Source organism: Magallana gigas, chromosome 5 (genome assembly GCF_963853765.1).
Source record: "Magallana gigas chromosome 5, xbMagGiga1.1, whole genome shotgun sequence".
NCBI classification, from domain to species: Eukaryota; Metazoa; Mollusca; class Bivalvia; order Ostreida; family Ostreidae; genus Magallana; species Magallana gigas.
Genome location: NC_088857.1, coordinates 12,257,252 through 12,401,430, shown reverse-complemented (window position 1 = coordinate 12,401,430; position 144,179 = coordinate 12,257,252). Strand labels below are relative to the sequence as shown.

The 144,179-nt window shown below is 33.6% G+C and overlaps 6 protein-coding genes across 23 annotated transcripts in view; 5 read left to right on the top strand and 1 right to left on the bottom strand.

Annotated features, from left to right (window-relative positions):
• Window positions 1–3,070, top strand: part of LOC105331730 (homeobox protein MOX-1) — a 7,477-nt gene extending 4,407 nt beyond the window's left edge. Inside the window, exons 2-3 of the mRNA XM_011434051.4 lie at window positions 1,906–2,072; window positions 2,639–3,070. Coding sequence (XP_011432353.1) covers window positions 1,906–2,072; window positions 2,639–2,797 — 326 coding nt within the window. The 3' untranslated portion in view covers window positions 2,798–3,070. The remainder of the gene's footprint in view (window positions 1–1,905; window positions 2,073–2,638) is intronic.
• A 28,658-nt stretch (window positions 3,071–31,728) lies between these two features.
• On the top strand, window positions 31,729–61,228 carry LOC105331728 (FMRFamide receptor). Of its 6 annotated transcripts, XM_011434044.4 has the most exons (4): window positions 31,729–31,752; window positions 34,823–34,978; window positions 40,282–40,349; window positions 59,322–61,228. In XM_011434044.4, the coding sequence occupies exon 4, from the start codon at window positions 59,348–59,350 to the stop codon at window positions 60,410–60,412; it is 1,065 nt and encodes a 354-aa protein (XP_011432346.2). In that variant the 5' UTR covers window positions 31,729–31,752; window positions 34,823–34,978; window positions 40,282–40,349; window positions 59,322–59,347; the 3' UTR covers window positions 60,413–61,228. The 6 variants fall into 6 exon arrangements, with proteins under 6 accessions (XP_011432346.2, XP_011432347.2, XP_065940884.1 ...); XM_011434045.4 differs by lacking the exons at window positions 31,729–31,752; window positions 34,823–34,978 and adding an exon at window positions 39,983–40,121; XM_066084812.1 differs by lacking the exons at window positions 31,729–31,752; window positions 34,823–34,978; window positions 40,282–40,349 and adding an exon at window positions 53,361–53,525.
• A 5,584-nt stretch (window positions 61,229–66,812) lies between these two features.
• Window positions 66,813–82,194, bottom strand: LOC105331727 (UNC5C-like protein). Its single transcript, XM_011434038.4, has 5 exons — window positions 82,038–82,194; window positions 71,056–72,113; window positions 69,679–69,830; window positions 68,633–69,221; window positions 66,813–68,080 (listed from the first exon to the last, which is right to left on the bottom strand). The coding sequence occupies exons 2-5, from the start codon at window positions 72,100–72,102 to the stop codon at window positions 67,901–67,903; spliced, it is 1,968 nt and encodes a 655-aa protein (XP_011432340.3). The 5' UTR covers window positions 72,103–72,113; window positions 82,038–82,194; the 3' UTR covers window positions 66,813–67,900.
• A 4,387-nt stretch (window positions 82,195–86,581) lies between these two features.
• On the top strand, window positions 86,582–100,466 carry LOC105322401 (uncharacterized). Of its 2 annotated transcripts, none has more exons than XM_066084091.1 (10): window positions 86,582–86,790; window positions 91,923–91,967; window positions 92,325–92,387; window positions 92,600–92,725; window positions 96,954–97,007; window positions 97,420–97,491; window positions 97,667–97,834; window positions 97,981–98,147; window positions 98,678–98,803; window positions 100,306–100,466. In XM_066084091.1, exons 4-10 carry the CDS (start codon window positions 92,626–92,628, stop codon window positions 100,411–100,413), a joined length of 795 nt encoding a protein of 264 aa, XP_065940163.1. In that variant the 5' UTR covers window positions 86,582–86,790; window positions 91,923–91,967; window positions 92,325–92,387; window positions 92,600–92,625; the 3' UTR covers window positions 100,414–100,466. The 2 variants fall into 2 exon arrangements, with proteins under 2 accessions (XP_065940163.1, XP_011419402.3); XM_011421100.4 differs by lacking the exon at window positions 86,582–86,790 and adding an exon at window positions 89,564–89,674.
• A 3,233-nt stretch (window positions 100,467–103,699) lies between these two features.
• On the top strand, window positions 103,700–130,064 carry LOC105347567 (calmodulin). Of its 8 annotated transcripts, XM_066084082.1 has the most exons (6): window positions 103,700–103,726; window positions 105,832–105,879; window positions 124,372–124,510; window positions 126,969–127,112; window positions 128,074–128,355; window positions 128,656–130,064. In XM_066084082.1, the coding sequence occupies exons 1-6, from the start codon at window positions 103,715–103,717 to the stop codon at window positions 128,691–128,693; spliced, it is 663 nt and encodes a 220-aa protein (XP_065940154.1). In that variant the 5' UTR covers window positions 103,700–103,714; the 3' UTR covers window positions 128,694–130,064. The 8 variants fall into 8 exon arrangements, with proteins under 8 accessions (XP_065940154.1, XP_065940158.1, XP_065940159.1 ...); XM_066084086.1 differs by lacking the exons at window positions 103,700–103,726; window positions 105,832–105,879 and adding an exon at window positions 108,191–108,417; XM_066084087.1 differs by lacking the exons at window positions 103,700–103,726; window positions 105,832–105,879 and adding an exon at window positions 112,058–112,605.
• A 1,419-nt stretch (window positions 130,065–131,483) lies between these two features.
• LOC105322399 (low affinity immunoglobulin epsilon Fc receptor) lies at window positions 131,484–141,960 on the top strand. Of its 5 annotated transcripts, XM_011421098.4 has the most exons (9): window positions 131,513–131,997; window positions 133,287–133,397; window positions 134,210–134,320; window positions 134,745–134,852; window positions 135,701–135,808; window positions 137,128–137,217; window positions 138,608–138,699; window positions 139,463–139,565; window positions 139,923–141,959. In XM_011421098.4, the coding sequence occupies exons 1-9, from the start codon at window positions 131,769–131,771 to the stop codon at window positions 140,147–140,149; spliced, it is 1,179 nt and encodes a 392-aa protein (XP_011419400.3). In that variant the 5' UTR covers window positions 131,513–131,768; the 3' UTR covers window positions 140,150–141,959. The 5 variants fall into 5 exon arrangements, with proteins under 5 accessions (XP_065940152.1, XP_011419400.3, XP_034306624.2 ...); XM_066084080.1 differs by lacking the exon at window positions 139,463–139,565 and having other exon boundaries at window positions 131,484–131,997; window positions 139,923–140,093; XM_034450733.2 differs by lacking the exon at window positions 134,745–134,852 and having other exon boundaries at window positions 131,515–131,997.
• The last annotated feature ends 2,219 nt before the right edge of the window (window positions 141,961–144,179 follow it).

The following is a 144,179-nucleotide window of genomic DNA, read 5'->3' as shown; positions in this document are numbered from 1 at the left end:
ACCGGGGACATTTTAATTGCAATTAGTTCACGCGTATTCAGATATATGTACAACAAATGAGAAAAGGAAACATTATCGTACAAACAGGAAAATATATTTAGAAATTTGTACTGCCTTTGAAATTTATCTGCATTGTTTTTGCATATTTTTTTGTCGTGGAAACCGTTTTTTCTCTCAGACATTGATACAGACATTGAAACGCAAATCGAGATAAAATATTACACGGTTGAAGGCAGACATGATTTTCAGCCATGCGTATCTGATGGAAAATTCCCGTGACACTCGCGATCTTTCAAAAATTACCGCTTTGAAGATAATAAGATCGAGATAACACCTTCATGAGATTCATATACATGTATTTGACAAAAACATTTCATTAATGAAAAAAAGAAGATTTAGATTTTTCCATCGCACAGAGATTGTGCTAATTAATTTTCACCTGGTTTGAAAAAAATGTAATCAAATATCATTTTTGCTGCACATTTTGTGTTAACATTATTGAAATAATGTCTGAAGACAACTTTTCCAATTTTCTTGTCATATTTGATGTAAATTAGCGCCGATAGGAACAGTTACAAATAACTATATTTATAATATCTCTCTGTAAACTTTTAAACGTATATTGCACTAGGAAAAACGTGTTGTTTTATCACAATTATGAAATAAATCTTCTATCTTCTTTGCCTACATTTATACTGATGGTATACAATTCTATTATTAAAGTTCGCTAAGAGCTTCATAGTTTCATATTGTTTACGTGAATCCTTTTTTAATTGGAAATCTATACCGTGGAGTTTTTGATTACGCAACTGACTTTGGAAATATCCGCCTAAAATATTAAATATTGAAAGAAATACTTAATTCTGAATATCGTAAATCTATATGGATTTATTGGTAATGCAATTGACTCTAGAAATACTAGCATAAAATATTAAATATTGATAAAAAATTATGGATGTCGTACATGTAAATCTATACCATGAAATGATTGATGATGCAAATGACTTTGGAAATACCAGCCTAAAATATTAAATATTGAAATAAACACCAAATTCTAAATGACGTCTTCTAATTGTTGACGACATTGGATACTAGGCACGAGCAAAACAAGTACATGTATTTATAGACGCAGAAAAATACATTGCATGGAACAATAATATGTTGTGTATGTTTTCTATAGATATATGTGTTAATTACAATGCACTCGTATTTAGTGACCAATCTATAGTTTCTGGTTTTTCTTGTTGATCACAAGTGACTCTCTCAGCTGCGTCGAAATCCACCTGTACACTTGTTCACGTGTCATAAAATTTAGCACAAAAACATCAAGGATCGCAAAGCAATCTTAGACTTAGGTCAAAAATTGTATACTGTATCTTGATTGAAAACAGTGACAAAATGGAAATGCTGTAGAAAGTGTCTTGATATAAAGTTATTTATAACAAATTTCAATCGCCATATTATGATAAACAAGGAGATTATGAATGACTTAAGTTTTGACCTAAGTCTAAAATTGCTTCATGATCCTGAGGCCTGGTTCAATAACAATTTATTTATATTAACTCAATCGTATTTTTAAGCGGTTTTGGGTGGTGAGGTGTAAATTTTTAAAAGATATTCACCAAAAAAATTTCACAGAGCCATGATTCTGAAATGGTTGTATACAGAACAGACATTTTTGTACTGGACCATGTAGGCGTTCATAGCTCTATAATGCTTGTGCATAAAGAGATCGAACGATATTTTTTTTCTAAACTGAAGAAGGTAATCTTTATTTTGAAAATAAGCAACAAAGATGACCTGGAGCATGCGGTGTGACCAAGACCCTATAAAAAGTTCGTAACTGAAAAACACCCCACATGCCGTACTGAGTTAATATCCTAACACTGCTAAATTTATTTCCAGACAACGACCCGTACAAGCTAGATCTATCCGTCAAGCCGAGGAAAGAGAGGACGGCCTTCACCAAGCACCAGATCCGGGAGCTGGAGAAAGAGTTCGCCGTCCATAATTATCTGACCAGACTCCGGCGGTACGAGATAGCTGTAGCCCTGGACCTCACCGAGAGACAGGTATACAGCACCCCCCCCCCCCTGAGAAAACACCACACCTGAACACCTGTCAACGTTATCGCAAAGTAACCGTTCACGCTCGATAGTCATCAATATCTTAGAATCAGTAATGATTTAAATCATATTGGATTTTAGCTCAGTCTAATCACACCTGTCACCCGTATTAACCTAATTTTATTTACAAACAAATTAGGTTTACTTTTTAAGAGGACTGGATTGTCGTAGCCATATTTAGACTGTATTTATCTCCATTAGAATAAGAGCTCTGTATACAGATATAGGAAATTACCCGTTTAAACAGCAAACATTTATGATTTTTTCTTTACTAAATAATACTTTATAGATTAATTAATCATAATAATCTTCAAATTAAAGGTAGTTCTGATGGATAATTTGATGACTACAGAGCCTCCTTAACGATGTAATCATAAATTTCATTACAAACATCAAAATTCTTCCTAATAATGTGCTGATTATTAAGAAACGTTAGAATATTATTGCAAAAAAACTTGCATAGTATTAACCAAAAACAGAATTAACTGTCCATGTCGTTGGTTTTGATATAGGTAAAGGTATGGTTTCAAAACAGACGAATGAAGTGGAAACGAGTGAAAGGTACAAAGTTGGTCAAAGATAAAGTGGACGGACAACTTAAGCCGATAATGGCACCAAATGTTTCGTCCACCGCCTCGGACGTACAGAACTGCGAGGTACCCCAGAGCTGAGGGACCGATAGGGGGCGGGATTCAAGGAGCGACCCCTGGCGGATTATTTCTGTTTATTACGTGTGTATGTGTGCGGAGGAAGTTTACTCCTGAACTGTGCGAAATTGACATCGTCGAGTCAAAATAACTTCTGCTGTGTAACAATTGGTTGGACATTTTAGGACTAGCGGATTAATTAATTCGCACTCGACTACTACACTCCCATGTTCTCACTTTTTGATTGTTTCACAGCATTTTCTGTTTTAACACAGCGTGGGGTGAAAACATGTATTAATCACTGACCCCTGAGTATACTTTTTCATGGTATCAATTTATACATTTCAAATAAATAATACTGTACAAAAATATGAATTTGGCATCCATTTTTCACCGAGTGCAAAACTTTACGATATGTTTGAGTACTGCGTGTTATGTTGTATTTAATTTATCACAGATGGTTAACACCGATTTCAAAAGTGATCATCCCTGAAAGATACAATGTGACTAAACAGGTACAAATATGTTATAAAATACGTCATAGGTGTGTATTAGACATGGCATGTGATAATGATATTATATCGCTTTCCAACTCTATTTGACACTTTATATAAAGAGTGAAATTTTTTTTTAAAAAGTTCAACATCTTGGTAAAACACGTGCAAAACTGAATAAGTCCATCTTACATGTACATCTCTATAAAATAAATGCATGTACATGTACATAGGCAACAATGTGCAGAAATCTGAATGTAAATGTAAACTACGAAAAATTATAGGAGAAGATCTTTAAAACATGAGTATGCAGCCAAGAGAGAAAACTAAATATAAACTAATGTAACGTTTAACCAGCATTCTTGGATTATTCAAAGAAATACATGTCCCCTACACATCAAGTTCAATATCAATTTACTAAAAAATAACTAAAAAGGTAAATACGGAAAACAAAAATGGAACAAAATGACCGACAGACAGCGAGCGATGAAGACGATAATTTGTTTTAATTTTGGTTGTAAATTTTGAATTTACTGGATAGATGTAAAAACAAAATTTCTGTACGATATGACAGCTAAAGCATGATATCTATATTCAAGGCACTGAAGAAAATCTGTTAGCGGTCCATGGACGAGAAACGGAATGCTGTTTCCGTGAGCGGAAGGAATCGGCTAAATCGTGAGGACAATCCTGTGATGTTCATATCCTAGATGTCGCTTAACCGGATACGAGCAGGTTTATCCTAGCAAATAAAAAAAATGTTTTCTTTTGATAGATCAAAGTCATATGCGGGTCCATGTCGACAGAAAATAGTTTATTTTTCCTCACCAAGTTAAGCTATATCTATTTCACTTTAAATATGTGAATAGCCAATACAAAAACAGAAAATCTGCTGAACGTGTGATGCACGTGTACATAAAAACTTCGCGCCCATCATTGTTTTGGCCACGTGCTCGTGCCCATATTTATAGGCAATGCGTCGGTATGCGTTTTAATTATCTTTGTTTATGTTACATTTATTGTTATCGCCGATAATGTTTCGTTACTTTCAAAGCTGGTATGTAAGTATCCAGGATCCTTAATGAATGAAAAGCTATTAATCTTCCGTATAATACTTCTTTGATGAAACTGTTGCAAAACCGATCCCCTTAATGCAGCAACAATGTCGAACAGTAAATAACAAATTCATCTGCAGTGCTGGATTAAGACAAAAGAGTGAGACCATAAAATAACGAAAAATTTGTATTACGTACAAATTTCCATTATGGAAAAATTGATTGTCAACTTAGTGACAGTAAAATGAGCAAAAGAAACAAAACAATGTGGAAATTCTTTTAAAGATTAAATATTAAAGTACATGTACTTGGTTTAGACACTTAGACTGAAAATCAATATTTTATCTTGGTCCGTCCAGTTTTAAAGTATAACATTGTACATGTACCTTTCTTTGGGAATGCTACATGCATATGTACACGTAACAAAGATAACGCTCTGAGACAAAGATAAGATATCAGAAAGAGTTGTTAAATAACCAAATATTCGTTTTAAAACGAGATTTTTCGAGTTTATCGCACAATCTCGAGTAATTTTTTTATAGTTAAATCGTAGGCACTATCTGTTTAAAGATTTATCAATTGAAAATTCACAAGAATCCAATAGTTTTCAGAATATTCATATCAGAAACAATATTTTCAAGTACAATTATAAATATAATTTGATATTCACACAAGTACAAACGTTAACTTTATGAGCAAACATAAGAGCCGGATAACAAATACAAAACGACAAATTATAATTCATATTCCCAAACTTAAGGAAATTTAAAGACAAATCCAAACAATCAATTTTCGACAGTACAATTATTCAGATAGCTGGAAAAATGAACGCGGAACTGGATAGAGTTTGCTTAAATGTGGGTTTTTGATACATTTTTCATTATTAAAAATCAACAACTTTTGTAAATTAGGACGTAATTTCGGGGGTAAGGTACATAAAGTGTACCCCCGATCGCAGACCACCGGTGCGTGGATCTACAGTCTGTGAAAGTCATCACTTTTCCGCCTTGCACTCTCGCCTTTGCATCTCCGCACATCTGCAGAGCATTCGCCGAGCGCTGTTTCCGTTCGAGGATATCACAGGTGCTACTGTTGAAAATGATTATTTTTTCTTAATTTTTTGCTTCACACGTTGGAAAATATACAAAATCTGCGGCAAAATTTGAAGCAACAAAAGTAAGATTGATCAAAATTCTACAGATAACACCACCTTTTACATCATTATTGTAAGTAAGGATTTAAATATCACTCAGCTTTCACATAATAATTTAGATATTAAGGATAAAAATCAGTTACACTTGAAAATATTTTTTTTGGTGATATCAATATCCCTTTTTTTTTTCTTTCGAAAAACGGTCCTTTTGTCAACTTTTACCTATTATTTAATTTATGATTTTTCATAGTTAGCGATGAAATGCCATCTTGATGAAATGCATGTGTATGAAAACGATTGAGTTCATGACACTGATCCAAAAAAATTAATATATAATCTATATGTAATTTTTTTTATATAAATCGTCACCGTTGCTTTTGATTGAGGAAGTTTCAAATATCCGTTGAGGATGTAAATTAAATGCTTGAATTTTGTAACCTCTTTTCTAAATCATATTAAAATTTTCGTTGCAACTTTTTCATATTAAATGAAATAAAATACATGTATAGATACAGATAACACTCAAATATCTAAAAAAAAAAATTGAAGATTTTTTAACCCTTATTTATACATAAGATTTGTAATTGTCCATTCAAATTATAGATTTATAAAATTGAAAATTTAAACTAAAATATAAAACAAAGGTAAGTTAAGTCACTTTAAAAGTTTGGAATATCAATTTAACATTTTGTTTTTAAAATTTGTACTTTTTAAAATATACGGAGGCTGGGTAGTTGACATTAAACGAACAAGAGAGAGAGAGAGAGAGAGAGAGAGAGAGAGAGAGAGAGAGAGAGAGGGCTTTCAAATATATTTTTTACATTTTATATATTTTAATTGCCGATTCGACACCTCCCCAACCCCCTTTCCTCGAGACAGTCATCAGACAGCGTAGGGGAAATAGTATGAAGGATGGATCTAAGGGTGATGCTCCCTAATATGAATCTACGTAAGAATGAACTAATATATGATTTACCTAATATATTTTGGATTACTGTAATTACACACCACTCATCTTTTAATTTAGATGAATAATGTATTCTAAATGTGTACGCATCCCGCCCGCTCCTTCAAACAGTTAATTATTCAATATCCTGCACAGTTCAATAACTTTTCGATTTTAAGATTTCATAATTCCATTTACCACATAAAGTAAATGCTGTTTAAAGTTCATAAATGATAACTACGTGTAGATTTAGACCAAAGAAGGAGTATTTTCCCTACGGAGTGAGGTGAAAATTTTGCTTGATTATTCGATATTTACAAATGTCTCTTTATATAAATGATCGTCATTTAAAACTATGAAAACAATCCCCAAAATTCTGCTCCCCCCTTCCACTATAGCTTTCCAGGTTTCAATACACAGCTAAAAATGAAAATTCGGGGATTTTACATTGCAAGTTACAAGAAAGTACACTTATTCTGCTTATGAAGGTTTAAAAAAACACATTTCGCATTAATTTACGAAATGACCACGATTTAGTTTTATCTCAAACATGGTGGTTTTACTTTAGCACTCATTTTTATGGTTTAAAAAAAAAGTCTGAAACATATTCAAAGCAATTTAAGATATCACTGAACTTGTTATTAATGATTAATAATTACAAAATTTTGAACTCGAAATATGCGAATCATTAACCTTTACTATGAAAACTCGGGCATTTACATGTTTTATTGATATGTTTGAGCAGACGTATTATTTGTAACAGACGATATCGGCCACAGGATGTGTAGGCAATTTTAATATCGAGTAAAACATGTAATAAATAAGTAAATAAAACGTCTTTGTTCTACAACTAATCGACAGATTGTTTTGTTACCATGAATTTTGGATTATCCATGTTATACGCCCACAGGAGTTGCGTCTCTTTTATTGCGTTACAACGAAATTATCTGATGAAACGAAGCAGGGAAAAAATGACTGACCACACGGAAGTTTCCATGCAAGCAATTCTAGTTAATTTCTCAACAATAGAATGATAGGTACATGTATTTAAACCGAAAGTTGTGTTTACTAGGTATTTTATACACTAGTTAATGATTCCAAACAGTCTAATAAAATATTTTTATATAACAATTAACATCATTAAACATATCACAGACAACGGAAACGTTTGGTTGTTGATTACAAGTAAAACTAAGATAAATGTCATCAAACTGCTAGGGATTAAAAGGACAACAACCCCCCTCCCACCCCCACCCACAAACACCCATACATGTGACGTTTCATTAAGGAATGGCATCGATGAGTTGATTGAGTTTTCAAGTTCTTCATTCCTTAGTTATACGTTATATGCTTTCGAACGGTGTTAAAAACATACTATCCTGTTTCGATAGAAAAATTTACAGCATCTTAAGTCACCAACCTTTCCTTTCCGCTACTGTATGAAAAAAGGGGAGATAATCGGGAAATGTGAAATAAATGCATAGCCCCGTGCGATCGATATTGAAATCCTGGCTAAATTATCTACAGAGCTAGACATAAAAGTAGGATGATAATTGAGGGACGAGCTTTGATAACGACTCATATTAAAAGACAAGCTCAAATGTGTCTATGCGCTAACATATCTAATTTTTCTTCTTAATTTGAGCGCGATTTTAACCAAAATATTTTCTCAGGGCTTGGATTTGATTATTGTTTAGGAAACGATTTTGTTAGTGTCAATAGTGACACAGTTGGCATGTACAAATTTTAATTTGTATTCACCATAATCTAAATGTTTGTGAAGGACAACACTCCGATTCTCCAAATAAATAAATATTAAAACTTAAAAACCTCCCAATACATACATGTATTTATCTAAAATTCCTTATCTCAAACCGCTCCTTCTGTGACACAATGTGTCGTGTATTGTATCACTTGTTTATGTATCAGTCATCTTGGCCCTTTTTATACTACCACTGTAGCTTCCATTGTTTTCAATACATTCTCTTCGACAATTTCTTTTTTCACTTATGACCCCCTAAAACATTGAAGAAACTTGATAAAGTCATTCCCCAAAAGATACTTCCTTTGCTCAAAAGATAAGTCAAAATATGAAACCTGGTTAACAAATAGTCGTACTGACGTATTTGTTTCAATAGAAAATTAAGGAGGCCCGATGTTCAACAAACTACCCATCAGAAAAATTTTTAGATATAATATTTTTAGCCATAAATTGTCAAATAGTGAGGAAAAAATCAAAATAGTTAATCTTTAAGATTTAAATGTTTCCTATATCTTTATATAGAGCTCTTCTTCCAAAGGAGATTAGTAATGTCGAAAAATGGCCACGACCATTGGGTTCTTCTTAAAAATACTCATCGAAACATTGGCCAATAATGATCTGTTGAGGCTTTTGATACTGTTAACAGAAGTCGAACGAATGAAACATAACTGATTATTTAATCTGCTCCGTTCGTCTCAGTTTACACATGTTTCTGGGCCTTTTCTTGTCCGACAATTAAGTTATTTTTTAGGAGGTCGCAGATTAAGTGGGTTCTTTAGTATGTTAAAAACACCGCCGGACCAAGGTGTCCGCTGAACGCACGGAAGCACTGGCAGTGCGTTTAACTATTCATGTATTCAAAATAGATTTAATGCATGTCCTTTTTTTATTTGACCGGTCTGCTTTTGTTGATCGCAATTGAATTCGAGTCATTAACGAGCAACTACTACACTTGAGAAGGACAAATCTGACCTTCACCACCGTATAGCCTGTACAGGTCTACCGTTCGTTAGCCGTTTCGTCTGGTTCGCATGCGTTGGGTATAATTCGTTTAATCTTGCAATTGTTCATTACGCCGATTGATGGAAACTTTTAGTTTCCTCGTTCTTGACATTGGATGGTTTCTGAAAGAATCCTCAAATGAAGACTTTCTGCGATAGACAAACGGATAGTGCAATGCCCTTGTGTCAGTCTGTTGGTCACATGTACATGTAAGCATTGCTTTGTTATATAAGTACTTCGTAGTGCTTTTTTGAGATTTACAATGTATATGTATCAACATGTAGATATTGTCGTACTTTGATATCTATTTTTTTAAATATTGTTTTATGTAATTCTTTTAATAAACACATTTTAATGTTTACTTAACTCTATTTTTCGCTCCAACGATGTTGTACTCGGCAAATTATGTGTTGCACCTTACATATGAATTAGGGATGTTGTTAGGTAGACCAAGGCGGAAATGAAGTTGGTTGCAATACTAAGTACTGATGAATTACTAGAAGGTGGTTCTTAGTTTGCTTATAAGAAGAGTCTTAGCGTCAATCGATATTTTACAAAATCCTGAAAAGAAATTTGATAGCTCATTAATGCTTCATTGACACACTAGCAGACACTGTGTCGTAAATAATTTGTCAAACTTTGAGAACTGATTACTCGGGGACAGAGTATTGCAGATTCATCACTGGAGAAACTCGGGAGAAATTCATCATTTTATGTATCGACCGATCGAAGGGCAAGACAAAGAGAGGACATAAAGGACTTTAGGTAAAAGTAAACATTTCAGCGAGTTATATCAATGAGAAAGTCAGCAGGATTCCAGTTTCCTCTAATAAATGCAAGGGTCGAGGGGTATTGGACTCGTACTAATTCCAACAACCCATATTGTCTTATGAAACTGATAAACATTAAAACAAAACCAAAAAAACAAAACAACCAACAACAAAACAAAACAGACATGCACATATGATGACTGTTGTGGGATTGGTTTCAAGCAGTCAACAGCTTTTTTATTGATTAATGAGCATGGTATTAATTAGTAATGCGATTCCATTTGAACGAATGTTCACAAGAAGCATACTGTGCATTGTTACAAGCATCAAAGTATTTGTTGAACAACATTGTTTTTAAGGTGGTAAGGGACATCTGTCGATATCAATATGGGTTAAAGTGCATTATAATTAAACAACTTTCACAGGTTTAGAATTTCTAAATCTTACTATATTTAACACCCCCCAAAAAAACAATTAAAATCTTTTTGAAAATGTAAGAATTTCAAAATCCCCTTAGGGATTCAACTCATGACTTACAGATTCGTAGTGAATCTTCTAAACCACTGCCTACTTTGTTAGATGACAATTCAAGGAAAGAAACTATTTACACCTGATTTTATAGTTAATTTAGATAAATAATACGTCACAACATGAAGGTGTCTCACACTACCTTAAAAAAAGAATGTCAGTATTACGATTTTATATTATTTGAAATTAAGGATATATTGAAAAGCACTGTGTGAATTGCATTTTTTTTTCATGTATGGAGAACTGATGTCATGTGCAGCTCAAACTATCTATTTGCTTTCAAATGCATTAATCATCAAGTTGTGTATACAATACACAAGCCCATTTTGACATTATTTCAACGTAACCATAAATATCTTTATTTATGGTTACATTATAATTAAAGCCAATGGTAGCATTGAAATAAAGGTCAAAAACGGCATTGGTCCTTAGGGTACAATATCTAAAAAGGTCATAGTCTCGGAATGGAAACTACTAAAATTGTTGTTTGACAGCAAGTGTTTTACAAATATTTACAAATGTCATAGCTTAAACTATAAGCGGTAAACACCATCCTTCAATTCTGATGAAAAATGCCAAATAAATATGCAGAACAGGTGCACACGAGGGTGATATTACAGTTTTTGGAGAACAATATAAATATTTTTTTGTTAAATATAACTGTTTCCAGGAGAGCAATATAACTGTTTCCGGAGTGATTGTGCTTTTTTTCGGGGCAAAATAATAAAATTATCCCATTTGTGGCATAATGAGAAAACTTATTAGAAATGTTATATTATATAAATAGTGCCTGTTTGGGAGGGTAACAGTTGAAATTGACACCCCGAGAAAACCATTGTCAACCGACGCGAAGCGGAGGTTGACAATGGTTTTCTCGGGGTGTCAATTTCAACTGTTATCCTCCCAAACAGGCACTATTTATTTTGTTATACTGAATGTCTTTTCTAAAATTTTTAAGAAAATTTTACTGCTTTTATATAGGAATAACGTGAATTCTACAGCGAACCGTACGCGCATAATTTTCGCGCATGTAACATGTTTTAATGTTACCCGTTGCCAAGTGCGTTGCTAACGCTGAGGGTAATAGTAAATATTATTAACTGCGTCTTAACCAATCAGATTTCAGTATTTAACATGAAAGTATAACAATAAAAAATGTTACATGCGCGAAAATTATGCGCGTACGGTTCGCTGTAGAATTCACGTTATTCCTATATAAAAGCAGTAAAATTTTCTTAAAATTAAGACATTCAGTATAACAAAATAAATAGTGCCTGTTTGTGAGGATAACAGTTGAAATTGACACCCCGAGAAAACCATTGTCAACCGAAATTGACACCCCGAGAAAACCATTGTCAACCGACGCGAAGCGTCGGTTGACAATGGTTTTCTCGGGGTGTCAATTTCAACTGTTACCCTCCCAAACAGGCACTATTTATATAATGTTACCCGTTGCTAAGTGCGTTGCTAACGCTGAGGGTAATAGAAAATATCATTAACTGCGTCTTAACCAATCAGATTTCAGTATTTAACATGAAAGTATAACAAAACAGAATAATGCATGGGGTCGAGTAAAACATGTTATATCATCGTTTGCTTGAAATGATATCTCTCATTCTCTTAAAATAGTCGAAATTAAATGAATTTTGAAAGATAGGAAAATTAAAGTATGTTTAATACTACATGTATTGATATACATGTATATTATGACCATTTGAAATTGAAAGTATATTACCGATTCCGCTCAAGACAATTTTTGTTTTATAGTATGCCAAAAACATGTACCAGCTTAATCTTGTTAGTTTCAAATTCATCACATAACGAAAGTATTATTCTGCAATTTTGAGATTTTGAGATAACCGATCAGCTTCTCCGTGGCAGAGAGTGTACTGATGACATCAGGAACACAATAGATATGCTCGTCGGGTAAAAAAGAAGTAAAATCGTTAATCCGTTAATAATAGTGTAAGAATTTTGTTGAAATATATAAGAATGCTGTCTGTCTCATACATGTAGTTTATACTACCCGTGTGATAAACATTTGCTATATCAAACGGGTGAACCTATATCAAATACTTCTGGTTCGAACTATATTTGACACATCCCCTCACGTCAGCGCTTCATATTTTTAAAGATTTTCCTGTATATATTCCAAATCACTTTTTCTACTACCAAAAATTGATATAAAATGGATTTTGTCGAAGATTTACATTATAAATATGAAGGTATAAAACACATTTTAAATGTTTAACGAATAAAACCGCAAATCAGGTTAGTTATCAGGGAGTTCATCCGAATAGTCGACGCCATGAAAACAACCTTTAGGCTGTGTTTCTATACAAGAACTTATGGAAATAATGGCACCCATTATTTCCATAGTTATTTTCATAGTTCTGCCGTTGGTAGACAAATTTTGCTGTTGGTAAAATTAATTACCATTGGCATGTCGTTGATACCATTTTTTTTTTGCCAAAGGTATATTTTTCTGCAGACGATCTAGGGTGTGGTAAATGTTGGTAAATGACGTCACAACTACTTATCGACATGGTGGTAAAGACCAAGACGATATTGGATCCCGGATTTGGGGAGACAATTTTCCCTTTATGCTTGACGATTAGCGATAAAGCGTACAAGATTCTTTTCATTCATTTTGGCTGGAGTTTCTGGCCATGTTATTACTTTAGGCATAATCTCAAGGAGTGCTGATGAAACTGAGCCTCTATTGTTATACTAGTATGGAAGCTACTCTTTTCTATTCCAGATCTGTCTGCCATTGAACGAAAACTCTCTTAGTTACCAACTTACCAAAGAAACATGAGTAGTTCTTTTTCCAGGTTTGTTTGTGGGCCAGGTATGAGTGAGTAAACAAGATGAGTAGTGACAGGGTTCGACCATCACATATCGATGTTGCAGAGACCACAACACCCATACCACGGCCTTGTCAATCCTCTCAGTGGGATTACACCTCATAGATGTTTGGTCTTGCAGCGACTTGATTCATCAACTTCTCTTGTTTTTAACACACACAGTTTTACCAACATTTCCATGGGAGTTCCAGTAGTAATAATGGTAACACTGGTAACGTTGTTAAAATAAATAACATTTGTATGCCAATGCCCGTTCAGGGTTTAGTGGTACAGTTCGTACCGTTGTCATCTATTTGCACCAATGGTATATTAAAAGTTGGTACCACTGGTAGAGCCTTGAACGCACCAAATGTTTCTCAAGACTTTTATTTCACCACCGGTAAGAATTCTTCTTCAATATTTTCAACTTCGAATCATAAGACTATGTGCGTTTTATTAAACATCTACAACTGTTCCTCGTTCGAGTCAATTCAATTTAACGAGCATTCGTAACTTTGTGCATGGCAACAAACTGAACTATTCAAGTCTTCAGTATTTTCATTTAATTTAGCGATAAAGCTCTAGGAAAAAAACATTATTTTAAGGTCCATTTCAGTGAAACTTTACATGAAAACGGCTACATTATTCTCAGAAATGACTTGCTAATTTGTATTGCGCGAGATCACAATAACCGCAAAACACAACGTCAATTAATCTGGAAAAAAATTCAGTTCGTGTAATTTAATTTCTTGTCATGTCTCAAGAGCTTCATAATATAAATCTAGCCCTATGAGATAAATAGAACATATAAAATTGTGTGATTTTATATTTGCTTTATCCACTCGTTGAAATGGTTATATTCGCTTGGCAAGCCTCGCGAATATATACAACATTTAAACTCGTTGGATAAAGCAAATATAAAATCACACAATATAGATATCCTCTCTATATTATATAATAATTTTGGACCTTATGGACGAAAATCAAGTGATCATGCATTTGTTCACTAAAACAAAACAGTATTGTCATTGTGTTTTTTCACAGGTATGAGTGAGTAAACAAGATGAGTAATGACCGGGTTCGACCATTGCATATCGATGTTGCAGAGACCACAACACCCATACCGCGGTCGTGTCAATCCTCTCAGTTGGATTACACCTCATACATGTTTGGTCTTGCAGCGACTTGATTCATCAACTTCTCTTGTTTTTAACACACACAGTTTTACACGTACTCCATGATACCTACGCGTTTTCTGAATATTGGTCATCAAATCATAAAGATAACTTAAACATCCACTAATTGTATTTCAGTATCTAAAAGGATTGGAAGAGAGTTCCAAAACAAAATTTAATTAAAAAAACTCTCCTTTTCTTAACAATATGTATTAATTCAAGCTAACTAATAAAGCACTTAATCTTGCTGGCTTTTTGATCGGACAGCAGGCTCGCCTATTTTTGTCCTCTCCTTACAAACAAGATCCAAATAACATTGTGCAATTATATTACTTAAAGATTACTTTTACAATTACCGTGCATGCATGAAAATAAACGATGTACAAACAAAAGATGCATAGACAACAAGAGTTAATGAAGGAAAAATACAAAAAAGGGAAAATAATGAAGAAACAAAATAGACCAAAAAAACTTTTAAAAGTAATAATATAAATCCGCAATACATTCCACTCTCTTTTGTTATGCGCTAAATAAATAAAACGATTATATATTATATTGTTTAAATGATTAATTGTTCTTAAATTTGATAAAAATTAGGATCTACGCGTAGATAAGCCAGTTGAATCTGCTAAAACTTAGCAGTAAATTGTTAAATATAAAGTAATAGTAATTGCTAATGTCTTTTTAAAAAACTCTTTCACGCGATGTGGAACTGTAACGCATGGAATATGATATAGTTTTTCCCGTTAAAAGCGCTATGTCACCGTTCCGTTTATCATAACATGTAAAACCCCTACAGATAGGCGTTAATCTTAGCTATTTACACAGCCTGGTGTTTTATTCATGATTGCAACGAAGATACCCACATCTAAAGGACATCACTGCTGATAGTAAGTGCATTAAAAATAAATAAAAAGCTATTGACGACTTTAACACGAGGGATTTGGTCACATATAAGTCGATTAGATACTTCGGCTGTAGGAATTCTACAAGCCAAGTGAAAGCATATGAAATTTTATGTTAAATATGCTTTGTTTAAACGCAGTTCATAATCCGTTCTATTACCCTTTGCGTTAGCAACACACTTGGCAACGGGTAACACAACAAATTGTTACTTGCGCGTAAATTATCCGCGCACGGTTCGCCGTAGAATTCACGTCCTTCCGAAAGAAGTCATGTATGCGTTTGAAATAATGCGAGTAAATAATCAAAATAAAAGCAGTAAATTTTTTTTTAAAACTAAGATATTCAGTATTATTAATAATAAAATAGATAATGCGTATTGTAGAGGGAAACAGTTGAAATTGACACCCCCGAGAAAACCATTGTTAACCTGTGTTCTGTAATTCACATGTAATCACATGTATTCACGTGTGCGACTAATCTACCACTACTACCATTACTACCACTACTACTACTACTACTATTACTACTACTACCACTACTACTACTACATGTACTACTAATCTACCACTACTACTACTACATGTACTACTACCACTACTACTACTACTACATGTACTACTAATCTACCACTACTACTACTACATGTACTACTACTACTACCACTACTACTACTACATGTACTACTAATCTACCACTACTACTACTACATGTACCACTAATCTACCACTACTACTACTACATGTACTACTAATCTACCACTACTACTACTACTACTACTACATGTACTACTACTACTACCACTACCACTACTACTACTCCTACATGTACTACTACTACATGTACTACTAATCATCTACCACCACTACTACTACTACTACTACTACATGTACTACTACTACTACCACTACTACTACTACTACTCCTACATGTACTACTACTATTACCACTACTACTACTACATGTACTACTACTACTACCACTACTACTACTACATGTACTACTAATCTACCACTACTACTACTACTACTACATGTACTACTAATCTACCACTACTACTACTACTACTACATGTACTACTAATCTACCACTACTACTACTACTACTACATGTACTACTAATCTACCACTACTACTACTACTACTACATGTACTACTACTACTACCACTACTACTACTACTACATGTACTACTACTACTACCACTACTACTACTACATGTACTACTAATCTACCACTACTACTACCACTACCACTACTACTACTCCTACATGTACTACTACTATTACCACTACTACTACTACATGTAGTACTACTACTACCACTACTACTATTACTACCACTACTACTACTCCTACATGTACTACTACTATTACCACTACTACTACTACATGTACTACTACTACCACTACTACTACTACTACATGTACTACTAATCTACCACTACTACTACTACATGTACTACTACTACCACTACTACTACTACTACATGTACTACTAATCTACCACTACTACTACTACATGTACTACTACTACCACTACTACTACTACTACATGTACTACTAATCTACCACTACTACTACTACTACTACATGTACTACTACTACTACCACTACTACTACTACTACATGTACTACTACTACTACCACTACTACTACTACATGTACTACTAATCTACCAGTACTACTACCACTACCACTACTACTACTCCTACATGTACTACTACTATTACCACTACTACTACTACATGTACTACTACTACCACTACTACTACTACATGTACTACTACTACTACCACTACTACTACTACTACATGTACTACTACTACTACCATTACCACTACTACTACTCCTACATGTACTACTACTACATGTACTACTAATCTACCACTACTACTACTACTACTACATGTACTACTACTACTACCACTACTACTACTACTACTCCTACATGTACTACTACTACTACCACTACTATTACTACATGTACTACTAATCTACCACTACTACTACTACTGCATGTACTACTACTATTACCACTACTACTACTACATGTACTACTACCACTACTACTACTACTACATGTACTACTAATCTACCACTACTACTACTACATGTACTACTAATCTACCACTACTACTACTACTACTACATGTACTACTACTACTGCCACTACTACTACTACTACTCCTACATGTACTACTACTACTACCACTACTATTACTACATGTACTACTAATCTACCACTACTACTACTACTGCATGTACTACTACTATTACCACTACTACTACTACATGTACTACTACCACTACTACTACTACTACATGTACTACTAATCTACCACTACTACTACTACATGTACTACTAATCTACCACTACTACTACTACTACTACATGTACTACTACTACTACCACTACTACTACTACTACTCCTACATGTACTACTACTACTACCACTACTATTACTACATGTACTACTAATCTACCACTACTACTACTACTGCATGTACTACTACTATTACCACTACTACTACTACATGTACTACTACCACTACTACTACTACTACATGTACTACTAATCTACCACTACTACTACTACATGTACTACTAATCTACCACTACTACTACTCCTACATGTACTACTACTACTACCACTACTATTACTACATGTACTACTAATCTACCACTACTACTACTACTGCATGTACTACTACTATTACCACTACTACTACTACATGTACTACTACCACTACTACTACTACTACATGTACTACTAATCTACCACTACTACTACTACATGTATTACTAATCTACCACTACTACTACTCCTACATGAACTACTACTACTACCACTACTACTACATGTACTACTAATCTACCACTACTACTACTACTACTACATGTACTACTACTACTACAACTACTACTACTACTACATGTACTACTACTATTACCACTACTACTACCTGTACTACTACTACTACCACTACTACTACATGTACTACTTATCTACCACTACTACTACTACTGCATGTACTACTACTATTACCACTACTACTACTACATGTACTACTAATCTACCACTACTACTACTACTACATGTACTACTACTACTACCACTACTACTACATGTACTACTAATCTACCACTACTACCACTACTACTACATGTACTACTAATCTACCACTACTACTACTACTGCATGTACTAGTACTATTACCACTACTACTACTACATGTACTACTAATCTACCACTACTACTACTACTACATGTACTACTACTACTACCACTACTACTACATGTACTACTAATCTACCACTACTACTACTACTGCATGTACTACTACTATTACCACTACTACTACTACATGTACTACTAATCTACCACTACTACTACTACTACATGTACTACTACTACTACCACTACTACTACATGTACTACTAATCTACCACTACTACTACTACTACCACATGTACTACTAATCTACCACTACTACTACTACTACTACATGTACTACTAATCTACTACTACTACTACTACTACATGTACTACTAATCTACCACTACTACTACTACTACTACATGTACTACTAATCTACCACTACTACTACTACTACCACATGTACTACTACTACTACCACTACTACTACATGTACTTCTAATCTACCACTACTACCACTACTACTACATGTACTACTAATCTACCACTACTACTACTACTGCATGTACTACTACTATTACCACTACTACTACTACATGTACTACTAATCTACCACTACTACTACTACTACATGTACTACTACTACTACCACTACTACTACATGTACTACTAATCTACCACTACTACTACTACTACATGTACTACTACTATTACCACTACTACTACTCCTACATGTACTACTACTACTACCACTACTACTACATGTACTACTAATCTACCACTACTACTACATGTACTACTAATCTACCACTACTACTACTACTACATGTACTACTACTATTACCACTACTACTACTACTACATGTACTACTACTATTACCACTACTACTACATGTACTACTACTATTACCACTACTACTACTACTACATGTACTACTACTACTACCACTACAACTACTACTACTACTACATGTACTACTACTACTACCACTACTACTACATGTACTACTACTACTACCACTACTACTACATGTACTACTAATCTACCACTACTACTACATGTACTACTAATCTACCACTACTACTACTACTGCATGTACTACTACTATTACCACTACTACTACTACATGTACTACTAATCTACCACTACTACTACTACTACATGTACTACTACTACTACCACTACTACTACATGTACTACTAATCTACCACTACTACTACTACTGCATGTACTACTACTATTACCACTACTACTACTACATGTACTACTAATCTACCACTACTACTACTACTACATGTACTACTACTATTACCACTACTACTACTACTACATGTACTACTACTACTACCACTACTACTACATGTACTACTACTACTACCACTACTACTACTACTGCATGTACTACTACTATTACCACTACTACTACTACTACATGTACTACTAATCTACCACTACTACTACTACTGCATGTACTACTACTATTACCACTACTACTCCTACATGTACTACTACTATTACCACTACTACTACTACTACATGTACTACTAATCTACCACTACTACTACTACTACCACATGTACTACTACTACTACCACTACTACTTCATGTACTACTTTTATTTACTCTACCAATCCACTACTACTTATACTACTAATCTACTACTTCTACTTCTACTACTTCTACTACTATGCCCATCTATTGTATTAGTTTATTTGAAAATTCTGTTGGTGAAATTAAACACCGCTTGTGACCGACTTTGACAGTCTCATACATAAACACTAGTTGCATACATGGATAACAAAACTCTCCCCACAAAGCTTTATAATAGAACTCAGGGGATGGGATGCCGTTTCTGTCTTTTAAATGATCTTCAATGTACACAAATATCATATAAAAAGCTTTTCATATTGCAAACATCATCCTCTTGCTCATCTAATTCCCATATATTTGTTGCGTGATGCACACAAATGAACATAGCAGCACGCACATCAGGTCTGCGGTTGCTTTCATGTTAGGAAGCATTTAATTAGAGTCCATAGGTAGATGTACAATGGAAATAACTCTGAGTGTCGTGCAATTAGTTATAACAAATGATAATTGAAAACGCGGAAGAAATTGTTCTCAGTAGGTAACTTGAACGATTTTATTAGGTTAGGAGAAGTATAAGACCCTTTATAACTGGAAGCTCATCCTTTAAACATATTCTTATCGGATGTCCAGGTTCCTGATACAAGTACAACTCTGTCTTTGTCTGAGAAGAAATTCATTATAGTGTCTGATTGATTATGTATGATGACATTCGATTGGTTGGTGACTTCAGCATATTAGCATACTTACTCACTTATTTAGTTCACTTATTTAGTCCTCTTCGTGCTGGTTAGGCCAGGAATCTCCATGCTGCTCTGTTCTGGGTCAATCTCTGAACATGTCCCCATGTCCAGTTGTTCTCCTTCATTTCTTTATTCACTGATCTTCTCCGGGTCTCTTTTGGTTTTCTCTCTTTCTCTTTCCAGTTATTGTCCATGTCATTGCTACCATTGGGATGGAAGTTGGGTGCGTTCTATTTAGACATGTACATGTTTATTTAGCAGTCCACAGTAAAATCATTATAGACGAGAAAAGTTTGGTGTTGATGGAGACAGTTTTCACGTGACTGACCTCTACCAGTCAGAATTGATAAGTATACATTGTCGCAAATTTGACGCAAATGGGGAGATTGTAAAATCGTTGACAGTTATATGATCAAGTTCCGAATTAATTTCATTAATATCAATGGCACATGTACATAATGTATGCCTTGATAGAGAGATAAGTTGATACTAGTATATTGATAGAATCTCGAATGAAAAATATATAGACAGATTTTTCGATAAACAGATATATTTTTGATGGATGGATGGGTGGATAGATGGATAATATAAAAGAAACTAAGTCTAGTAACTCAAGATAAATGTTTCTTGATATATTTTTTTCTCAGTTTTTGAGGGCAAAGCTCGAAACTCAGCTTGTGTGTGTGAGAGAGTAAAGGATAAGGATCCGGAGGATACATATTATAACCAACTAAATACACATGACTGTACCTAATGTTGAAAATATTTGTTCAAAATGCCTACTCGGGATTGTCGCTATTTTGAATCTTGGGCCAAAATCCGGCCTAGAGAGATCATCCTCCTCTTAATCTGATTCAAAACATACAAGTTTAACACTTATGTAAATTTGTTAAATCAAAACATTAAAAATATAGAAAAATAGTATGTTTTGAATAATGCAGCCGCTCCTTCCAGAGTGTCGGTTGTAACATGGCAACAGGCAACATTGCTTGACAATGACTGATTTTTGTGTGCACAGAACATAATTAAAGTTTTTTGTATTATTAATTAACCGAGAAAGTTTGAAACAGGTTATCTGGTAATATCAGGGTAAATAACCTGGATTGATTAAATGTAAACACGACAATTTAGTTCATGTTTGCAATTTTCTTCTGTATTAAATAAAGTATTGCATGGTTTTCTCGGGGTGACAGTACATGTTTCCGACGTGGCCGTCGCTATTTAGCATGCAATATTTATTACGAAGCTTCGCATATCAATAAAATAATTTATGTTCCATAAATTAATCTGTTAGCTATGACTTTATTGAAAAGTATATGATAGAATGCCACATTTTCTTTGTATTTTTTTATTGACCCTCGTACATTATATACTGAATGTTATAAAATACAAGTGATGCTCAAAGTGTTTACATTCATTTTTAATCAATCCAGGTTAAGTAAATTTGCAATGACAAATCACTCTTTTCAAACGCTTTAATTAAACCAGACAGGATGTACGGTAAAACGCAACTGCATAATTTTCGCGCGTTTTGTGTTACTAAATATCAACCGTTGCCGTTTAAGGTGGTACGGGACACCTCTAAATTGTAACGTACTTCCGATCGAAATAAACCATAAAATCAAGCATAATTTTATGAACTTTTTATTTCCCGAAACTGTTACGTACAGCGTAGCGCAATAGTTAGAGGGTTAACTACGAATCTGTTAGTCATGAGTTCGAATCCCACTAGGGTTTTTAAAAATGCTACCTTTCCAAAAAAATTCAAAACATATTTTTTGGTCAAATATTGTAAAATTTGAAAATTTTAAAACGTTGAAAGTAAAACGTTGAAAGATTATAATCCACTTTTATCCACATTAATATCGACAGGTGTCCATACCACCTCAATGTCGCCTGTTGCTCTACATAAGGGAAAGAACGGCTTCATCGTTCAAGGGAGATTTCTTTTTTTTCTTTCAATGTTTCTCGCACAATCATATTCCACTTTTTTACATTAAATTAAAATATACTGTATAAACATTAACATTTTGTTGTCTTTGCTGGCATGTGATTTGAGGTATGGTGCATCTTTGTTCTGTGTCATTCTGTTTAGAAATAAACTGTAAAATAACTTTATATTTGTTTTCATCCTCTCGATACTGTTGTATCTGGGGTGTAGACAAGCTATGATTTTATAACAATGCCTGTTATTGTCAAAAAATTGTACAACTTAAACTAAATATTCTTAAAATGGTGATAATTAAAATATCCGTGTTCCAAGCCAACTAATAAACAAACTTTTACTTGTATATGCAAAACATTATCAACTACATAATTAATGTCTGGAAAACTTACAAACAGTTAAGAGTTTTCAAACTAAAAATTTACAAATTATAATTTTGTTCAAAGGCAAATATATTTTTGGATGATTAGTGATCATGTTTTGCAATTAAGCAAATGTCATTTTTAAAAATAAATTTAAATGAATCTTTTACAAACCTTGTCTAATTCACATTTTTTTTCGTATGACTTTTTTATTATCTGTAGTAGTAAAGTATTTCATCACATTTTAGCCCATTAAATAATGTTTGGTTCATTAAAAGTTCTTGACAATTTTCTATGAGAATGGGGATCTGGGGATTTCAAATTCTCAAATTCTAATTCTTTTTAAAGTTTCTGAATTTATTGCATCTTGATTTACAAAATCACTTAAAGATTAAATAATAGTAATGTCTGCCTGGTATTGTTAAAATGCAATTCAACGTAATGAAAGTTCAAAGCAATAAATTATTCATTGGGTAGTATTTTATCTCGCGCATCGTTTTTTTTTAAAAATAAATATTGATCGAATCTTGTAATTTGGATTTTATTTGAAAGAAAATATCCAGGAAGGCGATTAAAACATGATTTACTTGAATACAAACTTCAGCTTACAATCTTAGATACTGTAATTTGTAATGCCTGCCACTCAGTGTTTCGGGGAAAAAATATGCTGGGCACTAATACCGGTACATAATTTTCGTTGCAATATCAGAAAATTACAGCAGCTGTTAAATTAAAAATTTAACCTTTTAGCAAACATCAAATAACAATGATTTGTTTGCAGGGTTTCTTGTAACAAGTGCACAATACTTCGAACTTTCGTGTATACACACAGCAGGGGACATTGTCAAAGTAGGAATTACAAGGTTGTGAGGTAGAATCCCCCGCAGGACCAAATGTCTACAAAGGACGGCGTTAGGGTCTGGGTCCCGAACAAATTTATCGACGACTCAGCGCAACGTATGAAAAGGATTCTTTGTATAGTCCCAGTCCTTATTAATTGAAAAGGTCGTAGTTCCGGTTTGTCATGAAAATCTTCGTTTTTATCTTTGGTAAAACATGGACGATATTCTGCATGTACTTTTGTGATGAAACACTTCTTCGGATTTTAATTGCTAAATAATTACTGATTCGACGTCAAATATGAAAACTTCTTTGCAAAGATAGTGTAAGTCTAGAAGTTTGGGCAACATCCCGTTTTCAATAGGTCGATGTAGTTAGCTTTGACAACAAAATATGCCAAAGTTCTGATATAAAGATCAGAAAAACACGATGATCATATCAAGTGGATTGAGCGATTGCCAATCCTAGTACCGTTAAAGTACATTTCAAAGAGAAGGGCCGATATTTGAGCCAGAAATACGATACTGGATTTTCATAATTAATTTTAATAAACTGAAGGCAAAAAAAGTTTAGTGTTTGATACCAACGTTCAATATTTTCTAATCATTGATAACACTAGAATTGCTAAACAATGAATCAAAAGAAGGTGATAATTAAAAAAAATTCAAAAGAAAGAACCGTTGTGTACCTGGAGATAAGGTCAAAAACAATTGTTGTCATCAGTTGTAATGACACGTTCAAAAATGAAAATGAAAAAAAAGATTTAGATGAGTTGCAAAGACCACGACTCTAGGCAGGGCGCTCAACTAGATTGACCAAACCCGTCCTTTACCAAAAAAAAATTTATTTGTTAAAACGTGGAATAAAAGAAAATGACATAATAGTGATACTGTTGATGGACATTGTTTTAGTGTGACAGATGGAAACACGTAGGAAGATGCACATATAGATTTACCCAGCTCCCAATCAACTACGGGGCCCCCTAGGACAACAATATCCCTGGTAAAATATCTCTTGTTGAGATACTTTTTTTTTAAATCCACTATTTGTTTAATTGATTTTGTGCAGAACGCTAAGTAACATAAGAACTGCTTCAAAAGATCAATATCGCATAATTTTTCCCAACATGACAATAAGACAATATATGATTATCATGAATTTCGAAATAGAGATTTTTGTTTTTCAATTAAATTATGAAATAAAATCAGCATCCCTCTCAAACATTGTTTGCTTAAGTAATAGTTGACCTTCAAAGATTTCTTTTTGTTGATTAAACGTATTTGACCAATTCCAAGTTTCATCATTTTCCCTCCATCTATATACAGGTCCCTGGAGGGCAATTTGATGTTTTTCTAAGTAGTTTGAATCATCAATATTTCATGATTAAAAAATTATGATTCAGTACACTGTTTTCAATCACTTGATATCGGAAATATGGGTAGCCGTAATGTGGTTGGTTTTTCATGCATTCAGTTCCCAGCGATTAATTTCTCATATAACGTGTACATCAGATACTCTTTATTGCGGTTAATTTCCGTTCTTAATTTTATTTACACAGTGATGGGCGACAATGCACATCGAAAATAGACTAATAACATGGTTACATGCCAGTTACAAGGTCTGACAAAAACCTAAGCTAAAAGAGGGATATGCGTGTACTTCATTTCATATCTCTTATATATATATATATATATATATATATATATATATATATATATATATATATATATATATATATATATATATATATATATATATATATATAAGCGGGGGGGGGGGGGGGGGGCGCTCGACGGTGCGCTTGTAAGAAAAATGACCTTGGTAAGCCGTTACACAACTCTATTATGCTATTAGGTATCTTGTTTACCCAGGTTTTACGTGTTCACCAAGTTATAAAACAATTTACTTTAATTCAAACTTAGTACTCTAAAAGCAATGTCTAATATACATGTATATGTAGGTCTAATAACTATAAAAAAGACCTCGATTCATTTTCACCTTACAATGCATCGTTGCGATAATTCTGCATTAAACAGAGATAAACAGATAATACGAGCCAACACTCGTCTTTTACAGTGCCAAAATGCATTAATTCGCTATCAAATTTCCGTTCCATTTTTATTTCAAATCGACCGCAACGCATAAGTACATTAGATACCAAACTTACATGAGACTACTGGTTCTTTAAATTAGAAAGCTGCATACAGAGAGCAAAACATACGAGATTTTTGAAACCATATTTTTGTTCTGCGCCATACTGCTGATGTTGTTGAGTCCGATAGCTGGTTAAGTAACTGTAATCGACGATCCCATAACTACTATAACACACTATTTGTAGTTCCGACAAAAATGCCTTTGGCTTTTGTTTCTGTGGTCTGTACACAAAAAAAAAGCTTGAATACGAAATTGGCTTCGTTCGATTTTTTTTTATCTCTCCTTATAAATATATGAATTAAAAAATGATGATACATTTGAAATTAGTGGTAATTGGAGCATATTAATAAAGCTACAATTATTTCAACGTTATTTCTTGCTAAAACCAAACTTAAACTATTGTTTTAACAATATAAACCTGAAGCCAAATAAATTAATTTTATACTATTTCAGTAACCCGTCTGGCACGGCTAACAGTTAAGTCTGCCAGGGTATGCATTGCAAACGTTGTGAACGCACAGATACCCCGATGATAATGATAGGAACATTGTGATGATTGCAGAGTTTTCTTTATTGTTTTATTAAAAATAAAGTTATTTGTTTTCATGTTTTCATCCTAATCAGTTTCTCCAGATGAAGAAAATGGACAAGCCAAAGAACGAATCTTGGACTTTATATAATTTTTTCACGAGTTTAGCTTGTTCGTTATACGCTACAAAGTATGTAATTTGAAAAAAAAAAATTCGATAGAATACGATGGAAAGGGGAACCTAGGACAGAGTTAGATGGCAATAAAAAGTGAAGTTACAGAACGTATTTGAACTAGTTTTGTACAAGGCTGATTTCACGTCCCGGTAGATAAACAATGACTGTCTCGTTAAAGAGAACGTTACCTCCTTCGTTTTTATTAAATGATATAAGCATGTATGATGAAAAATGACAATAACAAACTGTCAAACATCTCAAAAATCCATAAAACGAAATACAATTTCAAGGCAGAGTAACACGGATCTCTAAAAAGATAGAGGTAGGATAATATAAAATGGAAGATGGTCATTAGTACCAAATCAAACTGTATACAATGTTTATAAGGTGGCAGTAAGCAGCAGGACTTAAAGAAAATTAAGGCTTAGCTTTGACAGATGCCAAGAAAAGCTCTGAACTTTGTGTTTGAAATCACGAAATTTTGAAAAGATAGAGTTAATATCAAAGAATATGTACACTGCACATGTGCTCGTCAGTTTCCTATTGGTAAGTTATTGACTAACTGTATAACTCTTCATGAATTTATAAAAAAAAAAACCCAGCTGACTCGGAATGAAATGGTCAGGAAATTTCCTCCTGTCAATCGATCCTTTTGATACTGTCGAAAAAGGTTTCAAACATTTTTAATTTTGTATTGTTTTATTGATAACATTTAATACATAAAATGTGCTATATATGATCAACGAAAGTCCTTATATGCATGTATATTTCTTCTATTTTTTTCGGGGGGAGGGTGGGGGAGTTGATATGTAAAGTGCAAGTGATTGTGTCAGTTGGCCCAATTTTAGTGACATTATCATGGCACTGCAATGTTGTTGTTTTTTTTCTTTTAAAAACTGATATCTTCGATGACTATTAACCCCCTTGCAGATGGTACCTGATTAAAATTTAAAATTAGATGTTAGATCCGCTGGATTATCGGTATTATTGGAAAAAACTTAGGTCTAGATGCTCTACCCACCTGATTTTTTTTAGATAAAAATTACGAAATGAAGTAAACAATGAGATCCGGATTATTTGAGAAAAAAATCGTTAAATCTCAATTTGAAATCATTATGGCGAATGCACTTTATTCCTTTCTGTAAGGTACTGTGATATCATTGAACATGTCAGTTTTTAAGGTGATCAATTATTGGGTGTGTTTCAAATTTGTGCAGTATTTTTTAAATTAATTTTCAATGTTGAGGACACGTCTCTTGGCCATTTTGTTTTCAAGTGTGTTCATTTCGCGTCAATCTTTCTTAGTGTTTGTGGCGCGAAAGCAATTACATTAATTTGTTCTCATTTGTAGCCCAAAACAACGTTTACTATACAAAGAGAACCATTTAATGTGAATTTTTATGTTAATGTTTTGTTCGTTTAGCGTTTGATTTTGATTACTGTATGTTTTAATCTTATTCAATGCGACTTTGAGGTTTTTTTGTATAATTTGTGTTCTTTTATATGGTAATATTGCCCTATCCGCGGTCCATAGAGGATTGTGGTTTTCTGTATGCATTGTAAAGGTTTGTTGATTTAAAGTAATAAAAAAATACAAATAGTGATAATAGTGATCAATCAAATCTGAATATTGGATATAGTAAGTTTGAACAATGGGGAAAATGTTGTTTTTAATACTAAATATAATGACTTTGCAATTTTCTTTTTGGTTGAAAATAGAGTCGCTTTTGGAATTGAGCATATCCTAACATGGTGTAAAACTGTCGTGATATGTCAGGTGAGATTATCAAATTCAAAAAATAATTTTTAATGAAACTGTTTTTGTTCATAGGAAAAGAAAAGTTGTACAATAGGATCTTCAGGGAGGTACTTTGTTATTCAAGTTAGTACGTACAATGTACCATTTAACAATTATACAAGACTTTGAAACCTAGAAACAAAATAAAAACAAACAAACAAAACAAGAACAAACAAAAAACAACATTAACATCTAAAATCGAAATCAATGAAATTGACACTCCAATCTTACTTTAGGAGCTATTTGATATTGTGTTTTGTTTCTGTGGTTCCTATGATCAAATCATGTTTTGTTTGGTTATCATATTTCATGTGTTAAAATGACTGTTTGTGTTTGAAATAAGCAATTACCATGGTTACAGAGATTTCCCTTCCATTTTTATCAATCTTGAAGGCTGTTATCAGTATAAAACTTTGAAAACAAACGGGGTTTATAATTATAGTACTTCTGCAAAATCATAAAGCGTCTTTTTTAGATTTAGTTTCCAGCAAAGAGACACTGCGGTTGAAGAGGGCTGGGTGGTTGCAACCATTTTTAGACTGTTTTGATCTCCTTTAGAAAAAGAGCCCCATACAAAGACAGAGAAAAATACTCAAATTTAAAAGCTAAAATTTATGGATTTTTTCTTGACTAAATACTAGTTTATAGATTAACAAATCATATCTTAAAATTAAAGGTAGATCTGATGGTGAATGTTGTTAGTTATCTCGCCCCCCTAAGAGATCCACTTTTCAATAAAACTCTTTCAAAGAAAAGACTTCATTAATATCTTGTCCTCTGAAGGTTATTATATCTTTTTGTCTTGAAGTTACCTGACTCATATCTATAGGCGAACAATCCCCCTCTATCATGTGTTCGTAATAACATACTTTGAAGTTTCATTTTTATGAAAGTGTGAACGTTATGCAATATCACTTTTGTAAAATGCGGGGTTAACCATGACAACTGATGAAATCAATGATATGCCTTCTTCAATTTCAATTACCAAATGATCAATATGAAATTTATTTCAAGTTTGGTCGTATTATCACCGGGGAAATTATGGTGTTTCTATATATCCGGCGACAATAAAACTAAAACGCTTTAGATGGTAAAAAGCACTTTATTTGAACTTTAGGTCGGTATGGGTGATTTCTGGGAATCCAAAAACTACCCGAACAATCCGAAACCTAATTCCTCTCTCCCGACAATGGTGTATAACACAATATAAATAAGAATTGAAAACAATAGAAATAAGCACTTAAGCACGAGTGACATATGTCATAGAGTAAAACTTCAATATGAGTGAGTCAATTAAATCAAAGGTGAGGTGTAAAAGTTAATAAAATAATTAAGCAATTACCGGTATAACTGAAGTGAATTATTGTCTTGTACAAAGGGAAAAGTATATTTATGAATAGATAACAGTTACTCAAATTTCACTCCATGATAGTATCACATTGCTTTGGATCCGCAGAACTTTTTAGAGGTTTTAATATCGTTGATTTTTATCCTACATGGTTTGAAATTCTCGTGATAGAAGTAGTGTAGAGTTAACTTGATTAAAGCTAAATCCTAGGGACCGTTTGATTCACTTCGTAATATTAAGTCACCATTAAAAAATCTTTGTATTTAGTTAGGCAATAAATAGGAATACATTTTTGAAAACGTTTAAAGAATTAAATCAAGAATTGAAAAATATGCTTTTTTATAATATATAATATTATAAGATAAAAGCAAGATCCGTACTTTACTGGCATATCGATCCAACTTTAAGCTAATTTTGTATACAAACTGTATAAGTAAGGAAGAAATTAAAAATACAGACATATATTCATGATATTGGCAAAATTGCTATCAAAGACAGAGGCTTGTTATTGTAAACTAAACAAAGAAGAATGAAGAGATACAACGTACGTATTTAGCATACAAAAAAAATTAAAAAAAAAAAGCCACAATTTATGAACCAGGGAAATATGTATTTTGTAAAAACAAAAGTTAAAACTTAGAAACTCTCTCTCTCTCTCTCTCTCTCTCTCTCTCTCTCTCTCTCTCTCTCTCTCTCTCTCTCTCTCTCTTTTTAAAAATGTTAGTTGATAATTGTCAAAATATCATATACTTGACAATGATGCAAGATATGTGTAATTCTTGTTGCGCTCTCCCAAAGGGTAGCACCGTAGAACAATATTAAGAAATAATTACAAAAGGGTTGTTGAGATTCCTGCAAAAACCTGAAAAAATTTATTGAAAATTCGACGGACTAAAGAATCTATACAAAAAAATAGTGTACTAAAATAACAAATTAAAGGAAAACACATACTTTCGTGTATTGAAAGAAGGAAATCGATAATTCTAAATTCTAGATTTTATTGCACCTGCAGTTTTTTTTAATTGTTGTCTAATTGTTTGTTCATGGTATATTCTCTCATATTAGTTATCGGAGACTTGCATAAATAATAAAGAAGCATTTTATGTTTTTTAAATTAAAACCCATTCTCACACATATTGACTTTTTAAAATGCATACACGTCCGCTCTGGGACTCAATAGTAAATGCATTTATTGGTGTTTAATTTATTACAGGACATCTTATTTGGTAGTCTCACAGCTTTCTTTTACCTGGTGCTGCGTGCTAAAGGAAAGAATAGTCGCTTACAGTTTCATGTGTAACAACTTTTTCGTACTTGATACTGATATTACATCAAAGTAATTGTGGCATACTATTTCATGTTGACATTATAAACCTTGTATTGACATAATTACAAACCTGCTATTGACATATATGAGTTATATATATATGACCCATTAGTGTCATACGCAGGGAAGGGATCTACATATACGTTTACTTTTACTTTTTCACTTGATTCAAACACGACCTAAGTTGTGCTCATATAATCAAGAAACAGAGAGTTTTTTTTTCAAGTGAAGATTAATCAGTAACTAGATCACCCGGTCATAATATTTCAGTAGTGATACTAAAGAGACGACTTTTGCGAGTGAGATTGACTTAAATTCACTAATTCACTTCTAGCCATACAGCAGGTAAATGGTCAAAAGCATGGCATGAGTTTTCGGTGAGTATCCTTTTTTGGAAATCGAGATTTGTGCTACATCTGTGGTAAACCGACCTTAAAAATATAAAAAAAAATTTAGCATTAAAAATATGTTAATAAGTTTCCATAATACTGAATTTATGCAAGCACATGACGTTGGGGACCAAACAAAGCCTCACGGTGTGATAAATTACCCCACAAAGATTCTTTTCAAGTAGCGCAATGTCCGCGTAAATCTTTCTTTTCAAGACCTAAATCAAATTCGATACAATTTGTTCGTTTTATCAAGTGAATGTGTATTCTGATGACTATTACACAGAGAAAAGGTTCCGTGCTAATACGATTGTACTGTGTTTCGCACGCCATGAAATTGATGAATAGCCATAAGAGAACGTACTGGACCAATCCTCGTATTTGTAAGGATTAGTGTGAAGAAAAAGTAACTCCATTACTCAGTCTTTATCAGATTTTTGCACACTGTAGCTGCATTGATCAAAAAAATTATTTATTAAGTCATTCAATGGATTTATCGCGCGTGCTCTAATTTCCGATGAATTGGGGCTTTATTATTTGTTCCGCAAATAATCCTCTGAGTTATATTTTTTATCAATGGGAGGAAAGAAATTCAGTGAAAATTGTATGTGGGATTTTGGTTTTTGTTTCCGTTTTGTGATAAGTTAGGAAACAGCGCACATTACAAATACCAGGCAAATACACTTACGACTAAGAGATCTTGACATTCAAAATCTTTCGTGTTATAAATACATTTTTATCACCTATCTCTAATTATGATTTATGACATGTCGACTGGACGTTAGTTACCAGTTTTTAACATTTGTAGCCTTGCCATTTTTTTAAAGGAATATATGTTTATTTTTAATATTATTCTAAAAATAGATAAAAATAATATTTCCCGATTTTTAAAGAAAAGAATATATAATTATCCTTAACCCCAATGCGATGCAAACCTCGAGAAACGAGTCAAATTTTATCAAAATAGTTTCAAAATTAACTTTTGTGCATTTTTGAAATAAAAAGTGACATCCTTATCCACCAATCCAAACAATGAATAGAAAGGGTGCAAACGATATCGATTTTATCAAACTTAATGTGACCTAACAACATACATATAGCTATCATCCATATAATATCGATTATGCAGATAACACGACAATTTATTTCGATGGGGTTTGTTGGTAGTAATTTGGCTAATATTAATGCTCATTCAGACACAATTCTTGCCGCATTCACTCTTTGAGTTGGACGATGTGGATTATGGATACCATCTATATATTGATAATATCAATACGAGGGACATTCAACAAATAATGTTATCGTTTTTACAAAAATAACACAATAGGATATTTTTTTCTTATTTTTTAATGGTTACCTTAGAAATACTCTCGATCGTTTAAAAGACGGACATATTTCAACGGATAAATGGCAGAGCCCAAAGCATTACTTGAAGCATATCTTCCTCCTGACAAATGCTTTTTTAATTAAAAGAAAAAAATTACAAAAAGACAAGTCCGGCGAATAGGGAGGATGAACCTTTTCTTTTTCTAAAAATGATCTCACAGTTTGTGATTTATGTGCTGGGGCATTGTCATAAAGAAGTCGAATGTTGCGAATTCCAGATTTTGGTCTCTACCTTTCGTAATGCTTCTTAACTTTCTTCAGCACATAATCTTTGTATACATGTCCGGTGATTGATCTGCCTTTCTGGAATAGCAACTTAAACTATAGGACCTTCACTAATAAAGAAAATTGCGTATTATACTTTCTGTGTACTTATTTTGGCACGTTTTGCTATAACAGTGCCTTTTGCCTTTTTAGTGAACCACATCTTCTGATCAGTTTACTCTGAGGTTAAAAATAATGTACCCATGTTTCATCACCTGTAAACATTTTCGATAAACGTCGTCCATTGCAATTTTGTAGATTTTAAGTAGTTTTAACACATTTCAACCCGCAATTGATTTCGTTTCTCTAGATCTGTAAATAGATGAGGTATCCATCTTGCACAAACCTTTCGGTGGCCAGGATGTTTCTTTAAAATTGTAATACTGTCCCTGATGAAGTGCCTACTAAATTTCCTATTTGTTAAACGGTTAATCGACCATTAATAGTAATGATATTGAGGTTTTGGTTTTTTTTAACAAGTATTGCATCCGTTGAGGCCGTACGAGGTGCTCCATAACATTGCTTATCTTAAGGTCTGTTTGGCCATTTTTGAAATAGCTGACCCACCTGTAATCCTGTCTCAATGACATACACTTGTTTTCAAACATATTACACAGTTCTTTGAGAATTTCTGTCGAGTCTTTAGCTGTCAGACACATGTTATTGTTGTAGTCTCTAATTTCAGCCTTATTGGATGATGACTTACCAGTCATATTTTCATACAAAGTATTATGCAGGGGTTATACATGTATATCAGCTTCTCAAAAGAGTATTCGATAATGAAACGTGGTCAGATATACGGCCATAAATAGAATATGAACCAAATCATGCGTGAAAAAATTCAAAAGTCAATCGAACCTTGTATTTTATGGAATCGGATTGGTGACATTATATAAATAGTGCCTGTTTGGGAGGGTAACAGTTGAAATTGACACCCCGAGGATACCATTGTCAACCGACGTGAAGCGGAGGTTGACAATGGTTTTCGAGGGGTGTCAATTTCAACTGTTATCCTCCCAAACAGGCACTATTTATTTTATTATACTGAATGTCTTAATATTAGAGACTTTTTACTGCTTTTATATAGAAATGACGTGAATTCTACGCCGAACCGTACGCGCATAATTTATGCGCATGTAACAATTCGTTGTGTTACCCGTTGCTAAGTGTGTTGCTAACGCTGAGGGTAATAGAATGGATTATCAACTGTGTGTTAACCAATCAGATTTCAGTATTTAACATGAAAGTATAATAATATTCATTGTACGCCGGTCGTAAAAGTCCGTTTGTTACTGTCCAAAAATTTATACATGCAATCTGTTCTCACTAATTTTATGTCATCTTTCCATTTTGTAAAAACTAACACTGTGTGATCTATTGGAATCCCCCCCCCTCCCTTTTTTTGCAGCTCTCTAATGATGTCGAAACGCCCGAGAATAAATCAGAGCCATTAGTAATAAGGTTGCACAAATCAATGAGAGGCAGGATTTGTCTGTGGAGTATGGCCGGTGAGAGACATATCGTGTTCTAAGGGAAGTACCATCTAACCAAATCGCCTATTCTGGTAAGTGGAACAACAATTACACTGTAGTGTTCCGGAAAAGTTATAATTCGCAAAATGAAAAAAAAATGTATTAGTCGATAATGACTTAAGCGGGCAATTTCGTTATGACCAAAACTTTCGACAACGTTTTCTCTAATATCCTATCATTTTCTTTGCCAAACATTCTATTTAGAATTTGAACAATATTTTAAAAAGTTTTAAATGTATAATTTATCAAATGCATGAAAATCTAAGAAAAAGAGACCTATTGAGTTCCAATTTTTATTCTTACAGAAAGAAATCAATATGTATTGTGTTTATATTAAAAATCAAAGAGTTGGAGCTGCAACAAAATCATCAATTTGAATTGTAATAGAATGCTCCGACTTTCAAAAAATAACTCTTTGAATTTTTGTTTGTTGAGGTGTAACTTTTTTTTAAAAAATTTCGGTATACAAAGTTTGAATAATGCAAGTAAAGATTATGAAAAAAAATCGAAAATTGGACAAAAAAATTATTTCTAAATGCGAAATATTCCGTATATTTTGTATGCATTTTTTAATTGCTGATGAATTCTATTTCATACAAGAGTGGAAATTTTATTAATATATGACAAAACGATCGGGACAATTAAACAATTTGCACAGAACTAATGGTATCTCATGTGCGGAAATTTTAAAATTCCAAAATCCTCGCCAATCCCGAAAATCGAAAGTGCTGTCTGTCCAATATGATTCTTATCCATTATATTTTACTTAACTTAGTTTGAAATTGAATTCCTGTACCAAATATTTCGTACTATTTACATGTACCAACTGTTCGGATAGTGCAATTAAAACGATAATACTTTATATTTGGCTGCATAAGTGGGACAATTTGGCACGGAGAGGTATTCTTAATCTAATATTCTATCCCATTAATTGGATCGATATGCCATTAAGGCTAGCGCCATAGTCCCTTTTTATTGGTCGGATGATGTTTCATATTCAATATAATTGCACCGCCATAAACTTTTGTTAAGAGTTTTAAATGAGGTTTTCTATAAACCAGTTGTCAAATTGTAAATTATGTAAGTAAAAAAAAATTAGTGCATACACTTCACTAGCTACTTGATTTTGGTAAAAACTCTCTAGTTTCCGATTCCAAGTTTTGCAAGTTTAGCAATTAGGACGTTCGAAATTGAGCAAAATGGATGCATTATTCCAATATCAACTGATATCGATTACGCACGTTTAATTTCTAGACGTATACTGCATGTATATATTACACTATATGCTATTAAATTTACTGACGAGACTCTGTTTTGTGTGAAATAAAGTACATTATCGTATCCGGTTTCATTATTAACATTTTATTTACATGACGATCTTGCAATTTGACCCATGACCAACATTCTTAAATAAGCCGTTTCCTTGCTAAAAATATCATCCCTAGGGTTGATGCGGGTTCTTTTTCTTGTTTTTGTTTTGTTTTGTTTTGTTTTGGTTTTTTTTTACAAATAACTTCTATTTATTTTTCTTAAGGAAATTGAAAACTAAAGGAAAGCATATTGCAAGAAGGAATTTAAACTCTTTTTGACTTGTAGCTAATATTCCTTCATTTCACTATTAGCTTGCAAAGATATTGTGAGGTGGGGGGTAGGTATCTCTTATTCCTGCCACCCCCCCCCCCCTTCCTAGAAAATCGGTCTTTTAAAAATGACGTAGATTCGAGAAGTTTGTAATGGTGAAATACACATTTTATATATATATATATATATATATATATATATATATATATATATATATATATATATATATATATATATATATATATATATATATATATATATATATATATATATGAAAAAATCGTCGATAACGGAAGATAAGTTAATTAGTTATATTCTCACTAACAATTATGGACTAATTGAGAATTGACTTTTCGAGGGGGTCAGTCAACACCCCCCTTTTGACCCCTGCCACCCCGCCATTTTGGTATTTGTGACTTTATAGCGCAACCGGTCAAAATGCTTATTAAAAACGCGCGTTACTGAGGGTCAATAAAATATATTCGTGTTGGAATAATTGCTGAGGTTTGTAATAATGACGTAAAGCATTATTACCCATGACGCATTTTTACGAGAATGAAATTAAAATGCTTCTTGTGTGTACCCCGGGACCCCCCCCCCCCCCCCCCAACTTGCAATAAGGTAAAGAGAAATGAATGTAATCAATAACACACGTGGTCCAGATTTACGAATTCCCAGTTTCAAAGAAGCGAAATATGTGTATTCATCGAGGATTTCCTTTTTTTTAAAGAATGTACTTTACAGGTATTAAATGGTCAAACTCTATCCGTTTCTTATTATTTCGAAGTCCTCTTTCTGCATGATTTGGTTGCAATTTAGAGTCTTATGGAAATATTTCAGTAAATCGTGCATTATGACAAGATGATATCGTCATTCACGAGTTTTAATATACAAAAGTCATATTTGCTGGAATGTTCGGATGATAGCAGGGTAATAAAATACCCCACTTTGACAAACTGCACCGAAGAATCCAATGTTTGTTGTTTATTTCAACAAAATAGACGATGCTACAGAACGATAGTTATACTAAAACAATATCATATCCGGTAATGGCATAATGGCTAACTTCACAGAGGCCATAGAAATCGTTGGAATTGCTTTCTTCAGTGAAATGTGGTAAACCGAACCAAGTGATAAGGCGCTTCTGTCGTCCCAACGCCATAAAGTTAATCCACTGCCACAGGTGAGGCAGAACGACTTCCGGCGACTTTGATTTTTTCGATCTTTTCCAGGATTTGCCTCAGTACTATGAGAATACTAGGGCATGAAGAATTTAGATTAATGTTTTATCGCTAAATATTATTTGTGTCATCATGATAGCGATTCCCTATCTAAGTCAGTGAATTGAAAATATGTACCTTTCAGTGGCGGATCCAGGATTTGTTGAAAGGGGCCGGGGTGCTGGGGGTCACCAGTATGTGCAGGGCAGAGCCCTGGTGGAAGCCCAGAGGTGAAGCCCCTGGAAGCTCCCGGGTTTGGAGGTGTTTAAAGACACTTATTTGAGCTACATAGTATTATGTATTCTAGTTACTAGACTTGACATGTTATAAGAACGATAAATAGCTGATTTGACATTCTTTTTCTACGGGTCTTATATATATTTTTTTTACAATTTTGATCACATAAGGAGGGTCCAGGCCCCCTCTAAATCCGACAGTGCCCTCTCAATACAAAATGAATAAGTTCCACAACTCCCGCCATCTAGTCCGGGAGAAGTCACAGCATCTGATCACCTTAAAATGCAGTCTTTAGCAAAATATCTTATGAAGCAAGCAGTTTTAACTTAAAACACTTTAAGTCGAGATGTGTCTAAAATGACGACGATTTGCAAGGCTTGCTGAATATATTTTATTGGTGTACCCATGTTCTTACTGGCTATAGTCTGTCCCAAGTAATTGCTTCCGTCACTTTTTGGTGATTTTTAATTAAAATAAACATATACCTGTCAATGAAGAACAGTTTATAAATCGATAAAAGATAAAAATCAAAGAATTTTTTTATTGATGCATCATCTGTTTTTACCCGGACGGGGAATTTCACAGGAACGAAAACAAACATCCTACGGAGATTCAAAATGGGAAACATATATAATACTAAAATATCTTTTCTGCATTCGGAGTGCTCGGAACACCTCGCACAATTTTTAACATTGTCATCCGGGGTACTTTCTTGTCTTTTGCAATGCAAAATCACCGTAGTTTTTTATTTAATTTTAGACTGTGCGGTAAAAGAGGCGTTTCAAAACAAATAATTTGGACTTTTTCATTCAAGTGATTGGATGCACACTGTATTTTGGCTGCTAATTTAAGGTACCTATGATAAACGAGATATTTCGCAAAAAAGAGGTTGAAGCACAAACTTGGGATAGAGCATAGATGGGAAAGGTTCTTTTTGTTGTGTGTGTTTTATATGGGTGTCATAATATTCCTATGTTAACCTGATCATGTTATATCTCGCTCAGCCTGCCATTGTGACAAATGTTATACATGGTTACAGCGGGGAAATCGAATTTGTTAAAGTCTGCGGGGTTTATTCGTCAGAAACAAACCTATCAAATTTACAAGAAAAATCGTTTAATATGCTTTTGTAAAGCAGTGAATGAGTAGGATGAGACTGGAGTCTTTTAATGAACGGAACTATTATATAATGGCATCATTAACTGTTTTATCATGTGAATTCAGTCAGCCGAGGAACACTTTTACCAGTCAACACTAACTAAGTACTCTTAAGAGGCTGGGTGGTCCCGAAAATTGACCACCATACCTTACTTAGGTTTTTTAAAATGATTTTTAAGCTATAAACTATCATTTTGGAAAGAAAAACATCCATAGTTGTTAACTTTAAAGTTCGAATGTTTTCCTTTATATACACAGCTCTTCTTTTTAGGAGATCTATAAAGTCTAAAAATAGTCACAACCATCCAGCGCTCTTAATGATCGACAGTTAAGGTATGTAGCCCAGATATGATTTTGCAGAAATTGTACAAACTCCTTATTTATTTATTTGTTTCCTGAATTAAATGTTGAAACTTTATAATGGTTGTATTCAGTTAGAAAATTGATCCGTTAAGTCAAGGTTTTTAATTCATTATTCATTGTAAACTGGTCAAGTTATGATATATGACTCTGAATATTTTTCATGGCTGTGAACATTTTTTAAAATAAAGCACAGTAAAACAAAGACATAAAGCTCGGATATATAAATCAATATTGTATTATAATTTTTAAACCTGTCTTGTCAAATTTCAGTCGACGCAAGTACTTTTTTAAATAATGTAAAGAGTCGCTTGATGATGTTAGACTCGAAGATCCGGGTTATCTGTTGCCAAGGGGATTTAAACACAAAGGAAACAAAAACATGCCTAATTAATTTTTTGAAGTCTATCGGCGTAACAGACGTCTAATGGATGACTAGTAAATTAAACTCGTTTTTTGTAACACCATTTTTCTGATTAATTCCTCCATATTATATGATAAATGGAACTCAAACACTGGTGACCTTGGCATATACTTTCTTATTTATGTGTTTGAAATATCAATAGTGGTCACTATATTCTTAATATGTGGTCTGGATAAAAACCAGCATTTTTATATGGTATCTGTGATATGGCGTTTTCTTATCTGTTCTCAAAATTTCCTCGACTTCTTTCATCTAGAGAAACAGGTGTTTTTCAAAGTGAAACGATGATTCACTCATAGATCTTACTGCTCCAGTCACGGATGTAAACTGATGCCGTTTTCTTGGTTTATTCCAGATGACCGAAGACACTGAATTCCACGCTATTTATTCCTGTCTTTGTTTATAATATCCAACTGTCAATAGGTAAGTAAATAGTGTTTACTTGTCTCAGACATTACTTGCACTCTTTAATTGCTGCGATCAATTTGTCTTGAAAACTAATCCACGGTTTTTTAATGAATGGAAAATGTGTATGGAAGAAAAACTTGGATTGTTTATTTGAAGAAAATGTTCATTTAAAATACACGTTTAGAATTCAATATTTATATTTCTATTCAATATTTATTTTTTTACATCAGGCCTAAAATGAAAAAAAATTGTGTGTTTATGGTAGCTCGACCTTACCTACAAAAATGCCCCGATTCTACCATTTTTAGATGACTGTTTTTATCCGATTGTGATTTTCATATAATTTCCATTAAAACCCGCTTTTAAATATGACACAAACAAAAATCCTTTGGATTTTATATTTGTATTTGTGCCCTCATGCAAAAAAAAAAATATGATAAAAAAAAAAAGATCCCTACCTACCTAACCTAACGTTTGCATCAGTGTTACTCTTCACACACATTTTTTTGGCCTAATTATATTGACAGTGAATAAAAAGTGGTTGTTCGGCATTTTTACCGCATTCAACGAACTTACATAACCAGACTGAAATGGAGAAAAAATTGCCGCAAACACAACGAAATATATGTCCTTTAAATCTGATGCACGATCCGTCTCTAATTATACCGTTAAGAATGTCGGAAACCCGACTCGGCTCTTCATAACCCTTAATGAAAACTCGCGACAAGAAACGGTTTAAATTGGTCCGCAAATTGTTCCTTGATAAAGAAAAGGGTCGGCAAAAGGAGTATAATGAATTCCTACTCGTAAGTAGCTAGTGGGGAACAGGGCGACTTTCCTTTAAAGACACATGGTGAAGCAGTAATAATACATTTCCCATAATGATACATGTATTGTTATTGATGGATCCTGTCGTGCTGTATGGAGGACGGGAAAAGTAGAACTACAGTGATGCCATTTGATATATACTTAATATGTATGAACACGCATCATAGATCTGTGGTTCATACCGGTATATCCCGTGCATCATAAAAAATAACCGTCATATATCATAGAGTATCATGGTGTTTTATATATCTTCGAACCTCTCTTCAGTTTCTAGTTTTTATATAAGTGAGCAAACTATATAAAATTTTGTTATTGTTGTCCAGTTCGTTACATTGATTAAGAAGAAAAAAAGCAGGCCAATTCTTCCACAGATGGTACTACATGTATTTGTAAGTCTGTGCAGTCTGTGTTCTTAATGCAGCGAAATAATCCACGCAAAGTCAACCTCAAGTAAAAAACCAGATGCCATTTAGAACCATTTTAACAGCACCTTAGACTTTTGTTAGGATGTATCTATCTATTTCTTGGTCAAAACAAGTTGAAAATGACCTGGTTTCAAGTAAAATATGCCTAAGATTGCTTGTCTTAGCTCAAAAGCCAGACAAATCTTGTTGATTTCACAGAGCTATGGCTGAGTGGCCAGCAATGAAATAGACAGGCCTACGTCACATCGCTGTTTGACACAACTACTTAAAGTCCAAGCTCTTGTTAAAATGGTTCTATTAAAATTTTAAACACTTTCTATTGTAGGTATTTAAAAAAGTTGTCACTAAGATAGTGCACTGATAAATAATAAGTATGATTATAGTTACGCAGTTTTGAAAACTTCTAGGAATGCTTAATTAAAGTGTATTCATTCGCCAACAAATTATTTTAACCTACTAGATTGTGATTCGTTTTTTTCAGTAGATGTATTAACACAATCGGAAATACTTGATACAAAAAGTCATGTAAAACAACATATGTATACATCAAGAGTGTATTTCCAGTGTTTTATTCTATTTTTAGAAAAATGGGTAAAATTTGATAATAAAAAATTTGCATGTGTGCTATACGTTTTGTGCGTAGAAAATTGGAATGATATCGCTTATATTTTAATGAACCACAGTATATCAAAAAACTATTGTATGTGTCAAAATTTGATCATTTCTATTGGAATATCGTCTTATGTAATAAAAACGAATAAAGGCCTAATAACTAGACAACCCGGATCAATTACTGCGTTTTTTATTCGCAAAAGACACCATGAGGTTCGGTAACCTTGGTATTTGCCAAGGTTTGGCGACAATGAAACATTGCAAGCAGAAACTGGGTCGGTAAAACTTGATTATCTGCAGGAACCAAACAGTCGTGATATATCAAAGACTAATGACTTCAGTTCTCAAAAGATATAGTAACGTGACAAATAGCACCATTTCTTAACAAAACAAAAAAAAAAGAAAAAAACCCCCATAAAAAACGATCGCTTCTCTGTAACATTGATGGAGTTTATACTACAATCAGGACGGCGGTGTTCTTGCTCTGTCTATATGAATGCTTTAGTTTTGGTTCACTTATTAATGTGTTACCTAAATGGTAAAAGAAGCATAAAAACTGTTTATCAACGGAAATCGGAAGTTCAACTTTTCAGCAAAAACGATTAATGGACCACATAATGTTTGTACGCTTTGAATGGGCCATATAAAAAAAAAAAAATTTAAGTTGGGCATTACATCCGAGATATTGCTCTTCATCGTAAACGTTTAACAAGCAAATGCACTTAACGTAATAAAGAAACAAATTGTTCCATATCGAAGGATCATCCCATCAATGCGTGGGGGTATTTATGTCTGTTACGTTGACCAGAATTGATATTAAATATTAAACAGCTCGCGGTAAATGTAAACAGTGTAAGTGAAACTTCAACGCATTCATTGTTGACATGTAGCCAAACAGCGTGTTCCGAGAATCGTTTAAGCTAACGACGGAAATTCGGAAACAAATTGAGAGGAATACTTCTTTTTGATGGCAAATACATTTTAGTTTATCAAATCCATCAAAATAATGACACACTCATTACCTATTTTACAATATGTTATAGCATACTGATGACGTCACTATCCCGACCGGAAGTGATCTTAAATCATTTAAAAACTTCTGACACTCTACTGATACTGATGGCGGGCGTTGATCTCACCCGATTCATACATTAACAGATATTATATAATCAGATTGGACTGTTTCTCGGCTAGATATTGACGGAAAGTGTGCTGGTATTTCCTTATCATCAGAAAAGATAAAGAATATGTCATTGTATATAATCTTTAACGATTATCTACGGCAACCACCTTGTAGGTTTATCAATGGAAAAAGATGGCGATTGTCGCAAGATTCTGAAATAGTACTGTAGTGAAAATTGACAGCTGCACTTTTGGTTTTATGTTATTATCCATAATTAGAGTATCTTCAAAACATCCACCCTAGTCGTTTAAATACGTAACAAACTCTCTCGGCGTTGGCTAAATACAGAACATATTTCCATGTAGGATGGAGTTAGGAGTTCTTCTGCATCTCTCTCATAAACATGGCTACATAAATATAATTACATGTATGCGTACCTACTCGACCGTGTGTTAGAACAATGTACTATTACACTAATCCATGGACGATGCCAATAGATTACTAGTAATCGATTGGGACTTGTTATGTTAACCCAGATCAAATGGGAAGCATGTTTGTTTTGTTTTTCTTACTGTTTTAGGTTTGGCTTTTGCCATGGAGGGGCACTTTTACTGTTGAAAATAAGAAATTATTCAGCACCAAATTGTTATCATTTTTTTAATAATAGTACCACCATCTCTTAAAAAAAAAGAAACTAATAAAAACAACAACAAAGAAATAAAATTATTTGTAACCTTCTTATTTGCAAATCCCTATATTAATGAATTATATTGATCTCATTTTTGACTTTTTTACTTTAGACTTACAGTGTTGTGTAAGGTTAGGTGTAGGTTAAAGGTTAGCTATAGTGCTAATGTCAACGTGGGCTCGTGACGTCAGAGGTGGTATTCCTTCGATAATTGTTTAGAGGAAGATGACAATGACGAAAGACTAAAGGTACCAATCATTAATTATGTTGTCATTCGTATTTACATAAATTTCATTTGACAACAATCTTATTCATGTGAAAATATCGGGAGAAGAAGATTAGTGCAGTGTAACATGAGATGCGTTAATAGAAAACAGCGAAATTTGGGAGCTTGGCGACATGCGTTTTCTGCTTGTTTTAACAAATAATGCAAGAGGGGAGAAGCGTAAGAAGCAGCTTCACCAACCGTTACGGTATTTGAATGCACAATACATCATTAAAAACTGATTAATTAAAAAGGAGTACTTTCGACTGTTTAAAAAAAACAATCCACATTACCCTTTAACTTTGTGCTCGGTCGATCTGCTTCAAGCTTTTACTAGAAGTCGACATATCTCTTCACCAACTCATATCCGGACTATTCTGTACAATATACACTGTAATTAATGTTTAACTCAAAAAGAAAAAGGATATATATAGACTGGTCAAAGCACGAGTGACTGTGACGACGACCCACTTGAATAGAACCTAATCAGCATAAGAAGAGCAAGGGACCAATCCTCGGCTTAACAGCATTAAATTAATGACGTCACTGGGTCGATCTAACTAAACGATACTACTAATTATATAATTACATGTAGGCCTATATAAAGTTCCCGTTTTGGCTCTGCTGTGCCTATCCAAAAAAGAAAATCACCCAACCCCTCCCAAAGCTTACAAGATACATCTGTTAACAAAAGCAACAATATTTGGCTTACATTTTATATCAAGCGTGATTTTTAAAACGGAAAATGTCTGACAAAATATCACTCTCTTCAAGCAAGAAAGAATCCTTCATTATATTATTGTTACAATACTTCACGTTCAATTGCATCTTTGAAATCAGAGGTCTTTTAGTTTAGATGCGAGAAGTTCGGAAACTCTCTGCTTGGAGAGATACTAATTCAGTAATGTTAAAAATTTCCTAAAAGGTACAATGTATACTAGAACTTATTTGCCTAGTAGCCTTGTACAGGGGAAGTATGCTAACCATTGGTTGTATGATGCACTTCTTTGTGAGGAAAGGCTTGCCTCTTTGCTTACCTCTTTATCCTTATAGGAAACATGTTCAAATAATAATAAAAATCCACTTATAATACAATTACAGAGTAAACGATTTTAGAATACGCAAACTTTAACTGTTGAAAGCTGCTTTGCGGGTTGGGTATTTTTGCTGCAATGCTAGCTACTTTTATACCCGCATTAAATATGTCATTGATTAAAAAGCCATCTATTGTTTAATCAAACGAATATCTCGGTACGCGCACTGTTGCACTGTTTCAAACAACTTCTATGTGAAAAATATCCGTGGTTTTTTTATAAGAACTGAACAGAAATAAATATGTCAGAAGGCATGCGCAGTAGCAGGTTTTAGGAAAGGCATCAAGTAAAGGTTCAAAAATATGTGTTACCTGTGCTTCGTTGTACCTGTACCAGGTGGGATGCACACTGCCCACACAGGTAACTCTGTAGGTGCTGCACAGGTTCCGTAGAATTAAGATTAAAGGTCGGCAAAGTTTTTTCATTTCAACAAATATTCTAATGAATTTATCCTGAAGTATGAACAGCATTTAGAATATTTCCTTGAAATTTAATCTACGAGACATTTGGATGGTACAAGTTGTTTACGCAAGTAATCTAACAGGTAACAACAACCAGAGTGTTACCATAGACATTAGGTGGACAGTCAGACGGACGGACCGACGGACCATTTTCTTTATTTCAAAGACTAAATAGACTTGACAATTTAGCCCACAATATTTTTCTGATAACGGAATAATATTTCACCGGAAAGACATTAATACTGGGATAAAGCGAACACTATAACTATTTAAAAACAAAGTAGAACCACCGATCCACCCTCCCCCACCCAAGGAAATTGAATATGGTGTTGGATTTACATACTAGTTTTAAGAACATCAAAAATGTTTTCAATTTTCATTAATCTTAATATAATTGCGTGGACCCTGAGGTCCACGCAGAAAATATATAAGCGAGGTTAAACCGGATGCTATGGGGAAAATTTAGCCTGCGCATGAGCTAGCCTGGTTCCTGTGCGTAATGGGTAGCTCAGGGAACCAGGCTAGCACACGTTTATCTGAATCGGATCGGGATTCCGTGCCATTTGCACACATAAGTTCAAAGGCGCTGTAATTGTAAAGTTGTTGGTAAACAGTACAGAAACAAAGTATTCCTTTTAAAGAAATAATAGGCATGTGATATGAACTGTACTATGAAATAAGTTAATGTTATGCCGAAACTACAACGTGCATCAAATAGCATAATTTGCAATGTTTTGTTGTTTTCCGAATACACAAGTAACTTAACTTTACTTTTATAGTAGGCGAGGCTAGAGAACTTCCCGATTAAATTTTTTAAGCATTTAAGTATGATTGAATAATTATGTCACTGTATAAAGGTTTAAATCTCAAGCAAAATGCATCATATGAATATGAAATTTTTAATTTACACAAAGCTGTCACTGCATAGTTAACAAAGTAGTGCGAATCGTAATGTGTGCGCAAATAGTAGAATTCACCGAATGCATGATACTGTACATGCAAACTTCATTCATAGATAGATCATAATTATTTAAGAAGTATGAATCCTTTAAATTCCGAGATAAAAAGTTAGGGCTATACATACATGTATATGTAATACAACGTACACATTCAGTGGTTAAAAGCAGAGGGCTAGAGTCGGTGGAATCTCTGATAATCTTAAGGCTTTCACTTTTTCGTTGGAAACACATACAAATGGTCCACGTATTGTAGTCCTTTTTTAAAGGACAGCAACTTGTTCAGCTTATATGTGGGACCAATTTTTTCTTTCTTTTTTTTTTTGGGGGGGGGGGGGGGGGGGTACAGCAGTTCTCCACAATACCGATCCGTACACAAGTGTGTTTCCGATAAATGGCTTGACAAAGGTGTCTTTGTGAATTTTTTACAACCTTTAGCGCAATATCTATTCATTACTTTCATAAATACATTGGTGGATTCCTTTTCTCTCATGTTTTATACCGCTAATTTTCAGTAGAACAGGGCCCCTTGTCCTTTTTCATCAATTTGCAGATCTAGAAAATAGGTCCTTGAACAAATGAATATTAGTTTTGGCAAGCATTTTCAATATCGCTAATGCAGCTTGAACGGTTAATGCCTATCAAATGTTTTTGTGCAGAGATGAAGTAGAAGATAATACACACAATACGTTGGATAGCGAATTATGCAATTCGCTGACAACATATTGCGAATGTTTGATGTTGGAGTGACTGTGGGTAGAAGCTTTCTCAAATCCTATTACATAGTCCCTGTGGACTAATCATTAATTGTGTTCTGGGATTAAAGGACTATTTTCTACTGGAGAGTGTTGGGGGGGATGAAAAGTCAGCTTCGTTTAGATTTGGGACTACCATTGTGATCAGATCAGGATAGTGCAGTACAAGCTGCGTAGAGTATTATCCTTTAAAGTATGAAATGACGGACCCCAAATCCTACGAAAGCAATTGAGAGTTTTCAAAAACGTCTTCTGAACACCTCATCATGTCATTTCCTATTTTTGAAACTTTACCTAAAGGTCACAATATATGGAGGTAAAATTCAGTTTGCTATGCTAACATAACAACAAAGCCATTGGATTAGCACATATTTTGGTACCTGATTTAAATCTTGAAAAATCTTTTGAATGAAAATTAATGAAAACAATTATTAATAACATTTAAACAGTTAAACCGTTAAAATTCAGCATTAAACAGTTTAAAACCCGTTTAACCGATGGAATCCCTACAATGTAGATATTTGCGTCATCTTCGTTACGTGTTCTAGATTCATTACGAGGCTGTAATTGTGATATACAAAAGAAGGAGAGAATTCTTAGAATGATACTGTCTTTACGCTGGCGTTTTTGCAGATTTGAACAATGCGCAGTCGGCATCATTACGAGTGTTTCTACCATAATTTAGAATAGGGGAATATCCCATTTGTTACAGTATCAGTCATTCAGTATTCTAGATATGGCTTAAAATCATCATTTAAAAAAACATTGACTTAACGAGGATCTCTCTCATTTTTTTTTTAACTGGCAGCGGAAACATTGAACTAATCAAAGTCAACTGCGCTTGCGTCAACGCGAAGCAGAAGGAAAAATCAATATTTTTGTGTAGGACCAAGAATTAAGTTCTCATGAGCTTTTTCCTCCCCATTTTCATTTGCATCCATTGACGGTTGTAGTTTCTCAAAAGATGATTGTTTTGAAACAATGCATTTTTTGACATATCATCAAATACTAAATTTTCATTAACTCTGAGAGAGAAATGTAATTTCAGGCTTCTACGGTTAAAAATAAGCAAGATTATTTTAGGTAGAAAAATGGGTGTTTTACTGGAGGGCAATTTCTTTGTAATACGTATTGTTTATGATCATACAAATGCATGCTATGGTCCACTTAATGGTATGGCCAACTCCGACTCTTCCCATCCCGTAATTATGTATATTAAATGTTCTATAAGTAATGGATCATTATTTTTATCAAAAATTGGTATGGTTATTGTGTACATATACTTAATGTTGCCATCCAACGACTCATGGGCCCCGAGGGTATATTTACATCCACTAAGGATGTATTTTTCTAAGTTTCACGGAGATTGTTTGTAATTAATACATACATGTATACGACCAGACAAAAATCTACCAATCCAATATATACTGATCGATCAAAACCAATACTACATTGAAGGCAAAATTTCCGCAAACTTGCACGGACAGACCTCAGACTTTCAAGTAGACTGTGGTTACCATGGTTACCATTCTTTGTAACTTTTTAATCGACAAAAATAATTTACATACTTCTTCTTTTTTAACATTTATTGATAACTGATTGATTAAAAGATTCACTGATAGACGAAAGTTAAAATGCTTTCTTTGATGCACCACTCGGGGTAAGAAAATGGTTAGCACTGGAGATAAAAAATAAGTTTTAATCACAATTCTTGTAAACGAATATAAAACTAAGTATATGTACGTTTTTGTCGTTTGAACAATTAATATTATAAAATTAATGCTTAGCTATCAAATCTTGTTCTTATTCTTTAAAATACGTATCATTTTTACTTTCTTTACATGTATCAAAGTTGTTTTAATTTGTGTATTTAGTATATCTTGAAGATATACATCCAGTTTGTATTCCTGTTCAAAAACCATTTGAATAAGGGAGTTATTCATTATCATAAACAAATTTCATGTAGGGTTGTCAAATACATATTCTGGTGAACCTTTAAGCCTGTGGACCTATCGATGCATGGTTGTACATTGTATGACCGAAGGCTGTGTCTTTGAGAATACGTCACGTGATTGTTTTGATATTCATAACAATTAATCAAAAGATATGAATCGCGAAGCTCTTAAAATTAAAGAACGTTGCTATTAGAATGAGTGTCTAGATAGAGTTTTCATATGCTCTAAAAGTGATAAGAACACAGAACTATTTGCTTCTCTTGATTAAATTCTAAATAATGATGTGATGGTTCGAGAACTGTGGGGGCATCGGGGACAACGTTACGTGTTGATAATTATCCGTCTTCTTTTTACACCGTGTCACTTGATACTTCGTACATGAACTTTGGTTTTATCTGAGACCCATGCAGTGTAAATTCCTTTACCAAAACAGCAAAGTGAGTAGTGTTGCTTTAAAATTCTCTATTTTTTTTTAAAAATATAGTTATTACCTTAGGTAGAGGAGCCTTGTGTAAAGTTAAAGGGGGGAAATGAGATTTTCAAGCTATGATATTTGTTTTTTTTTCTACTTTATATACTATATGTAGTAACTGTTTGGCCAAAATATCTATTGTAATTTCAAACTAGATCTAATGGGAAATCTGTGGATCATTTAGCCTCCTGAAATATGAAGTCGCCATTGGACGATATATGTTTTAAACTACATGTACATGTAATTTGATGCTTGACTTTGCTTTTGTAAATAAACATAACTGTAAAATCAAAAAGTCAGCCTTTAATAATAGATAACTAAAAACTTATTTGTCTATTAGTATTATAAAAGGATCATTAATATTTTGGAAGATACATGTAACATTTATGCAACATGATAAGCTTACATGCTTTGGTAAGTAAATCTGTAGATCCCTGACCTACATAAACAAGAACGTATCAGTGTGGATCTATTGAACAGACCTTTTTAAAGTGAAGATTGATATCTATTAACGGGGATCAAAGTTAATGTATTGTGACGCAACAGGAACTATACCATCCGCTTAGTGTGAATTGGATCTTAATTGGATGTTTTTGTGAAGTTACCATGATAGTTATGTTAAAAAAATTATATATATATATCCTGCTATATCTTTGTTCTTGCTAATGTTGGACTAATTTATATTTTCGGGTAAATGGTTTAACATTTTATGTCATAACACTAAAAAAGCATTTTTTAAACTAGTCACTTATATGTAATTTGATGCCTTATTTTTGAAACCGGTTTTGTCATGTTTAAGATTTTTATAATTATTTACTGCCATCCGTCAGATTCAAAATTTACAACACGACACTAAAATCAACCATAAAAATTTATTGATGCAAAAGTCCAACACTGAGCGCAAGAAGTTGCAATGAATTTGCATGTACGTAACAGAAGCTTTACGATCTTTTAAAACCCATCTTTTCCTCTTAAGTTACAGCTCATTGGCAAGTGCCTGTAAGGAGTTCATTTTGAATTATTCACAGGGGTGTTGTTACACACAACCGTGCGAGGGATCGGACTGAAAGTGTTTTCCTGTGTGAAAATATACTCTGAGAAAGAATAAACCTTGAAATAATATGCCCAACGTGCATATGGGTCGTACTTTGGGGTAGGGAGTTTGTGGCACTGCACTTTTAACAAATTACGCACTTTGAAAATTTTTTTCAAAGTGCGTTAAATTTTGAACAAAATCAATTTGATATTTTTTTTCAAAGTGCATTAAATTTTGGACCAAGTTTTTTTTTCAAAGTGCGTTATGAAGGTACATCAACATTTTTAGTATCGACACTCTTAACGCACTTTGAAAAAATATTTTTATATCACAAATTCTGGAACTAAATTTCTAATTTGTTGATAGTTTGATTATTTTTAACACTCGTGAATCTAATGACCATAAACACTTTTTTCCAAAGTGCGTTATTATCGACGATATCAACGCACTTTGAAAAAAAATCTTTTTTTTTCAAAGTGCGTTGACTTGGTCCCAAAATTAACGCACTTTGAAAAAAATTTCAATCTGCGTAATTTTTCAAAGTGCGTTGTAACAGGGTTTGTATTTTATTTTACCTCGAATCAAATTTGTAAAAGGAAAATCATGCGACTCATGTGTTTTTTTTAATACAAAGTTTAATGACCACAATTTCAAGATGGACAATCAAATTTTGAAATTTTTAATTACATGTAGCTAGAAGCATGAACAGCCCTTTATAAAACAGGAAATATGTTAAAGATATTTCCTTAAAGATATTTTAACGAAGAACCCTTTTTATTGATTCATCTTGGTGTGTTATTAATATTGGGATCGCGTGTCATTCCAAAGGTCAAATCTGAAAATTGAAAATGGATCAGGAAGATTGTCCACATGTCTGATTATTAATTTATCCGGATCTTTGCTGTCTGTCCATCATGATTTACGCGTATGGCATGATATATTATTCCGGTTAGAATAATCATTATATTTTGGTTGTTTTTTTTAAAAAATATGATAGCTTCTGTTTTCTGTTCCGTCGGAGCCTGGGTCTTAAGGTGATGCTGGTTCAAATGAATTATTTTTGAGAGATAACTTTGCTGATTTTGGATTAATTTGTCATCGACATAGCCCATGACAAGTTCTGAATGTACTACAGGCATCGTCATTCGTTTAACTCTGACACTTTGACGTCATCATCATTCTGTTAATATGCGCAAAGAGTACGTTACGCAGAACATCGATAAATAGCACTTGCTACGCGTCATTTGAAAATATTACACTAGTTTGACTGTTTGCATAAAAATGTGGCTCATAAAAAATCGATTCTATTTACAATTCACTTATTTCAATATGCTCTGCCACTTGTCTACTTTTGTTATACCCACTGACTGTGTAATAAAACTATTCTAATCCTCCGTTGTCCTGATACATCGTACAAATTGTGCAAAGCGCCTCAGCTATCGGCTGCGTTTTAAATATTGTATTTAAAAATTTCCGGATTTTTTAGTCTTTTGATGTGGAATATTATCTCAAATGGACAAGATGAAAACAGTTTAGATACGATGTAAGGTCGTGTAGAACTCATTGACAAATAATCTCTGTGAAAAAGAAAAATGTCGACGATGAAAACTTCCGTCAGTTCACTTTGTACGCCGCAAAAACCGAACTTAACTTTTTTCGTTAAATGAGCTAGAACCTCAACTCCAAATGCCAGACTAATTAAGGCGTGACTCATCGATTTTATTTTTACAATGTATCAGTAAATGAAAAATTTACATGTATCAAGAGTCTCAACGACCCAGAATACCTGATATCAATAAGAAGTTTTCAGTAGAGAATCGATGATCTATATAACCACTAGGAACACAGTATGTAACAAAGATGTTCTGATTAAAGCGTTAATCCAGGCATATACACCATCAGACATTGAGTCATCCCAATGATAATATGTTTTAATAAGAATATCCGTCGCGACATGGATTAGCATTCGATGCGATATCATTCTGCTCTATTTCGATATAACTATTAAGAAAATTAGATTTGATAATGCTTCGGAATATTAAACAAAGGTTGAGCAGACAGAGCTGTCTAAGATTACGTTAGAAACTAACAGACTGAGATGTGAGTAGGTTTTTCATATAATCTGCTTTATGGCAGGTTGTAAAAAGATCGGCGATCTCTAATACGATTAAAAAATCAGAAATGAAATGGCATTGCTAAATGGTCACGAGTTGATCAATTACTTTCAGGTTTTGGTTTTTCATTGCAAAACCAAAATATTTTGACAACATTCAACAGAATTTAAAATAACAATGACAGGGCGGATTTATGGCATTATGACGTTAATACCAACGGTAATCAATCGTCCGCTTGTTTGCGCCACATTGGCTGATCAAAGCCATAGCATCAAGCAACATTGATCACCGTGTTCGACCGATTGGTAGAAGAAGTTAAAATACCCAAAATAAATCGAATCGATGAAGTGCAGCACGCACGACCGGCGAGGAACCCGCACGTGTTCGAGGAGCAATGGTCAAGCACGGTAACCTAATTTCGCTTAACCTTGTTGGATGGATGAAAGCTTGGTTTAAAAAAAGGAAGGACATATTTAACTTAAGTTAATAATCTGTGCACTCTGAGTGGAAGCTATCCGTCGGATAACTATGTAATTGTTTAGGTCTTTTCCCCCTCATTTCCTTGCCGTAATGAGTAGGCTCCTACAGCTCTATGTGTTTCCCCCTTATGTTCGATTGAAATCAGCGGGAAGGAGACAGGTTTGATTTCAGTATTCTTCTCTCGCACATCTAACGAATCAGCTTTGGAACATGCTCCCAAGACACACGTGTTCTAGTTTACAGCAAAGACTCTGGAAATAGGTCAGGTTAGATAGTTTATTTTTTATGCATGGAAGTTACACTGTAAATCTGTAATCTGTAAGCTCAACCGCTAATTTTATCATCAAAGTAAATCTTGACAGTAACGTTCTTAATGAAAGAAGAAGTACCTTTATAAAATATATACGCTTCCCCTCCCCTACCCTCCCCCCCCCCCCCCCCCCCCCCCCGAAAAAAAATCACTTTAAAAAAAAAGATATTTTGATTCCAGTCTAATAGATGTACCTGATGTCTTAAAACCTGATAGAAAAAGAAAATTTGGCAGCGATGATGAAAAGGTATAAAACTCTTGTGTATAAAACACTAATCATCGATCAATAATCGCGTGCTTTATATAAATACATACTGCAAATTCTGAGGCATTATACACACTGTGGTTACTGCAGGCACAAGCTACACTCGCGCCCTAAACCAATAATTGTTAACAGACTTTGCAGGATGTCAACAGTATGATATTTATCATAATCTAAACAAAGATTTTATGTAGTGAACGGGACTAAATTATTCATTCGGTAATTTGTGTGCATAATGCGAACTAGTATCAATGCTCTGTTATTTAACTTCGTGTGCTGCATTTGTGCGGACCTAACTCGGGCTTGGAAATTTCCAGGTACAGTAGAAACTTATTTGTAACTTAAACTCTTATTTGTAAATGTACATGTAACTGTCATAAACTATGGATTAATGGATTAACTAATAGTAAAGCTCGTTTGTAATTATTCATTTGATATAAATGTAAAAAAGATTAACCGATACAGATAAACTTGTAGTAAAAATTGTTTGTATTTATACTTTAAAAAAAATAAGTAATAATCTTCGGCTAGAATATTGATTAAATATAAATATGTATGATATCAATATTGAGCCGATTACCGCGATATGATTGCTTGGAAAAGAGATACTTAAGCTTGGATACAAGACCCAAATTTGAAAACAGACTCAAATAGCAATTTTAAATCGGTATAACTTTTTTAAAAATCGTGAAAAATAGACATGTGCTCATCACGTTCATGTTTATAAGTACACTCTGAAAACTTTTTCACTATGTTTTAAATAAAGGTATAACTTGTGCCTATTCTGATCATGGACTGAACCTTAAAAGCTGTACATGTGGGGAAAAAAAACCCAATATATTTTATTGATTTTTTATTATTTTTTCATCTACATTTAATTAAAATAAATATTTTTTCGTTAAGTTTAAATCAATTTATGCAATGTGATTAATTGGGGGGGGGGGGGGGGGGGGTCGGAAGTTGAGTTCATATACCATGCACTTTTTTCTTCTGGCGCACAAAGTGGTTAGAGCAATTCTTATATGCAGTACTAATATGATTGCACATTGCATAAAATCAGAACACCGCAAAAATAAGTTTACATTCGGAAGACAGTGGGAAATTAGTTGAAGAGACATAGAGGTGTAGAGTGTCAGGAATTCTTGAGCTTTTACCAATTAGGTACATATACATGTTTTGGAAACTTTGGCTCATTAGTCTTAGATATATGACCCAGGTGATCATTACTTATTCACTTATTCCAAGCACTGTATATTGTATACTTACTTACTTATTTATATTTGGTCATCGTGATGTCTTGGTCATAAAGTGATACGCAATAAATGTTTACCAGTGTAAAAGTCATCAAATTACCGTGATTCAGCGACAATCGAACATGCTACCTCTTTGCACCCAATAGTAGTTAAAATTGGCATCTGATTGAGGATACCAAAATCTACTCTGAAAAATAGACCAGAAGGACTTTTCACAAATTTCTATTTCATCCTTAAAGAGGTATCTTTTGTTTTCTCTTCATATATGTCAATTTAGCTCACCGAGACGAAGTCGTGGAGCGTATGTTTTAGAACAGGCCACGTAGCCAACCTATATATGCTCCTGTTTTCATCAAACTTGTAAGGACAGTACACATATGGATACTTATAAGGACTTACCATACAGTACCTTGATTTTGAATCTGATCCATAGACTTTAGATGACGGAGTAGATTAGTTTTTTTAGCATGTTAATTATATTTGAAGCAGGTGCGCTGTAACGGCTATATCTAAATGATTACTAGTCCTAACTTCATCAAGCTTGGTTAGATGATGCTGTATATCAAAATATGTCGTTTGGTATAATTTAACAAGGTAATTATAATAATTAGGGATGAGTTATAACATTTCATCATATTATTCATATAAATCATATATGGGATATCTATATATTATTTTGAATTGATTCGCGATATGTCACAATATTAATATCATTGAATTCGTATCCTATAATATTTAGCAATAAAGTATTAAAACATAAATCATTTCATGCTTATTTTATCGTATCATGAAAATATGTTACGTCATATTTTCAGCCAATCAAAAGGATGTTTTCGTTTTAATCATTTGGTAAGTGTTGTGAAATACACCATTTATTAACTTTACACAACAGACAAGGGATGTACATGTAATTACCTCTAGTCACATACTAGGCTTTTTCTTCGAAAGCTGTTTTAATCGGAAACAGTGAATTAAAATCCTTAAAATATCCTATTATCAAGGTAGATGGCCGTACGTGCAGATTTTCACGGGCAGATAAAATAAAATATTAATTAAATATTCACTTCCTTATCACGCTGAACGATTTCTAATTTTATGCTGGTGTATGTTGCCAAATTCAGGTTACTTAACTGCGACAAAGAATGGACAGTGACCGCGAACTAAATGAAGTTAAAGACATCATATCAGTTTAAGACCTCAATATATCTGCGAAACCCCCGTTCGAGGCGAAGAAAGTACCGAAGACCCACGGAATCTAAAGTAAAGAAGAATAATGAAAAAATCCATAAAATGACGCAGCAATTTTTTGAAGTCCACATCACAGCGGGTTCGAACACGATTCGGTAAAACAAATGAGTTCTAGAGATGAATGACACAAAGATTATTATACGCGGTAATCTATCCTTATTAAGAAGAGCAACAAAATGTAACATCAATGCTTTATAATTTGACTTCTTTCTGTAGGGGAGTGCACATGTCTGGTGTCGGTTTTCCGCCTACGTGTTTCCTATATTTAAAGCAATAATATATGAACCGTATTTTTTAGAATTTTATTTTTCTGCAAAAAGCTGCTAGTATGATAAGTCTGCACATAACTTTTATGATAAATAAGGTTTGAAAAAATCATTCATTTTGTCAGAGAAAAGATTTCTCTTCTATAAAGGAATGTATAAAGCAAATCAATTTTTGTAAAGGATGACAAAATATGATGCTCCATTTAAAGGGACTTGGACACGATTTGACTTAAAATTTTCAAATTTTATTTTTCCATTTTCAATGTTTATACTAATAAATAAAGAAGTTTATAATGCTATGTCAAAATTTAAAAGTGAAATATCAAGATAAAAGCAAGTTACAGAGTTCATAATTCTTTGTTTTGTAAACAAAGCTCAAATATTGTCATTTTTTACATTAGTGTTGTATTTGTGTAAGTGTCAATCAAATGTATCTTTTTTTGTTGATAATAGTATTTATGAAGATACTGAATTAGTTTAAATTGTTTTTACATGTCATTCTGTCTAAGAAATTGTAATTCGCTATATTACATTTTTTGTAAACAACTATAAGACTCGAGCTTTGTTTACATTACAAACAATTCTTACCTCTGTATCTCGCTCGTAACTTGACTTTGACATTCAATATTTTGGTCAATCATTTAAAATGCACCAGTAAACCATTTTATACATAAAAATAAAAACAAAATTTTTGATCTCAAATCGTGTCCAAGTCCCTTTAAGGCTTCTTAACGGCCTTTTCACACAAAAATATGGCTAAAAGATTTTGAAAAACCATGATATTTTGTCATATTTTGTCATTTCAGTAGAAAATAATATTTTCGTAAAAAAAAATTCAACATGAAAACTGCAGCTCATATTGCTTTAAAGTAGACCCAGTGTTCTGTGATGTCACACCTTTTTGTAAAACTTTAATTTGAATTCTTTAAAAATTATGCAAGATAGTTTTATTTATTTTATGTGAATTTTATCACATGGATGTAATTAGAATTATTGGTAGGTTCAAGATATTTTCGCACTTAATTTTATCCTAAATTTCCAAATTTTTATATATCTTATCTATGCAAAGGGGAAATAACTCTTTTTCTGACTTTTCTCTCATTCTCTCGCATTTAGACATACAACTGAGAGAAAAGTCAGAAAAAGAGTTATTTCCCCTTTGCATAGATAAGATATATAAAAATTTGGAAATTTAGGATAAAATAAAATGTTGACGTTAAAATTAAACAAGAAAAACAAATTTCTGCCTACAAGATTTTACTTTTAACAAAAAAAATATGGTTTTCTAATGCTAAAATATGCCTTAGTTTATGTTTATCTGGCATCTCAAAAAGTGTGATGACATGTATATTTTTTCAAACAATTGATGACATTTAAGTCTATCAAGTCGAAATCAGTTCGGTTTTTCAACTTTCCTCAGAGAATTTTACGAGTAGGGAGCTACCTTAACTAGAGTAATTCATTTTTCTCTAATGAAATTTAGAATTGTCAATGAGCGTGTTTCTTATGCTGGACAAATTCTTGTCAGAGAGAGGGTATAGGAGTTATCCCACTTAGTACTAGAGGTGAAGCCATTGAAACAGGGCGATCACTAAGATGTTGACTCATTTTTGATTAACGATAAAATCATACTTATTCTACGAGAGAGAGAGAGAGAGAGAGAGAGAGAGAGAGAGAGAGAGAGAGAGAGAGTGTGTGTGTGTAGGTGTATACAAGGAATGTGTGTATACTTATATGGTTCCAAGTTAACGATAGGCTCTCTATCAAGTGTACATGTATGTAACAATTAAAACCGTGAATATAATAAACACGACATTTACAAATGCAAGAAAATTGAGAGAGAGAGAGAGAGAGAGAGAGAGAGAGTGTGTGTGTGTGTGTGTGTGTGTGTGTGTGTGTGTGTGTGTAGGTGTATACAAGGAATGTGTGTATACTTATATGGTTCCAAGTTAACGATAGGCTCTCTATCATGTGTACATGTATGTAACAATTAAAACCGTGAATATAATAAACACGACATTTACAAATGCAAGAAAATTGTTGGTCCAAAGAAAACAACAGATGGTGTAGCTGTAAATTACAAATTCACGGGTATGAAAATTATAATAATCCAAATCAAAGAGTGGGCGATAAAAAAAATAAAAGTGAGAAAATGTTTCATTGCAGAGCTTTTCAAACAAGTGATATTGGTAAGAACAGGTGAGGTGAGACAATTTCTTTGCCCCCCCCCCCCCATTTTCACCATTTCAAAAACCGGATTATTTCATTGAAAATGCTCATTGCACTGGGTTTTTTTTTTTATTATTTTCTAATACATTTGGACCTGCTATAATGTTTATTTGTTCACAATATTCTTTGATTAATAGTCTTTTGTTCATTTGCAGGGATAGGATACCCACACAGTGGCAGCATGAGCGGCGATAACGCCACAAATGGCAGCGGGGTTGTGGACCCGGACAAAGAGTTCTACGAGCTGGCAGTCTTCATCAATGGCGAGATCCTGTATCCATGTATATGTATTCCCGGGTTACTCGGAAACATCCTCACGCTTGTGGTTCTATCTAAGGCGAACATGCTTTCCTCGACCAATGCTTTCCTGAGCGCTTTAGCCGTGTCGGACATGGTCAGTCTAATCAACGATATAATCTACTTCTCAGTCATGGTGCTGTCCAATTCATGTCCAGATATTGCTTACCACATTTACGTTCACTTCTATCCTTTCGCACATTTTGTGTTCAACATAGCGAACTCTGTGTCGTCCTGGCTTACCGTTTCTGTTGCCATAGAACGCTTTTTGCTGGTTTGTTTTCCCGCCAAATCTCGAACAATGTGCACGAGACCACGCGCTATAGCTGGAGCTGTCATCATTAACGTTGTCATGTTAACTGTATCAATGCCATATGCCTTCCGATACAAAACAGTTCAAGTTTTCGACGATCTGAAAAACCAAACTTCTCTGAAGCTCAATTTGACAAGTCTATGGCAGGGAGATACCTTTTCTGTGTACTATTCTTGGAGTATAAACTTTCTCAGGTGCAACATTCCACTTACTCTATTGATCATCCTGAATGCCTGCATTATCAAAGCACTCCTTAAACTCCGTGCCAAAAACAGATCGCGATACATTCATCGACAGAAGGTGACATTTATGCTGGTGATTATAATTATGAAGTTTCTCCTCTGTACCACCCCTGACGCCATTTTGTCGACGTTTTACAAGTATGGATACACCGAAGACAATTTCAAAGTTCGCGGAATCCGAGAGTTTACGGACATGCTTCTGGCTTTCAACGCGGCGACTAATTTTGTTGTCTATTGTGTTTTAAGCGTGACATTTCGGATGAATTGCAAAAAACTGTTTTGTCACAAGGAAGTCCCAGCCGGCGATGGAGGAGATAGGAGATCCGTGTACAAGCTATTGTCGGACAGATCAATATTTTGGAAACAAAACAAAAAAAGCAGTTGTGGCCTTTGAGGTTGGGACAGGGATCATGCCAATGTCCTATGAAGTGATAGGTGGCTTTTTGTTCTCATTGAATTATTTGTTCCATCCTCGCTTGTTCTAAAATCTATTCTAAGCCAGGTCTTTGTTTGCCTAATGGGACTTTCACGAATAGAGGATGAATGATGAAACTAAACGTGTGAAGGCTTACTGTCTCTACACATGCATTTTCAACTGAATTTTTTTAAAGAATACAAATAGATATTCCAGTTAATTAATAAATCTGTTATCAAATGTCAGATTATGTTTGCGGTATGACACCAGAAATATGCTACTGAATGCAATCTGTTGTTCCAGCGGTACTGATACATGTATTAATACTGTAAACGAATCAAGCTTTAGCCTCAACCATATTTTGGAGATAGATTTTTGAACAAGACTTAGTCATTGTCAGTTTAATGGCATTATACATGGCACATTGGAATGTATTTGCCGCGGCCCGAAAATTGCTGTATGCCAAAATATTTCAATAGATTAAATACCCAACTAACGTTATTAGATATGTTAACAGTGGCTTCAATTTCCAGTTTTTATCAATCCCCTTGTTTCAAATGTTTAAAATCCTTGTAACATGTATTTATTTAATACCATATCGAAAAATGATAAAAATTATTTGCATTTGCAAACTAAAATCCTTCAGGAACAATATATTTCCCTTTATATAATGTGTCTTTCTCAAGCTGTTGTTGATACATCGTTGTGATACTAGTATATACTGTTCTATGGTTGAACATACATTGAATGTGAAATAAATTTGAATATTTTTTTTAATAAAACGTGGAACATTTACTCTGTCTTGTTTCTTCTGTACATGTACATACGAGTTTGGCCAAAATTTCAAAACATACACAAAAACATTCTAGCTCATCAGATGAGAACCCATTATTATTGCATGCATATCATTAGTTCGCCTTAGCTAAATTAAGGCCAGTAGAAATAGGACGAACAATTTACAATGCAATTAACGTCAATCGTGAATTTTACTGGGTGGGTGTAAATACAAAATTAACAACATGACAACTTGTAGTAAGTAAATTCCTTAACGCTGACTTGAATTCATAGCTACCCTGTCGTTCCAAGTTGACCAATGACAACCGCAATACCAGATGCAAGTATTTTGGAGATAAAATTATAGCCAGTGCACTGGTAGGGAATACCCAATTAGATACCAGAAAAAGTTGAACAGACTCAATCTTTGGTTCATATATATTTCACCAATCAACATTAAAGAACGTTTCTCCGTGTTGCAATGTTATGACATCGCACATGCATAAATATTTAATGTATATTTCATTTGTTCGACCCTATGGAGCTTCCATACTTTTGTTTAGAAACTTTTGAAGACCTGAAAACCATTATGCACATCTCAAGTCTTTATTTTTTACAACCTCAGAAAAATTAAGCTATATAGATCTCTTATCTAAGAAAAGTACTTATTAATTGGAGAGAATAGGGGGGAATGGGTATAAAATATATACAACCCAACAAGCAAATCATGCTGTGAGTCGTTATGATACCCAGTAAGAAACTAGAAAAAAATCTTTTATAAAGACAAGAAATGACGTCTGCAACATCAAAATTTCCGATAGCGTTCAGATGATTATCAGGCAGAGCTGAAAGACCATTCCGTGTAGACAAAATCGGTCGCAAAATAATAGAGGGGAATACGGAAGTGTTGGAAACAAAGGACTAAAAAAATAAATAACAAAAGGATCTTCTGTTGAAAACAGGAGACCCCAATTAAGAAAGTATTTCCGTCATTTGACAATAAAATAATATTCAGAAGATCTATTTTTTATTGATCAATGAAAAAAGTATGTTGCGGCAATCCACATTCAATAAAAGTTCCTTAATAAACTTCCTTCGGATTGGTATTGACGAGATTTTAAGCCCAAAAGATTTATCCTGTACATAGAATGGACAAAAATCATCATCGACAGCTTTTGAACACCCCTGCGAATGTCATTGTCATTTAAATTTTAGACCACGTGGTTTTATTTGACCCTTTCAGTTTCGCAGTAAAAATCGTGCCTCGTGTTTATTAAGTCTATTTCCTAGAATCTAGGTACTTGTAGTCAATAATAAAATCTAGACGTTTATTGATTTTTAACTTTATCTTCATTAATTGGTGGATAAAATGAGTTCTAAAATAAATGTGACATTAAAAGAAGAGTTTTTTTCTGCTACTGCAACAATTACCATGTTCAGTAGTGACCCCCTAAGGATTAATTTTCGATCCGTGCCTGGCCTAGCAATAGCACCAATAGTGAGACAGACTATACTATTTTATTTAGAACGTTCCTTGAAAATGGCTTAATATACTAAGTTTTTATACAAAACAGACAACCATTCTTTTTTTTAAAGTATGGTATTGCACACCACGAGCATCATACATGGCTATGATTTGAAACTCAAGGTTTATATTTTCAACCACTCTACACCTGGTTGAACACGAACGATAACTCTGTTCTAAATATCATTGTTTAATTCAAATAACTGCTAAATGATGAAATAAGACATACAAATTAATAGATTTTCATGTTTTAACATAAATCAAAGTATGATGTGATATGAAACAAGAGGCCCATAGGCCACAAATCACTCACCTGAACAATAGTTTTTGTATCATTTTATTTCGAAATGGTTTATTATGAAGTGAACTCTGAATAAATATTGTAAAACTCATATATTTCAAGACTTTTCCATATATTAACCAATACATAAAAAGAAGAAAAATTTTTATTTTGGCATGTTTTTATTCATAGTTATTTTACACATCAAATGATACTGAATTTTAAGCTCTAAAATACCCATTTGCAGTAAAAAAAAAAATCCCATTTCACTGAAAAAATTGAAAAATATTCGTTAAATAATTGAAAGATGATATTGGCATCTGTTTTGAATATCAATCATTAAAAGCTTCTTTATCGATTCATCAAATAAAAATAGTGCAGGTGTGATGAGGACATTAGGCATGTTAGATTTTGCATTTTCATCGATCATCTGTCTTATACTAACTTATAGACTAAACTCAAAAAACATGGAAAGTCTATATATAGTTAATAAAGTCTATCAATGATTCCTACTTTTTTTCCATAACCATTTTTTATCTTTTGTTCCTTTATCTTTCCTAACTGTGTGTTTGTGAATCAAAACTTCGTAAGAACTAAAATCAACACATTTTTTGAAGTTGTTTGAATTTATAATCTTTGTTCCCGATCACTTGGATCCCGATATGTGAGTAATTGATGTGGGGATCGAAATTCCCCCCAAAAAAAATAGTCGATAAACATATTTCCAGATAATTTAACTATGATAAACTTATCATGGAAATTTCTCTCTTTTTTTGTGAATACTTCTTTTAGTAAAAAATGATTTAAACAATTTAGAATCTGCACTATCTTAGAATAATTGCATAGTAATCTCACAAACTGTAGCATTGTAATTCTTAAAAAGAAGAGCCAATTATATAAGTCTATGTTAAACTTTGAACATCTTTTGGAGCCGTACGTAATATTAGTCCGGGGATCACGGTTTTCACAGTTTAGAATCTACACTATCTTAGGGTACTTGTATAGTAATCTCACTAATTTTAGCACTGTAGTCCTTGAGAATACATTTTTAAAAACTTTTCCCCCCATATATTTCTATGTTAATTTTGTCTTTTTTAATAAACTTTAAACCCCTCTTGGGACCCCAGTATTGACCCGGGGATCGCGATTTTTACAATTTAGAATCTTCACTATATATACAAGCTTTGGTGTAAATATTGGCATATCTGGCGCAGTGGTTCTTAAGAAGAAGATTTTTTAAGACACCCACCCAATTTTCACAGTTTAGCAATTATCTCCCTTTTAAAAAGGGTTGTGCCCTTTATTTTAACAATTTAGAATCCCCTTCCCATACGGATGCTTTGTACCAAGTTTGGTTAAATTTGGCCCAGTGGTTCTAGAGAAGAAGTCAAAAATGTGAAAAGTTTACAGACAGACGGACGGACGGGCGACGGACAACAGGTGATCAGAAAAGCTCACTTGAACCTTCGGTTCAGGTGAGCTAAAAACGACTAGTACTTACGTACTATTTTGAGAATTTTTAAAATGATTAAATCCGTGTGAGGCATAATGTTAACATATTCATACAGAATTACATTTCAAAAAATCATGTACCAAAAATTGGTTTTTTTTACCCTAATATATGATAAAACTTTTTATGCATCAAACTATCTCTGTATCTGCTAATCTGAGAAGCAAGGTTAAGTTATAATGAGTCTTCTTTGCCTACCCACGTAGTGATCAAGCATTGCGTATCCCTAGACACATTTTCTCATCTACCAATAAGGTAAGAAGCCTGTTTATCTGTAACATTCGATTTACACAGAATTTACACAGAATTTAAGTGTATCTTATTCATTCTGTGCAATTTTAATGTTTATTGAAATGACTGAATTTTCTAAAAATAATTTGTCTATGCACCAAATAAACATGTTTTCTAAAGCATATACGATTTCTCATAATAGATATTAAATCAAATTAAATAAAATGTATTAGAAATAGGTTATTTACTCATATATCGTATTTAAATGCAGGATAATAATTCATTATTCAATTTTCAATTGCTTTTGCAACAACAAAAATCTCATCGACACATATTTTCGAACACCATTTTGATTCTTAAAAAAGTATGTCTAATTTTATTTTAAAATTTTCTCCAATAAGGACTTTTGATGACGTCATTAGAAGGGATGGGGATTTGATGTAGAAGATCTTGGGAAATATACACTGGAACCTCCTAAGAAAAAAGCCCCTAGGATACACAGGTGTTTTTTTTTAATTGTTAAAATACATTGGAGTCCAGATTTTCTGAGGGTTGAGATAAGAAGAAGGATGGGTCCCCTTGAAAAAAAATGTTGGAATCGGCGAATTACATAAATGCTTGACATTCTACATACATGTGTATCCTTTTCTTAAACAATGTACTTTTCTTCCAATAACTTGAGGTTTGAGTTTGAGTATGGTCCAAAATTACTTAAAAGTATATCGGTAAACCCTGGATAGGAACTCTTGATATATTAATTAAAAATTTTAAAAATATATAGAAACCTATAGTCTATATAGGTCTATATGTTTATATATGTCTTTAGAAACTATAGAAAGTGAAAAATTCTTTCGTACTATTAACGAAAAGGAACAATAAATGTTCATCTACTTCTAAATCTATATGTTTTATTTTGTCATTGACAAAATATCTAATTTTGTTAATTTTGTTTTAAAACACATTTAGTTTAGTAAATATGTCTGCACAAATACTTAAAATCGTTGTGTAACACCGTTAGTATTGATGACGTCAGAGGGCAGTACGTGTGTGATATGAAGGCAAAAATCTGCTGACACATAATAATTATCAATCAGATGCTTTCTTTGTCAACGTTTCATATGTTTTGCTCTGAAAAAGCGTTTGGTTGAGATAGACCAATTAAAAAATGTTACATTTGAAAAGTGATTTAAAAAAGAAAAATGTATCAGTGATATAAAAAAAGTATTGTGATTCTTTGCATTTTCAAAAACAATAAGCTGCTATACAGGACTTTCTCCTGAAGTTTGTGCTGCAAAACCTTAATCACAATAATAGTATTTGATATTCATTGCTATTTTATTTCTATTGTAGTGCATCATATCAAAATAACATATTTAAACGTTTTTTAAAGCTGACCAGTAATACTAGTAATCAACTGTTTGTGATTTTACGTTTTTGTTTATATAGTGTTTATCACTAATGGCAGGATATGAAGCAGGTGAGTATCTATTCCCGGGGCTCAATTTTCTTGATATTTTGCTTGGGACTGCCTACTAAAAGGCAAGAACTGATATCCGTCTAAAGCAGCCGTGGCATATATCGCAACAAAATCTCTATGAAGCTATCAATGTTGCGCTGTCTCTCTGTCTCTCTCTCTCTCTCTCTGTGTGTCTCTCTCTCTCTGTCTCTCTCTCTCTCTCTGTCTGTCTCTCTCTGTCTCTCTCTGTCTCTCTCTCTCTCTCTCTCTCTCTCTCTCTCTCTCTCTCTCTCTCTCTCATATCTACTACTTGATAATGTACATGTAGTGTTGGAGACAAGCATTTAGTTTATGCTAGTGTATATAATAAAAACTGATTGATTAACTAAAGGTATCCCACACCTCGATGTTCTTGTATCAAGAATTTCTTGAGAAGTATATCATTGAAATCTGTAGACAAAACACACTTGAAAAATACAAAGAAAATGGGAGGTCAGTGTTCACCCCTCTGAGTACCTGCAAATTGAATTTGACCTGTTTGCACCTAAAATGCGATTTCAGCCTGATTAGGATTGATTATCAGTAATTTTGATCAAATGAACCTTTTTTTTATTGAAATATTGTTTTTAATTACGCACAGTGGTCACACTGAATAGAGGGATTATGAAAAAAATGTATGAGGCTGCATAAGTTTTTGTGTGCCCTTTTTGTACTTACATTTGTTAAATAGACAATTTCCATAATAGTCACAATTTGATCTGAAATAAAAACATTTGGAATATTAAGAATTTTATAAAATTAATCCAGTTTGCCTAGATACGTATTCAGTATTATTTTGACATAATAAAACGTGGGGATCAGTGATGTCAAATTTTAGATATATGGCTTCAAAGGTAAAATCCTCGCAAAATTTGGCTTAATAAAATTCAGACATTTTCTATATGTTTGCATAATTCTCTGCTAAACGTCTATCACTCTCTCAAAATTTAGTTTTGTTCAAGTCACACAGGACCTTCAGAACACGTCACAAACCTATCAAATGTTAAAAATGTGAATAACGAATAAAGTGTGATAAAAGGAAAAGTATATTGAAAATTTACAGTTGCTTGTTTCTGTCATTTTCGACAATAAAACCTTCCGCACGAGAAAATAGTTCCCTCAAAAACTTGTTTGTTTCTTGAAATCAAATGTATTTTCTTTCTGAATGTTGTGTAATTATGAAATGCTGATCTTTCTGTGAGGTTTAAATCAATAAAATCATATTCCTTTAAAATATAATGAAGATCTGCGCAATGAAATCAATACGTGAGATGTGAGATACCTTAACTGTAAACATACAACACTTTTAAAAAAAAAAAAAGAAGTCTAGTTATTAACATTCAGTATTACATTGCAGAGAAGTTAACTTAGAAATTGTAAGTCCTTTGAGGGTGACAATTATACATGCAAAAAGTATATGTGTCGGGTATATAACAGTAAAATTACATATTAAATAAAGTAGTCATAACAATGCACTAATATTATTGTTCCCAGGCACATTTCAAAATAAAACATAAAAATGGATATTTCTGTTTCATACATGTATTTATATTCAAAATCTTATTAAAAATCATTACAAAAGTATAAATGTAACTAAGACATAACATTTAATTAGCTCAACATTTGTAAAAAGGAAAACTGTAAAGTCTTCTCTAGTATGTAAAGGCAGGATTGTATTGACTTAGATTGTTGAAATTGTTTGGGTGGGGGGCACTTGTCTCATCATGCTGGTGTCCATCTCTGATGTTGGCAGGCAAGAAATCTGGGTGTTGACATATATATTCTCGAACTATAGTTTCAGCATCCAGTCTTCTAATGTCGTGCAACATGGCCTGTAATATTAATTAAGATTTAAAAAACAAGAAACTTGCAGGGTTTATCAAATTTGAAATAATAGTAATCCCTACATTACATCAACAGTTTACTGATTGTTACATAAGGTAAGTCTGATGAGCAAGGCCTCTGGTGAGTTATGCACCTTCGTGTACATAGACATAGTTAAGTAATTGCTAAAGTCATGGAATTGCAACTTGTTGGTTACTCTATAACCTTAATCTATCATTTATATTGCTAGAATCAGCGCTTCTCTAGATTTGAACCCCGGACAATAAATAGAATCATTTAACAAGACCTTGGAGGTTCAGTAGGGCGTAGCTACATGTATTTATTCCTTGCGTCGAAACAACATGACGCAGTTTCAAGCGAAATACGCGCATCGATTGCGTAGTCTTAGCTCTAAAGCCAGGCAAACCTTGTTGATTTCAAAGAGCCATGGCTGAGTGGCTAGGAATAAAATAGACAGGCCTACATCACATTGCTGTTTGACACAAACACCCAAAGTCCAAGCTCTTGTTAAAATGGTTCTATTTCTTTAGGAAACTTACGGCTAGTTCTTCGAGTGTCATGTTGCGGTGTTCCACCACACACAGAAGCTCCTCAGTTGGACTGGATTGGAGACATTTCAGGTACTCGATGAATTGTGACAGATTGAGAAAGTCCGCCAATCGACGCCAATCATTACCAAGGGGGTTTGTTGGATCCAGTTTGATTTTCAGCTTGCTTCTGAGTTCATAGGGTATGTAATGTGTACTGTCTTTACACACTTGCTCAAAGAAAGGTGCAGAACAGCATGGGGCCGAATTCACTGACACGTTCACATTTTCCTCCGTCTTTTTCACCTCCACGTTCGGAAACGATCCCGACTCTTGACTTTGACTTGTGTGAATGTTAATGATGCACGAATTATCAATCAGCTGCTTCGGGTCTTCCGTGGCGTGGACAACCACTTTTTCGCCCTCGTTTTCCATTGTTTCTTGGTAGACGTTCAAGTGGAAGTTTAGCTCACGGACCGGCTGCTGGGATTTCTTTTTAAAGCACATGACGATGTGGGGACACTGTCCGTGCCACACATGAAGGTAGGGGACACGCTCATACTCGTCACCTTCTATACTCTCCCACTCAGAGGACAGGTACCTGTAAACCAAAACAGAAAAGACTTTGCAACGTTTGGCAGAACATTGTATCTAATTATAAGGAAATATTTACATTTCCAGTGTCTTTGTCTGTGATTGCAGTACGAATCGATTTAGTAACGTACGGTCCAAAAAAAAAATCAAATTTTCATTTATTGGGGCGCAAGCATAGTTTGCAGAAATAATATTCTTACTATATTTAATTGCACAATTGCTGAAAATTATATAAATATAAGTAATAAGGAATCATTCTTTGAATGTTATGAGGTTTTAATTTCGTTCGGGACGTGAACAAATCTAATAAAAAGGTCATTATTGGATTTGGTCACACCAAGATAAAAATTATCACCTCATATAATATATATATAATTCCCTATTCCTTAGATACTAGTAATGAGTAATGACAACTGGAAAACAGTGCTAAAAGAATGATAACTCGTGCTAACCAAAGAACTTACTTCAACATTACCCTGATATCTAAAATATCTTGTAGTTGTCCGTGGAACAAAAATGCCTTTTCCGGGCACATGAGCACGTGATTAAACTTCGCCTCGTTCTGAATTGCCCATTGCAAAGCGCATGGAGTTTTGTTGAGAAAATATACACGGACCTTGAAGAAAAAAAGAACAATTTCACCATTTTTAATTTTTAATTTTATAGGCCTTGATTGTCGTGCCCATTTTAAGACTACTAAATAAACCTCTTTCATAAGAAGAGCTTTATACAAAGAACAAGGAATACACTCAAATTTCAAAGCCAGATTTTTCTTTTGATTTCTTTACTACATGATAAGTTTTTGACTAAAAATATCGTATCTAAAATTCTAAGGCTCAAGTAACTCTGTTGGATAATTTAACTCTGATGGATAATTTGAATCTGTTGGACAATTTGAATCTGTTGGATAATTTGAATCTGTTGGACAATTTGAATCTGTTGGATAATTTGACTCTGTTGGATAATTTGACTGTTGGATAATTTGACTCTGTTGGATATTTTGACTCTGTTGGATAATTTGACTGTTGGATAATTTGACTCTGTTGGATATTTTGACTCTGTAAGATAATTTGACTCTGTTGGATAATTTGACTGTTGGATAATTTGTTGACCACCCCAGCCTCCTTAAACTATGGAAAAGATTAGTTTTTTGTATTATTTCATCATTCATACATACATCTACGAAAGACATGTAGGGCCTTCAGTCTAGAAGAATTTTTCTCACCAATTTGTTAGAAACCAGATGAATTATATACCAGATACTGTGGAATCAGTAAATTTCGTGGGGGCCAATTTCCGTGGATAAGTGAAATTTTATAGGTTCGTGGGGACGTAACTGAAATTGAATAGGTTCGATGGGACGTAATTTCGTGTATTTTCTTATACCTATTAAAGGGAAAAAGACTTTATAGCCCTAGTATAATTATTCGTTGAGGATGTTATTAAATTCGTGGTTGAAAGGTACCCAAATATGAATTCCACGAACATGTGGCCACCACGAAATCTAATGATTCTATACATTGTATACGTCCTACAGTCGCTCGCTTAACCGACTTTTTCAAGGCAAACTGTTGATACAAGTAGAAGAAAATAAAGGAAATTTGACCTTGTACGTTTTTGTACATTAATTATTGAAGAAGAGAATGGTTGAAAAAACTTGTACATACTGTTTGTCCACGGTTTTAAAAGCCAATGATTCTAATTAAGTAAGGGGTCGTCTAACATGTTATAAAGAGTAAGATAAATGGAGAAACCAATATAAATATATAATTATACAGTTAGGATTATTGTAATTTTTAACCAAAAAAATGTCTGTGTTAACTGCCCTTTTCAATAGATACCTCGTGATGATCAATGCGTTTTGTCAATGGGGTTGAAAATGCTGCAATTTGTAACCACTTTGCCATCTTGAGATTTCTCAAAGGTCTTTGAATGCACGTAAATAATGTAAATGAATTGATTTTGAGCCGGCATTCGTCAGAAGTCAAACTACAGTTGTCACCCTGGCTTTCCTGACCACACATTGTTGCCCACTGTTTGTCTTCGTAAAGGTCTGTTTCACTGCGCATGACAACAATATGGCGCGGGTCGTAGGCGCAGTGCCGATACCGAAGTTCACAAGGCTTGTTCAGTTTGAGCCCATGGGGCCCCACGTACACCACTGGGCTAACCAGGGACTCTGTCTCTAACATAGACGGGTTATCACTTAAATCCCAATTCAGAACCAAGCATACTAGTTTTTCTTCCCCCACAGGGACGGCGTTTGGGGGTACCCACAAGGTTATCCCCATGTTGTCCAGCACCAAACAGTCTCCTCGTGACGTCACGAGATGGGCAACTGATACAACGAGTTTTCCTGAAACAACGTTCATGTTACTCCGTTCTGAAACTGTGTAAATATCATTGCAGTGAATGAAAGAAACGGTTGATGTCTCAATGCTTCCTCTGAGAGAACGTGGGCATCTGTCTGAGTTGTTTGACCCATTGTCAACACTGAGTATGGGCGCCGTAGACCCTGCGCCGACCAGTTCATTATGTATCGTTGGAACACATTCACTTCTCGTTGGCAGCGCGCTAACTGGCACCGCGGTTGGCCGAAGAACAGAAGTCTGACTCTCCCCAAAGTTCTGCACCGTCAATCCCTCGCGACTTACACTTAACACAGGCCGGATCACACTTGTGTCACTTCTCCTGTGGGATAGTTGGAATTCCCCTAAATATGCTGATCTAGATGGTTGACAGTTTGGACACACTGGATTCTCTGGGCTGGAAGCCTGCCTCTTTTTCCTGCAGTGTCGGTGATACCGCCATCTCCACAAAGCAAAGAAAATCCCGCAGACGACAGCCGTGGTCGCCGAACTGGCCCACATGTAGCATTCTTCGGTCATATCTCATGTTTCTGTAAGCAAATGACAGGTTAATTTATTGATTCATTCACTTTTTATGTATTTATATTTACATGTTCAATTTGTTAGCGATGTTTCATTAATTGTTAATTGGTTGAAATTGTTGATTTAAACAAACTTGATTCTACACTAACCGAGGATGCTTTCACACAAAATATAGCTTTTCTTGCCAAATGGTTTTGAGAAGAATTTTTTTTAATGTTTTTTAGCTCACCTGAGCTGAAAGCTCAAGTGAGCTATTTTGATCACATTTTGTCTGTCGTCCGTCTGTCCGTCCGTCTGTCTGTCTGTCCATAAACTTTTCACATTTTCAACATCTTCTCAAGAACTACTGGGCCAATTTCAACCAAACTTGGCACAAATCATCCTTAGGCAAAGGGGATTCAAAGTTGTGAAAATTAAGGGCCACACTCGTTTTCAAGGGGAGATAATTAGAAATTAATGAAAAATTTCGAGAAATTTTCAAAAATCTTCTTCTCCAGAACCAGAAAGCCAGGAAAGCTGAAACTCGTGTGGAAGCATCCTCAGGTTGTGTAGATTCAAAGTTGTGAAATGCATGACCCCCGGGGGTAGGGTGGGGCCACAATGGGGGGTCGAAGTTTTACATAGGAATATATAGAGTAAATCTTTAAAAATCATCTTCTCGGAAACTAATCAGCCAGGAAAGCTGAAACTCGTGTGGAAGCATCCTCAGGTAGTGTAGATTCAAAGTTGTGAAACTCATGACCCCCAGGGGTAGGGCGGGGCACAATGGGGGGTCGAATTTTTACATAGGAATATATCGAGTAAATCTTTAAAAATCTTCTTCTCAGAAACTAATCCGCCAGGAAAGCTGAAACTCGTGTGGAAGCATCCTCAGGTAGTGTAGATTCAAAGTTGTGAAATTCATGACCCCTGGATGTAGGGTGGGGCCACAATGAGGGGTCGAAGTTGTACATAGGAATATATAGAGTAAATCTTTAAAAATCTTCTTCTCAGAAACTAAACAGCCAGGAAAGCTGAAACTTGTGTGGAAGCATCCTCAGGTAGTGAAGATTCAAAGTTGTGAAAATCATGACCCCCAGGGGTAGGGTGAGGCCACATTGGGGGGGGGGGGCGGGGGGGCGGGGTGTTAAAGTTTTACAAAGGAATATATAGAGTAAATCTTTGAAAATCCTCTTCTCAAAAACTAATCAGCCAGGAAAGCTGAAACTTGTGTTGAAGTATCCTCAGGTAGTGTAGATTCAAAGTTGTGAAAATCATGACCCCCGGGGGTAGGGTGGGGCCACAATGGGGTGGTCGAAGTTTTACATAGGAATATATAGAGTAAATCTTTAAAAATCTTCTTCTCAGAAACTAATCAGCCAGGAAAGCTGAAACTTATGTGGAAGCATCCTCAGGTAGTGCAGATTCAAAGTTGTGAAAATCATGATCCCTGGGGTAGGGTGGGGCACAATGGAGGGTCGAAGTTTTACATAGGAATATATAGAGTAAATCTTTAAAATTCTTCTTCTCAGAAACTAATCAGCCAGGAAAGCTGAAACTTGTGTGGAAGCATCCTCAGGCAGTGTAGATTCAAAGTTGTGAAAATCATGATCCCTGGGGGTAGGGTGAGGCCACATTGGGGGGGGGGGTTAAAGTTTTACATAGAAATATAGAGTAAATCTTTGAAAATCTTCTTCTCAGAAACTAATCAGCCAGGAAAGCTGAAACTTGTGTGGAAGCATCCTCAGGTAGTGTAGATTCAAAGTTGTGAAAATCATGACCCCCAGGGGTAGGGTGGGGCCACAATGGGGTGGTCGAAGTTTTACATAGAAATATATAGAGTAAATCTTTAAAAATCTTCTTCTCAGAAACTAATCAGCCAGGAAAGCTGAAACTTATGTGGAAGCATCCTCAGGTAGTGCAGATTCAAAGTTGTGAAAATCATGATCCCTGGGGGTAGGGTGGGGCACAATGGAGGGTCGAAGTTTTACATAGGAATATATAGAGTAAATCTTTAAAATTCTTCTTCTCAGAAACTAATCAGCCAGGAAAGCTGAAACTTGTGTGGAAGCATCCTCAGGCAGCGTAGATTCAAAGTTGTGAAAATCATGACCCCTAGGGGTAGGGTGGGGCCACAATGGGGGGTCGAAGTTTTACATAGGAATATATAGAGTAAATCTTTGAAAATCTTCTTCTCAGAAACTAATCAGCCAGGAAAGCTGAAACTCGTGTGGAAGCATCCTCAGGCAGTGTAGATTCAAAGTTGTGAAATTCATGATCCCTGGGGGTAGGGTGAGGCACAATGGGGGGTCGAAGTTGTACATAGGAATATATAGAGTAAATCTTTAAAAATCTTCTTCTCAGAAACTAAACAGCCAGGAAAGCTGAAACTTGTGTTGAAGTATCCTCAGGTAGTGTAGATTCAAAGTTGTGAAAATCATGATCCCTTGGGGTAAGGTGAGGCCACATTGGGGGGGGGGGGGTGTTAAAGTTTTACAAAGGAATATATAGAGTAAATCTTTTAAAATCTTCTTCGCAGAAACTAATCAGCCAGATGATTCTTTATAATTGTTAAGACTTTGGCTCCAGGACAATTCTTCGGCCTCACAAGAAGGTTCAGAGTTTGATGTAGCTTAATATCCCATATATAAACAATTGTAAAGGATCTTTTTGAGGACTGCAATACTCAACATGTGATATGACTATAAAATCATCCTGTTAGAAAAGGGACTAATGATTATAAACATAAGAATATCCAGGGGGGAAAATGGATTTTATTTTTACAGGATCTACATGTATTATTGTACATTGTCCAGATTGTTTGTATTATGACTTCATTAAGCTGATTTTATCATACCCATTGTTCCTCAGGTGAGCGATGTGGCCCATGGGCCTCTTGTTTCTCTTCAAATTCCTATGTAATCAATTGATCCCCAATTGTTGCTCCACCCTTACCCCGGGGATCATGATTTAAACAAACATTTCTACTACCTGAGGATGTTTCCGTACAAGTTTCAGCTTTTCTGACTAAATGGTTTTTGAAAAGAAGATTTTTTAATTATAATAGATGTTTTCACACAAAGATATTCTCTGTTTGTGAATATGATTAAGTTGGGGAATAGCTTGGTAGGATGCCACTCGGCTTTCTACTGGTTGCTAATGGAAAAGAGAAACAAAACCGTAAAATTAAAGCAAGATTTTTTTTTTAAGCGTCGGGTGGAAAGTGAACTAGAAAACTGACCAGTCAGGAAGGGCCCCGCTATGACAATTAATATAGAGAGGTGAAAAAAACTTAGAATTCCATCCTCTTAATATTAACAATGATGAAAAATAAATGCCCGGCAGAAGATGTAAAGAGCTGGAATATATAGGATCTCGTGATTTGTAGTTGGATATGATTTTCATTCAACAATGAAAGTGTTTTTTTCTTGAGCCTTAGTGAGGGGATAAAACACACAAGTAGGATAAAAATAATATTACCGGTATACTACAAATCATATGAGATTCTATTTATCCCATGTTTTATACACCACAATCAATGTTTACACTGTTTATAAAACTCCACATTATTTTACTTCATTATGCCTACGCAAATCCCATTGTAAAGTCACAACTGTGGGATATCAAAAAAATATCCAATGAGTCATATCCACGGGATAAAGGGGGTTAACATGGGATGAAATAAAATTTGTTAAAAAAACAAAGAATTAATACCAATGCAATGATACCTAGGCTTTGCCTAAACTTCAAACAAACATCACTTGCAGACACATGTGTACGGTAATACATATAACAGATAAAGACAGACCCTAGATTTTCTGAAACAGGCAAGATAAATAATCTCAGGGGATTAATTATCCTGCTCTCATCCATTTATTGAATTTAATCAGAGCTTACAGAAGGAACATTTTCAGGTACTATTCTTAAGTTTCCTTTAATATAAACATAGCAACCAAAAACAACACCAAAACATCCATTAAAAAAGAAAAAAAAGAATAAAAAAAACTGATATCTAATAAAAAAAAAAAATTTATTTATTGTAATTCATACATTTTTTTATTTTACAGAATATAAGTATTTGGACTAGAATGAAATATATTCTTTATCAAATACCATCCTTGAAACTGAGGGGTAAAAATATTAGGGTGCAGCTCATGGAATGAGAGTTTAATTTGCTTCAAAACAAACATGAGTGCAGACAAAGATGTTAATTAATCTCGATAGGACAGATAGAGATAAGCCTCTAAATATTCTGCAGCAGGCAAGATAATTAATCCCAGGGGATTAATTGTTCTGCTCTCTCATCCTTTTCTTCTAAATTTACAATAAGATTTTTTTTTCAGAAATGACAGAATGGGGTTTTTATCTGATTACCTGTTAAAATTAACAGCATTAAGGTAGAAAAAAATAAAATAAATAATCAAACAATAAAATAGCGAAAAAGGATATCTTAATATATATCTTGATTTTAGAATTCAAGAAAATGATCATAAATCATTGTGTACGGTATTTTAACCAAAACAAAATATGAATATTATATTTTAAATCCATATTTCAAAGAATGTACACAATACTACACATCATTCAAAATTGACCTTAACTTCAAAACAAAGTTCATTTGCAGACACAGGCAGTGCAGTAATTAATCTCAATGTGACAGATAAAGATAAAGCTTAGGATTTTCTTCCTGTGGAAGGTTAATTAATCCCAAAGGACAAATATTGCACAGCCTTCCATGTATACAATGGTAACATTCTCAGCAGTTATCTCTCTTTGCCCATTCATTCTCAGCAGTTATCTCTCTTTGCCCATTCATTCTTATGCATAGTTAGGAATCTACCCCACCACCCCAGCTCCAAACCAGAAGACCTAGAGAACCAAACTTAGCATCAAAATATGTATTTCTGCCTACTGAACTACCATACCAAATTTGAACTTGATTGGGCAACCATAAAAAAAGTTATTAGAAAAAACAGGAAATTTGTGGACGGAAGAGTGACAGACGGACAGACAGAAGGACGGAAGGACAGAGTGATTACTATAGGGCACCCGCAAATCCTTGCGGGGCCCTAATTAAAACATAAACATATTTCGGAACACCCTGTAGTAAAACACAGCAATGCGAGAAGGCAAGATCGTTTTCACAATTATAATATAAGGAATGATAATTCCGCATATGCATGAAAATGCATAAAGCTTATAAAATGCAAGAAAACTAGAAAACAAAATATAAACTGTTGTCATTTTGAATTGAAAAAATGGAATCCCATTCATCCAATAATGCTTTGTGCTAAATGTGGTTGAAATTGGCCTAGTGGTTCTGGAGAAGAAGATGAAACTGTGAAAAAACAAAAACAAAAACAATGCCAACAACGACGACGACGATAGACAACGGACAAATCTTGATCAGAAAAGCTCACTTGAGCCTTCGGCTGAGGCGAGCTAAAACCATAAGATATTATAACGGAATGCTGTATCAAGTGCCTTTCTATAAGATGCGGTCTTAGTAAGACTTTGATAGTATTGACACTTCTAACTGTATTAATAACAAATATTATTATACTTTCATGTTAAATACTGAAATCTGATTGGTTTAGACGCAGTTGATAATCCGTTCTATTACCCTCAGCCTTAGCAACCCACTTAGCAACGGGTAACATAACGAATTGTTACATGCGCGTAAATTATGCGCGTACGGTTCGCCGTGGAATTCACGCCATTTCTATATAAAAGCAGTAAAAAAGTCTCTAAAATTAAGACATTCGGTATAATGAAATAAATAGTGCCTGTTTGGGAGGGTAACAGTTGAAATTGACACCCCTCGAAAACCATTGTCAACCGACGCGAAGCGTCCCCGGCATTAAATAACTAAAAACATTTTTAACCAGACAGTAATAATATTTTTTATTTTTTATTCGTTTTTCCACTTTTTTTACCGGTCCTAACAAGCTTACAGAAATGTTATCAATTGACAACCCTGGTTGTACTACATGTAGTAAAGGGTTCACAAACTGTAAACAAAACTCGATTATCAAACCATGTTGCATAAAAGTTTAATGTCAACACACATGTACTTTTTTTTATCTCAACTGATTATGTACTCGTGAACTTGGCCTTTTTCTGACTACACCGAGTGCAATGGTAACTCAAACCAGACAGATGAATGATAAATATACTCTCTGAGAAATGATTAAAACCCGTAGTTTGTACACCGACTACCTAGCCTAAACTACCCATTTAATTTGATCTTGACAACGCTATCAAAGTGCTTGCCTGTTCTCAATATGAAGGTCATTGTGGCATGATCTTCACAAACATGCTTGGTACATGCTTTGTGTATTTGCTGATAACGATATTCTCTATCAAGATTTTGATCTAAATATACGTCTAGAAATTAAATTGTGAATGTTTATTCAATTTTGCTTGATATTCAACTAATGATTGACTTCACACCAGGCAATTTTCGGTGAATAGAGCATTTGATAAATCTACAGGCATGCAGTATCATTTGTATGAAAAGGGAAAAAATGTGGGACACGGGTCGTCGAAATACCGCCGTTGTACCACTAGTACAAATTGGTCTTATTAACTCCCTCTACTAAACATATGCATGTAGCTAGCATAGCTCAACAAAGTTGTGATGCAAACACTCCATGAACTATATATCTAGCATTCTTCTAGACAAAGTTGTGCTGTAAAACTGTAAGCTATTACCTAGACGAAGAAGTGCTGTAAATCGTTAATTATTATATCCACTACTAGTGATCAACTAGACAAAAATGTGCTGTAAATCGTTATCATTATATCCACTATGAGCCATCACTTAGACAAAAATGTGCTGTTATATATAGTGCCTGTTTGGGAGGGTAACTGTTGAAATTGACACCCCAAGAAAACCATTGTCAATGGTTTTCGAGGGGTGTCAATTTCAACCGTTATCCTCCCAAACAGGCACTATTTATTTTATTATACTGAATGTCTTAATATAAGAGAAAATTTTACTGCTTAAATGTATATATAGAAATGACGTTAATTCTACAGCGAACCGTACGCGCATAATTTTCGCGCATGTAACAATTCGTTGTGTTACTCGTTGCCAAGTTTGTTGCTAACGCTGAGGGTAATAGAATGGATTATCAACTGCGTCTTAACCAATCAGATTTTAGTATCTATCATGAAAGTATAATAAAAATTGTTATTATTTTATCTACTGCGAGCCATCACCTAGTCAAAGATGTGCTGTAATCAAAACCATCTGTGAATCTATCATCAACACAAAACTCATCTGTAATCACCACGACAATGCACTTTCACCATGACTTTGCTTTAAACACTTTATCCACTATTGAAATACTTCATAGACATAGAATTGCTATAAACACTATCCACCTTTTACCTAGATCAAGTTTTATGTACTGTTAGATATCACTTAGACAAATAGAGCTGGGTAAACTAGATACGAGGTCGCTGAAAGTAAAACTACATGCCAGTATTAGATGCAAATCAAGTACACTACCTACTCTGTCATTATAGTAATCCATACAAACAACCGATACTGTTTGGTACTGCAGTTATATTTTAAATTTTCATAAGTTAATATTTTCGTCGATTGAGAAGCCATCGACATTTATGTACACGTATTAATTTATACATGTGTATGCTTTCCTTCAATTTCTCTACTTTCTCCCAATCAATGACATTTAACTTTGTCCTTTTTATAGACAATTACAAATTACAACAAAACCTGTCCATCTCGTTCTCCAATATGCAATTTCACATGCAATTCCGGACAGTTTATTCTCACATGTATCGTTTCTAACTGTGGTTCAATATTCACAAGAAATCATATTGACGCAAGCGTCAAATGGGCCGCAAAAAATATAATTGTTTTATAAATCATTGGTTGTTTACATTAAAACACACCACAAAGAAGAAAATAAGAGTTGGTTGTACTAATTTTTGTGGTAAATTTTAATATACTTTCAGCAACTTGTTTTGAAGTTTAACATTTTACTATTATCATAAAGAATCGAGTTCGTTACTGTAAGCATTTCTAACGGTAATTGTTTGATCATTGCAATAGTATGAAGTAATGGAGAACACATTGATTTGTACATTACTTTAATACAAAGTTCAACTCATCATTTTTCTCTAGGAGATTATGAATTTCAAACCATTTTCAAACCATTTTGGGGTTTTTTTTGTTGCATTGTATTGAATGATAACTTAATGCATTAGTTTTATGATTTCAAGGGACCATATGATAAAATTGAAATGGGTTAGTTCAAATTTTCCAGTCAATTCAAATTTTCATTTCTGTCATATATTTGCGTAAATAATTGATAAGGATGTTAGTTCATTTTCTACCACATTTTACATGGAAATATAATAAATACACACACAAAGTCATTTTATTTAACACGGCACATAGAAATTCAAATAATCATTTATATAAAATTTAATGACATTCAGGTCTTTAGTATGCCCCGCATACCGATCCCGATGCATTGTTTTGTAAGAATGAAGAACTCCGAAATTTTCCGAATAGATTATAGTACCAAACACGACAATCTACTAAGTAAGACGTATTTTTCATTTACGAGTAAAACAAAAAATATGTGATATTTTTTAAAAGGCATAACAGATATTTCTACATGCAAATTTACTTTTAAATCATAAAAATAAGCATAATATTAATTTTATTAAAAAAGAACTATCCCGTGGAAACGCACTAACAATATTTTAATGTATATCAAATAACGGACCGCCTTCCGTAATAAATACTAAGAGGAGAACAGAAAAGAGCGTGATCTTGATATAATAAAATCGGGATGGGTTTGGGATTTTAGATATCTACAAAATAGCATGGATGTTTGACAATTTAATTTAAGTACCGACGCATTATTGATTATCATTATTATTACAATTAATAAGAATTTTTGTATCCGTGTCAATTTACTAGTATTCACTGTGCTTCATTTTTAAGACCGTCGCTTTTCGCCCTTTCAGAAGAATCCCCTGTTTGATCATACATGTATAAATTATGTTTGTTTTTTAAATTGGGTTAACATTTTGTATCAACTTCCTCTCCAAGATTCCATAGTCACAATCACGTTAGCTATAAGTCGAAAATTCTGCAATTTGAGGACAATTGTATTCTGATAATAGAGGTAAAAGCCATGTACTGCACATTTCTCAAGATAAACACGCCTCTGTGTGCGCCGTCTACCTGTGCTTGTACCTGGAACAGCGGCGAGGCTAGTGTAAACATTTGGAAAAACCCCGTTCATTTTTCATTCTACCTTTGCTTTTGTCAAATAAATCCACGGACTTAGTTAAGACATGTTTTTGTGTGTTATCGTCACAATGCAGACATTCAAAGGCTGTTTTAAATTGTACTGAAATGTAGCTATTAACATTTAGAAATGCATCTGTATTTATTGATCAAAAATTATTTTCAAAACTGATAGCCTAAATTATTCGAAATAATATATATTTTTCTGATTGATTACAGTATGTGATAAGAAATAGAAAAGAATTTATTTATTGAGACTTTTTTTCATTAAGGTGAACAGGTGCATTTTAAGGTATTGAATTTGTTTTTATTTCTAGGTGTTTGTTGTCGTTCAGATTAATGTTGCTTATCTACATGTACCATGATTGATAAACTTAGAATTTTTTAACACATGTATGCTCAAAACGTTATTTAAGCAATATCTTACCGATTTGATTATAAATCATGATTTTATTACTATCCATACACAAGTATACATACACATAAAAACCTATACTAAATAGGTTAAGTGTGTGTGTGGTACCGATTCGCAAGAATTTAAAGTCATAACGCTCCAACGGGAGGCGGATGTTTCACCTTATCAGTTAGCGATGGATTTTTTTTTATATCGTTTTCTTTATTGGTTTTTTTTTTTTAGATTTTTTTTTAAAAATCTTACCTTGAGTCGACTTGGTCATGAAGTATTTGATCTCTGCAAAAACAGTGTTGTCATGCTATCCAGTCCATTCGATAAAACACAGGGTTTGAATTTCACTTCCGGGTTAGCTACCCTGTTTGATTAGGAGGTCTATTTTTAGATTCAAACACCCGATATTTAAATAAGGGGTAAACCGGACCGAGGCAGAGGAAAATTTCCCCAAATATCGTTACCCACCAATCAGAAGGCTGGGTTAAAGAAGGGTCGGCTTATTGAAATGACGTAGATAATATGTAAACACTAACACACTTAAAACATCAGCAGGTAACTCCAATTTATATCAATCAAAAGCAGTTTCTGATTGTCATTTTGAAAACAAAATTACATGTATAACACAAAAAAAATGAAATTAAAAAAAAAAAAAAAAAAAAACAGAAAAAAGGTGGAAAATTCCAATTACAGTTTTAATTAGTCTGCCGTTTTAAAAGCTTTAACTTAATACGGCATACGGGGTGTCAAAATACATGTATAGGAATGACCAGGATGTGGTGTTTTATTTTTTCGAAATGTGCAATCTTACGCGTCACGCCGGCACATGTACATGTTTATGTACACTTTAGCAAGGACTTTTGCTTATGTATACCCTAATTTACTACCTATCTACATGTAGGTGTTATCAGGAGTATAGGAAAATACCCCGCCTGTATGTATAGTGTTAATCTCTACCTTTCGGGCTTAGGCAGACTGCATATTTTTTGTGAATCAACCCTGCAATGCGCAAATGCACCCCTTTAGGAGACTTAGATAACGTATTTTGAATTGTGAAGTATACGATATTATGTATCATTTTTTTAATCGTTTGAAAATAGGTTTCGTTTTGTATAAAGTTTTTGTTTTATTTTATAAAGTTTTTTTTATTATTATTATTTTTTTTTTTTTGCATTTCTTTGTTGAACACATCAGATTTTAAATCTACAATTGTGAGAAATACATTACATTAGTCATTTTCATTTATTGATTATAAAGATTTATAAAGAAAGAATACCAAATTACAAAATAAAAATTATTACAAAATGATGATCAACATTATTAATTTAAATTAGTTTACCTGTATAAACTGAGTGAACAGTACAGATTTGTAACGTATGCTTCAATAATTTCATCAATGACTCACATACTGTTGGCACGCAAGCGGAGTTAATGTAACAAATTTAAAGGAAATGAAAATAACGTGAAAATCTCAATATTTCAATATGCGCTGACTGACCATTATGGTCTAGTGATCAAATCCGATAAAGACAAAAAATCTTAATGTTAGTTTTGATCACGTCACGACAGCGATTAATGATAACATATATTTAAGAAATGAACTCAATGTCTACCCAAGTTATACTCGTATAACCTGGGTTGGGGCAATTTACGCTTTATAATCCGCGAAGCGGATTATAAAAAAGCGTAAATTGCTCCAACCCAGGTTATACGAGTATAACTTGGGTAGATATTGAGTTCATTCCTTATAATTTAATTTTCTGGAATTTGCTGTACAAATTGAGTCCGTTTTACTTTTAAAAATGATATAAATCTGTTTAAAATTCAAACGTAACGTCAAGCGGATTAGTACGTTTTTGACGTTGGTGCATTGTGACGTGTCTTGTGACGTGCAAACCAGGTTATACAAATTTAACTAAATTTTTCTATCCAATCAAATGCCGCGTTACAACCATAATTAAATTATTCTTTAATAGATACAAACTAAATATGTGTGCGCTACATGTATGCGCTTATTGTATTCGGCTGTGGTTAATTGTACACACATACATGTGATTCCATGTAAAAAAAACCCTAATTTAAAGAATGATAAAAAAGGGTAAAATGTATAACATTTTGGGATGTATAGATAATTATGAAATATCTACGTCTCTTGAAAGTTTATAAAACTGTTTTTTTATCAATGTTTAATATGTTGTTTTATTGAGTTTTAATAAAGACCGAGAAATTGATTTTTTTCAACCTGCACATTTTTTTAAATTTATTTTTCGATAAAGGGTAGCGAGTATTTTTATTAAATCACATATATTTTTTTTTGTAAACCGATGATATTTTATGTTAGATGGTGTCCGTACACTTATATATTGCTGATGATGACTCTTTCAATAATCGCGGATTATAAAGCGTAAATTGCCCCAACCCAGGTTATACGAGTATAACTTGGGTAGACATTGCGTTCATTTCTTAAATAACTCAAATTTCTGTGCTTGGTTCCAAGTGTTATATACATAGTTACACTGACACGTGACATAGCCCTCTTCCTCATTGGTGGAACCGCCATGCCATGGAGACTTTAAGTGTACTGTGACGTCATAATCATTGTTTCAGACTCTACCATTCACGATTGTTTTGGAATCAACAGGAATTTTATTCACGATGGCAATCGTCAGACACACTACTCAATATTCCGATGTAAGTATTTAAAAATCAAAGCATTTCATGTATTTTTATCGCGTATATAACTTATATCCTACCGTATCATAACTTACATGTGATATGCAAGTACAGCAAGATCTTACTTTTGTAGGCCTACTTGGACATAAGCTATTATGTGCCACCACATTAATACACGCCTGCAGAGATTGCGACGGTAAAATAAAGACAATGAATCTAATTCTATGGGGTGATTTTGAATTATGTGTCAATTTCTGTACTTTTCTTTAGTACTTGATCAGCCCAAGGCCGCAGTTCCCCCTCACGAGCCAGTAAGTAAACGTATTCAGAGCAACTTATTTATCAAACATACATGTATTGATGAATTTTATCTATTTTTATCTATAATTTCAATCGATTGATAATTATTTTTTACATGATGTAAAATGCACGTTATTTTGTAGCCAGTACCAGTTAGAGAGTTTCTAATTGTGTCGGATTTGGTAAGCTATTTTTGTTTTCGATCAACATTTTATTTTTACGGCATTGAATTAATGGTGATTTGAATTAGTTGGTTGTATATGTAACGTTTTCATGAATTATCATCCTTTTCGAAATGATTGGTTTAAGGATATATTAGATGAGGCAGAAGAAGAGATCGAAATAGAGGTAACTGTAATAAGATAAAATATATTTTATTTTGTTTTTAATATAATGTTTTTCAGCGTAATTTCGTTAATTTTTAAAATCAAAGTGTGCATGAATGATTATAATACTATTATACTTTAATCTTAGTACGTGCCTACTTAATTAACCTTAAATTAGATTAAATATTAAATGACGTTGTCTTATATATTCTGTGACATCGATTTTCGTATGTGGAAAGTATTGAAGCGGTCTGAATTGTAATAATCATCAAAGCCATTTCAGTGTATTCACTTTTTTTCAGGCTGACCCCATCGCTTACCGGGATATAGTTACAGCATTTTTTAATGCCACAAATCTTGAATATCCAAAGAAGAAAAAGGTTAATTTTCTGTTTGTACAAATACTTTCGTTTTAATCAAAGTTGCTGAGACAATGTGTTTCTTATCCATATTCATCAATCTGTTCGTTTTTCAGACCTCGTGGTTTAGAAGAGGCGTTCGATTCTTAAGGAGGACAATAGCCCCCTTAAGAAGACATTAAAAAATGACGCGAAGAGGCACCGATCAAGCGCAAAATGGGGGCTTGAGACGGAAGTTATGTTCCATGTAACAGCAAGGTCGCAAAGCGGTCCGACAAGTGTTGTCTAAGTACTATTTTTGTAATTGAATTATTGTCGTTTTGATATTTTTATTCACATTTCACAAATCATGTTTTTTTAAGATTTAACATTACCAATGTATCTTTATCTTATGAGTTATATTGAGATTTTGATAACCTTTTGACTTTCTGATTTTGTAGGTATATCGCTAGTATAATTATATCTTTTAAACAGTGTGTGATATCAACTGGATATTAATTTAACACAGTGACATCTGTACATGTAGGCCAATATGACATGTACACATATATTTATTCTGCTCTGCTGATAATAATGTATGGAATGAAATCCGAAAATTGGAATTAGAAAAAAGCTCAATAAGATCTTTAACAGTGTAAGAGCAAACTTTATTTAGAGGCTTCTCGAATAAGTAAGTTGATTCTTTTCCTTTTTATCAATAATACAACTTCATGATGTGTGTATGTATTTTGTTTCTTTAAACATGTTAATTCAATAATAATTTAACAAGAGATAAATATTTTTATTATAAAAAGACTTTGTATTTAACTTTTGAGTTTTTTGTTTCAATAACATTGTTCATGACATCTGAAAACAAAATGTATATGTCTATGTGTTTAAGCATTATTACTATTCTTGTGATAGTCACATTAATATTTTTTTATTTAGAAAGGAAACATATGGCGAGTATATTCAGAGTACTTTTGGATGCAAATAGGAGGAAAAATTTACATTTTCCAGTTTCTTTGCCTGTGATAACACTACGTATCGATTTTGTACTATATAATATTATGAGGTGATAATTTCAGTCGGGGCGTGATCAAATCTATCATAAAGCCCTTCGGACTTTATTGGATTTAATCACGCCCCTACCGAAATTATCAACTCATAATACTCAAAGAATGATTCCTTATTCCTTAATTATATACATCCGAACAATAAAATCATTCATGGTGAAATTCCACCAAGACAAGATTCATGGTCAAGGACGAGGCTCTGTCTTACCGATATTTGGGAAGACGATGAAGAAGGAGGCACGCTACAAGCTATGACACTCACAAAGGCCTTAGGAAGGATATTAACTAAAGGGTAAATGTTTCGATAGTACATTCTTGCAATTTGATTACGAGCATTTAAAAACCATTTAAGTTCTTGTGTTGTGCTAATTTTGAATTATTGCTCCAAAATTTAAAAAAAAAGCGATATGAGTCAAGTCCGGTTAGTGAGACAAATAGATTAATAGTTAATTAAAGAAGGATAACTTTCAGTTACTTCTATTGATCTTTTTTTTCTTGCATAATCGCAACTTCTCGGATCTTTCCAAAAGAACTGGAGAAGTTACTATTGTTACGTACAATCTACATTTAATTTTGTTCAAATCATGATCCTCGGCCCGAGTAGGGTGGGGAGACAATGGGAGTTAAATTTTTACAGAGGAATATATTAGAAAAAAACATGTTTAAAAACTTCTCAAAAACCATTGGCCAGAGAGGTTAAAACTTGTGTAGACATTTGGCCAGAAAAGCTGAAACTTTGGTGGAAGTATTCTCTTCTTTTTGATAAACATTCACCCAACATTAGAATAACATCTAATAATTTCTTCCTTGTGTCTAAACCTAATAGCCGTAAAAAATTAGCAAACTATGTATTTTTTCTGTAAAAAAAAAAAATACCATCAACACAGGAGAATTTAATGAAAAGTAACTAAGAGGTCAAGTGGGCCTATTGCAGTATAATCATATTTTACCTTTATAATTACATGTAATTGCCTAATTTTAGAAAAATACACGTGACTGTTGGGTGTCTTCAGTGCCTTAACGGTCTTTAGAGTTTGTCAGTTTTGCAAGATCGCCAGGCTAAAGTATTCGCCACAACCACACCCCTTCTGAGCAAGATGCTACCTGTAGCTATGACAGCATCATCACCAAGGAGACCTGTGTCATTAACTTTAGACCTTGATTTGAGTCAACAAAGCTATGTCCTAAACTTGATCTTAATATCACAAAGAAGTTTGGTATAAATGTGGTTGATTGAGAATATCTGTTGCTGTTTGGGGTTTTTTTTTTGGTATCAAATACTTTCCCCATTGCTGACATTTTATTTTATTTATTAAATGATGAATAAATTGACTGTACGGCTTGCCTTGCTTGTTATTTACTCTACAGCTTTGAATTTTAAAGGGATATGGTTTGATTATTAACTGCCTCTTTAAATTACATGAAATCACCACAAAGAAGTATAAACACATACACATCTAAAATGTGTAAACCTGCAAATTATAAAAATACTATAAAACTTTTAAACTTTGTGCAGCTCTTTTGCGTTTTGTTGATCATCCAAAACCTGTATGCGTGGTAAAATAGTTGATGCACAAAGTCACAATGATATAAACAATCAGCGTATGATTGATTAATTACATGCCCTAGCTCTTTGCCTCATAACAGGCAATCTAGAAATAAGTTACATTAATTTTACCTTATTCAGTATCATGATATCAAATTAAATGCCTTGTTGTTAAAATGCTGCAACCTATAGCTACATATGTAATGCATGTGCATGAATTCAGGATTTCTATGAAATAATTCATGGTTTAAAATAGCTGCAGGACTGTAGCTCCCGGTCTGAAAAAATTCGGATGGACGACCTGGGAGCTACAGTGCCCCCCATAGTAAAAAACTGCAATTTACGGCGCACAAAAAATTGCGCTAGTTTTGGACTTATTAACCCTATTTTCACATTAATTCTGTAAAAATAATTAGAACCATAAAATTTTTCAGCAAAATTACTACTGATATCGTCACTTTACTTGCCTCAGACTTTCTCTTAAACATGATAACCGACCTCGGAAAATGAAGTTTGTTAATTTACGTCGAGATCGAGAGTCGCCATTTTTAAATGTAAACAAACTTGCACCACTTTAATTTACAGGGCTGGGGATGTTGTTGAAAAGAATATCAGAGGCAAGTAAAGTGACAATATCTTTAGTAAAATGTCCGAGGAATTTTTTGGGATTAAATATTTGTACAGAATGAGATCGTAAATGAGATTAATAAGTCCAAACCTAGCGCATTTTTTTGTGTGTCGTAAATTGCAGATTTTTACTATGGGAGGCACTGTAGCTCCCAGGTCGTCCATCCGATTTTTTTCAGACCGGGAGCTACAGTCCTGCAGCTAGGTTTAAAAGGGCTATTTTTGTTTCAGGTATAGATAAATACATTAATGAGTTAATATGTTAATAAACATACCTCGATGAGAGCCTTTCATAGAGGTTTACTTATACTGCACCATATTCACAAAACACATCAACGGTCTGCACCATATTCACAAAATACATCAACGGTCTGTTGTCATACCAGTTGTATTTCTAAAAATCTAATCTTGCTGTTATTTTCAAAACTGAAGGAGGCTTGTTTATCTATCGCATGCAATTCTTACGCTTTGCCTTGTGGCAACACACTGAACAAAATATTATATAGTTAACACTTTATTTCTTAAAACTGATTGAATGAAATCTAAAGTTTTGTTGAATAAACTGTAAATCGTGTTGGGGTTTTTTTGCGATAAATCATTATCATTTTACTCGTAATTGCACTCTATGTATTGCAGATTACTTGTATGCATGATTTTTTTTTATATTCAATGAAAAGGTGATTTCTCGTGTATAACTCGGATGACAAGTGTATACATTGATTTCAAACCCTTTTTTGATTAGATAATTATATTAATTGGTTTGTAAATATTTTTAACAACGCCGGTTATGGATTTCTTGCATGTTGGTAGGCATAATTCTTACAACAAAATACATGTACGATATGCGCCCTTTTAAATGCACAAAACGTGACAGGTTTCCAAACTTGATAAGATTTTACTCTTTGTCCGAAAATCGGAATAATTCAACTGGTGCCTAGTCTTATCACTTAGACACCATAACTTGTCAAAATGGGACCATGGTGCATCTTTGTGTTATGTATTGGCAAGTATTTGAACTTGTACATTTAATTTTATAAGTTATGTCACTAGAAATGTTCAAGTCTTTAAGACATTGTGAAATATAACCGAAAAGAATTTATAAAACTCTTAGTTCACAAGAAATTCTGTGAGATGTGCACATCTCAAAACTTGCTTATCAAAACCATGGCTTATATTTTGTCATAACATTTTTAATCTTGAATAAGCTATATATTATAGTTATAACTTTGATAACTATAGATCTATAGCTAAATTTTACGGACAATAAGACGATATTAAGAATAGAATTTTTGTAATGATTGGTCGATTTAGTGATAAGGTCGATGCCTGGTTATTACCGTTGTGAAAGATCATCAAATGATATGTCTTTTTTGCATTTGGCTCCAAAGGTTGCAATAAAACATTGCTTTTGTATGGATGTAAATAAAATTATCATAATAATAATAATAATGTATATATAACTGGTGAGTTATTATGAATATTTGGATAAATGATATGGATGATAAATGAGATTTAAATGATGAATTTATACCTATTGCATTTTTACAACTTTTAGAAACGGTTTATTAGACAATTAATCAATGACCAAAATTAAAGTACGTGTAAATGTGAAAGCCATGAAAATGATATAGTTATTATTCATAAAAAGGTTTTGTTTTATGATATATACATGTATAGATGTAATTTTAGTACTTAGATTGTCGAATGAAGGTTTGCGTGACTTGTAATACGATGAAGTCAATACACTCCTGGTTGAAATATTTAAAAAAAAAACCTCCTTATTAAGATAAATTTGCTTTTAATTTGCTATCTTTCAAAACTCTGGTTGAAATATTGAAGAAATACCTCTTCCCTTTAAAGATAAAATTGCTTTCCTATCTTTCAAAAATCGCGCATTTTTTTTCCATCAAAGACTCAAACACCCATTATTAGGTGCACACTAAGGTATAACAAGTTACAATCCACGCGTTTGACTTATCGGTTCAAGGACCTCTCAGATTTCATCTTATCTTCCTAAAGGTGCCGTCCTATTGACAATTCGACGTAATATAGTGACCTACATGTACATGTAGATCAAACACTATGATACATGTACTATGGGGGTGGTTCCCGAGCGAGCGATAAATGCAATATCAACCAATCCACTGCCCGTACATGTTTTTAGTACTGATCTACACTAATGTACATTATATATACATGTATCTGTACATTTGTATATCAGTTTGCCAAAAGATGACCCTTCTTCTATTGCCACTTTATGTACTTCTCGGTCACGGTTTAATTTGATTAACAGAAGTTTTCATATCAATTTTACAATATCTTACATGTAAATCCCAATTTTTGAAACGCATTTTATGAACAAATGCTATTGTAAAACCTCCCAATAGGCACGCAACGTTTTTTCAACGTTAAGGAATGGTTGAATTGAAATTGCAACGTTGATCAGCTATTATTCAACGTTGAATCAAGCTTTAGGTTTCAATGTTAAAACCCAAACCAAATAATCTCAACGTTGGTTCCACGTTCAAGACTTATTTTCAACGTTTAAGACATCAACCACTTTTCTACTAAGACACAACCTACTATATAAATATATATATATATATATATATATATATATATATATATATATATATATATATATATATATATATATATAACACTATTTGAAAAGTTGAACATTTCAACAAAGGACTTTATACAAAAGTGTCGATTTTTGACGTTGAAGCAACGTTATATTTTTCAACGTTGTTTGAACTTCTTAAAAATGCAACCATATTTCAACGATGAAACAACGTTGCTGCCTGACGTTGAAACAACGTTGTTTCAACGCTGAAATGCCTGTTTGGCCTTTATTAAATATTGATTAATATTATTAAGATATTTTTCCATCCATATTTAATTTCACAATGTGTCCTTTTCTTACCTTCAAAGAATTCAATCGTTGGTTTAAATCAGTGACTGTTTATAAGATAATGACAGTGATATTAAACAAAATTATGTAAAAGATGTACAAATTTAGGACATTTTTTAAATAAAGCGTTGAGCTGAAAATCAAACTTGTTTGTTTTAATTAGTCAAAATAAAATTTTGATTAAAAATTCGGATTTTTTGTTGTTGTAAATTATCTTAGCAAACTGTCCGAAAAGTTATTTCATTCTGTGGTTCTCGAAGCTCAAAAACTATCGTTTAACATAAAATAAAATCTAATTCATTTTTATCATTGAACTTTATCATGTACACGTTTCCAGCTGCTGCATATGGGGAATCGTGTGACAATGACCACAAGAAAAATGGTAAGTTTATATGACAGGAGGATCTCAAGTCTTGTTCAAACTATCTGAAATTTGTAAAAAAAAAAAATTAAATGACATTAATTTGATAAAATGATATACTTGTGTGAAAAAACATGCGACATTTATTATATGGGCGCCAAATTTCTAATTTTCACTATGTTATTCAATTGAAGAAATGAAACAGATAAACGAAAGATACGTAAATGCATTAATATACAGTTTATCGTTTATACAATATCCGAAAATTCATTCGTTACATTTATTTTTACTGCGTGTTATCGATTTTCCTAGTTTGCTTTCCCGCTAGACCTAAAGATTTCATTAATACTTTTATAAAGATTATTGCGTGTTTTACAGAAATAATACACAAAATAGACGATTATTTTAAGCATCACCATAACCAAGAGCTGCTTAAACATGGTTTGTATGTTTTGAAATAATATTTTTCTTCGAAATTCGATTAAAATTATTTATATTTAAATATTTTTACGTTTTGTTTTCCATTTTGTTTTTTAATTTGTTTTGGTTTTTTATTGTTTATTTTTGTTTTGTTTTTGTTTGTTTGTTTTTTATTGAATACAAATTTAACTTAACAATGTAGAAAGTAAAAAACACGAGTTTTATGAGTTCAGTTCTGGAGCATTACATCTACCCTGATATGTACATTGTCGATCTTGGGAGGCATTACGAGGTATTACAGCAAGAGCACCACCACCACGAACACCACAAACCCCCACACCACCACCACACATCTACTAGTGAGTATCCTTAACACATTATGTACATAATCATTGCAATGTTTTCATTTAATCATCATCGTTACATTCTTTACATAGAATCGTTATTGCATTCTTTACTTATCTTAATCTTTGCACAATCAAATCATAATATTATTCATTAAGTATCGCCATTTTATTGTCTACATAGTATCATCATTGCATTATCTACATAATATCATTTGAATAATCAATAAAATGATTTCTTTGGTGATTCATTCGGTGCCATATATAACGAAATATTTACATCCACCAACTTGAAGTATTATTCCCTCAATTTCTTACGGAAACTTAATAATAAATAGTTAACTCATAGCTCTATAGAAATAGCCAGACTGAAATCTACACACCCCATTTATCGATGGTCGAAATCTACAGCGGCTGAAACCGACAAGAAACTGACAGGACTGAAATTCACAAGCCCCGTTTATCGATCGGTCGAAAACTACAGCGACCGAAGAAAATTCACGGACTGCACGAAATAATCATGACAATTTCAGACTCAGAGTCTCACAGGAGACGATTTGGCTGTTTCTTATAGCTAACGTACTTATGTACGTTAACAGTAATTCAGTGAATTTTACTTACTTTTCATTATCAATTTATTAATCAGTTAAAAGAAAGATAAACAATAAAATAATTTCTTTGATGATTCATTCGGGTTATGAAGGTAGCGCTCATTGCACAAAAATTTTCCTAACCCGCTATGCGGCTTATGTATATTTTCTGTACATAATGTTGCTACCTTCATGTGCCGATTAAATCACCAAAGAAAGCATTTTATTGTTTAAGTACACATTTAGTATCATGATAACGTATTTGTAGTTTAACAATTTGTTAAAAGAAAGATGTAAATATTTAAAGACAACTAGACTTTGACCCGTGCGTGCACGGGTTGACATTGCATAATTATGATATCGGACATATACCAAATAGATACATTGACACAACCTATTGTTGATATTCATAACCAAGCTTTAAGCCTACAATAATGCTATTAGAACTATTTTAACAAGAGCTTGGACTTTAGGTAGTTGTGTCAAACAGCATGTGACGTAGGCCTGTCTATTTCATCGCTGGCCACTCAGCCAAGGCTCTGTGAAATCAACAAGATTTGTCTGGCTTTTGAGCTAAGACTACGCAATATGTGTATATTTCACTTGAAACCAGCGTCATTTAAACTTGTTTTGACGCAAGAAATAAATAGTTACGTCCTATCGAAAGTCCAAGGTCTTGTTAAAATGGTTCTGATTTTACTACACTCTGCTTAGTAAGAATAATCTAACTGCGGTGCGTCTTTTTACCACAATGAACCCCAATGATACCCCAATGAACCCCAATGATACCACAATGAACCTCAATGATCCCTAATGATAAGTTTGGGGTCGATAGTGCGATGACGAGATAATGCAATGACGATTGTGCGATGACGATTAAGCGATTATTGCACCATCGCGTCATCACTATCGCGTCATCGCTATCGCACTATCGCGTTATCATTATTGCACCATCGCATTATCGCTATCGCACCATCGCGTCATCACTATCGCATCATCGCGTTATCGCTATCGTACCATGTCGTCATCGCGCTACCTCTTCCTAATGAACTTGGGGCAAGTTCATGACACACACTCAGGTCATTAGAGAACGTTCAGTGTTTCTCTATAAGTATTGACCAGACACAAATTTTGCACAGACAGACTTAAATTATGGACAAGATAATTCCTATAACCCTCCCTCTCCCCCCCCCCCCCCCCCCAAAAAAAAAAAAACAAAAAACTTTGTTTAGGGGGTGGGATGGGCTTTTAAATAATGTCTAGGTATTGTTGGGGTTCATCAAAGTACTAGTATCACCGGGGCTTACTAAGGTATCATTACAGCTAAAATACGGTATCATTGGTAAGTTAATGTTATTCATGCAGGGTCTGGTTGGGGTTAATTGTTCATTAAGTACAGGTACATTCTTGTATCAATGAGATTTATTTCTGTATCATTTGGAAAATTAAAATTCATTGGTGAATGAATCATTGCACAGAGCTCATTTCAAGTTTATTGAGGTTCGTGAGGGTATCAACGAAATTTGATTGGGATAACCATAGGTTCACTGGGAAATCAATCGGTGAAAAAACGCCGAATAGTTGAAATTTCACTCATTTGTGTAACATGTTGGTACATAAAATTCATTTAGTGTATCAATTATGAACATACTTAGTATCATTTGGGTATTTCAAAGTTCATTGGGGTATCATTGGGGTATCATTGGGGTTCATCGGGGTATCATCGGGGTTCATTGGGGTTCATTGGGGTAAAAAGACGCACCCATATAACTGTGTCTCGGGACAGGCCTTCTTTACAATTAAAATGCCTCACATTCTGTAATGTAGCAAAAAATTGCAGAATCGCTCTGAAACGACTTTGGATAAAATTAATGAAGCTTCGTTGAAAATAACCGTCAAATTATTCATTACTCACCATTTTTAGGCTGTAAATACATTTCATCTAAAAAATTTATACATATTAATGAAGAATTCAACACTTTTCACCAACCTTTTTTACTCACTTCGAATTTACACACGATGTTGACATTCGAAACTCTAGGGATTTTTCATATTAAATGCACTGAGTTAGAGTTATCTCCCGTATTTCCTTTGATGAACAGAATAATTATATGACAAATTTTCAATGAAAATTTACACGTATTTGTAATATAGTTTTTGAGTTTATCCATGCAAATGTGATATTGTGGAAACATAAACTAAAGAGCCTCCTGCGATTTAGCGTGAATGTAATGCGCATGCACAAGATTGTAAAATCCAAAAAGTCCAGATGATATCCGGATTTTTTAAAGGAATTTTCGTTGATTAATAATTAGCGAAGCTTGATTGAGAAAAAATAAAAACAAATTGGTAATCTTCAAGTACCAATGATGTTAAAAATATATAAAACCAAAGACAGTACTCTTCTGGTTTCTCGGTATTAAAGCCCCAAAATTTGTCTATTTTTAATATAGTAGTATAGATAGAATGCTTTCTTTGCTGATTCATGCGGGTTATACAGGTAGCAATCATTCCAGAAAAAAATTACATAATCCGCCAACGTGGCTTATTTGTAATGCACCACCTTCATATCCCGCATGAACCACCAAAGAACGCATTTTATTATTTAAATAAGCATTGTCACATATGTACTTTTATTTACATGGTGCGGGTATCATCGTTACAATATTTACAAAGACTAAGTATCATGATTACATTATTTACAAGGTATCATCGAAGCATTTTAAATACTGTTTCAGAATATAACATCATTTTACATGCATTTGTAATACATTGTAATATAATGGAGTAATTTCTAACAGTGTTTTAAGGTGTTTGGTCATGATTTTTTTTCCGAATATTTTGTTTTTTAATTTTGAAATACTGACATGTAACTGCCGATTTTTAAATGACCAGTCAAAAAAGGTTACCAAGTTATAAGTGAGATACATAGTTCACATTTCTTTGTTATGTAAACAAAGACCGTGTTTTTGTTAACATAAGTTATATTATATAGAAATATATTCAATAGCTAAAGAATTGATAGGGTTATAATTCAATTCTGGTTGTAACGCTTTGTTTGTTTGGCTGAAGAAATTCATCTAATATATTGAACATGTCACAATTAATACGACAACCATGCAAAACGTATTATTTTGTTGACTTTTGCTCAGATCAACTTTAACTTTTCTAAATAATAATGCGTCGGTTTTTTTTTTGTATTATATCATTTTTTAATATATATGACAAGACAGAAATCTACGCGATCTAGTAAAATGACCTAGCAGTCGGAGTAAGAATGACTGTGACGTTATTAAAAAAAAGTTTAATAGTGAAATAAACAGCTTGTTTAAAAGATCGCCAGTATCTGAACTTGGTTGGTCACGTTTTCACTTCTTATTTTGTTTTAATTATTAGATTTACTATTCAGCAAACTACATGTAAATGTAGACCAAAATTTGACACGAGCCTTGTTTTTATAAAATAACAAAGAATAATGAGCCCCCCATATCTTGTTATAACTTGATAACTACCAATAACATTTTAACAGGCTGCTCTCAATACGTTAAGCATTGCAAATACTAAAAGTCAAAATTTGAAGGAAAAAAATCGTGACAATCATAAAAGCATGTATTTTTTGTTGAAAAATTGTTTTACTTGGTTGTATTTAATAGTATTTGGGAAAAGAAGCCACAGTCAACATGAAATAGACCATCTCACTAAAGAGTGTAAGTTGACATTCTATCAATCTGAAAAAAATTGCAATTGTGTTTTGTGCTTTTTACGGTAAAAGTTATAATGCATTTTATGATAATCATCTTATATCCCCACAACTTTTGGGTATTTTGTTCAGACATTAGAATTGCATAATGTTTTTGAATGTTTTGGCTTAGAATTGCATTATGTTTTTGGATGTTTTGGGGGTTTTTTTGCTTTGTTTTCCTGTTCCTTCTTTTATATTATTTTTATTGGGGTGGAGGAGTTTGAATGGAATTCAATACTTTTCGTTTCTAACTTTATTTATTCATTTATTTTTTATTTTGGGGATGTGTATAAGAAAGGAGGCATGTTTGTTTGTTTCTCTTCATTTTTGTCCTTAGAATGAAATACTTATTTCTTTGTTACGTGTATATTGTTTAGTGGAACATTTAGTGAAGGAAATGGATGATCTGAACGACGCATGCGTACTTGACATTGTTTACTTTGTTGAAGGTAAATGTTCATTTCTAACAATTTTATTCGTTGTTTCATACAAAACCAATGCCAATAACAATTTGCGTAAACTAATCCTCTTGAAAAAGTGCGTGGATTATTTTCAATTGAATTTAATTATACAAACTGCTTGAACAGTGTTAATGAGTAATTTAATGGAATGTCTCTCGCTAAGGGAAGCTTGGTCTGTCGCATCTCGGTAAAACCACTGTTCCGACCCACGCACCGCCCACTACCCACGCAGTTCATCACACCACCACCACAACCACCACTACAACCACCAAACCGCAAGTAACAACCACACTACCGCCGGTAACAACCACACTACCGCCGCTCAACATCCGTAAGAATTTCCACTCGCATTGCGATTTAAAGAATTGCTATCAGTTGTTTAACAGAATACTCTATATAAGACTGTGTCATTGAACGGTAATCACTAGATTGGTGATCGAACAATATAAGGTTATGGTTTAAAATATCTTTTTGCAGCGCATGTGTGTAACGGTCTAGAATTTGTGCAATCCGTTGCTATCGGTAACACTGTTCTGAACCCCAGAGCTGGATTGTGTACGGATGGAACCCACAGCCAATCAGAAGCGCTCGTCCTGAACACGTGCCACGCAGACTCCCCAGCAACCTGGAAGAGTGGATACAATGTTAGTAATTAATACATGTTCATCGTATGTATACACAGTCTCTTGTTACTATTAGTGTGAGAGTGCTTTATTTCATTTTTTAATAAACTTTGTTAAGCGTATGTAATAATCACGCACTAGATAGCTCTTGCCTCCATTATTGGTTTGTTGCAATATAGCGCCTTACTGTATCAAAAAGTTGATATATCTTTCTTGAAGATGATGTGAAACTGAATATGTTTTGGATAGTGTATATATATTAAAAACACGTACAGTAAAACACGGTTATAGCGAACACGCTTATAATGAATTGACGCTTACAGCGAAGTGAATTTCATTCCCCAAGTTGTAAACTTGACGGATATAACGAATTACGCTTATAACGAAGTTAAATTTTCCGTCCCTGGGACTTCGTTATAAGCGTGTTTTACTGTATATACTTTTGATCAAACGTCCCTAATTTTGATTCTGAACCACAACCTTAAAAGGTAATGATACTCTAATTGATCGGTTTAACAGCTTCATAATTTGAACCACTTTGAATAATGCAGGTAATGCAGAACTGTGACAGAATCCCGAGGTATACCCCAATAGCCACCTTTCTGTTTGGAATGTACTCTATGGACGGGTCCTCCCTGTCCGGCGTGTTTATCAACTGTACACCGAACGGATTCAAGGTCACTATTATATATATATATATATATATATATATATAATTCTTGTGTTTAGAATTGACTGTATAGGGGGTTAAATTTGTGGTTGGAACAAACGTTTGGTCCGATGGTTTGGCTCTTACAGTACAAGTATCGAATCATTTTGCATACACAACCAAATATCTTAAAGCTGCTTGGTCCGATTTTTTCGTAATTACAGTATCAAAATTTTGTTCATACAAATCATTTATCTTACAAAGTTATGGACTTTCTCCTATTTACACCAGCAGAATCAATCTCCTTTCTAAGTTAGAAATATTCAAAGTAAATAAAAATAATTTCTCTTTGGGCAAACGAAAAAACAAACCAAAATGCATCACGGGAATGTTTAGAAAAGGAAACCGCATGGTTTCGTCCCCCGAATGATTGGGGTTATTCAACCCGCATGCTATGCATCGATTGTAAAGAAAGCAGGCTTTAGAAATATTGGCGAACAAAACGTACACATGTTTATTTGTAATTTGTCTGATCATTTGTCTGACCATTTCGACCTTTATTTAAAGCGATGTCAAATTCGTAATACAACCAAACCCGTATCGTCGTCAGGGGTGAAATTTAACATGAGGCGAAATAACGCGGTACCTTTTAATGTCGTATGTTTTGTTAGCAGATTTTGTACGTATTTTTCTTCATTGAAATTTGGCTTAATTGACTGGGTAAACAACTGCAATGTCTATTATTATACATATACTAAGCATAGCCATCGTTTAAAAGCGTGCATAAAATTTGGTATAAAATCGGACCAAGCAGCTTTAACTAGTTTTAGACTTTCACCTATTTATACCTGCATTAGTCTAGTTTCAAAAATAGTAGATTGGATAATTGGAAGTAAATAAAAATAATACCGGGGGTATTTGTGCGTTACACAAAAAATAAAATAAAAACAGAGCTTATGCGCCATAAGAGTATTAACTGAAGAGGACCATTATATAAAAAGTGCCTGTTTGGGAGGGTAACTGTTGAAATTGACACCCCGAGAAAGCCATTGTCAACCGACGCGAAGCGGATGTTGACAATGGTTTTCGAGGGGTGTCAATTTCAACAGTTACCCTCTAAACAGGCACTAATTATTTTATTATACTGAGTATCTTATTTTTAAAGAAAATTTAACTGCATTTATATAGAAATGAAGTGAATTCTACGGCGAACCGTACGCGCATAAATCACGCGCATGTAACAATTCGTTGTGTTACCCGTTGCAAAGTGTGTTGCTAACGCTGAGGGTAATAGAACGGATTACCAACTGCATCTAAACCAATCAGATTTCAGTATTAAACAATTTTGTTTCCTGGTTGTTTGGATGTATTCAAACATCTGGGGTTTTTTCTTAAATTTAAACACAAACAAATTTCAGAAATATTTGTTGAGAAATTCTAAGTTTTTTATATGCCTAAACAATTTTACGGCAAATACATACATGTAAGTCATAAATTACATTTTTCAACATGTGTATGTTTATTTTACAGATGGCCGTACAAGTTTGTGGACACGGTCCTTTGATATTTGAGGTACAAACCGGGCTGAATCACAGTGGGCGCGAGAACCCTTACAATTATTATACTGTAAATTGGTGATTTTTGCTGATAATAAATAACAACAATTAAATTAAACTGTTCTATGAGAATCGTTTCTGGGTTACAAATTTGTCACTGTTTCACATATACACTCGATAATTTAGTATAATAACAACTTTATAAGACTAACAAGATATGTATGACCTTCAAATGACCATCAACAATCTTTGCGTCAAATTACCGAAGCTCAACTTCTAGCAAACTTGTCTTCCTTAATTACATTGGAGATTTTTATTGAATGTTTCGTTAGGTATTACATAATTACATTGTTTATCACAGGTAGAGGGCATGTCCCAAATCATCATGACCGTCGTATGCTCTTTGGAGCAAAGGTCAAACACTTTGTAAATATGAACATGAACAAGTAGGCATCATGTCATGGTTGTTGTTAAGTCGCCATTACAACAAGTTCAACTTTATTGTTATTATTTATTCACTTGCATAGCTCTTCGACGATAACAGGTCGGATTTTATGATAATCAACGCTGTAAATTGCAAACCATTTTTTTAATAAAAAAAAAAACGCGTTAGAATTGTATTGACCTCGTTAAAAATTATAATCGGTCGTCGGTATTCAGCACAAAATATACGCCAATTGATATCCTACTATGTGCATTGCAAACTCAATTATAGAATGCACGATTATGACGCGCGAAAAGCGAAAAACGGCAGAAAATGGTATAAAATAGAGAAATTCAATCGTGGAAATAATCTCAGCGCTGATCAACATTAAATGAAGTTCAATGCAATGATCAAGGACATCAAAACTGTCGCCCACGTTTTATGAATGCAGAAATAGGAGATAAGTTCAGAATATACGTGTGTTACAACTAGTCCCAGAACCAGTTCACTTTGAGGATAATGTCCTCGTAGTGTTCAAAAATTAAGCTTGTAGTATTTGTGTTGTGTGTGACCATGTTTGGTAAAAAAAAACTCTATTCTAGTTTTTTTCAACAATTTTTTAATTTCTAATCTATTCTATATCAATGCACATAAAAAAGATACTTGAGAAACTACAATCATTTATATTAATTCTATTTGTATCACATGATCTACTAGAAGGAATTATTTAAGGAGTATTGATTAGTCTTTGAGTATCATGAGGTTATAATTTTGATCACGCCCCGGCCGAAATTATCATCTTATAATATTCAAAGAACGGATCCTTATTACTGATACTTACATAATTTTCCAGCAATTTTACGATTAAATACTTGAATTTAATATACATAATCGATACGTAGTGTTATTTCAGGCACGTAGCATCAGGGGGGGGGGGGGCAAGGGGGGTCTGCCCCCCCCCCCCCACTTTTTCTCGCCGCAACAATTTTTTTAAAATTCACATATAAAAAAATGAATTATAATGGAGTTGGCCCCCCACTTTTTTGGAAGTTAGTAAAAAATTGATATGAAAATAAGGAAATGAGTAGTCAAATTGAAGTCCCCCCCCCCCCCCAAGGATTAGGAATTTCATGATTTGGAGGAAAAAAAATTTTGGTAGGGAAGAATCCCCACGGATTAGGATTTTGAAGATTTTTGGAAACTTTAAATTTCCCTTTTTTTTTTTTTTTTTTGGCTTGTCAAGATTTTTTGGATGGGTCTGGCCCCCCCCCCCCCCCACTTTCAAAAACGATGCTACGTGCCTGTATTTATCACAGGCAAAGACAAAAAATGATCGCTACCTTCATAACCCGTATGTCCTGAGTCATTTGATCGTTTATACATTGTATTTACATCTTTCTTTTAATAAATAAGTCAATTGATTGTAAATAGGAAGAAAGTAAATTGATGTCAATGTACACCAGTACGTTAGCTAAATGAAACAGCCAAATCGTCTTCTATGGGAATTTGAGTCTGACATCATCATGATTATTTCGTAGGGCCTAGTCAATTTCAGTCCTGTCAGTATATTAGCCGCTGTATATTTCGACCAATCGATAAACGGGGCGAGTAGATTTCTGTCTCGTCGGTTTTTATAGAGCTATGAATTATCAATAACTATGTGTAAAAAATAAAGTGAATTTTACACGGTAAATGTAAGTATCATACTATATTTACATCTACAGAGTATGATTCCCTATATTTCTTACGAAAACTTTAGTTAAAGCTGCTTGGTCCGATTTTTTCGTAATTACAGTATCAAAATTTTGTTCATACAAATCATTTATCTTACAAAGTTATGGACTTTCTCCTATTTACACCAGCAGAATCAATCTCCTTTCTAAGTTAGAAATATTCAAAGTAAATAAAAATAATTTCTCTTTGGGCAAACGAAAAAACAAACCAAAATGCATCACGGGAATGTTTAGAAAAGGAAACCGCATGGTTTCGTCCCCCGAATGATTGGGGTTATTCAACCCGCATGCTATGCATCGATTGTAAAGAAAGCAGGCTTTAGAAATATTGGCGAACAAAACGTACACATGTTTATTTGTAATTTGTCTGATCATTTGTCTGACCATTTCGACCTTTATTTAAAGCGATGTCAAATTCGTAATACAACCAAACCCGTATCGTCGTCAGGGGTGAAATTTAACATGAGGCGAAATAACGCGGTACCTTTTAATGTCGTATGTTTTGTTAGCAGATTTTGTACGTATTTTTCTTCATTGAAATTTGGCTTAATTGACTGGGTAAACAACTGCAATGTCTATTATTATACATATACTAAGCATAGCCATCGTTTAAAAGCGTGCATAAAATTTGGTATAAAATCGGACCAAGCAGCTTTAATTCATGGCTCTATAGAAACTGCTGAACTGAAATGTATTTTTCTGCAATGTCGCTAGCTTCATATCCCGCATAAATCACCAAAGTTTAAATAAGGTAAACTTTTATGAGAAAAAAGAGCATGTGAGCAAAATCCAAAAATCAAGTGGCTCCCCCCCACCCCCACCCCCCCCCCCCCCCAAAAAAAAAATTGAAACTGTCTGTACATGTATCAGCATTATTTTGCTTTCATGTGTTTTTGAGACAAAAATTCCTCCTTCTATCCCCTTCCTTCCCAAGATCACGGTTTTCTGAAGAAAAAAAAAGGATTTTCGAAAGTAAGAAGTGAAACTAACAATTAAGAGCACGTAAACGGTGAAATCGTTGTCAGTAATAAAAGTTGGTCATCCGTTTGGACTTTTTGTTCACGGTTTGATGGACTCGCTGGTGGCTAGATGGACTGGGTAAGGTTCACTGGACAAAGCCATTGGACCAAGTGATCTAGTACGATGTCCCCATAGTCTCCACTTCTGTACGATCTACTTACATGTACTTACGTACACGGTCACGGCCGGGCGGGCGCTAAGCAGGGATGCCGCTTTCTGTAAGTTTTTATGTCTTTAATAATTCCATTGATATATATAACGGTAAAAATTTATGCATGCCTGATCGTACTTGAGTGTATTAAAGGAGAACAATTAAGTTTTATTGCTTATTTGCTTTCCATCGCCACCCCACAAACCCTTACAGATAAATTCAATAGGATAGCAATTGATAATACACTACATGGCAAACCACACAAAGAAGGACAACTCCGTTATTTTATATTATAGTGCAGAATTCTTGGATATCTTGCAAAGTGACTGAACGTACACAAAAAAGAGTCATTTGACTTTTCATGAAATCAAGTTTGTTTGCATCCGAATAGTCGATATAGCAAGGCATTACAAGTTCATGTAAACAGTGTGTTGTTAAAATAAACGATAAACGGAGAACCTGTTCGAACAGATGTAAGAATTTTTGCGAAAATGGTCGAATTTTAAGATGCAATTTGATCCAAAACTTTATAATCCTTTTGTATACAAACTTTAAGAAATAAATTTGGATGAAACACGCTAGCATACGCTGCATAGAGTTTGTTTATTGTATTGCTGGGAGCAGCGGGCTTGACTCATGATGGACGCATGGAATATAGAGGGTTTGACATAAGCTACTGTACGCGACTTCTGTGTGCATTGCCGATATCAATGTAACATTCGTGTTCAGTGGCTTACAGACGGGATTCGATTTGTCTGTATTTGTATGAACGCAATCAGATTTCGTAAAAACATGACAAATACACAATATGAAGTTGAAACACAGATGTGATTTATTCGTGCATGCGAAATTCTTGTGATTTATATTTATTAAAAACTTGCCATTTAAATTAAATAGATTTTGTGATGCATTTTTCATAAAGTTTATTAGTTATCCATCGTCTTGGATACATATGTTGTACATTTACTAGTAACATGCATTAACACGTTATCAGTAATCCGTGAAACATGTACGTTTTTACTGTTATGCACTGTCACGTTTGACAACTATGATGTACATGTACATGTAATGATTTTAACGTTATCTTTTTATAAATATATATTGTACGAGCTCTTCTCACAAACAAATGTACATTTCACTTGCATAATATAAAACAGAGAGAGAGAGAGAGAGAGAGAGAGAGAGAGAGAGAGAGAGAGAGAGGGAGAGAGAGAGAGATTACACATAATTATACGCATGTTTATACATGTACCATAGTTAATGTTTCTTGAGAAGATAACCGTGAACGAATTGATATTATTATACTTTCATGTTAAATACTGCAATCTGATTGGTTTAGACGCAGTTGGTAATCCGTTCTATTACCCTCAACGTTAGCAACACACTTGGCAACGGGTAACACAACGAATAGTTACATGCGCGGAAATTATGCGCACACGGTTCGCCGTAAAATTCACTTCATTTCTATATAAAAGCAGTAAAATCTTCTTTAAAACTAAAACATTCAGTATCATAAAATAAATAGTGCCTGTTTAGGAGGGTAACTGTTGAAATTGACACACCTCGAAAAACATTGTCAACCTCCGCTTCGCGTCGGTTGACAACGGTTTTCTTGGGGTGTCAATTTCAACAGTTACCCTCCCAAACAGGCACTAGTTATATATTGTTAAGTTTTCCATGCCGGTTTGTATTCCAACATTTTCGCTCCTTTGCATCTAGACCTTTATATTGACATACGATTTTCAAGTAAGAGTCACAAGATGATGGATTATAAAGCTTAATCCAAATAATCATGTAATAATTACATGTTTTTCTTTTATATGAAACGCTTGTATCAGAATTTAGCCTTTTTTGAATATATATGTAGAATTTTTAAATAAATAAAATATGCATTATGACCCGTCAAAGGTACGCCAGAGAAGACAAAATGGTGCTCTCTATTATAACTATATAAGAGTACATTTTATATTAGTATATTACTAAAATTAATGCATAAAAAGATTAAATGATAACAGATACGGAGTTTAGAGGATTGATATACAAATAAATGTAGGTCACTTTAATTATTATATCTATAGACAACAATACAATTGACGTGAATACATCTATTTACGGTATCCGTTATCTGTATATTAATATTTGTAAACATACCTGTGTAAATATTTCGTCTAGGTCGGATGGTGTCGGGCCCGCAAGGATACAGACAGGGGACTCAATAAGGTACTGTGTACACTGTTTTCTATGCTTTGTCCAATTTTTGTTATCCATAGGTTGGTCCAAATACCCGACAATTACAATTACAGACACCTGTCGTTGTAACGGTGAAAAACATTGTAAGGGGGGGGGGGTATACTTTTTTATTACACGAGAAATATTCAACGTCAGGTGCCAACTGAAATATTGTTTTGAAATTCAAAGCGTTTGCCGAAAAATCACATGTACAACGTACATATAATATAAATATGCAGTGCGCGAATTGAATTTTCCATTTCATCTACTACGTTTGATAAATGAGATACAAAATGTCCTTTAAATCTACGCTGATTTATTTGCATGACGCAGATTATTGATATCAATAAGTTTAAGAATCTCTATGGACAAGACAATTATTATAACCAAGATCAGAGAAACCCCCTATACACATCACCGTCAGCCACGTATCAAAGACAATAAAACTTCCCTGTGACGGCTCAGTACTCCCACGTATTCTTCAATGTCAATGACTCTATAACTCTACCAGCCTCAACGGTATACAATGTACATCCTTAATAATCTATGATTTATGACTAGGTAAGATAAGTTTTCCGAGAGGTGATTTTTACTTTTATTACATTGTCAATTTACCGCCGTGACTTTCAAAGAAACCTGCGGTTTTGAAGAGATTCTAGCTTACTTTACACTGTAGCCATAGCTCAGCTGCAGATGCCGTAGCTCTGCGGGAAAATTTGAGTTGATATGCTCGATAGAGCTATAGATCTGCAGCTAACTTTAGCCACTGTTACGCACTAGCTGATAAAATGTAAAGATATTTTTGCACTTAAAAAAACCCTATATATGATAACTGCTTCGTAATAACTATGTACATGTATCTGTACATGTATTTGGTATGTCAAACAGACTCAGTAAGTATGACTCTATGTAACGGGCCCGGTTAACATTCCTTTTATCTTTCGTCTCATGAAGAATGAGATTGTATCTTTGTCCAATGACTATACAAAAGTACGAGTTCACGACCCGAGTTTGAAATGCTTTGACAAACATACAATAGCAAACTCCATGACCCCCATAGGCAAAACCAATCTAGATCATCAGCAATCGGGATCTTTTTGTTTTACTGTCGAGGGCAGATATACGACCTTGACTATATTAAGGAAATTAAAACCTTAAGTGATTAAAAATAGATTCATTTCTTTAACTTCCCGTTCCTATAATTCATACGGATGGATGCTTTAAGTGATAAATAATAGTTCACATTGACAGGCGTCTCAAGTTGATCGTAAATAGGAAAGGTTAAGATTTCTTGGTGATATTAAAGGGGCATGAAGAGGCCCATACCGTGTTTTATTCATGGTGAGGCGCTGGCCGAGGGTTTGTTCAAGAAATTAAGCTTTATGCACACATTTTACGACATCTAAAAATAGTCCCTTGATGCGGCCATTGACGTCACATTTTAAATGTCATCTTAGTAGGGGACCCATCTCTTTAAATACTTTTGGTTAGGAAACTTCAAATAGTGACAAAAACAGAGATTAAATATATACCTGCCCCATATTCTCGACTAATTATCTCGCCAGTGTTAGAGCTGCATAAGTGTTCATGTCCTTGGTTACCGTGAACACGGGGTCGCATATTTGGAATCGGTGAGTGAAAGCAGAAAATACTGGTACCTTTTCCATCTTCAGAAATACAATACCAATACCATAAACCTCAAACGAACTCTGAGCAAAAAATAAAATAAAACACTGGACGCTACAGTACGTAATTGCATTTTTTAAAACATATTGTTGTATCAGGCCGTAGAGTACCTATCTAATAACCCATTCTCATGCATAATCATCATAAATGTTCAGATTATAACCCGACGCGTGAACGAACTTCTAAATTCCAAGGTTGTCCGGAAAAAAAGAATATAAACAACGTGCTAATCGCGACAGATTTATTAATTCTGATTTATATATAGATTACAGAGCTTCAATCTGAGCAAGAATTAAGACACAAATGACCTTTCCCCACGTAATTTAAAGATAAAAAACCAAAATAAAAAAAGTGGTTTCACTAGGACAACACGGAGATTTCCTATACATATTGCGACGATCCCGCTGTTCGATTCGGCGGATGTTGACATACACAAATTGCACACTTGGTTGATTGTCGCTTGACTCTGGTTAACCAGAGGAGTAAGCCTTCAGCCTCATTCAAGTAGAAATGAATACACACATAATATTAAATATAAACATACATTATAAATATACTCATTAAAATTGTCATATATTTAAACGTACGCATGGGGGAAACGGAGTGAAGCGATACCAACTGTGTTGCACGCTATATAATTGAGCAACGGTAGAGTTCAGAAAATTAGGTGCCAGTGTCTTCTGAAAAAACTTTGTTTATATAAAATTTAGCGTACCAAACGACTTTGTTCATTTAGACCCGGGGAAACTTTAAATGTGACTGTCAGTATTTAAATCTTTATCACAGGGATAACATTACTCCTATACAGCCCTCGGACAGACCAACCCCAAGCAGCAAGAATTAGTAAGTGGTCTTTTGTTAATTACTAGCTAATCGATAGTTTTTACTTTCATTTTCGTGCAGTCGTTTCGTGTTAGGATTGAAAGGCCCCAGGGAATCTGTGGAGACTAGAAGCTAAGTAAACTCAGTTCATCCAATATAGGATTTTAGAGACTTGTAGTAACCAGAAGAGGTTCTATCGATTGCTGAGCGCCCCCTCCTATCGTTGACTTTTTTTGTGCCATTATCTCATTCACCATGCATTAAAGAATATTCGATGTTTACAAACAGTAAAATTGATACAAATGCAGTACCATAAAAGATTTTGAAGAATTTGGATTTTTTTAACAATCACCATTTTATTTTGGTGTGATAGTGCATTTTCTCTGATACATGCATGTATATGTATGATTAACAATCGTAAGAACTAAAGCGATGTAGTCAAGCACAATAAGCATAAATGCTTCATGCAAAAGCTTCATTGAAAGAGTTTCATATTTATTATCCATATATCATTTCGATTCCCTATATACATGTATGTGTTTAAAACTGTTTTTTAAGCACACCGAAATATGCAATATATTAATATTTCAAAACGAAATTCATACGATGAATAACAGCAGAATGACAAAAATTTCCTGGTTCCCCTACCCTCTAAAAAAATTTCCGTGTCGTGTTGTAAGTGAAAACAAACGACCTTTGTATGATAATTTTTCAACAGTCAGATGAATTCGTACATTGAAAAATAACTTTGCGTTTGCATAATTTTATCTCCTGCTTTGACAGGACGTCATGTCAGTTTTGGCTTTTCAGAAAATAGAGCGAACATATAATTAGCTGTATAAATCCAAGTATATAAAATGAATGGTTTTTTTTTATTTCCTGGATGCTTTATCTTATAAAAATCGCCTGGAGAGTGGAGACCACCTCGTGATAGTCTTTATTGCAAGACCCTCAAACTCTTATAGGGTGATATAAATTATGTATGTTTACACATTAACATTAAAATCGCCCATGACCCAAAGTCAGCCACATTGTATTTTAAATTAGCTTGAAGACGACTTGTTACCGAAAAATGTTATCGGAAAACAGTTTTAAAAAACTAAACAAAACCCGTCTAAAGAGAGCTCCTCAAAATAGGCATATACTATAAGTACATTTGCATGCGCGGATCCAAAAAAATTTCGGGGGGGGGGGGGGACTGGTCTGACGGTTTACTGATTTGCCTGGGGTGGTGTCTGAGGCATATTTTTGGTAATTTTATGATGTAATTTAAAGAAATTTATTTGAATTCTGCAACCCACCCCCACCCCTTTAGATCTGCACATTATTTGGTAATTTCTATTGCAACGATTGTGACATGGTTCGGAATGCATCGGATCGTTTAGATGCCCACCACCTACCCCTACCTCCTACACCACCCCTAACCCCACCAAACTGTTTCAATTTTATATAATTCAGTTCTAGCTTGTGCTGTAGTATGGTTCAACATTTTAATTACTACGTCTCTCTAGCACATTTTTCCAGTAGCCCCATAATTTACGACGATGATTTAAATATCAATTTCACATTGAGCGCCATGGTTGTATCACTATTTTTACATTTAGTTTTCTAACCTGACAATACTTCGAGAAACGGTTTCAAGTACACGTATGACCTGATAAAAAAGTAGCTATTATTTAAAAACATACAACCAAAATTTCATTACAATCAATGCAAATTGTTGATACACTGTATTTTTGTATGAAATAACACAAAGAAGAAAAAAGATTCAAGATTAAATCAGAACTGAAAGGGCCAGGGTGATTTTTTATTTTTACAAATTGTTGTTACATTTGATTTTGAACAATAACATAACGCAATGGTACCATGGTAAAGATAACAGTTTTTCCGTAATTAAAAAGCAGGGTGAATTTCTCGTATCGTAAAATACAACACACAAAGTTCTTTTGAAAAATTGAACACAACAGATAGCTCTATGTTTAAAGGTCAAGTGCTCGACTTTTAAAGTTGAACACAACAAAAAAGCCGATATCCTTAACTGCAATAGTCAGACACCGGTTCTAAAATGTAATCTTAAAAAGCTTAGCGAGACCAACTGCTACTTGAGCGTATTTTTTGTGCAGATTTGTTGTAAAATTACCCCTTTTGTAAATGCATTCTTTGTATTGAAATTCAATACAGAATTCGCAACGTTTAATTTGCGCATGCGGTTGTGAACTACATTTTCGTCGATAGGATTTCTTAATAAATTGCAAAAATGAATATATGAATGTATATTTTGACAAAAGTATGCTTCTTAATCTGAACATGCATAGCCATTTATTTTGACAAATCCAAGTTATTTTTGCATCCTTGTCTGAACCATACAGCCACTTTGGGTGTCAGATTGAATATTTGCATTATAGAATTTGAAAATAAAAGGAAGATGGGTGTTAAATCGTAACAATGGTATCAGCCAGTTTATGAATTCTCTCAATTGCTACAGCACATCCAAGGGTCATGGTGGTGTGAGAGGAGGAATAATAACTAATACAATTTCCTGGCATATATATTTGGTCAGTGACGCATACCAATACTGTAACTGCACTGCGAGATACTTGGCATTTTTGGACTTGCGTCTCCTCGTGCGAAGTCGTAAGACTAATACGACTGTCAGTCGGAATCTGGCTGTGTTTTGGCAATATTGGTTTTGACGGCTTGGTCATAGTTGCAGAAAGTTGCGGCTGTTTCGCGTAGTTCAGCGTGTGACCAGATTATGACATCAACTATATCATACATGTCGATATGAAAATAGTTCAAACCCCAGCCGATACTGAGATCGGGAGGTTCCAACAAATGAAGCTTTTATTGCTTTTCCTATATTAAAAAGACGTCCTGTAAATGTACTGTGTGCGTGGCCCAGTGGTAATGCTCAGGTGTTTTTGGTTTCGTAGTCGCTTGATCAATCCACCAAAGTTCTTTTGTTTTTGTTGTTTATGTAACCCAGTTCTTTTTCTACAGTCTCTGTTTAATGATTCTGAGTATGATTATTTAATTTCAAAATGAAAATATACTAGTATGCGAATCGATCAGGTCAATAGTTGTTTTACAATATACAACAGATGCTGCAAACCTAACTTACGCTTGACTAGATAAATTGCATCCGTATAATATCTGAAAATCGCAAAACCAATTCACTTGACTCTGTGTTAGAGTGAACAATTGCATGTTGCAGGTTTCTAAATGCCCATAAAGACGTATCTTATGTCATAGTATTTACCAAGATGTGTATAAACGACACGACATGTTTATTGGGTGAAATTTCCAGCATTCATACATGCAGTTGCTGAGAATGTTTCTTGAGTAATTTTTTGTGCTATAAACATGATATTTACTCGGGATCCCATAGCTATCATTTTTGGTATGTGACTAACTATGTCAAAAAACTACGCCGACGCGACAAAGTATATGACGAACCGTTATTCTGTGTTGAATGTCGGATTGCATTTTCTCCACCTTGACAAACGTTGCAGATACGCTTTGTTCAGGTTCGCTGTTACTCAGTCTAAGTACTCATCAACCAAAGCGTTAATTGCAGGTGCTTGTTGATACTGACACAGTGTGCACCAACATTTCGCTGTCTTGGCGGCGGGCCCCATACACCATTAGCTAGTATTGTGCTCATTGCCACCGTCCATCGCAATCACTGGGAGCAGTCTTTCCTCCCAATTTAACGATTCAGTGGCTGTATATTACATTTCTCTTCCAAGCCATATAAAAATCCGTGTGAGGAATCTTATAGTAACGCTGACATACTATTTTTATTTCCTTTCGCTTTTTTTGCAAGACAGAAATTTCGCAACACATAAGTGCACAGTCAAGCCTTTTTCTGTCTTTGCAAGTCATCTCTGGAGTGTTATGTAAATGGTTTGCGTGGATCGGACTTAAAAGACAGTACAGTCTGTACATCGTGTCTTCAACGCCCCAAGAGACCAATTGATTTCCGAAATCGCCGTCAATATACGCTTGCTATATTCCTCGACTTGAAGTTAATTATAGTCTCTTTGATTGGCGGAAATTAATCAGCAGCAGATTTGTGTATGAAGAAAAGTGATAATTGTCCTACACCCTAAATTAAATTGAAAATGAGACTGGTCTTCGAATTTGCCATGTGAAGCAAAACGAATCGAAAGAATTGGTCAAAAGGGAGGTTTGCAGCACATATAAAATGTAAGTTTCTATTGTCAGATTCATGGGAAAAGGAATGCTTCTAAACGGATTTTTTTATGTTTTACAATCAAATGATATCAGTTATTGTTTACGATCTAATGATTCATTTTATAGTTGATATGGGTGATACACTTTAATCAAGCATGACAGTATATTGGATATAGTTGGGTTTCGGAATTTAAATACATATATTTTGCGGTGTATCTTTAATTTGTAAAGAGATTAATACATCACAACCAATGTGAACTGACTGCAATTGCTACGTGCGTGTATGTCATTTCAGCAATGAAAATCATTTAGTATATAAATCTGCTAAGCCCTTGATATTGTCTTTGCATGTGACTTTGATCCAAATTGCCGCGGCGTGCTGGCTAATCTTGTGTTTTGTTTATAAATTATTACATGCATGCTCGTATTTTTGCCAAAAATCTGACGGTTGTCCAGTGTGATAATGCAAATTGTGCATAACATACGGTCCGATGCTATCTTGGCATAGATGCAAAATCTACACTTCCAAAAATATCTGCGTTCTTTTGGGTTATTTTGCATGACCATCTGAACAAATGATCGAAGTGTGCACACTTAAATCATAGAGGTCAGTAGCTAATATACATCTTTATTTTTCTTCTACTCTTTTCTTTACATGTCGTTTAAAAGTCTATGCAAGGCGACACCTCAGTGGTTAACACATATTGAAAATAATGCAGGATAAATACCCAATCTTTAATTTTGGGCATAAAAAAATAAATTACATCGCCGCACATATAAATAAAGTCTGATTACAGCACTGTTCAAATGTCAAAGTAGTAAATAAATATGACTGACGAAATCTCAGTTTAATTCAAAATACACCCCATAATAAATGACAGCAATTAAAAACGCATGCGTTGCGCTGTATTGTTTGCTTGCCAAGTATACTTTATAAATATTCGTAAAGTTCGGACGATGGGATATAAAGTTTTACAAAACATGATCACCCATTAAAGAAAATAGATTATTTTTGCAGCTGTCTTTGGTTTATTATCTGTTCGTCGATATTTAGATTTTTTAATTGAATTAACTATGAAATATTCTCTTTTGCGGATACATGCATTAATACATATGTACATGTACCTTAATTAATAATATTAGATCTGAGACTTATTACTTTTTTCTGAATTGCTCTAGTTTGAACAATAGTTGGTATCCTTCATAGTCGCGTCAGGGAGATATCATTTTGAGTGTGTACCGGTACACTGGCGCAATAACTGTATACATCATATATGGTTAAGACCGAGATTCGAGCTATAAAGACCGAGATTCGAGCAATAAATTTATACAAAGATTCGAACGTACGTAAGTACAAAAGTACCGAGATTCGAGCCTCGGGTTGTCTGAGAAGAAGTTACATACATACATGTTTCATATAGTTGGCCTATTTTCCGTTCCTTCGGTAAGCGCTTGCATGAAATTAGGCGTTGAAGGTCATAGAAATTAGGCTACCTGGACCCGTGTTCATTGAGATCCAGTTATTCAAAGGAGAGGAGGCGGTGAAAAATCTTGTTTTTCACTTATATCTATCAATTACCTGTATTTAAATCTGTGTGTGTGTGGGGGGGGGGGGTCTATTCTATTTTTTCTTAACACTTGGGAGAATAGAAATTCCTCATTGTTTTATTACGCTGATTACCTATTCCGGATGGACATATCTTTCCCATTACCGACATAAAAGCTTAAAAACGAGCTTAAATCAAGATATTGGATGTGATTTTAAATAATTTAGAGCAAAAATGTTGTTCTCTTTATATATTCATGGAACTATTAAACATCAAAAGATTGATACAATATTCGCCGGTACTGCTCTTTAATTCGATACATTTTCTTGGTGAACAAAAATAAATTATATGCATGTCAATAATTCATCCAGGTGGGTTTTCTTTATCTGTACGACTTTATGTCAAACCGATACTTCTCCCTCTATATGAAATGTAAGAACAATACAAATCTCCCAAGGATTTCGCAACTGAATTTCAGATTCAGAAACAAAATTCAAGGACTCTGTATTATGATCCGTCATCTCAAGATCATACATTAGAATATAACCCTAACGATACCCCTATTAACATTTTTCAATGTGTACAAAGTCAGAGCAAATCATCCTGAATTATTCAATCCTAAAATTGTTTTGCAATCAAATCTTTATTAAAGAAAATATAACAACATTTCGACTGCATTTTAGTGAAAACTATCCTACTATATCGTATAAGGTCTGAAAGGATATACATGTATACTTTATTAAAATAAATATCATTTCCTATTCTATATAGTCAAAGCTGGTTATCGGAAACACTTATGTCTAATTGTATTGATTGGCTTATCATATGTTGGTAGTTTTTCCCTGTATGTAGTTTTCGGTTGTAGAGTTTGTTTCTATCTTGGAAATTTTAATTAGTTCTGTACGATAACCGTTGCGAAAAAAAAATATTTTGTAAACAGCAAATGTTTAACAACTTTACAATCGTGTTAAACGCATTTCTGTGAAAACTCTTTCACTCGAAAGTGCATTTGGGTGAACACAATTTTAGACGATCAAGAAAGTCGTGCTTCGACTCGAACCAAACGTTATAATTAGAGTCGAGAGATAACGAACACCCTTTTAACCTCGCAATAGAATGAGGCCATTACTCCTATTTGTAAAGTAGCTTTAAGTGTCGCATTATATTAACAATCAACACTCTATTCAAATGTTTGGCATCTGAGCGATATTACGGGTCCATGGGATCGTTTTACTCCTTCTATTGGACAAGGCCGAGGTCCGCTGGATCCATCAGGAAAAGACAGCGGGATTCGTTCCGTGGTATTAATTCGATGCAGACTCTGTAGAAGACAGAAACCCGTTGATTTACTCATGACATCCGACTTGGAATCATTTTAAGCCACAGATAGTTTAGGTGGAATGCTTAAGTGTTGTGCTGATTTTTCTTTGTATAAATAGTATAGCTATTGTTCCTGTTTTTATTCCTATTTATTGTTTAGCTGTTAGTCTCCTTTTCCTTCGTATAAACCTGAACGATGTGGGTTTTTTTCTCCTAAAATACGCGTATGAAATATATTTTTATATCTTATGTTTACATGCCGAGATCTATGTTTACAATATAACACACACAGTCTTAAATAATGAATTAATCAACTATGAAATTAAGACGTAACCTTGTCCTTTTTCTAGTTCAATACCTGATTAATTTGTCAAATATTGCACTTGTTTCAATACTTATACTGAACGGTATTTTTCTCGTGACGTAACTTTTATATACGTTTCAATGATATTCATATTCTAAAAAACTAATATTTCACGAAAGATATTTGACGCATGTTTGAGAAATCTGTGATTTATTTGTTTACTTTTTCTTAAGCAACGATAACAAGAGGATTGTTTGTTGAAATCTTCTCTGTACTTGGCATCAAATAAAGATGTACATTTTGGCATTATGTAATAAGCACCTTAGTTCAATGTTTCCTTTCATAAAACAATCTGAAATGTGAGCCGCATTCGCCTAAAAGAGTTTAAAGTGCATCCAGTGTAGGAAACCGCTGACCCCAACATTGCTCAGCAGCGTAAACTTTGATTAATATTGGTTTCTTTTTTCTTCTTCGTCTGTTATTTAGTAGCTGCGGCGGTTACCTCCCGTGAGTTCTAGCTTTGTGACTTGTATTAAATCGTTAAGATTCAGCTGCTGAGAACACGATCTCTGTGCAGCCTGCCCTGGTGGAGCGAAGGAAGCAGTATTTATGTGTCTCTGTACACAAATGCACACTTACTGTGTACACACAACCGATTGTCATAAGCAAACTCGCTAAGTGAGAAACATGGAGGTTCCGCCCCTAGTTATTAGGAAATGAAATATTGAGTTGGGCATTTCTGTACAGTACTAGGAATGGATGAGAAGGTATGTAGAATTAAACCTCGTGTTTTATGTTTTCTTTGCAGAAAGGAAACAATGCTGTGATTTAGAAGGTTTCAACATGTTTCTGTATATGACCTAGTAAAATTAACTGTACACTCTGCCAGCTTCAAGCATTGGCAAGCAACCGTTGTTGGTTAAAACAGGTGTTGATAAAATGAGCTAATCTGTCAGTTGGAAATGTGTATAACATAGCGCTACCACACATACTTCGTAAATTATGCAACTATTTGTATAATTATTCCAAATGTCTTTCTATCGTAGCAAAGATGCAGTTCATACTTTAGAGCAATGGATTAATTTCGTATCTAAATAAAATATTAATACTTTTTTGAGGCAGTTGTATGTATCAAGTTTTATTCAGCAAGAAAGTTATAAGTTTGTGTTCTAATAGGTATATGTACGTTAAGAACAACTGAGGTATATTGATATATACATGTAAACCAAAATTTACAATTATTGAACTAAAAGAGAATGTCAGCTTGCAAACATTTAAAAAAAACTGTTTGACAAACTAAATCACGTATGTAGATGCAGTTTTGAAGCGGAGGAAAAAGCTGACGTTGTAACCTCGATATTAATAACATCTCGGCGTGAAATTGTAGTGGATAAACACGAATGAAAGAGAAATTTAGTGGATGAATTAAAGAGAGTAATCCCCGGTTGCTATTTAGAAAGTACTCTGGAGGCACAATAATTGTCATCCATCATGGAATGCTCATTTTCTCCATCCACTTAAAAACACAACAACCGAAATCAAAAGTGTAGCATTGCGTGTTAAGGTCGGTCTTTGGTATTTTGCATGTCACGTGACCTCTAAATTGCTGATGCTCACAAATTAGTTTCATTCTGACGTAGGTAATCGGAAGAGATAGAATGCACCTGGTCGGGGAAAATGGAAAGCGGTTTTGATAAAAATTAATTAGGACCATCCGACAAAATCATAAGGACTATTAGTACCAGATATAAGAATTAATTTGATTTTGTTTTACTACACTGAGGTGACTTCAGTACATACTGAATTTTTTTAAAAATGAGGAAATATTGTTTTCGGTTTTTGTCGGCAAATTTATTTTTTTTATTTTTTTTTTTTTTTTGCATTAACGTATTCTTATATTACTCAGACAATTGTTTTCTTGATTCAATTCGCTTGTTAGAAATAATTAAAGGCGATAAAATAATCGATGTTGCAAATGCAGCTGCATCTTATGGCAAACATACGCTTATTGGCGAAGCTTTGATTTCCAACAATGTTGGCGCAGCTTTCAAATGCGCCTTCTCACGCAGATGACTTGGGTGCGCGTTAAAACATAAATCATTTCTTTGTATCTGAAGATTTTAATTTATTGACAAGAAACAGAATTGTAAGTTCTTTGAAAATGTAAATCATTCTTCTTAAAGATTTACCCCACAAAAAATTACATTTGCTTCATGTCGTTTCACTATGACAAATTTGAAAGCAGTAATGAGTGAAAGCTTCCGTGCTTTATCGTAATTGAAGTTACACATTCTCCCTCCATATGTTTGATCTTTTGTGTACAAAACATCATATTAAGAACATTCTCTTGATAACAGATACATGGAGAGTAAAAGTGATTAGAGTCCGCGAGGGGAAGCACATCTCGCGCTAACAACGCGCTAATTGGGTGCGCGGGGAAGACAAATGCATCCCCTAGATAACGATATGACAAAAAAAAATTGAAGTGGACTTCAAAGAAATCAATACGGATATACAAAACTTAAAAGATCTTTTTGTTGCTTCATTTTGCTCTCTGTACCTTCAGGGTTTTCTTTAATTTGTTTTGGTTTGCTTTGTATAGAAATTATTTTCAATTTCTTTTTTTTTTTCATATACATGTAATAAAAGTTTTTGGGGTGTTTTAAAATCATTAAGTTGTTGTCGTTGTTGTGAAATTCAGTGAATAGTATTGAAATAGTTCCTTGATTACAAAATACTTGAAATATACCTTACGATGACTATAAATGCCGGATTAAAGAAAACGAATCGAACATGCGTATAAAACGCAACCGATATTAACGGTATATTTTGTATGCGATCAATGGTAGGCTAATAATTATTGATACTGGAGAAATAAGCTCAATACTTGATATAACAATATATTTATTGACCGTGATTTTCTCAATCCTAATCCTAGTGCGTAAAGGGCGGTATTTTGATTGATATCAATCGATCTGTTTACTTGGTCAGTAGCACAGAAGACCTTGCTCTCTAGTTACTCAATATCTCAGAGGATTTGTGGATTAATTCATATCGTTTTTACAATGTTCAATGTCTGCATCCCCCCCCCCTCACTTTCAAAAACGATGCAACATAACTGTACAGGGAAATTCATAGTGCCATATATAGCGGCCCCTTTTCCTAGATCCGCGCATATACATGTACCATCACTCTAAAAGCAAAGAGAAACAACAAACAGATATTGGCATGATATGATCAAAGTGTTGTGCTAATTTGCTTGATTGTTATATTTGTTGTAACCTATTTTTATGCGCGTTAAATTTTAATAGGCACAGTTAATGATCTAGGAGAACAAGATAGAGAAAAAAATCAGTCCAGGTTTCTTTGCAAACGAATTATGACAAACAATATTTGTTAAAAACCTACACAATCAAATCGGTCTCGTTTCCCGAGACCAAAGCTCGAGGTTCTGTGGATCTGAGGGTTGTTTTGTGTGTCAGCTTTTTTTCTGGGGGGTGAGTCATCGCGATAAACATTTACACTGGAGTCTGCATCAGGCCCGGCTTCTTTAACTCCATGACGTACGCGCCCGAATGTTACATTTCAAATTTATTAAGCATAAGTATTGATGTTTACGGTGCTTCGTTCCTGACGTCCGTCCACGCATTGTTTTCCTTTTTCTCCCTGCCAACTGTGAGTGCTTCTCCGTTCCGCTAGAGCTGGTTTTCGGCGTGAATTTTGCATCAGTGAGGATAATAAGATTTCTTCCCTCTTTTCTTTTCCATTAGTTCTTCTATCCCCGGTAACTATGCGGAATGAACTAAGAGATACTCAGGTTGGTTATAATGGTTTTTGAAAATTATTAATCTTGTAGATGTTATAATTGACAAAATGGTTTTACTTTACAAGAAAGTGTTTTGGTTTTGGTGCTATCTTCTTTCTTTCTTTGCTGGTTTACAGTTATAATGTCCAAGTTTTTTTGGTTTGTATTATTGGCTTTCAAAATATTTCTGATTCTTTGTTCTCTTTTACATGACTGTTTTAGTGATAACTTAAGAATGTAACATATTTCCCATGGAAACAGGCAAATACTGTATCAAAATACATGCATGCTGTTATAATGCTATAGACGCAGTATTATGACACTAGACACTCGTAAAAATGTGAATACGTTGTATAATATATTATACAGGTATTATTTACGTATTGCAGTGGGAGCCTGACAATTCTTTGAATAATTCAAATGAAACCCAAAGGACAGTTAAATTCCTGCAGCGCCATTGATAGTGGATTTTTTGTAATTCTTTGAAAATATCAGTTCAAAACTCGATTGATTTACTCCTACATAGGAAACAGGAATTAAGTCATCAGTGCATTTGCACACCTTAATTTACGTTCAAGTCTGATGTTTCTTTGATGAATGTCGTTGCGATATGCAATGGATCGAGTTTGATGTCTGAGATCTAGAGTTGTATTTTAAAACTGAGCTTTATCTCTTCGTTAATATCTAACACTAGAATACTTCAAAAAGAGTATTTTTAGTCGGGCTATTAGAAGTAATTTTTGAACCGCGAGACATTGACCTTGTATCGCATGTTTTTGAACCGACTTTGCTTATCTGCGCTGTTTTCTTTTGGAAATGATTTCTACTGGGGGCGATTAGATATTCATCTTCGGGAAGCCTTGTGTATATATGTACACGCACTAAGTCGTGGGGATACGCGTGCAGGGGTGGAGGGATTAACATGATAAGACTGAGTCTTTTTTCTTTTGCGATTCTTTTTTTTTTCTTGGAAGGAGGGTCACGTATAACAAAATAGAAATCAAACCTTTTCAAACTAACAATATAATTTTGTTTTGAAATTATCTTGATAAACATTTTATAATTATATAAACTAAAAGTAATCTTTAAAAACTGTAATTTGAAACTGAATATCAATATGACTTTTTTCAAATTACAACAAAGGAAACTCTAAAGCGTGCGTTAAAAAATATCATTCAGGGTATACAAGGAATTATGTTTTATTAACTAATATACATAAATACACAATTATTTACATGTACATATGCCACGTTTTTAAGGAGGATGATATACGTGTAAATTACTTACCGTGTACATATTATATAAAACTTATTTTAGCTGGCTCTGTAGACAAGTGTACTGTCTATGTCTTTTTTGCAACATGGACTCAGAACGTATAATGTTTACAGATATAGTCACAGACACTTTTTAGAATAACCTGTGTGAATTATTTTATTTGTTTACATGCACAAATTTTACTTGACGTCTCCACAGTGTAGGATATTTCGGCGAAATAGCTGGATGTATTAGTAAGAGAATATTCAGCAAATACCTAGGCAAACACGTAATTAAAAAGAATGGTATATATGTAAACATTTATAATAATATAATAAATTGCCGCCATGTATTTTAATGCCAAAATGCGAAAAATGCAAAGAATTGCCAACTTATAATAACCCAACAAAGAGCTGTATCCAAAAATAATCCAGCAACAATTTGATAATTGCTCCCTGGCTGTCTCTACTGTAAAAGCGTGAAAATAGCAATGCGTTAGCCGTGTAATTGAACACAATTATTAATCACGAAATCTCTACGGCAATCTTTGCAGAGAGCGATATTTGCATCAAAATCGATAATCTTCCAAGAGATGAATGAAATGACGTCATTAGTGACTCCTCCCTTCTTTGGCCTTCTAGCGGCATACGTAACGTAGAAAATCTGTGAGAATCGGGTATTTTGCGGTAGGAGCTCAAAAGATAAAGAATGACAAAGGATTTCTCAGTTAGTAAGGTTAGTTTGTGGGTATTCGACGTCGTCCATTAAAAGCTTTATGTGTTTATCTGAATTTGACAGGAAGTTTTTATTGGTTTTGTATTCAATCACGGGGTCTAAAGCTGATCTACTGTTAAAATTGTCAGTTGTAAAATACTATTGTGATACATGTTGAAATTGAAGTAAGTCGAAATATAGATCTAATAAAGTATTTGTCATCTGCTAAGTAAGTGTTTTGTTTCTCATTGTTTATGTAATATAAACAAAGGATAGGACACACATTTATCATATCGAAAGCAACAGGAGTGTTTGTTATGTTACGGAGCACTATTTTTACTACCTTAACTTTGTAATCGCTTTCAGTACTGCTTTTTCTTTTTGGATATCTTGGAAACGCTGTGAAAGCTAGAATTAAAATGTGTTATAGGACCATAGTTTGGCTTTATTCATTTCGGGTTTTAAAAATGAATTAAAATTTTTATTTCAAAATTTTGAAAACAACAAAAATTACGAATTAGTTTTCAATTAGATTCGAAATATTTCAAGCAATCGGAGGTTTGCCTAGAACAACAATGAGGAATACTATATATTAGTATTAAAATCATTGCAAAGGGAAAAAAATATCTGGTAAAGATTCAAATATCTGTCGATCCCTTTTGTCTATTTTTGTCATCACCTATTTAAGTAGACAATTATCTTGTCTCTCCCAAGTCTTCGCGGTATATTCTCGGAAGCTTGAAAATTAGACTTGGAACAAAACGATAATATCATTTCCTTTTTTGTGCACGCAAAGATCAATATGGCTACAAATGGAAACTTTTAATATGACGGATGCACATATTGGCGGAAACCCGCAGGAAAATGTTTAATTTCAGGAAGGAAGCAAAATAGGTGCAGTATTTACGTGGTCTTTTTCAAGATAACAAGTTGCAATTGTCTCTCGTTCCTGTATACATGTGAGCTTATTCTTGGTGTGAGGGTTCTACACGCTCGTTGATGTAGTGGTTAAGTAATTTACTTTATAAAGTATCCATTGGAAATTTGCATCTGACCCTTTACAAAATTCAGATGTCACAACACATGTTCAAGTAATGTCAAAACGTATGCAATTTGGTATAAATATGTACTTTAATATGTACACCTTATTATCAAATTCATACCAAAGAAAAATATAAAACTTATGTTATATATGTAGAATTGTAGAAACACGTCAATGTTTTATTAGATAAAGTTGTTGACTTAAAAGTGTGCATACGCGAGCTGATTGTCATAAAAAGACTAAGTAACGGTCACTTTATATCGCTTATGAAACGCTGGTTTGGCAGAAAGGAAGATGGTTGATGCACAATTTCTGGTCATATTTATTCACAGGAATATCACTTAACTGTCATTTTTTTTGCAAAGACTGCAATTATTCCTGCTTCCTGTTTCCCTCCAAAAAGTAGGTGTGACGTCAGAGATCTCTGAGCTTCCATTGACAACAGGAGATCCATTCTGTTCCTACTGACGTCACTAATTGAAGCGTATTTTTAGCTCTTTTAAGAAATCAAGTCAATAATGAAGCACTGACATGAAACTTGGCGGATTTCTTTCAAAATGAATAACCAAAATCAAAATATACGCATGATCATATCATTCTTACTTGCACGATCATAGTCATCTAGATTTTTAGCTCATTTATGTTTGAAACAACAACGTCTGTGTTTTCTAATATATTCTCTCTCTCTCTCTCTCTCTCTCTCTCTCTCTCTCTCTCTCTCTCTCTCTCTCTCTCTCTCCACATCCATGACTCCTCCGACCTCAACATAGATCTATGACGTTAGACAAGAAATGAAGTCCTTTATTTGAACTGTATCCATCTGCAACATATACAAAAGATGAAACTGAAGAAGCCATTCGGCGATTATGATACAATCTGCAGAGTTCGGCGATAACTTAGGCAACGTTGATGTGGTCCTATGATATAAACCGCATCCGGTAACGTCTTCCAGACGCGGAAAGTTTACGGAACACTTCAGCAATGATCGTAAAACTTGTAGCAAATGAGGATCCGATGGTGATGAAGAGTTCAGTATAATAAACTCGACAATCAATGGGAGAAAACTGTTTGTTGTAAGAATTATATTTTCTAGAGTACGGATTAATTCTTGAAGTTGGAGTAAAAAAATCTCCAATACAAATTACAGAATTGTATGTAGTTTGACACTAATTTCAGATTAAAATTATAAACTTGTACAATTAATGGTGTGATTGTTCAGTAAAGACCCCTTTACTTTACGAAACATACCAGAATTTGTACTATTTTGTTATTAAATTTTTCATAGTTTTGGGAGTTGAAGTGTAATGAAACCACCACAAATAGAGGTGGAAATCGATGACCTCAGGATAATAGGGATGTATTAGTCTACAGAAAAGCTGACCCAGGATTATATTGCTCTATACATATATATAAATGTACTCATCACCGGGTATTTTGATACGACGCTTCCGTGTTGTGACATGCATTAGACAGTACATGCATGTATCATGACTAAAATAAGGCACTTTTTACTGTCATATATTAACTTACATTGTTTAGCTATTTCTGGCCACAGAGAGAAACTGTCATGGAGTTAGCTTTAACTGTATATGGTTTTGAGGGTTTTTTCTACCTGTTTAATGACATGGATTACCCCCCTAATTAGATAGTTTTCTGTTCACAAACATCGGGGTTTTTTTTGTTTATCTGCATATATTATAATTTTACTTTTCATTGCGAATTTGTTTTTTGCATCCTCATTTAAAACAAATTGATAGTACTAATTAAAACTTTGTTTTTATCTCTTTTGTAGTCCTCGAAGAACAAAAAACTTCTGCGGCTAAGTCCAAAGTCGAAGAAAAAGTCCGCTCGGACGAAAGCCGACATGGATTCGAAAAATGGCGATCCCCATAAGAGAATGGCGAACGGGTTCACCAGCCAAGAGAACCATGGTAAGCTAAATAAACACACCTCGCAGACCTCAGGTGGTCAAGACGTAAATGTCATTCTAAAATTGTTTCCCTGTAGGATATTAAGGGCAACTTCGCATCCCCGAGGAAGAAAGCTATTAGTACAAACAGAAGAAGTTTGAAAATAATCAATTCCAGCGCAGCTAGTGCATATGGTGGAAATATGTACATTGCTGCATCTTAGGATATAGTGTATTATTCTTCATACTTTGAATATGGCAATAAGAATAACGAAACTTCGAACCTTAGCATTTTTAGAGTATTGCATGGCCAGTTTTTTCCGGGGGTTTTTAAACTGTCAAATTTATACAACTTTAAATGAAATTTAAATCAATTGTAGTATACAATTTCAGATAAACGTGTAAGCTTTCTTTAGATCGATGATCAATGCTTTTCTCAGGCCTTGAAACTTAATTAAAATCACTAGTGATACGTATACCGTCAAAATCGACTTCGTGTGTTGCATATAGAAAGGAAAGCATCGTTACAATGGATGTGAATACATTATATTAATATTGAAACCTTTGATCCGCCGCATTTCAAAGAAAGAGGGTGTGATCGCCTTGAGAAACGTTCAGAACAGACTGATGAGTCACGACTGCTTGTAATCCAGTTTATTTTGAGATTCTGAAGTTGCAACTATCAGCCGGTCGATTAGCCGATATTCCTGAAATGCACATATACAATGTTCTAAAGGATTCTGCTCTGTAACAGTCTAACAGAAATAAAGGGCTTTCTTTCATCGCAATTAGAGGAAGGAACCCTGGGAAAATGTCGACAGCGTGCTTTGAAAGCGGTAGATAATGTTGAATCATTTATGTTGATTTTATAGGTCGCTCATATTTACAGATCCTTCTGTAGAAAGTATCAATTTATTTTATCAAAAATGCAAGGTCACGGTGTCTAATCTTCAACATTAAAAGACAACCTACAATGTATAGTGGCAACGTAATATCTACATAATTATAAAATGATGGGTTTGCTTATGAAAAAATAGTTCAGTTTTGTAAAGACGTAATATGGAAAAATCAAGTTATTCTATTTTGACTGAAACAAGTGGGATTTTTTTGAGCCCCCACAGTTCATTATATCACTCTGCACTCAAATTTCTTCCCACTAAAGAAAAAAAATTACGAGAACCAAAAAAAAACCAAAACCGAATCAACATTGAATGTATATACTATGAATTATAAATTGCCAAAGTAGAATAAATCAATATGTTATTTTATGATAAAGTCTTTGTTAAACATTGAAGAGACTCGGCAGGAGTTTGCACTTATTGAGTATTCCGTGTGGGTGCGCGCATTACGTATGAAGTACAGTACTCTAAGCTGTTCGAGTACAAATCGTACACCCGTTGTTTCGGATCAAAGATAGGGTCGGTGTTTTTGGTCCGTTGGTCCGATAAACATGTTACATCATTAAGATAAACCAAAGTAGCGGTAATTTACGTACTCTATCGATCTTTGGGAGAGGTTATTCTCATGCACTCTTACGTAACGCGCAAACAGACGAAACGCAAATGTTGTTGATAGAATGCAGGCTGCAAGAGTGACTTCATATTGAAATTAAATACAGATACAACATATAATTGGGTCAGAATCTTTGTATACAAATTCCTCCCTGTCCGATAAAGAAAAATCGGTGACTATAAATAAAAATTATATGAACTTTGAATTTGTTAAAATTTGCTCATTTTCCGAGCAATATTGACGAAAAAATAACACTAAACAATATTGACCTTCATAAAAAAAGGTGATAAAATTATATAATTATTCATGTACTAATAAAAGCAATGTGAAGTTATTTCTTGCTGTAAAACATTTTAAAATTTTCCTTTTTATTCCTTTTTGTGACATTCAAATTTTTACAATAGATAAGGCTTTTTTTTTTAAACTTTTAAATTAAGTGAATTAATATTGCTTCACGATGGAACCTGTACATTTAGCAATGGATCAAAAATCATTCATTGGACACGATGACAGAAATGTGATTTTGTCTCCAAAGGTTTTTTTTCACACAAATATGAATTAAAGAGGATTGTCATAAAAATGCTGTCATTGGTAAATGAAGTTCAATTTTAAATTCAATATTCTTGACACCTATTGATCTACTTCGTCACATCTCGTGAAGAGAATATGTTGCACTGAGAATTCTCAGTTCATCTTTCGATCTGCGCAATCTCAAGTTAAAACACTGAGTACAATTGCGTGGTTTGGTTTCACATTTCTGATTTGTGTACCCCTTCCTTTTTTCAGACATGAAGCAGGCGTTTGACCTGTTTGACAAGAACACTGAGTATAGTTGCGTGGTTGGGTTTCACATTTGTGTACCCCTTCCTTTTTTCAGACATGAAGCAGGCGTGTGACCTGTTTGACAAGAACACTGAGTATAGTTGCGTGGTTGGGTTTCACATTTGTTTGCCCCTTCCTTTTTTCAGACATGAAGCAGGCGTTTGACCTGTTTGACAAGAACCATGACGGTAGGATCTCCAGTGACGAGTTGGGCCGGGTCCTGCGGACACTGGGCCACGACCATTCCCAGGAGGAGGTAGAGGACATGATCAAGACTGCCGACACGAACGGTGAGAATAAGCCCTTAATGGGCAGCATCAAGCATAGGCGTCAGAACCGGGGCAAGGGGGGGGGGGGCTTAACCTCTCCCTCCACGTTCTCTGCAAAGCTATACATAACCATAGCCATAGATTTTTTTCCTTTTTTCTTCTTTTGGCTTATCAAGATTTTTGATATGTCTAGCCCCCTCCCCTCCCACTTTCAATTTGCTTCCTACGCCACTGTCACGTACATAACATCGGTAGAGATCGGTTTGACCTAGCTGCAGAGCTGTAACTCTACGGAAAATTCGAGGGTTGACGGACCGTAGACGGTCTACGGTCTGTCAAACGAAATTTCCCGTAGAGCTACAGTTCTTGAACTACTTTTGACCGCGAGCTATTCGTACCAATATTTTTAAAGGCAGCTTGATGGTCAACAGTTTAACCATAAGATCTACTTTAGAAAATTAATTAAGAAAATTTGTTAATGTTTTATTTTTTTGAATATTCTCAAAATCTTCATACATGTCTCTTTTTCTGAAGGAGATTAATATAGTTTAAAAATGGTCATGGTCATCCATCCGTCTAAAGAGTAAGTTTTGCGATAACCCTATGTATCGCTCATTTGATAGTGTGGTTACCACTGATAACCATGATTACATGTACATGAAGCCCGCATGCTCGCAATGTTATTGCAATGTCATTAATTCCCTGTCTTTGATGCCATCATGAAACCTTCGGAAAGAGTTCAGCAATTATGCGAAAGTCTGAAAGTAAAATATTAAGTGCTTTTATGTTACTTTGGTTGCAAAGAGGATTTTTTTTCCAAATTGAATAAAGTATCTTAAGATATTTTTGTTTTCCAAGAATGAAATTATGATAGCCTGTAATTTCTGATGGGAAAATATTGAAATGTGTCCCAAATGAAAATAATAGGTTCAAAGATATTGTAATTATATCCTCAGAAGAACCATATTTATTTCATTTACAGAAAATGGCTTTGTTGAATTCGATGAATTTGTCGCAATGATGCGACGTTGGACTCACAATTCTGAAGTAGAGGGCGCTGATGGCGTGTCGACGTCATCATCGACAAAATCAGACAAGCAGCTCGAGGCATTCCGAGTGTTTGATATGGATGGAAACGGGTATATTGATAAGCACGAACTGAGGTACACCATGCGACGGCTTGGGGAGAACCTTTCAGACGAAGATATCAAAGAAATGTTTAAAGAGGCCGACTTAAACGGCGACGGATTGATAGATTACAGCGGTACAAATATTTTGTGATTTTTGAAGTATTTTTAAAGTTATTGCATCTGGTAACTTTGTAAAGATACAGATCTTGTTTGCACAAATTAATCCAAAATAAGACTAAATAAAATCCTGCATATTCTTGTGTAAATATATTGCATGATATGAATAACATTTTTGATTAGAAAATAATATAACCTTTTTTCTTGGTGTTCTATTTGTAATTTTTAAACGATTCAATACAATTGAATATTGTCTGGTATCAAAAATGATTTTGAAAAAAGATTTTTCATGCAATCAACGTTGTTTTTTTTTTTAGAATTTTCTCGACTACTGCACAACTTTTTACCAGAATAACCACAGTAACCTGATGTTGTAAAGATTGTAACCAATGACGTCACAGCTTCCATTGTCAGCTAATTCTCATATGTAATCGGAGCAGAATATAAATTATACATATATTCTGGATTCCAGCCAAGGGAAGTTAACTCGTGATTTGAAAATTCATACCTCATTGAATGCACGTGGATGGCTGATGGGTATATCTACTCATTGATGGAGTTAATAGTACAATACATTCCATTGGTCAAAGAGAGGGTCACGTGTTGTGATCCAACAGATGTCATTTCCAAAAAGACAGACTTCTTGTCTTATTCAGTAGCTCAGTGACATGTTTTTATGAGCATACATCATTTGACATTTCCTAATAATAACCATCAATTTTCTATTTGACGTTAGTTAACTTAAAGGGAATTTAAAGACTTGGCAAATTTAAGTAATTGATTCAAAATGTAAGATTAATCGACCTTTTTGCATCTGACTATTTTCCTGAACAGAATCGCATCTGATGTAACATAAGCTAAAACTGATGACAGATGCTGTCTAAGTAGCCAATGACAGAGACTGTCTTACCTAGCCAATGAAAAAAGACGGTCTTAGTGACCAATGACAAAAACTGTCTTAAGTAGCCAATAAACGAGGTTGTCATTCGTAACCAATGACATAGTTGCAATTATTTGACGAAAAAGAGTGCAACAAAGTGTTCAAATAGCAATTTTATACGATTTATTGTTATTGATTGCTGAGATATATATATGTATACAACTTGAATAAGAAATTTATCTGTACTTATCATGTTATTCGTCGTTGACCTATGAAATTTTTTAAACATTTCGTTAGAAATGGCGTGTGTTTGTTACTGGATTGTTGTTTTTTATTTTTATATATGTACTTGACCTTCTGTGTGTGACCACCCAACTGATCTACATAACTAATACAACCAATGAAAGAGCATTATCATGGTTTATTTGAACAAAGGATATTGTGAAAATGCAGATTTTTTTTACAACTCTTATATGACAAATCTAAATAAATTCTTTACGGCTTATTTAGGTATCATACAAAATGTGATATCAGATAAAAAAGGAATAATTACATTGTTACACACCAGCTAGTGTTGAATGTTTGCTCTTTTGAGAAATTCCATTACTTTATTAATTCATCTAACTAAATTGTCTTCCTTAAACAATTGTTACAAATCTTTTTTCTGGTTTTGAGGTACATGTGTTTATGATATGGAGAGTAAACGGGGTTTATAATACATGTATTTGAAAAGTGTTGTGATGATCTCCCATAGCAACCAGAAAGTTGTTGATATTCACCAAGTGTAAATAAAACGTTAATTTGAATTTCCTCTACAATAAACTTTTTGATTTCCTATTCTACAAAGAGTTTTGTTTTTATTACGAAAAATAAATGTTGTGGGACCCTGATGATAAGACCTAATATCCAAGTGAAGTTCTCAGCTCGTAGATTTTTTGGTTTGAGAAAAAAAGCATTCTTATTTTACATGTATCTTTTGTAAATGCGTTTACATTGTATATACATTTGCAAACATGTTTTCTTTATATTAAGCTATAGGATAGCGAACACGAAAACAATGATCATAACACGCGCTTTATATCGCTTTCCTTCTGGATTATTCTAAACATAAAAGCTCGGTAACTCTAACAATTCTGAACAATTTGCCTTTTTCAAATGTAAATATAAGTAATAAACAGCAATGTTAATAAGTTCTCTGGGATATGAACTTGGTAGGTACGTGATCAAACCTTCTGAGAAGCCGTTCGGGCTTCAAAGGATTTTATCACGTGTCCAACCAAGTTCATATCCCGGTTAACTTTTTAACTTGCTGTTTAATGTTTTTAAAGGAATAAAAATTGCAACTCGCTATCAAATACTAGTTGATAAGGTCAACGTTTGTGAATATCTTGCCGCATGTATGTCATTTAATAGCTGTTATATTTCGTAGCGGAGATCGTATCCTGCAATCCATTCAAAAAACCAATAAAGCATATTAAGCACATTTTGAAATATCTTTCTTCGTCATTTGACGCATATGGTGTCTTAAATATAACTTTCTGAACTTTTATTGCAATTTACGCATACAACACTTTTTCCCCATTATTTTTTATCTAAAAAAAATATTTTAGATTATTTGATGCGAGAAAAAAAAATACATTAAGAGTTATGTCAGAAAAAAATAAATGTAACTAAGTAAAATCAATTAGATTAATTTTCTGAATTTTTGTCAAAATTTTATTTTCTGACATTATCTGCAACCGTGCGAGATTTTACCGAATTTTTAACAGACTGTTCAAAATAATCTTGAATATTCGGGAGAAGAATATATTGAGCATGAATTAATTAATGGTTTTATAGGTATATATGGTTCCAAATACGTGTATGTATGTTAGCTTCTTACGGGCTAGATATGTGATGGTTAGATAAAGTTGCTTTGTTTTCCATATCTTTTTTTATAAAATTAATTATTTTATCAGAATATATATAACTTGGGACAAAATGAAGATACCACTAGGCATAAAATGGCATTCGTGTTACTCAGTATTGAAAAACTGTCCTATTCATATATTCATTTATATTAGAAATGTGATCAATGCTTTAAAAAAAAGGTCATCCTAACAAAATAATAATTAAAGTGATGACCCTCTAATAAGAGAGGAAACTTCTGTTCATCTCTCTCTCTCTCTCTCTCTCTCTCTCTCTCTCTCTCTCTCTCTCTCTCTCTCTCCTGAACTGAGAGCCTTTTCATTTTTTTCTATGTACTAATATGCGCATTGGGAATCATTATGACTCTCTGGCTGTCCTTTTTATTTAGTCATTGGTTTATGTTTGACCAATGGATTGCAAAGTGGATAGCTGGATAGCAGGAAAAAGAAAGGAGGAGATACGTCAGCATAAAAATTTTTATCTGATGCACTTGCTTTTTACTGGACTAGAAGACAAAACAGCGTTATTATCAGTTATTTCTGTACACACATAAACAGCGCTTGGTTCCTGTGATTTAAATGATATATACAAGTATACATTCACAAGTGGTTCGTCGAAATAACTGAAAAAGAAGATAGATATATGGTTCATTCTGTGTCAAGTATTGTAGAAATGAAGACGGTCTCGGTAATTTGTGGCTTGGCTCTGTGTCTGTTTAACGTTATTGCAGCTCAACGATTGTATGATTCAGAATATGATGGAAACTTGGACATTCGATACGTTGGGGAGGAGATGGCAAAACTCAGGAAACTTTTTGTTGATGAGATGGCCAAAATCCGTCTTGACATAAATACTAGTAGAGTCCAACAAAGTAAGAAAAAGAGTTATCAAGTGATGTTTTCCTTTCTGTATTACTGATATAAAACTTAAATGCATGGTGATTTGTACAATAATTATGGATTTTCTCCAATTAATTAATAAGGAGAAAGTTTTACTCTCATACTTTGCACAAAAGTATATGTTCGACACAGCACTTAAAATTACATCCTCATCTATATAGATATAACCGGAAAAAAATACGAAGTAAAATTTACACCCAAAATGCGTCTTCGATCTCATTTTTTAATTGTTTTAATTTCATTTTTTTGAAATCAAGTTTTTCGTTTTAAAAAAAAACTATTTTAAATTGTAACTACTACCATCCGTTCTGGATGGTCAACAAAATTAACCAACAGATCTCCCTTAAATTTTTATGATTTGTAAAGCTAAAAGTAAATTTCGTTTCTGGAAAAGAAACATTCCGTAAATTTTTACTTTAACTTTTGAATGTTTCTTAATCTTCACACAGAGCTATGACAACATTTACCAAATCGATGGATACATGTGGAAAGAATTTAACAAAACATTTATTAAATCGCCGATTTGACGTATTGTCTTAAAAAGTATAAATCTTTGTGTAGTGAGGTACCTTAATGAGATTTATAAAGTCTGACAGAATGACCTAGACCTTCAAGTCCTCTTTTAAATAGATCATATAGCTGCATGTCTGTAGCTCCTGGTCTGACAAAATTGGAATGACGACCTGGGATACTTCGTAAAAAATTACATCCTCATTTAAATAGACATTACCGGGAAAAATAGTTAATTTTACACATAAAATGCGTCTTGGATATCAATTTTTAATTTTTATAATTTAATTTTTTAAAAATTCTTTCATTCAGAACCATTACAACATTCACCAAATCGACTGATACATGTGGAAAGAATGTGTCAAAACACTTAAATCGCCGTCTTGTGACGTAGTGTCTTACAAAATATAAGTCTATGTATAGTGAGGTACCTTAATGAGATTTATATTATAGTCTACAAAATGGCCACTACCTTCAAGTCCTCTTTTAAATACTTCATTTAGCTGCATGTCTGTAGCTTCCTGTCTAAAAAAAATTGAAATAACGACCTGGGATATTTTGTTGTAAATGTTTTGGCTTCATTTTCTGTTGCCTCTCTGAATTTAGAGTATTGTATGTACATTGAGTACGAATAAACTTGAAACATATATCATCCGAAGTTTACTCTTATAACGCATACAATTTCATAAATAACAGCTTTTCTGTTAAGACGATGTTTTAAAATTATCAAAACTATGTATGTAATTATTAGGCAACAAGGACATTCGATACAATGGGGAGGAGATGGCAAAACTCAGGACACTTTTTGTTCAGGAAATGGCCGAAATCCGTCTTGACATAAATACTAGTAGAGTCCAACAAAGTAAGAAAAACAGTTATCAAGTGATGGTTTCCTTTCTGTATTACTAATATAAAACTTAAATGCATGGTAATTTATACAACTATTATGGATTTGTTTATTTTTTTGCACTGTACCTCCTTCCAATACTATTTACAATATTAATCTATTATACAAAATTCCATGGCAATATATATGTATATATATATTATATATAATTATATAATTACTCATATTATACCTTGACTACAGGAGAGAACATAAATAGGCATTGTGCCTGCTGTTCAATCCATTTCAATGTATTTATATACTTGAATAAAATACTTATTAAATTAACTATTATGGATTTTCTCTGATTTATTAATAAGAAGAATGTTTTACTCTCCTATTTGGCTCAGTAATATATGAGAAGCCTGTTTGACAAACCAGTTAAAATTACACCCTCATTTAAAAATATATTTTCGAGAAAAAAAATACAAAGTTAATTTTACACTTAAAATGCGTCTTGGATATTATTTTTCAATTATTTGAATTACCTTAAATATAAATGAGATTTATATAGTCTACAAAATGGCCACAACATTAAGTCTTCTTTTAAATACATCATTTAGTTGCATGTCTGTAGCTTCCGGTCTGAAAAAAATTGGAATGACGACCTGGGATGTTTTGGTTTCTTTTTCTGTTCCCGTACTGAACTCAGTGTATTTAGTACGAATAAACTCGAAACTTAAATATTATCAGAGGTTTACTTCTATAACGCATCAAACTCCATAAAAAACAGCTTTTCTCTTTAGGTGATGTTTTAAAATTATCATAACTATGCATATAATTATTAGGCAACATGGACATTCGGTGCAGTGGGGAGGAGATGGCAAAACTCAGGACACTTTTTGTAGAGAAAATGGCCAAAATCCGTCTTGACATAAATTCTAGTAGAATCCAACAAGGTAAGAAAAAGAGTTATCAAGTGGAATTTTCCTTTCTGTATTTCTAATATAAAACTTAAATGCATGGTGATTAATACAATAATTATGGATTTGCATCGATCAATTATAAGGAAGAAAGTTTTACTCTCCAATATGGCTCTAAAGTATATGTTTGACAAAGCTAATAAATTTACATCCTCATTTCAATAGTTTTTACCGGGAAAAAAATACGAAGTAAAATTTACACCCAATATGCGTCTTGGATATAATTTTTTAATTTTTATAATTTATTTCTAAAAATTCCGGTTTTTCATTATTTAATAAGAATAAACTTGAAACTTAAATGTTATCCGAGGCTTAATTCTATAACGCATACAATTCCATCAATAACAGGTTTTTTTTCTTTAGACAATGTTTTAAATCATCATATGGGTATTATTATTAGGCAACATGGACATACGATATGAGGGAGAGATGGCAAAACTCAGGAAACTTTTTGTAGAGGAGATGGCCAAAATCCGTCTTGACATAAATACTAGTAGAGTCCAAAAAAGTAAGAAAAAGAGTAATCATGTGATGTTTTCCTTTCTGTATTTCTAATATAAACCAAAATGAATGGTAATTTTTACAATAATTTGAGAATTTTTTCGATTAATTAAAATTAAATAAAGAATTGTACTCTGTAAAATTTACACCCAAAATGCGTCTTGGATATCAATTTTTGAATTATTTTAACATCATTTTTTAAAAAATCCAGTTTTTCATTTTTAAAAAAGCTTCAAAAATGTAACTACTAACATCCGTTATAAAGAGGCTGGGTGGTCAACAAAATTAACCATCAGATCTCACGTAATTTTTTTCTGATTTGTAAAATTTTTATGATTTGTAAAGCGATTAAATATTACATGTTTTTGGAAAAGAAACATTCCATAAATTTTTACTTAAAAGTTTGAATGTTTCCTAATCTTCATACAGAGCTATGACAATATTCACCAAATCGATTGATACATGTGGAAAGAATTTGACAAAACACTTAAATCGCCGTCTTGTGACGTATTGTCTTAAAAAGTTTAAGTCCATGTATAGTGAGGTACCTTAATGAGATTTATACAGTCTCAAAAATGGCCAAGACCTTTTAGATACTTCATTTAGCTGCATGTTTGTAGCTTCCGGTCTGAAAAAATAGGAATGACGACCTGGGATACTTCGTTGTAAATGTTTTGGCTTCATTTTCTGTTTCCTTTCTGAACTCACAGTATTATATGTACATTTAGTAAGAATAAACTTGAAACTTAAATGTTATCCAAATTTTAATTCTATAACGCATACAATTCCATAAATAACAGTTTTTTTCTTTAGACAATGTTTTAAAATTATCATATGCGTGTAATTAATTATTAGGCAACATGGACATACGATATGAGGAGGAGATGGCAAAACTCAGGAAACTTTTTGTTGATGAGATGGCCAAAATCCGTCTTGACATAAATACTAGTAGAGTCCAACAAAGTAAGAAAAAGAGTAATCATGTGATGTTTTCCTTTTTGTATTACTGATATCAAAACTTTAATGCATGGTAATTTATACAATAATTATGGACTTTCCCCGATTAATTACTAAGAAGAAAGTTTTACTGTCCTATTTGGCACAAAAGTATATGTTCGACAAAGCAGTTAAAATTACATCCTCATTTAAATAGATATCACCGGTAATAAAAGTACGAAGTAAATGTTAAATCCAAAATGCGTCTTGGTTATCATTTTTTTAATTATTTTAATTTAATTTTTTAAAAATTCCAGTTTTGAAATTATCATAATTTTGCATATACACATTTGATAGAGTTATGGTATTAATGAAATTAAAACGTTTTAAAATCAAGCTTGCTTACATAATAATTTTACATTCTTAGCCACGACTCTTCAGAAAATATCTCTATGAGTACATTGGCATATCTACACATGTAGAGTGGATGTGCATGTCAATGGGGTCCGGATACCGGAAAATTCAAACTAAATAAATTCACATGGTAATATAATGTATATGTAAAACCTATGCCTAAAGTAGCAGAGCTTAAAAATGCGAATTCTCCGATCGGAAAGACAACACAGCAGGGCTCTAAGGTTTATGTTAAGTTTGTATTCAGCTCAAATCATGAAAATTTGACAGCTTATTGGTCCAAATCCAAACTCAAAGGGAGCACCGGTTCTTACCTATTTAATATTTGAATTTTTTTTTTCATTTTCTTTACACCAGTTTGTATTTTACCAAAAGATGAAGCAATAGCTTTTTGCATTATGGTATGATCATAAAGATATTCTCTAAACACCAGAATATATCTTGACTATTTCAACAGAAATAGGCATATTGCCGTATATTTAATGCTTTTTCGCTTTGTTTGTTTATACTTGAATAAAAAATTTCTTAGAATACTTGTTAAATTTGAAGGGTATAAACTTACGATATTATGTGTGAATCATGTAATTATCCTCTTAACACAATGAAAAAAGTACTCGCGTTCTCTCAGTGTTATACTTGCGTAAATAGATGACACAAGCCAATGTATAAACAAGCGTGTACTTATGTATGTGCTTATGAAATTACACATTATATGAAGTGGAAATTACTGAAACTGAATTTAACACTTGGTAATTCAGGGGTAAATAAATGGGTTTCCTGGTTTCTTGATCTCCCAGATTATACATCATTTATCTCTTTATGCTTCGAGTAAATTATGAGAATGAAGAAATCGTCGATATACGGTTGTGCCGTTTTGTTTCTGTTTAATGACATAGTTGCCCAAATGCTGTATGATAATCCGGAATTTGTAGGTGAGGCCAGGAAACAATACACCGAGGAAGAGATGACAACAGTCAAGGAGACCTGTGTTGCGGAAATGGCAAAACTCGGTCAAAGTACTAGTAAGATTGCATTGTTTATTCTTATATATCTTTTAAGTACATGTAGAAACAAAATTTTTAGGTTTGCTGGTTTATTTTATTTTTCATTGTTTTGTTGGGTTTTTTTTTTAAATTTTTCTTATATATTAAAAAACACTTTAAAACACTGTTTCGAAATATTTCGACCGTGTTTTTTTTTTATGAATACATGTAACCTAAAAAGAGACTTCGGATTTATTTTTTTATTTATGTTTTTTTAAGGGGGTAGAGCGGTAGGGGTTCTTTGGGAATTTTTTTTGGAGGTGTTTTTTAGAGGATTGGACATTATTGTTTAGGAAATTGGGTTTTTATTGGGGCTTTCCATTGAGAACATTTGACAAATTCTGTATATCTGTCTAAACTTTATATATATATATATATATATATATATATATATATATATATATATATATATATATATATATATATATATATATATATACACACAAGATGAATATACTTCATATTTAGTAAACAGTCAATGTCTTTTATAGGGGAGGGGATTTTATTTTTTGTAGTGATTCATTTAACTGAGAAACTTTAGTGAACTAATCAAGTGAACAGTTTTCCAGGTTTTATGGGTTGTATGATAATTTTGGTCGGGGCGTGATCAATCCAATAAAGCCCGAAAGGCTTTATGATTAAATTATCACCTCATAATATTCAAACAATGATTCCTTATTACTTATACTTATATCATTTTCAGCAATTGTACACTTAGCTATTAGAATACTTATATGACAGTACGTCATTTTAATTTATCGGACTGTACATTACAAAATCGATTCGTAATATTATCACAGACAAAGATATTAAAAAATAAAATACATGTATTTGGTTGTAGTTGATGTTTTTTGGGATGACTGGAAGGAAAAGCTAACATTCTGATGTTATAATACACTAAAATTGAAATTTTAATTAAGTTAACGCATAAACTTTGGACTAGTACAAAATCTAGAATATATAGTGAAAGACAATCGTCAAAACCGTTAGCACTATTCAACATACATGTTAAGGGGGAAGAAATGTCAAGCGCCAAAATTTAGGTTTACTTAAATGCTGGAAGTTTTGTACCATACTAAAAGGCGCCAAAATTTAAGTTTACCTGAATGCTGGAAGTTTTGTACCATACTAAAAGGCCTATCGTCCATTTTGTTCACCAAAAAACCACAACATTAATGCATGGTTTCCCTTTTGATCCAAGCAAAACTTCACTATACTCAATTGTTAATATAAAAAGGTATTGCGTCCTTTTTGGGTTTCCCTTACAATAATATTTTTAAAGCAGTCGGGACAGTATATTGATGGTTATAAACGACAATGTTGTTCTTTACAACTTCTTGTAATTAGAAAACATTTTTAATCTCAATAGAATTTCCACAATCGTGCCCCACACAATGGGTTCCTTACCAGAACTCTTGCTACTTCTTTGGGAATGATTACGGTAACTGGAATCAAGGAAAGGTAAACAACTCTTTACTTACATTCATTTATATTAATAAACAAACATAAACCTAAATGTAGTATTACTACTGTGTACAGATTTGTTTTCACCCTTCTACGCTTGCAAACGGTCTCGCTCCGTCTTGAATGCGCAAAAGCACAGTTGTGAAAAAAGAGATATTAAATTTGAGATATTTGAATTCGTCAAGTCTTAACTTTGCCCGCTGACTACAAGGACAAAAGGGGGCGAAAATAAAACGGTGACAAATATTTCCCTGTATAAAGTAAGTGAAACAAGGTTGGGAACAGCAGTTTTTGTTTGAGCACGGGCAAATGTCGAGTGTCTCTTTTGTAGTTTTTCTGAAAAAAAATAATATTGTAAAGATTCGTTCCTGTGAACCAGACTTTTACCTGTAAATCGCGAAAATATTTCGCAATGAATTTCAGATAGTTTACTGCTCGACACAAATCATACAGATTGAAAGGAACTAATATGTACTTGCCAAATGTAATACTAAGTCTATTTATTTGGGCTTAGAAAACGTTTACAATACATACATGGTAAATGGATTGAGATCAAAGATGGACGAGCTAAACAGTTCGTGTTTACCTGCTCTTAAATACGCGCGTACGAATAAATTTTTAGGGGTTTTCAATAATGTTATTCTTTGATTAATCTTAAGTGATAGCCAAAGTGAATATGAATTTATACTAATAATTATCATGGAAATAAAGTTATAATAAAAACTAAGTAAACAGTTTTAATATTTTAAATTTTCACCAGGTTAAATGCGAGCAAAAGCACGGTAGTTCAAAGTATGTGAGAATAACAAGCCAAGAGGAAGATACATTTCTCCGGAACTTCGTCCGATCTAGAAATATAACAGGTAAATGCTCTTTAAATTGTGTAACGGTATGTCTGTCGGTCTGTCTATATGCTGAAGGCTATATTGCTTATTATATGCTTAAATATATTATTATAAAACTGTAAGCTGAGTAGTCCTTTTTTACACACTTCGTTAATTACACATATAATACCCAATTTGTTTGAAGATCAGAAGGCAAAATTAATGTTAATATCACCTTCAATTCGGATAAAAATCATTACTTCCCTCAAAAGGGAGTATAGTACCCTGTTAGTGAAATCTTTCTTCTTTGTATATGTATTAATTACGTTCTTATCCAAATAAAAAAAAAAATACAGCAAGTAATAATGATATATACTCGTGACATTGTATTGGTAGAATACGCATCACGTGACTATTGGATAGGCGGGACTGATGCATCACGGGACGGAGAGTTTATGTGGGAGGGACATTCTCAGAGTTTCACCTGGACAAACTGGGGCCCGGGTAACCCCGATAGGGTCGGTACGTCAGACTGTGTCATCCTCTTCCAACGCTCAGACTACAAATGGCACGACACTTCATGCTCCAATAGCAACAGTTACATTTGTGAAATTGAGTTCTAAATACCAACAGTTACATTTGTGAAATTGAGCTCTAAATACCAACATTTACATTTGTGAGATAGATTTCTAAATAACAACAGTTACACTTGGGAAACAGAGCACTAAATAACAAAGTTATGTTTGGGAAATAGAGCTCTAAACAACAAAGTTATTTTAGGGAAATAGAGCTCTTAACAACAACAGTTATATTTGTGACATAAAGCTCTAAATAACAAGTTAAATTGTTAAAATTAGGCTCTAAATAAGGATTTGATTTACCATTTGAATTTTAAAAAGTTTTGACTATTGAAAGAAAACTTATAATAAAAAATAAAAGAACTGTCCACCTATATAAAAAAACACCATACGATATCATGATATTTCGGGTAATGTTATTTCACAACATATTTTTATTTGAGATCATACTTACGATTACTTTCAGATCAAATATTTTTATTGTGATTATGAATATGTTAATCAAAATTTTATTATATTTGTCCTCTGTAAATTTCTTTTAAATTGCTATAATTTAAGAATTAAAATTTCAGCTACTTTTTGACTCAAACTTCAACGGAAGTTGTGAAATTCTAAGCTTCTCGTGCAGTACATACGCATTTACATACACATAAACTCTAATTCACTTCAATGTGCTGTCTTGTCAAAGTTATCTTTTAATTTATTTATGGTATTGTACTGTTAGATTAAAATTTTGTATAACAATATTTTTGTTACATCTGTGTAACATGCGCACAAAGGACTATATAATTGAGCAACATTTTGTAATTTGCAAGATAGAAAATTAAATTTATCATGTTTTTTTAAAGATATCAAGTTTAAGGGGAAACAAATACAAGTTGTTAATAATTCTTCCTCTTTGGCTTTATGGGATTTGATCACTTGACAAACCCGATATTCATATCCCATGTATCCCCTTTAATAAAACTAGAGATTGACCCGCGCGTGCAAGGGTTGACATTGCATATGATAACGGACATTTACGGAATTATAGTTACATCAACACACCGTATTGTTGACATTTACATAACCAAGCTTTAAGCCTACAATAATGCTATTAATTTTACTATACTCTGTTTAGTTTGAATAATCTAACTGTGTCTCGGGACAGGCCATCGCCACAGTTAAAATGCCTCCCATATACCCGTAATGTAGCAAAACATTGCAGAATCGCTCCGAAATTGCATTGAAAATAACAGTTAAATTATTCATAGCAAACCATTTTGAGCCTAAAAATATTTTTCATCTAAAAATTTAATTCATATTTATGAAGAATTCAACACTTTTTCACCAACGTTTTTTACTCGCTCCGAATTTACACACCATGTTGACATTCGAAACTCTCGGGATTTTTCATATTAAATGCACTGAGTTAGAGTTATCTCCCGTATTTCCTTTGATGAATATATGACAAATTTTCAATGAAAATTAACATGTATTTGTAATATCGTTTCTGAGTTTATCCATGCAAATGTGGTAATGTGGAAACATAAACTAAAGAGCCTCCTTTAATTTAGCGTGAATGTAATACGCATGCGTAAGATTGTAAAATCCAAAAAAATCAGATGATTTCCGGATTTTTTAAAGGAATTTTCGTTGAAGCGAAGCTTGATTGAGAAAAAATAAAAACAAATTGGTAATCTTCAAGTACCAATGATCTTTAAAATATATAAAACAAAAGACAGTACTCTTCCGATTTCTCGGTATTAAAGCCCAAAATTTAAAGTCTATTATTTTAATATAGTAGTATAGATAAAAGCAAGTTTAATGTATGCAGAACTTTATTCTTTACAAATACCCAAGAGGAAATTCCAAACTCAGTTGCTACAAAACAAAACAAAAATGATCATAATTTAATGACTTATTTCAATCAATCTTGCTTCAGTTATGTAAAGGCCTGCGTATAAAACAATGCTACATTCCTAGAATTTCATAATGTTTATTTTAAAATCATCACAGTGGCTTTTTACATTTATTAAAAACATTATCGATAAAACAACAGTTGAAATACATATTTTTTAAGCAAAAGACAAAACACTTTACCTGAGTGATCGCCCAGCGAATGATATAAAAACCAATGGGACCAGGAATTTGAGCACTGAATATAAAAAAAAAAAGGTAAAATTAAATGCAATCACTAATTAGGAATAAATGATATCGTCTTCCTATGGCAATCTTTATTCAAAATGAAATCTGGTTTTTTAAGTAACAGGCTTAAAGAATGAAATTCTTGTTTTTGAATAATAATTTTTCAGACGTCTTTCACTTTGCAAGTTGGTTTTGTTTACACATGATAAACAAGTAACGTCAAGATTTTTGTTGAAATATCGATATAAAGTATCCGAAAATTCAACCGTATATATAACTACCGAGTATTAATAAACTCTGTTGGTTGATCTACTCATTTTTATTTCTCTTCCCTTATATACATGTAGTTAAGCTAATTGCCTATCAGTATTATATGCATGAATGTAAGATACCCAATGACATACTATAGCCTTACGTGTATAGACCAGATAGCCCGCTATTCCTATTCCTACGAGGTCCCCGGAGTTTCCGGACCCGTTGAAGCCCAGGGGTTGGTTATAGACTGGTGCGGGTGGTCCAATAAGGACACGGGGCCCCGTGTAGAATGTAATCTCGTCCTGACCCAGAACCAAGTGATACACAACGAACCACGCAAACACAACGAGGTATATCAAAATGACTTTCCGAAAGTTCATGGTGAGGAATCAGACAACTGAAATTTTTGAAATATTATCATTAAGATTGCTGGATAATGGCGGCCATTTTTAGGTTATATTTACCTCTTTTTGAAGAAGACCACTGTATAATAAAGAAGTAAAATGCCCTAATTTTAGAGCTACAATATTTTTATTTTTTCTTTACTTTATGTTAAATTATAGCCAAAAATTTAACATGTCAAAGTTTAAGGTACATTTGATGGTAATTTGATGATCACCCAGCCTCCTTAATCGATTTCAAGTACATCGGTGTATTAATGAAGTGTACCGGAACTACGCAAAAAATGTTGCACGTATAATTATGTTGTACAATGATCGCGGTAATAACACATTTACAGTGTTCAGTCTCTTTTGATGATATTGAGTTAAAGAGGGCTAAACAGTCTTAGCCATTCTGGGGCCATATTTACCTCTTTTAGACAAAGAGTTTTGTATAAATATAGGGAAATGTTCAAATATTAAAGGCAAAACATTTGGATTATTTATTTATCAAATAATAGTTATATCCCCAAATACCATATTCAAACGTTTAATGCAGAACTGGTGATTTATTTGTTAACCATCCAGCCTCCTTAAAGTAAAACAAGTTTGTAAAAACAATAAATAAATAAAAATCTACCTTGGTGGTGTGTATCAATATCTCTGTGGACGATAAACACTATGTACACGTAAAAAGGTGAGACACATTAATTGTACGCTCGTACAACACAGAACCACACTTCGTCGTTAATCTGCATTGCTTCAGGCGGTGTAACAACCTGTACCCATAAAATACATACAAGGTGCACCCAAACACTACACGTAAATATATATACTGGTAATATTAAATTCACACATTCTTAAGCAATTTTATATTACTCCTGCGAATGTGCGATGTTATTTGTTTTAAAACTAAAAGTACTTTCAGGGCTTGGAAATTTTATTAAATTATCAAAATGACTTATTTGGTTCTTAATACGAATATTATTCTTACATAAACATTGTACAGTGTATAATATTCAATATTTTTATTTTTCAAAGTATTACAAATATTTGAGACCGGTTAATAGTGTCAGACCCTCAGCAATGTTTGAAAAATCTTTTAAAAATACATGTATCTGAAAAGTGTTCGTTTACATCAAAGATTAAATTTAAAATTTAGGCGACCTGAGGATCGAAGATGTTTACTCTCTTGTTACATTGGATACAGTAGTTTAGATGCATGTATAATATACCGTAGGATTTTTCTCTTAATACAATACGTGGAAAATCATTATTAATTTTTATTCATTTACTTTATTAATGAACATAAC

What these genes read in the sequence shown, in the direction of transcription:
- LOC105331728 (XM_011434041.4), top strand. Translation starts at nt 54,406, where the DNA reads ATGCGAACTAGTATCAATGCTCTGTTATTTAACTTCGTGTGCTGCATT. An exon ending in TCGGGCTTGGAAATTTCCAG is followed by an intron (nt 54,488 to 59,321) that starts GTACAGTAGAAA and finishes GTTCATTTGCAG; the next exon opens with GGATAGGATACCCACACAGT.
- LOC105331727 (XM_011434038.4), bottom strand. Translation starts at nt 72,102, where the DNA reads ATGACCGAAGAATGCTACATGTGGGCCAGTTCGGCGACCACGGCTGTC. An exon ending in AACGCATTGATCATCACGAG is followed by an intron (nt 69,831 to 71,055) that starts GTATCTATTGAA and finishes TTTTTCTTCAAG; the next exon opens with GTCCGTGTATATTTTCTCAA. An exon ending in TGACACTCGAAGAACTAGCC is followed by an intron (nt 68,081 to 68,632) that starts GTAAGTTTCCTA and finishes TTAATATTACAG; the next exon opens with GCCATGTTGCACGACATTAG.
- LOC105322401 (XM_011421100.4), top strand. Translation starts at nt 89,641, where the DNA reads ATGGGACCATGGTGCATCTTTGTGTTATGTATTG. An exon ending in CAATGACCACAAGAAAAATG is followed by an intron (nt 91,968 to 92,324) that starts GTAAGTTTATAT and finishes CGTGTTTTACAG; the next exon opens with AAATAATACACAAAATAGAC. An exon ending in ACTACCGCCGCTCAACATCC is followed by an intron (nt 97,835 to 97,980) that starts GTAAGAATTTCC and finishes ATCTTTTTGCAG; the next exon opens with CGCATGTGTGTAACGGTCTA.
- LOC105347567 (XM_066084082.1), top strand. An exon ending in CACCAGCCAAGAGAACCATG is followed by an intron (nt 124,511 to 126,968) that starts GTAAGCTAAATA and finishes TCCTTTTTTCAG; the next exon opens with ACATGAAGCAGGCGTTTGAC. An exon ending in CAAGACTGCCGACACGAACG is followed by an intron (nt 127,113 to 128,073) that starts GTGAGAATAAGC and finishes TTTCATTTACAG; the next exon opens with AAAATGGCTTTGTTGAATTC.
- LOC105322399 (XM_011421098.4), top strand. Translation starts at nt 131,769, where the DNA reads ATGGTTCATTCTGTGTCAAGTATTGTAGAAATGAAGACGGTCTCGGTA. An exon ending in TACTAGTAGAGTCCAACAAA is followed by an intron (nt 135,809 to 137,127) that starts GTAAGAAAAAGA and finishes CGGAATTTGTAG; the next exon opens with GTGAGGCCAGGAAACAATAC. An exon ending in GTAACTGGAATCAAGGAAAG is followed by an intron (nt 138,700 to 139,462) that starts GTAAACAACTCT and finishes AATTTTCACCAG; the next exon opens with GTTAAATGCGAGCAAAAGCA.